The sequence below is a fragment of the Rattus rattus genome, chromosome 7 (genome assembly GCF_011064425.1).
Source record: "Rattus rattus isolate New Zealand chromosome 7, Rrattus_CSIRO_v1, whole genome shotgun sequence".
NCBI lineage: Eukaryota > Metazoa > Chordata > Mammalia > Rodentia > Muridae > Rattus > Rattus rattus.
In genome coordinates, this window is record NC_046160.1 from 65911394 (window position 1) to 66055572 (window position 144179).

The 144179-nt window shown below is 38.8% G+C and overlaps 1 protein-coding gene and 2 non-coding genes across 3 annotated transcripts; 2 read left to right on the plus strand and 1 right to left on the minus strand.

Moving 5' to 3' along the window:
- The first annotated feature begins 20147 nt into the window (after positions 1-20147).
- On the plus strand, positions 20148-79824 carry Arhgap5 (Rho GTPase activating protein 5). The gene is made up of 7 exons (XM_032907723.1): positions 20148-20254; positions 31650-35536; positions 59222-59369; positions 70067-70144; positions 72364-72495; positions 74590-74695; positions 78910-79824. The coding sequence occupies exons 2-7, from the start codon at positions 32702-32704 to the stop codon at positions 79235-79237; spliced, it is 3627 nt and encodes a 1208-aa protein (XP_032763614.1). The 5' UTR covers positions 20148-20254; positions 31650-32701; the 3' UTR covers positions 79238-79824.
- Positions 79825-112674: 32850 nt separating this feature from the next.
- Positions 112675-112781, plus strand: LOC116906307. Its single transcript, XR_004388595.1, has one exon. It is a non-coding gene; the product is annotated as a U6 spliceosomal RNA (small nuclear RNA).
- Positions 112782-113392: 611 nt separating this feature from the next.
- Positions 113393-113499, minus strand: LOC116906308. Its single transcript, XR_004388596.1, has one exon. It is a non-coding gene; the product is annotated as a U6 spliceosomal RNA (small nuclear RNA).
- Between the last annotated feature and the right edge of the window lie 30680 nt (positions 113500-144179).

Below are 144179 nucleotides of genomic sequence, written 5' to 3' on the forward strand. Positions count from 1 at the left end.
ACATTTGACAAAAGCAAGATAAGGCTGTGAATTTGATGGCCTGTGTCATTTATGTCTATAAAACGTGAGGCACATCACAACATTTGGGACCCTTAAGTACTTAGAAAAGTTTGCAGTCTGCAGTCTGCTTGTTCTGTGACCTCCTTGGGGTGACCTATCGCAGGTGAAATGCACGCGTTTAATGCCTTTTAGTGACATGGCCTTGCCTTTCACACAGGATGAAACGATACGATCTGCGGGGCATACAGTGCAATGCATGCCAATCAGAGAAGCTGTGCTCCTGGGCCACATAACCCGGAGTTTGAAAACCTTGCTTCTGCTGTTAAGAAAAGAACAAGGAAGCCGCTGCTGTGATCATCTCAGCCTTCCTGAGGAGACCTTGGATAACTGTTCTCCGGTGTCTGCTGCCCGTCCTTTAGTTAGGTGTCTGCTTGAAGTTATTGTTCTTTCTCTAATCAACAATCAACAATTGATACATACTGGCTATGTGTGTTTAATTATCTTTAAAAGCTAATATCAAAAGAAAAGAAGTATGAAATTCTTCTTCCCTATCCCTCCAACTCCGTCCACTTCCCTCTGTAGGGCACGTATCTTCCAGGCAGCCCACATGCTACCTGCACAGGTACAGGAAGGTACGAGGACAGATGCTTGCTCATATGAATGGTTCCACATGTGTGTAGTAATCAGCAAGCTTTTTTTACACTCATTCTTTAACTTAGAAGTCTCTCCAGTTTGCAGAAGCGAAACTCTTTTTCTTAGTTGCGTAGTATGCCTTTACTTCTTATGTGACCCAACAGTTCCCCTTCCGACAAGAATAGGTTTCTTTCGCTCCTCTCACCGATGCAGACGGCGAAGTGTGGCGTTTAGCCTGTGTTTTCATCTCTCCACAAGGTGATGCTCTTGTGGGACACTGCAGTGCAGAGGCATTCTGAATGCCACCTGGAAGGGTCTGCCTCAACACTTAATGTCGGTCCTTTGTCATTCTTCCCTCCTTTCCGTAAGGTTGTGACTTGCTCTGCCTTAACTGATCTTGGAGACATAGTGAGGTGCCAGTATAAAGAAACTTGAGTGCCTTAAACAGAAGGAGAACACAGGAAACATTGTGTCATTTCTGTCATTTCTGTCACCAAGTTTGAATACGTCCTCGTTTGGGTGTTTTCCTCATAAAGAGATCTGCTTTAAAGGCATGTTTAAGTTCTAGGGCATTCATCTCAAGCTCCAGGCAAGGAGAGTTCAGCTGGCTACATTGTTTACTTCAGAATTATTCCACAGCGTGTATTTGAGGGGCAAGTCAAAATCAAACGAAGTGGAGGAGACAGAAGCCATCCCTTTCTAGGGACGCCTCCGATGACTGGGGCAAATTGAAGATGAAGTTTCTAATTGATCTCTTTTTAATTTTTTCCTTTTTTAATTGGGGGGAGATGGTCAGAGAATAAACATTATTTCCTCTGTATTTGAGAAAGGGAGACATCTAAAAAGTCTACATTTTTAAGTGTTGAAAATGAAAAGTGTAATAAAAGGTCACAGAGAATTTGGAGAGTGGGGAAACATCCCAGCCTCTCAAAGAGGAAGTCGCACGTAATATTCACAGGTTCGAGAAACCAAGGTAGCAGTTTGGGGGAACTGTTGGATGGTGGGCCATGTGGAGTGGCCTCTTGGTTTCTTCCAGTAGTCTCTCTGTCCCCGTGTTCTCCCTTTGCTCGGATCACAAATTGGAGCTGACTTTCTAGTATCCGTTGTTAAGCCTGTGCTGAAGCCTCAAAGCTCAGAAAGTTTAAAGTCCTTGGAGATCATTGACTCTCCTCTGGCCTGGGGCAATAAACCCGCCCACAAGTTACTGTCACGTGTAAACAGAGGCCGTCTGTCTTTCCAAGTGATTCCCAGTGAGGGTTGTTTTTTCCTTTTACCTTTAGAGAAACTAGAAGTTGTAGAGATGACGTAGCAGTTAAAGAACACTTAGTGTTTTTCCAGAGAACCAGAGTTCTGTGGAGAGACTCTCCTGTGCACTGTGTAAAATCATTCTCCTGTCAATAAAAAAAGACTATGGCCAATGAGCTATGAAAGGAAATAGGAGGTGGGAGTTCCAGCGGGGAAGGTGTGTGTGTGTGTGGGGGGGGTTCTAGGAAAGGGTCAGGCTCCAGAGTTTCCCCCTGAAGTCTGGGGAGACAGATAACACGAAACAGCACCTATTTCCCTCGCTCTCCTTGCCTTTCTCCCTTCCTCCCACTTTTCCTCTCTCTCTCCCTCCTCCCTTCTCCTCCCTTCCCCTCCTGTCCCTCTCTCTTCTCTTTCATCCCACCTCCTATTTCCTGCCTCTGCTCATTGGCCAAAGGCTTTTTTATTGACAGGTAAATGCTTTCACACCGTGAACAAGAGAGTCTCTCTACAGAGTTTGATTTCTCGAATTCTTATTGGGTGGTTCATGACTGCCTACGACTCCAGCTCCAGGGTAGTCTGACGCTTCTGATCTCTGGGGGCACCCGCATTCACACGCAGGTACCCACACACAGACGCTTCAGACATATAAAAGCGTACGTCCATAAAATACTTGAAGGAAATTATGGATAGTAAAAACAATGAAATTTAATCGAACCAAAACACATAAAACTGCCGTGTGTATACACCCTCTGACACACCTGTTCTTTAGCCCCAGCGCCTCTTCCTTCTCCTTCCGCCTTTTCTCCTTCCACCACAGCACCGTTCCCACTGGGCTACGGTCTACCGTGGTGGTGCCGTGATGCGCCATGCTCGCTGCTTACAGTCAACAGTGGCTGGACGTGTCCATCTTCGTATCCGAAGCTTAGTGAATTGGTCGCCTTTGTTAAATACCGTAGGCATATTTTTGTCTGAAGAAGAAAACCTGTTTAGTAGTTGCTACCTGCTTTGAGCCTACGTTCAAGCGTGGTCGTTTACTTACGTGTCTTGAGATGCTTGCTGTCGTGTCTCGCGCAGGCCCATTGTCCAAGGCTGCCAGCTTGTGGCCCTACCAAGAGGTGCTAGCACCTTTCGGGGCCTTAAGGAAGGAAATCACATTTTGGGGGGCATGCCCTTGGAAAAAACACCAGAAGCCACTCCTTCCTGTCTTCCTCTTTCCACGCCCCTTCCCACCATGAGGCAGATGGACAGCTTCTGCCATGCGCCTCTGCCATGCGGCACGTGCGGTGTGCCACATGCTTGGCTATGGTGTGTTATTCTCCCGCCACCGGCCCCACACAGCCAGAGACTGTAACTTTAGTATCTCAGGTATTTGGTTACAGCAACCAAAAGCTGACAGAAGGGGAAAACTGTCCTTTTGGAAATGATTACTCTATGATTCTGTGGCTATCGGTCACACCATGGAATTATGATAGTAGCCGTCCCTTCTCTCCCAATAAGCTCCTAGACTCTCGCTTAGATTTAGAGCAGTTCCAGAGAGCTGTTACAGAGTTCTCTCATCACTTGGTCTGGGACAAACTGACACCTACAGTTGTAAGTTTTCCAGGGCATATACTAGCTCCCCCAAATGTGTTTGCGTGTGCATGTGCGGATGTGCCAGAGAGCAAGTGATGGAGAGACAGAAAAGACAGAGCGGGATGGAGGGTGGGAGAGATGGCGTTTAGGTTTGAGTGCCCTTTTGTTAGTTAGGGTGAGCACAACAATAATAATAACAATGCCTGTCTCAAGACTAGCTATGCTAAGAAAACTATAAAAGAGTGGCATTTGGAAAACAGTTAAGTGTGTGCAGTGATTAAACTCAAACAGGATTAGCACCAAGTTAGGGTTCAAGATTAGCATAGAAATTAATTTCTGAGTAAGCAGGTCATCTTGTTTCATTTAATTGTTTCCTACGTGATTATGTAAAGTTGGAACTAATTGCTGAGCCCTTCTCTTCCAGCTTTAAAATGTAGTAGCGCTCCTCAGCCCCTGGTGTGCGCGGCTAGGTCCCACTCGGCGCCCTCTTCATATGCAGCTCTCATCAAGGGCCTATTTATACCCTTCTGAGTTCCTGACGAGTTACTTCTGACCCTAATTATCTCGTGCAGCACTTTGCAGTTTCTATCTCAGCCATTTCCTACTTGGCATATTTTTAGGAAGATCCTCCTGCTGACTCTGCCCAGCAATCCCGGGAAAGCGTCTTGAAGAGGCTGCTCAGAAGCCTTGAATCTGCAAGGCTCCATCGGGACGGGGCTGATCAGCTGCTCTGCAGAGTCACTCTCTGTGAAGGCATCAATCTCTGCCTGGCAGACCGACTGGGAAGGGGCTGACCCCTCACAGGGACCGACAATATGGTTCAGTCCTCATCCTTCATCCAGGGATGACACGGAGGGAAAGAGGGAAAGGCAGGGGTGACAGAAGTCTCGGCAGCACACTGCTGTCTGTATGGAACCTCTCTAGGTTCCGGTCCCTCCGTTAAAACTGTCTTTTCTCTTTTGTGCAGCCTGTTAACCCCTGGACCTTCCTCCTGCTTATCTCCTCTGACTTCTTACCTCCTTGTCTAGGATGCATACGTGATAACATCTCACTAGATAGCCAAGGCTAGCCTCTTATCTGATCCCCCTATCTCAGTCTTCCCAATGCTTCAGGCATACACCACCATGTCTAGCTTCAGTGTGGCGTTTTGTCTTGTTTTGCTTTTTAAGTCTAGGTGAGCACAGAGCATACACTTCTGTTTTAAAGCTGAGAGTGGTCTGCTCTGGACAGCCTCTCTTGCTCCAAGTGGAAAGCTACTCCCCCTAGTACATGGGATGTTTGGTTGCTCTCAAAGCCTCGGCTAGCTGACTTACAGAAGCAATCTTTACTTTTCTAAATTCCTGTTCTAAAACAAAATGTGTTTTTATAATTAAGATCCACCACAATGCTATAATTAAATGATTCCTATGGCCACCTAAAATACCACTGAGCATTCAAAATGATCAAAAAGAGGAAGAGATATGTGTGTATAGGGGCCATTTTAATATTTATTTGAATATATATAGTCACCATTGTTTCATACTTTATAAATATAGCCAGAAAGGTAAAAATAAATGCTATCAATAATTCTAGAAGTCTATCCCTAAAGAAAACAAACATATCAAGTAAGTCAATAGATACTAAGATTAAAATGTAACTTATTTTTTAATTGAGGATTAATAAATTTTGAAAGCTTGCTAAAACAGAATTTACTAGAATTTTGCTAGGTCATTTGAACTCAAATTTTCTCTACAAATTCTACTTATATAAACAGCATTAATGTAAAATTCATATCTTAAATTAACATTATTATCTTAACCATTTATAATTAAGTACCACAAAACAGACGAAGTCTGAGGGTCAATTATCATTAGTTATTATGGAAGTGATTAATAAAGAGAAAAATCACCTGCGGTTGTTCTTTCAATAACCTACGCATTGCTATGATGAGACTGTAATCAGATTCTTGTCACATGTTCCATAGAACTCATTTCTACTGACAGCATGGTTCTGAACTCCATTCCCGACCTAACATGTGATTCTTTAAACAGACTCCAATGTTTATAAAGTACCTCGCTTTGTGAGTCTGCTATTCAGTCTAAGAACACAAAGACACTGATGAAGTTACAGCGTTGAGAGTACACATGCTGGGGGCCTGGAGAGAAGCCTCAGCTGGTAAAGTGCCTGTCCTGAAAGCAGGAGGACTGGGGTTTGGTCCCCCACACCCAAACAAAATCCAGATGATACAGTACACAGCAGCAATCTCAGGACTGTGAGAGCAGAGGCAGGAAGATCCCTGGGACTCTCCAGCCAGCCCTTCTAGCTAAGTCAGTGAGCTCTAAGTTCAGTGGGATACACTGTCTCAAAACGTAAAGTAGAGAATGGTTGGATCTTAACCTCAGAGGCCCTGCCCCCCACCACACATGCTCATTCCCCTATCCCTATACAAGAGTAAGCATGAAGGTAATTTCCTCTTGTCTTTTTGGTTGGTTTTGAGGCAAAGTCTCACTATGTAGGCCAAGCTGGCCTCCAGTAGACAAATTCTTGATAAGAGCACCTTTCCTAACAGGAAAGGCAGATTAATATTGCCACACATTTGACATTTAGGTTCAGCTGTGTATGGTTACTAAATAAAGGACTCAATGTCCTCAGAGATGCTCCAAAGCTCAGAGAAACTGTGGAAAGCAGCAAGTCCAGTGTCCTTAGTCTTTGAAGTGAATATGACAATGTAGGGAACTATGGCACTGTTTATGAAAACATTGAGCAATTCCAAAAACTGTGGGTATGGGAAAGGGATTTCACCTCTCAAGAATTCACTTATATTATAATCAATTATGGGAACAGAGATGGGTTGTGTGGATGCAAAAAATGGATTGTTTGAGACAAGTCATCCAAGCGAACTGTGTGCGTCACTCTGGTGCTGTATTTACACTGTACTGGTTCAAGAGCACTGGATACCATGCAGGTTTGCTGGGCAGGTGACAACCCTGGGTTAGAGGCACATGAAGACGCATAGACTCTTCCATTAATGGAGATTTTTGCCCTTGGTTGCTTAGGCTGTTTCTATTTTTTTGGCTACTGTGACTAATGTTGCAATAAACATAAATATAGGGGTGTCTCCTCAACAGGTTTATTTCATTGCCTTTGGGTTTATAATTAGTAGTCATGTTGTGCATTCTTGGGCTATTTTCTGAAGAACTTTCATACTGTTTTCATGTGGGTGCACTAATTCTCATTGCTACCAGCATGTGTCAGGCCCCCCCTCCTCTGCATCCTTGACAACACTTGGGGCTTTGGGGGAGGGGAGTCTTTCTAACAGGCATAAAGTGGTGTCTCGCTGACTTGCATGTCCTACAGTTTATGTGGAGGAACAAATCCCAAGCAACCAAAGTTATTCTAATCATAAAGAGCGAAGGGAAGGCATGGTCCTGCCTAACCCCACATACACTACAAAGCTGTAGTGATCCAAGTGGCATGGTATGGGCATCAAAACAGATACCACAGATCACAGGAGCAGAGTAGAGGGCCTGGAGAGAAACCCACAAACGCTGGCCTGCAATAAAGGTGCCACAACCATGCACCTAAGAAAGACCAGTCTCCTCATAAATGGTGCTGGCAAAACGGGGTGGCCATGTGCATCCTCAGAATGGGCTAGGAATGTATCCGTAAAATCTTAAACTCTTGTGGGTTGTATCAAAATAAAAGTGTTTGGGGTATCAGAGGAAACAGTTAGCAGAGTGAGGATGGGAGAATACACCGGTGGAGTCCAGAAGGAATAAGGAGCTCAACTCAATAACAAGGAAGATCTACTCGATAAGTTGGACAAATTTTTCAAGAGGATGTACCTCGTCAGCAAAGTGTGAAGAAGCTCAATGTCACCAGTCCCCCTGGTGTTTAAATGGCTCAACAGAGGCCCACAAGACCCAGTGGGATCTTAAGATTCAGCCCAGTCAGGATCCTCCTTCTCTTCTGCCTTATGGCGGTGGAAGCTCATCTCTGGTGGATTCCACGCTGTGTCCCTCATAGGTTTAAGTAAACTGCGAGCAGAAGCATCGCAGTCACCTCAGCTCAGATTGGTACGCTCTTAGCCATTTCTATTAAATTACACCCAGCGAGGAGACGACAGCACAGATCAGCCTGCTGTCCGTCTCACGGAGTTAAGGATGTGTGTGACAGAACACGTTAAGGAGGCTCCCTTCTCCTCAGAAGCCTGAAGAAGGATGTCAGAACACAACCCTCACTGCTTATCAACGAAGCAACTGAAAGTCTCGTTTTCCCTATAGGTTGGATGTTCATCCAGGATCTGTCCTTATTTCCAATCAAAAGAGCGACCTTGGGGCTGGGTGTGTCGGCACAAGCCTGTAATCCCAGCCTGTAGGAGGCTGAGGCAGGCAAAGCTAAACTAAAACTGGGTGAGTTTCCAGCCAACCAGGACTACGTGGGAAGAGGGGAGGATAAGGGAGAGGGAGGGAGAAGGGAGGGGAGGGAGGGGGGAAGGGAGGGGGAGGGACAGGGAGATGGACAGAGACACAGAGACACAGAGACAGAGACAGACAGACACACACAGAGACAGACAGATGGAGGGGGAGACAGACAGACCCCACATGTGGAGAATATTTCTGTTCCACTGGGCCTGGTGGCACAAACCTGTAATCCCAGCACTTGCCATGTCCAGGCAGAGGATCAGAGCTCAGGATAACCCTAAATCACAACAAGTTGGAGCACAGCCTGGGCTACAGGAGACTCTATTTCATGGAAGAAAAATAAAGGCTATAGTAACAACTAAAGCTTTGAGTTCCAACTAAATTTTTGCTTTAAAAGAAAAAAAATGAAGCTTTTTTTAAGCTAAAGAATTTGACCATGTACAAAACCTGGTTTTCATTTAAATAATGCGAGAAGGCGCATGTTGCCGAGGAAGCATGAGTCTTATGTGTATTCTATCATTTGATACATATAAATTCATTTTTTTTAATTCTGGGATTTTGTGAATTCCTCTAATAGAAGTGACATTTTAACTGTTTAAATATATTTTGTTACTGTCCTTGTTGCTATAATTCTGCAGCTAGCGCTATCAACACAGGCAGGAGGATGTACTGGGTAAGAATTCTGTGTAATGCCTACCTTAAAGCTCCTGCCTCCATCACCTTCCCTGGAAATGTCTGCTGAAAGTTTAGTTGCATTGAAGGAAATTGAAGCAGGGTATGAAAGAGCCACGGCTTTTATGAAATGGAATTCGTGGAATGCCCTTATTCTGGATGAGTTGCAGGCTTCCAAATTCCACAGAAACCCAAATAAAAACAGTTATATGCCAGTTAAAACAAGAGCTCACTCAGTCGCAGAGTGGCCTCTATTCCACTTGGTGGCACGGCCCTAACCTGAGGACTGCCAAAACTCAAAACCGCGAGACTACGCGTCTGACAATAGGAGAGGGAAACAACAGGGTTCATTCAGAGGGCCTTTGACATTCACACTGTGCGCTCCGAAGGCACCCTCGGCACACAAGTTATTTGAGTAAATCAGCGGTCAGTTCCCTGGAAGAGGAATTATCATCCTCCACATTTTTCAGTCTCCAAAAGATCTTACTGCGCCTATTGTATTTAAAACGAGAAACCATGAGTGATGAAGCCATTATAGTGTGACAGAAGTTGAAAGATCTATTTGTTCCTCACCAAAAGCCATAATCTATAGCCCTACATCGTACTAGTTCTAAAACCAGAAAAATGAACACGTCGCCGGCAGGATTCATGCCTTTCCTTTCCTATGATGGGGGAATCACAGACTGGCACTCAATGGTTTGAATTGATGGCTCTTTAGTGAGAGGATGACTCAGAGTAGTGCTTCAAAGAAAAGTTTATTCAAAACCTCCAAACCCGTGTTGCTTATACTGTTGCAGTAAATATATTTTAAAGAATGTTTAAGTAGACCGATGTGGTTAGCATGTGCAGGGTTACAAACTATCTCCTGTTATTTTCAAGACTAAGGAAGTTTAAGGATATGTAATGCCAATATATAAGGCATATAATGTGAGCACATCATTTTAGAACCAGACATGGCCACTGTTAATGCTTCTATTTCTTTTCTTCCAGGTTATTTAATTATTCATATTTTTATACAAATTAAAGTCATAATTGAATTTTCAGAATATACGAAATTCTAAGTGGAACATTAGTCTAGTAATTAAAGGTAAACTAGAAATCATTGCCCTGTATCCAGCTTATAAGTAATACATTTCACCCTTAAATAGTAAGAGCTCGCAGCATGCTGGATGTATGATGGAGCTTATAGTCCCAACACTCGGGAGCCTAAACAGGAGGTCCAAGTCACCCTCAGCTACAGAACAGTGCTCTGTCTCACAACAAACACACAACAAAAATGAAAATGTGAAAACCCAGAATTCTCAACAAAATTAAACAAAAACAAAAAAACCACCGTGCTGGAGAGATGGCACAGAGGTTAAAGCAGCTGCCTGTGTTACAGAGGACCATGTTCAATTCCCAGCACACGCATGATGGTACACAACCATCCTTAACTCCAGTTCCAGGGTCCCCGATACCCTTTTCTGATTTCCAAGTGTATCAGGTACACACATAGTGCACGTACATGCAGGCAAAATGCTCACACACACATCAAATAGACAACTCAAACGACACACACATACACACAAACACACCAAACACTGAGTAAGATGTGAGTCCGTTTGCTAGAATTAAGGTAGAGTTGGGGAGAGTTTCTGAATCTATAAATCAGTAGTTCTCAACCTGTGGGTTATGGCCCTTAGGGTTCACCTAGCAGATATCCAGATATTTACATCACAACCCATAGCAGTGGCAACATTCAGTTATGAGGTAGCAACACAAATAGCTTTATCGCAACATGAGAAACTGTATTAACGGGCTGTAGCATTAGGAAGGCTGAGAACCACTGGTCTAGAATGTCAACATTCATGAAGTATCTGATTGCTGTATATTCCTAACATTCTCAAAGAAGGACATTTCCCTTTCAACGTTGCAGTGTATTTCCAGGGCAGTCTGATATTCTGAGCTAAGGCTTCAGGACTTCCTTTGATTGGCAACCCCTTTTGCCTGAGAGAATTTCTCATAGCTTGAGTATATAGGTTTGTAAAACAGGTGTGTGAACCAAACATTTATTGATAGTCATTCGTTAAAAAATAGTGTATTCGTAGAAATTCTGTCTTATTCTTAAGCCAAAAATTAACTTAATGATCTTTTTATAGAACTCAAATGGCAATCTCAAAATTCAACATAACACAATATAATCCAAAGTCACACTCATCTGCTGAGTGAGGAATGATGGTTGGAAAGCATTCAAAGTCTTCATTTTCTCTAACAAAATTACATTTCTATAAAAGCAGAAAACCTCATTGAACACAATGAAAACACTGCAATTCATGACACGCTATAGAGTGGGTTTGAGTAGAGAGATTTCAGGCAACATTATATGGCATGAGAACGTGCAGTGTGTGAAGTGTTCAGGTCGTGACTTAGAACCAGGGCTGCAGGGAAATCATGCAGGGCGGCATTGGCAGACACAGCCACACACGGCTTCCGTAGGCTAGACGTTTGATTTTGAATTAATTATTTTGGTCGTTGTATATTCAGAAACGTTTACACTGCAGCTGCCAAGTTTTCACAACTCTAACATTAAATTTTGTAACTTCATTTGGGGTTGGGGCCCATAGTTTAGGAAGCTGGGTTCTAAGCTACAGGCATCTGGTGAGAAAACTTTGGCAAATCCCTTTTACTGTGATGATTTCCCTAAGAGTGTTTACCTAAAGGGGGCCTGTGGCAGCATCCAGTGTTGCACCTTGAGCTGACTGATGACAGGGTGGGGAGAGTTGAGGGTTTCATGCTTATGTAAAACTACAAGGATTGTCAGCAGCCCTTCCCAGTATGAGGCAGATACACAGAACACTGTCAAAACCAGAACTCTTTTATTACAATCAAAGTGACACTTGGGATGGGTACCAAAATAACAGGACCCCGCAGGCCATCCTGAAGATGCACACTCAGTAAATCAGAAGCGAAGGGCCAAACTGCAGTAACCTCTTTTCTTTTTCATCTCTAAATCACTGTGGCATGTGAATTCTTTGGAGCTAAGAAGTTGCCTTGCCCTGTAAATCATTATCATCATCAACAACAACAACAAACAAACAAACAACAATAATAACAACAACAAACAAACAACAATAATAACACATCACAAAATGGCACTAGCAACTGGAAAACTGACTTTGAACCACTCTAAAAGTGTCCTTGGCTTAAGAGTCAAGCATTTTCCACAGGCACAGGCACTAATAATGCACCAGACAGCAAGGACACTCCCTTGTACTTGGACTCGCTTGCTTTGGATCACTGTGCCTCAAAAGTCCTGCTCGAGGCTTATGTTGTTGAGATGAAGACTCTAAGAGTAAGCATAGCTCACAGATGTTAGTTCTTCACCTAGATTTCCTGGCAGGATGATTATACAATTTCTACCAACAGATACATAAAAAAGCCAGACTGACTAACACGCAGCTGTTCTGTAGCAGCCGGAAGAGTAACGAAAGAAAGACTAGCTAACCAAGCACTGTGGAAGAACCCTGGCTCTAAGGGTGCCCTGGAGCCAGAGGTTTCTTTCGGTGATGTTACCTCTTTCACAAACTTTGAATTTCGGGAAGAATTCAAGATGTGCAAGCATGCGCACGGGAGTGAACCATAGGAAGGAAGCACGGCGGGGAAAACAGGAATATTTACCACAGCACTGAGAAAAATACTTACAGATTCATTATGAAAATTCAGCATAAGAATTTAAGCTCCAAAGAACTTCGTCTCGATCATAAGACAATCTAGAAATCTGCCAAAGAGATACCAGTGAAAACTAAGCACATTGAAAGATACTCAGCATCACTTATCATTCAGAAACACGCACGTCCAAAGAATAATGAAATACTATGTCCAAACAATAATGAAATGCTACTTTCTACCAATTAAAATGTCTGTAATAAAAGCCAGAAAATAACAAGTGTTGACCAGGGCGTGGGACAAATATATCGTTCATATGTGTGTTGGTAGAAATATAAAACGTTTTGGATTTTCATGTAAGGTTAAACATTAATGCTTACCATAAAATCTAGCAATTCTGTCCATTCAAGAGAAAATAAAATATGTGGCCATACAATTGTTTGTATTATTACTCATAGTAGCATTGCTCATAAAGGGCAAATGGTGGGAACTAACTAAATGCTAGCTGGTGAATGGAGAGAAAAAGTGGAGTTTGCTCGTACAGCGGAATGCTACTCGGTAGTAAAAAGGAACTACTGAAGCATGCTAAAAGTAAGAATGGCTTTCAAAAGTATCGAGCTAAGTAGGTGACAGGTCCTTAAGATCACTTATGGTACCATTCCACTCAGATGAAATGTCCAGAAAAAGCAAGGGTGTGGGAGGAAAGCATGTTAGTGGTTACCTGGAGCTAAGGATGGGAACCAAACTGATCGTAAGTGGGCAAACATGGGAGTGAGGCCTGAATAGGATACTAACCATGGCGACTGAGACCCCGAACGGGCCTCTGGGCCATCCTGTTGGAAGGCAGGGTAATGAATGAATGTGGGGAGCTTAAAGGCTTGTGAAATACAAGGTTAGGGAAAGAAGAAACAAATCAGTAGATCTCGCAACTTGAATGGGGAAAGTTTGTTCAGAAAGGCCGAGAAAGCCAAACCTAAGGACATGGGGGAGTTCAGGAACGGGGTTGTCTTGGAGATAGGGTTTTACCCAAGTAGTCCAGGGTGACCTGGAACTCACTCTGTAGCCCAGACTGGCTTTGAATTTGTAGCAATCAGCCCTTCCCTGGGATTACAGACTCATATAAATTTACTCGGAATGAAGGTCAGGGTTTTTTTTTGGGGGGGGTGAGAGTATACTTTGTTTGGTTAGTTTTTAATCCTTGTGGAAAGGGAGGCAGTAAGAACAAAACTGAAGCAGAATTGAAAGCCAGGAACAGCCGCTTTGTCCTGGGTGTGGTGGCGGTTGTAGGTGAGGGCCACGTAAATATAAACCAGGAAACAGGGGTGCCGCTCCCCAGGTTCACTGTGCTTAACAGCCTCATCGGCTAACACCCAAGTGGAGAAAGGACCGTTTTCTAGATAAGCACAAAGACCTTTGAAAACCTTAGCAATCCTGGTCTTCTGCTTACAGTTCAGTGGTCTTTCACGGCAGACTGACCAGTTTATACTAATTGTTTCACACTGCAGTAAGATCACTGTGTTTCCTTCTCAAACCGGTATTATGCTCAGGAGACTGTCTAAATGAAATATATTCTATCATAAAACTTTCATTTAGAAAGTTAGACGGGATCCCATGGAAGGATCTACTTCCTTTATCAGAATTTGTGAAATCGATCAATTAGACTATTTAGTAGATGTTCCATGAGACCATCGTCGACATGGGTAATACTCTTTTTTGAAACGGGGTCTCATGTAGCCCAGACTGGCCTTAAACTCGAAGTGTAGCTGAGGATAACCTTGAACTCCTGATCCTCTTGTCTGTGATAATGTAAAAAAATTATGGGGAATCTCGTGTACTCCACCTTAAGTTAAATAAGTCAAATTATTACAAGATTAAATTTAAATGGAGTCCATTTTTATTAATAACATTATTATAATTTTTCTGCAGTGCTGAGGATGGAACCCAAGGACACCCAATGTTGGTGCTGGGATCTCAGACGTGGAAAGCCACACCTGGTTTATGAGGGGCTAGGGATGGAACCTTAGGCATGGGACATGAGCACTCTACCAACTGGGTCACATCTGCCACCTTGGGTAATACTGTTGATTAGTCGATTTAAGAATTTAAAAACAGAGTCATCAAATATAATAAATGCATGTTCTTTGGTTGGCATATTTTGGTCTGTAAGAACTTTAAAACTCCATCAAAGCAGTATGATCTAGAATCAACACTTTTGTTTTGTCAGAAGTGACCATAAGTGGAATCAGACAATGCCTAAAGTGGCCAGCCTGTGACAGACAGACAAAAAGACCGAAAAGCAAAAAGCTAAAAGACAGAAAAGTGGAAGGGACACCTAGAGGAGGAGTAAACAGATAAAAAGAAAAAAGACAAATGGAGAAAAGAAGGAAGTCAGTATTAGCTACAGTTCCACCGTCTAGGTTAAATATTAACATCCTGGTCAATGATGCTGCCATTTTGCTTGTGAACATTTTCTTTTTGCACAAACCATTGTGCATTAGTGCTTTTCAGTCAGACTTCACGCTGCATACAATACAGTGGTTACTTTTCTCAGTGAGTATAAACCTCCAAAATATAATTTGAGGTATTTCTTTACAAGGCTTAGTGTAGATCAATGATAGAGTGCTGACCCAGCATTGGTTGTCCCTGGGATCCATCCTTAGCACTGCAGAAAATAATAATAATAATAATAATAATAATAATAATAATAATAATAACTGATGATGGTAAAATGGGCTCATTTAAATTTAACCATAATAATCAAATTACTGAAGGTGGAGTAGATAAAATGCTTCATCAATTTTTTTTCATTATCACTTTTATTTTGCCGTGCTAATAAGATCTCAGAGTTAATAATGCAAATACTTTTATAAAGAAAAGTGATTATTCAACAGTCATTCCTATAAGAACAAGACTTAGAAACAAAGCCCTGTTCTGGGCTGTGCCTCGCACAGATGGAAAGCCAAATTACAAAGAGAATTTGATTTTTACTCCTTACTGTCTACCGGCATTCAGGAGGGCGAGTGTTCAGGGCTAACCTAGGATGTTACGTAATAAAACTCCAGAAAAAGTATCTAGAAGTACGTAATAGTTGAGCTAGAAGAACTATACTATTTTGGTTTCTTTTTTTCCCCCCTCAGGAAAATGCATAAGCATGGACTGGCAACTCAAATATTTATCATCGACTGTAGCTTATAAGAAGGAGAACTGACAGACTTAATTGCAGAGTGATCAGCTGCCTTGCTGATTGTAGGACACGCTTATGCGGCACCAGTTCTTGCGAATGTCCTCTGGTGTCTCAGATGCACGGCTATTTGCTGCTAGTGACTCATACTCACTTACCAGAGAGATGTTACATGGAGGCACATGGGCTGTACATGGGGAAGGACAGCTAAATCAACTCTTATAGGCCTTTTCCTCCCTCTTAAGGTGATTATCTCAGCTGGTACTTCAAAAACATAATCTAAATCCTTCGGCTAGGAACCAACCCCAGAAAGACATAAACTTAGAGTGTTCCATATCGGCAAACATTTGCTAAGCTCTTGACAAACAGTCATGTGTTCTGTCATTGCATAGAGCCAAACTCAACATTCATCATTTCCATCCAGAAGAACTCACAGTCTAAATCTGCTCTACACCAGGAATGAGAGAATTCGCAAAAATTAAAACGATGCACACGTGATCAGACAGTCCAGCAACTCAGGTGTCTGCCTCTGACGTCAAAGGCTTGGGGCTAGCACGGTAACAATCTAAGAGAGGGTCTGAATCCTTCATCTAGTCACCCTTTCAATTATAGTTCAGCTTTATGGGGTTAACCTTATTGGGGTTGATTAAATTCAAGTTGCGATCTTTCATAAAAGCTCAACGGAGGGTCCAGATGGCCTAACAATACCCCCTTTTGTGAGAGGAAATAACTTGAAGACCTTTTTATTTTGTCTAATTAAAGTATTTGTGCTAGTTGGGACCTGAGTGAATTGTCATTACTCTAAGAGAAGCCTGCATTACAAATAAACTCTGTCAAACAGGGATTGGTTTATAGCAGAGTGCTACTTTGACAATTTCAGTAACGTCCTAAGACTAGAGGGTCAGGAAAATGACATTTTGAAGATAGACTCTGATAGCATCTTTGGGATTTCATTCTGAACACACAGTTCCGGAAGAGTCGACAGAACATGGCTTGGTGGTATGAAATGCCAGGAAGGTCAACACATTCCCCTCCTTCTCTTCCATTCCTGTACTCATGATCACCTTAACTCTTGTCAAAATATTTTCCATGATAATAGCCAAGACGTAATTAGCACCCTCTCATGTCGAAAAACGAGGAAACCCTAAGCATCTTAACTCAGCCGATGGCTCCGGGCTGTCTGTATACCTTCGTTTGCCCACCTGCAGGAGTAAAGTCCCATCTCCCCATGCCTTCCCATGGCGGCAGTCTTAACCCATTTCCATCTCCTCACTGGGATTCTGTCTCAGGAGTTAAGAATGCCATAGGGAAACAGACAACCGTCTTGCATGTGCTTTTCAGTACAGTAGCACTATTTCTCCGTCTCCTTTGTGTCTGTAATTAAGACAATATTCTGAGATTGAAAACCCTTCTTGTGTCAGATGGGCAAAAATATTGATTTCACTTGTCAAGAGGAGTATCTTATGGTTGACTTTTTACGTGTTCTTGGTTGAGGCTCCCAAAGACAACACTGTTATGATCAGAGATTTCCAGCAGGGGGTGTAACTGCTTCTGTAGGGTAAATCTCTGTGAGTATATCATAGTTCAAGCATTTCCAACAGAGGGTAGAATTGTAACATTTTTTATGACTGTCTTATCTTTTGGTCTAAACTGACCATGCAAATTAATACTGTTAGGCTATGTTGGAGAACTAGAAATTTGTAGAGACAGATGTTTAAATTAAAGCCCTAAAATGGCTGACTGATGTGTTATTTGTTCTCCCCTTCTCCCTTTTTTTTTTTCAAAGTAAATGAAGAACAATGTGTTCTGGGTGATTTTAGTTATCCAGTAAAGCAGACGAACTATTTAATTTTTTTTATTCCAGGTAAGAATCGTAATAGATGTGAGAAGGCTGGTAAATATTTATTCCAGCTCCCATATAGCACCATGAATGAGCTTAAAGAACAATTTCCTCATTTTTTTTTCTCAAAATATTTTTTGGGGTTGGGAAGGTGAGTTTTGTCTCTGAAAGCACTGTTCCTATTCATGTTTAGAGATGGCCCCATGGGGTTGGGGATTTAGCTTCAGTGGTAGAGCGCTTGCCTAGGAAGCATAAGGCCTGGGTTCGTCCCCAGCTCCGAAAAAAAAAAAAACCAAAAAAAAAAAAAAAGAAAAGAAAAAAAAAAAAAAAAGAGATGGCCCCCCTACACTCATTCTTTAGTGCTTTTTATCTACAAATATATAGACATTATCAATCACAGAATGTTGGCTTCTAATCCCCATTTTAAGATTTCTATGGCTACAGAACACCAAGCTTTGTTTTTAAAAGAGAAATAAGTAACATAAAAACAGCAGTGGTGGCTTATCTGCCCTAGTAAGTAGATTACTATTAATAATAAGCAAATTTTTACATTTCCGAGTCTTATAATTCAAGATAGATGATGCAGGACTAAAAAGAATGCTGGCTATGAAAATTATTGCTTGAAAACCATGATAAAGTTGGGAGAGGGTCCTTTATAAAGAGCAAAGAAATTTCAAGTCGTTTTGCACCTGGTTTCATAACCTGTATCTGAAAACTATGCCTTATGCTAATATTTCTTTTATGAGCCCTGATATACTTGACTTCACATATGTAGCTAAGTACCCATTGTTAAAGATTTTCTGGTTGTTTAGAAAATAATTCCAAAATTATCTTAGTACTTAACATTTTATTCAATTCAGGTTATGGTTTTTAGTTGGCTCCAGGCATCGCTTAAGGGCTTTTAGTACAAAGATAAAAAATACACAAAACCACATTCTGTTCAAGCCTATGTAGGGGATTCATGCTTCCTCTTCCTAACTTTCTTCTCTTCCCTTCTGACTTCTCTGTGTCACTTTCATTGCAATGCTCCTCGGTTTTCTCCCTTGCCTTAGTTTGTAAGTGTCCTTAGAGCACAGCCTCTGATGCAGCAATGGGTGGAATGGAGGATTCTAGTCGTGCCTCTTTAAAATCAAGGACAGAATAACACAGCAATTAGAAATGTCTTTCCTGGTTTTAAACTATTTTAAGTTTACCTCTGAGGAATATGAACAGTGGAGGGACACAGGGAAGGAACAAACGAACAGATCTTCTGCTGGAATATTGTGACAGATTTACTGACAAATATGTTCTAACAAATTTGTACCAACAGGCAGTTTTTGTTTTCTTTCCTGACAGCGTGAATTTACTTCTGGATGGCAGCAGCTACGCCATTATAACACTAAAAAGCAACCTTGGCTAACTTCGGTACCTTATGTAGCATAAGAGTAATTTGAATTTTAAAGCACTTTTGTGTATTTACTGATGACAAACTATTTTCAGTACAGGAAATAAATCTTGCCCCAAAGAGAAATACTCCCCTCAAGTTGCTTTACATAAACCAATGAATTGGAGCAGATTTATTTTTTCTCCTTCTAACATCTCCGTTCAAAATTAGGGTGACCTTGGGAAAGTCACAAATAGTTTCTTCGGAGCTTAAAGGCCATGATTTCCTTCGTTCAAATTCTCTCTGCCTTTTCGTGTCAATGCACAGATGAATAATACATGGAAAGCTCGACGTACTCCCAAACTTGCGTAATTTCTAACAGTCTCAAAAAAGACCGAATGCAGTATCATGAAAGTCGGGAAGCAGAGAGTTGAATTGATGGTGAGCCCTTGGGGCCACCCTAAACCATCTAAGTCTTGGCGTCTGGCTCAACTTCCCTAAGAATGGCTAGGATCAAGGGCCTGCGTCTGTGTGGTGCCCACGGGGAAAGGACTCCTCTTGCCCTCGACTAGCTCAGGCTTCTGGCTGAGAGTGGCTCCAGGTCCCGGGCCGGTGATGTCTGTGGTCGGTAAGCGATTACCAGGCAGGGCTGGCGGTGCACACACAACACACAGAGGCAAGTCTCTGCGACGGAGCTCAGGCACATTCTTCTCTTTGCATTCTTCAGTGCCCAGAGACCTTAGGCTCCAAGGCTTAGAGGGATTTATGGAGGAGCGTTCGGCGCCCATGCCAAGCCTTGCAACGGCTAACACAGCACCGAGTTCCTTTGCAGGACTCCGGATTACCGCCAAATACCGAAGGAAGGCAAGGGAGAAGGCAGGGGAGGCTCGGCGACCAAGCCCGGCGTGAGGCGCCTAAAGCGTGGAGGATGGGACGGAGGAGGAGCGGAACACGGAGAAAGGGGAGAGCTGAGGAAAAACACTCACGCCAATGGGTAACAGGGAAAAGGTGAGAAGGAAGGGAGTAGGAGCGGGAGCCAATGGGTGGGAGAGGCGGAGATAGGGGGAGGGGCAGAAGCCAATGGAGAGCGGGCCCCGAGCGGGGACGCGGCCCCGCGCGCTCGCGCGCCCCCTCCCTCCGGCGCGGCAGCTCGCGCCTCCTCGGCTCCCGGGAGACGAGGGCAGGGGCGGGGCCGAACCGGGGCGCGGCTCGGGAGGCGTCTGGAGGAGCGCGCGCGGGCGGGGAATTATGGGGCGGGCGGGGGCACGCACGCGCGCCCCCTGCTGCCCGCGCCGCCCCCGGCCGGGTGTGTGGCTTGCGCGCGCGCGCGTGCGTGCGTTCCGGCGGTGCGCGCCGGGAGAGATGCTGAGGTAAAGTTCGGGAGAGAGGGAGAGATCCGTCAGCGCGAGGAGCCCGAGTGGCCGCCATTACTGAGCCCAGCGCGACGGCGGGCGCGGGGGAAGGGGGGAGGGTCGGGGCTACCGCTGCCGGCAGGCGGGCGGGTTACCGGGCAGCGCGAGCCGCGGGGCTCGGGCTTTCAGGGGCGTGTGGCGAGGGCGCGGGAGCGCGCCGGCAGCAGAGGCGAGCCGAGAGGAGTGGAGGAGGCGGCGGCGGCGAGCGCTCCCCAGGAATGTCGCTGCCGCCGCCACCACCGCGGCCGCTGCCGTTGAGGAGGCGACGGAGGAGACCGGCGTTGTTAGGTAGGACCTCCGAGAGCCGGCTGCGCGGGGCCTGCCGCTCCCCTCCCGCCAGGGACCCTCGGTCGCCGCCGCCGGTTGTAACCAGTTGAAGGGGCTGGGGCTGGGGCCGGGCGGCTGGGTCCTCGCAGGCCGGGCCGCGAGGATACGGTCGGCTGAAGGGCAGAGAGGCCGGAGAGGGGCCGCTTTCTCCACAGGTGACCGGGCCGGGGGCGGCAGAGGCCTGCTGGTAGCCGAGCTCGTGCCGGCCCCGCCAGGCGTCTTCTCTCCGCGCCACCTTCACTTGTCCGGGGCTTGGAGGGTGCGCGGGGAAGGAAGGTGGCGGGGTCGGCTGGCTGGGCTGCCGCTGTTAACGAGTTCCACCTGGAAGGGGGAGCGCGGTGGGCGCAGATCCGCAGAAACAGGACCTCGGCTGCAAACTTAACCGCCTTTCCGGAGGATCGGCCCTTTCACTTTTTTCTTATCTCCTCGACTCCTCCCTAGGTTCACCACCACATTCCCATCTGCTAAAGCTTGGGGTAAGGGAGTGAGAAGTTGCACTGCGCAACCCAAACACAGACTCCTTCCTGTCCTTTGACTGCTTACTGGGCCGGGGCTTTGATCCCGAGTTTTGGCTGGAATAACCTCTAAAATTTCCCTCGGTTCCCAGTAAAGAAAAGTATCGGGGTGGGGGTGGGGAGCAGCTCGGGAGCGCGCGTGCACTTATCCACACATAAATACACTCCCTCACACCCTCCCTCTCCAGCGTTATTGGAAATGCAAGTGAGGTGCAAGCTGAGGCTGAAGGGTGCTAGAAAGTAAGGACAAACTATTAGAACGACTAATAAAATTCCGAGAAAGTAGCAGGGAAGGAGTTCATACTTTTACAAAATATGATGGGAATCCAGTTTGGGCCAGTGCTTAGTAAATAATAAGTAAAATGTACTAAATCAAAACCAAGATAGTGAGATGAGTGAGTTTCCTCATCCATCTAACCTTAATGAGTGAGTTTCCTCATCCATCTAACCTTATATGTCATCAGTTTACAGTGTTTCTTTTGTGAAGGTAGAAACCAAGGACATTTTTATAAATGTTCAAGTATGAAACCATAAAATGCCTCTCTGTTTACTAGTGTTTGTGCGTGTTGCCTTCGGCAGGTGTGTGAGGTGGGGATTACCCTTTCTACTTAAATTCAAAACCAATATCCACTTTGAACAGGATGTTAGGAGTTGTTTACCAGCATGAGGAGACCACTCACTTCATGGAAGAGTTCTCTCAATCTCTAAGACAGTTCTTCCGGCATCCATTACATCCAGATGTGACTATTCCCGAAAAATACTTTGGTTTAAATACGGACTTCACCAAAATGTATTTGGAAATATTTTACTGTCGATTCCAGTTTTTTTTATGCTACTCCTTTTCAGAATTTTTACATACTAAGACTAATAGTATAAGGTAACTGCCGCTTCCAGAAAAATTTTGCCTTAATTTTAAATTTCTCATTTTGTACCTTTTATAAATCCTTTGTAATTAAACTATATTTTTCCTATCTATAGACTGTAGAGCAGAGGAAGAAAGTTGTAACTGTGGGTCACAAAAGCCTGATAAGGCATTGGAAGTGTATATAAATTGTGGATTTAAAGGTGAGGGATACGTGCTTACTAAGCTTAAAGAATTACAGCTATTAATCTGATTGACTTAAAGAAGAATCCAACAGTAAAGACAATTAGATAACTATTGATCTGGTTGTCTTCTTTAGCTACATTCTTTAACTCAGATCAGCATGCCTAATTTTACCACTTTTTGTACATTGATTATTAAGAGCACTGGGCTTGTTACTCGTGGATAGAAAAAATTCTGTCACAGAATTGAGCTTACTGTTTTTTTTTTAATCTTTGTCCATTTAAACTATATAGGTGATTAGATGTTTTCTTCTTATGTGCTAGACTTTGAACAGGATGTTGCATGGTGCTCTACCACCAAGCTACATCTCTAGTCTCTTTCAAAATTGATCCAGTATTTTAATTAATATCTTAATTCTCTTATATGGTATTTACATTGACTATTTTTGCCCTGTCTCTTTTATAGAAAGGCAGATTTAACACATTTTTTGGTGATAACATTTTTCACCTTGAAAGTTAAAGTTTTATATGGAATAAAATGCTATATTTACCTTTTGGGGAGTATTGGAAGTTATAGTTTAGCTTTGAATAATAGTTATGTACCTCCCCTCCTCCACACACACACACACACACACACACACACACACACACACACACACAGCTGTTGTAGAATTGAACCTGGCCCTTGAGCATACTAGGCAATCGCTCTTACATGTTGGTAGAACAAAAGTATGTTTCATGAATACAGTACTAAACTTTCCCACTGTATATTTGGATCCATAGTTATTTTCTTTGCAAATCAAGAAAGCACTGTGGTTGATTCATTCAAGAAGCATTCTGTAGTGTTATTTCATGTCTCTACTAATTATTAAGAACAAGAAAGAAATGTGTCTAAAAGAATACTGAAGAAATTTTAAGAAAGTCATATATCATCCATTTGGCAATTTCTGTAATGAGCCATTTAATGCAAAGTTTTGTTGATTTTATCAAACTAGGGGAAAATGTTAGTGTGTTGGGTTGGTGTACAATACTTATCTAGCATGTGTATACTACAGGACCCTTACATATTCCCAGTACTACAAACAAACTAGAATGAAACGTTAGAATTAAAACAAAAATCAGACGTAAGAATTTAAAATACATTCTTTAATTGAGTTTCAAGCCCTGCTCCTTAGATCCTAGGAGTCTTCTCCTAGATGCCATGAGACTTCCTCTGATAAGTCACCCTCTCCAAACCAAGGCAATTTCTGTTTTTAACCTATGAAAGTCTGCATTAAAAAGTATTAAAGTCTCTGATGTATTATTCATTAATTTGATTATTTTTATTTAGCACTTAATACCATACTATGGGGATAAAGAGATGGATTAGAGGTTAGACGGTAAGTTCAGACTTCAGTATGAGAGGTAGTAACTGTAACCGACTAAGTAGATAAAGGTAAAAAATCTTTCTCTCTCTCTCTCTCTCTCTCTCTCTCCCTCCCCACCCCTCGCCCCCCTCTTCCCCCTCTTCTTTTCTCCCTCCCCCCTCCCCCTCTTCCCTCCCCCTCCCCTCTCAGAAAACAGTTTGAGGTTTGTTGTTGTTTTATACCCCCTAGTGTTCTGTAAGCAATCTCCACTGGGCTGTGCTATAAAACAATAACTTTTCAACTTTTCCTTAGAATTAGAGATAGTACTTAGGAAAAGTTATGTGTAACTTATTTCATGGTTAAAATATGACTTAAGATTTGTCACTAAGATTTTTCTCAAGCTTTTTATCATGCAGAGTTAATCACAAACATTGGTTTTACTTTTCCCCTTAACTTCTGATTAATCTTATTATCCTTAGCAGATTTATTTTATTTAATATCTAAGCACTGTGAGCAGTACAAGAAAGTATGTATGAACTATAGCATTGACTCCTATCAGAGCTAATAGTTCTTTGTTTTAAAATTGAGACCCCACACCCAACATGCATGTCTGTATATTCTCATGTGCATGTAGGTACCCTTGGAGGCCAGAAGAGGGTATCCTGGAGCTAGAATGGTTGTGCACTTACTCCCAGCCTCTGCAAGAGGCTCTTAACTCTTGAGCCATGTCTCTATCCCTAGAACTTAGATATTGAGAGAGAATTTGAGACATGGAACAATGTATATATAGTTAAATGTGAGGCTAATACAGAACAGGTAAATTTGGCTATAGGATAGTACATTACTGATTTAACATTTGCTATAAAGGGCTGGAGATGGAGCTCTGCAGTAAGAGTGCTGACTACTACTCTTGAGGATCCAGGTTCTAGTCCAAGTACTCATGTGGAACTCTAACTCCAGTTCTAGGGGAACCTAATGACCTTTTATGGTCTCCATGGACATTGAATTCACACAGTACACAGACATAATATGCAGGCAAAGAACTTGTACACATGAAATAAGTAAAACAAAACAAAATACATACAATGTGATATAAAGAAATTTCTATAAAGGAGATACTTTTTGAAAGTAGTTAAGATAATGAGGGGGAGAAAAAAGATGTTGAAGTAGTAATGTCTATGGACCAAAAGTGTATGGGAAACTCTAAGCCAGATTGGCAAGTGAGAAGAAATGCAAGATAAAAGTCTAAAAACATCAGTTTTTACCTTATGAGTAAGTTGAAATATTAATACAAATGCAAGGGTAAATAAAGAGATAATGGAGAAATAAACTGTCTATTCTCACTGTATTGGACATTAAACAGCTCTGGAGAGATAGACTATAGTTCTTGGCTTCTGGTTTGGTGTGCTTTGTCCATTTTCTTGTTGAGTATGTCCTTTTACTGATGAAAAGCTCTGTGATTATTTTTATGTTTTCTATTTCAAAGCCAAGGTAACACTTTTTGAGTGCTAACCATTTAATGTAACTGGTGTGTGGGATTCTTCAGATAGTTCTAGGAATACTCAGTGGCCTTAAAATTTTCTGAACTTTATGTTCTTGTTACTCATCTTGATCTTACCTCATTTTATTACCAAGTTTTGTGTCTTTGGCGATAACACTAGAGACTCAGGTGATATCACCATCTGTTGCTAAAACTGATTAGCTTTTCATTGAGAAACACTGACTCATTTATTTCATATTAGACATACGTGCCAGTCACAAAGTTCTCTGTCTAGCATTGTTCTTTTAGTTCAGGTGCTTAGCATACAGTATTCACTTTTGTAGGCTTTGTGATGGGGTCACCACTTTCAGCCTTGTATTCTACTTTTAGCCTCTTCAGTTTTCTTTTACAAGCTCTACCTCCTGTTTGTTCTTTTATAGGATATATTTTAAATCTAAGCATATTCTTCTACTTTCCAATATGGTTGCTGTGCTCAATACACTCTCCATTAATCACACATCTGGAATGACTTATCTTTGGAAACCAAACCCTATCAAATATATTTTGTTCACAAAATTCTTCATCTCAGGACTGGAAAAGTGGCACAGTGGAGAAGAGAAGAACACTGGCTTCTCTTGTAGAGGACCTGGGTTTGATTCCCAGCACAGTACATGGCTGCTTACACCTGATTTTGGGGCTTCCACAGACACCAAGTACACGTGCAGTACACATATATACATGTAAGCAATACTTAAATACATAACATACAAAAAAATCATCTAATGTTTGTAAACTATGGCCTTTGACCATTTATTTCTCTATAATACCCTTTTATATTGTGAAATAGCTGTCAAAGTTGTCAGAATAATATTTTAAAATATATGAACAATATGAAATTCAAATATCTGTGTGTCTAATTTTATTGTAATATATCAAGATCATTTTGTTCTCAAGTCAAGTAATATAACAGACAATAGATAGTATATCCAACCCATTATAGAAAAAAGTTTTCCAAACCTTGGTCTAGTATAGCTCGTAACTTGTATTTCATTTATTTGAATTCATAACTGCATTTTTAAACTCCATGATAAATATCACATTGCTTTTATCTCTTTAGCTATGGTACTATAAAGATTAGTTGGGGTTGGTGGTGGTGTGGAGTTTTTGTTTTAAAGACAAATCTCATGTATACTAGGCTGGTTTCCAAGTTGCTGTTTAACCAAACAGCAAATTAACCTTGAATTTCTGATCTTCCTGCCTTTGCTTTCTGTGATTGTGTTATGATTACAGGCATAAATCATCATGTTTGTTTATTTTTCAGACTTACTAAGGCAGGCTCTTACTTTTAGTCCAGGCTGATCCAGAACTTACAATATAGACAATACTGGATGTGCCTTCTCCCTTATCTTCCCAGATGATGGACTCACAGGCATGGGTTACCTTGACCAGCAAAGTATTTATTTATTTATTTATTTATTTATTTATTTATTTATTTATTTATACAGGTGTGTGTATATATATGAATATATTTATAGTGTGGAAAATGCCTTTTTAGCCTCTTGATATCCTTTTTTAAATGTCCAATGTTTTAAAACTCCCTGTGATTATTTGACTTGCTCCTATTCCCATTTTTAAAAAGAAAGTTGTGGAACCTAGGACCTCTGAGATGGCTCAGTGTTTATAAGATGCTTGTTGTCAAGCCTGATGACCTGAGTTATCATGGTGTAAAAAGAACTGACGCCTGCAAGTTTTCTTCTGATCTATATATATACCTGTGGTGTATATGCCCACATACATACAAAATGAGTATAAGTTTAAAACATTGGAAAACCTTGCTTACAATAATTCATATAATGAAAATGATGGGTCCTTTTCTGTGTAGCTTTACAAATGTAGAAAGTAATTAAAAAGTATTCCCTCTCCCACTTCTTAGTTTTCAAAGAGGGTGAGCATATTCATAGTACTGTCTTCAGTGGCCTTCCTTACAGTGCCTTTAGATTTTCTAAGTCTCTGGCATAAGGTTCAGCAGGTAGTAGTGGCTAAACATAGGCATACAGGTAGGTCGTTCTCTTAAGTTGATAGAAATGACATGACCCTTGATACATTGATTTCCACTACTGAATAAGGAAATAGCCTAATATAAATTTGGGATAGCTTTCTCATATTCCCAAAGATGATGTGAAAGATGTAGATTAAGTAATAAGATCTGCAGTTACTCTGTTTGGAAATAGTTTAGCTGATTGAAAGATGACTTTCATCAATTATCCACCCCCAGCAATTTGAAATATCAAAAGATAGAAATGGATAAAAGAATTACTTTTATTGAATAGTGTTAGAAAATCCAGAGTTATTGCTTGGTCTACCTCTTAGAAATACTTTACTGCTTATCAGTCTATAGTGTATGTAAGTGATCAAACTATAGGGCTTAGGAAGATGCTGGGTGTTTCAGATTAGAAGATTTTAATTAGACTTTTTAGGTTTATAGCAGTATGTGGGTTTTTATTAGTTGTGCCAACAAATGTGGCATCAGGGTTATATAATGGTTTTAGAGTTGTGTGCACTGAACCCGGAGATTGATTCATTTATAACTTGCTAAAAATTAGTTTGTTCCCTGTGTGTAAGGTAATCTGGGAGCTAGGAGATTGGGTAAAAATAGAAAATTCTAGAATTTTCAGGTTAGTCACTACATAATTTTTAAAGATTTAAATAGTCTAATCTAAAGACCAATTCATAAAAGTGACTTTTTACAGCTACATTGCATCTAAAGATTGTGTGCTTTTGTGGCAGAAATCTTGGTTCAAAGGTTAAAATTTTAAAAATCAAAATGTTGTGATTGATTTTCATTATTACATTGTTGAATTACTTAGCTACCTTACATATGCTAAAATGTTACCTGTTTTTGCTTATAACATGGATAAATCTGTCATCAAGAATTAGCAAAATTAACAGGAATAATATTTCAGGTTTACACTAATTTTCTAATATGTAGTTTTTTTTTTCCTTAGGTTATTCTGGATACGTTTACTTTAGCTTATTGAATATAGGATGATCTTTGTGTTAGATCTGTCTTTGGGAATGTTTGATTACATAGGGGTATTTAAAATTGAGCAAGTAATTATAAAGTTATTTCTGTATATAATCGGGTCTTAGACTTTAATTTCCTATAATAAATACTGTGACTTGTAAAAAAGATACTTAAAGACAGTTATATTTAGAGCTATATTCCTTATTTTTCGATTTTTAAATTTATTTTTCATTTTATGTGTATAAGTGCTTTGCCTGCATGTTTGTATTTGTACCGTGTGCATGCATTGCTGTGGAGACCAGAAGAGGATGTTGGAACTCAGAATTAGGTGGCTGGTTGTAGGCTGCCATGTGGATACTGGGAGTGGAACTCAAATCTCCAAAAGAGCAGCAAGTATAGTGCTGAACCATCTTTCTAGTCCCTATGTCTCTCTCTTAAAAATTAGTTTTAACATTTATAAATAAAAATATATGCTTATTCTGGCTAAATACATTATTATGCATCATAATTTATTTTGATTCAAATACCTTCATTTTTGGAAAGTTTTCAGCTTAATACTTAGACTTGTAAGTTTGTTTTGTGAAGTACTTAGGCTTCTGGGTTATACTAGTGTGATGGACATAGATTTGTACCTTTTTGGCTCTTAAATCTGCAGTGAAATGGGAGAGGAGTAGAGTTAATGACATACAATACTTACGCTAATTATGCAGTAGCTTTGGAAATACGGGGGAAAATACAAAGACAGGAATGTGTTAAGCATGTTGTGTGCCTCAGTATCACTGAAACAGAATGAGACTTTGGGAAAGTAGCTCAGAGATGTATGAGAACATTGTAGTAAGTAGGCAGGTATTGTAGTGGCTTTTCCTTTTAGAAGTACTGGAAAGTTTAATAAGAACCTGGCTGATATCAAAAGGCCAGACAAAGGGAGCAAGAATTATGCAAGAAATTGCATAGAATGAAATTAGAATCATTTATCAAACATAATGGTGACTAGAATCCATGTTATAGTAGTAAAGATGTCAAGAACTGGTAAGTTTTGTGTCTGTGTGTGCTGTGTGTGTGGGTGCGTGTGCATGTGTCACATATACATACATATTTAAGGGTAGGGCTATTAGATTAATGTTTATAGATTTGTGTTTCTTAATGACAGTAGTTCTGTGTATATCGAATATGATGTGGCATTTTAGCACATATGATGAGTGGTTGGATCAGGGAAATTGGCATATCTCTATAGCCTTAGTCACTTTTTCATAATGGGAATGGTCAGAATCTTTTCTATTAGTTTGCTTTTTGATACTGTATACCAAAAATGATGATGTGGACCAAAACCAACTTGAAGAGAAGGATTTATTTGTCTATACATTCTAGCCCCTGGTCCATTATTCAGGAATTCAGAGCAGGAATTCAAGAGGAGCAGAGGCAAGAACCATGAAGGAAAACTTACAGGCTTATTTCCTCTGGCTTACTCAGCTACCTTTCTTATGTAGCTCATGCTCATTGGCCTAATAGAGGTAGTTCCTCAGTTGGGGTTCTTTCTTAGTTATGTCAAGCAAACAACCAAGATTAGCCATCACTAATTTACCTCTTGTTAACTTGACACACAAACACATTACTGTGAAAAATCTGTAACCCTTCCCTTTTTTGCTCCCTGGGTATTGTGCTAATATAATATTGCAATATAAAACATACTATGAATTTTAAAAGGTTATAAAGTCCAGGTTCTCTTTAAAAATTCAAAGTCAAATTCAATAGTCAAGAGTGACTATTGGTTCCTATAAAATCTAAAATAAATGATAGGGTTTTTTTTGTTTTTTGTTTTTTTTTTTAAGAAGAACTTGGGCACAGTTATAACAGTCAAATAAAAGCAAAACCAAAATTAACAAAAATCTCAGAGTCTTAACATCTGGGACTCATTCATGATCTTCTGGGCTACAAAGGGCGTGGAAAGCTCCAGAACTTGATTTCCACCATTCATAGCCCATGCAGCTTGTCTCTTAGTCTTAGGCTAAGTCCACTTATGCACCTGACTGGCTTTGGTAGTCACTCTGTGATCCTTGCATTTCCAATATGCTGGACTGTCTACTGTAACAAGCTGTACCTTCACCAATGACCTTCCCTGGCTTGCTTTTATACAGCCCATGCCCACCTGCCCGGGGATGGCACTGCCCACAGTAGTTAAGGCACTCCTTTCCAGGTGTGTCAAGTAGACAACCAAAATTAGCCTTTGTACCTCTGTACTAGTAATTTAAAATATTTGTTTTCAATTTGATTATTCTGCAGTGATGTAGAACATTAGAAGTTATTTCTACTGTCCAACTGTACTTCAGTGACTGTTATCCATCCTCTCTTCATTATTCCCTCTCCTCACACTTTTCTCAGGCTCCAGTCAATAGCATTCTAGTCTCTAAAAACATTGTAGGTTAAATTGAATTTCTAAGAATTTATTTTTCATTTTTCTAAATTTCTTGTGTAGCTTTTTAATTTGTAGAGAGCCACTTCATGTTATATTTAAAAGACAATGCAGAGTATGGCTGGCCTAGTAAATTTTTGAAAATTTAGTTCTTGGAAATGGGTTTATTTTTAAAAAGGTCTAGGAAAGTCTCACAAATATCTATATTATCATTAATTTCTATAAAGTTAATTGACACTCGACATAACTTTCTTAATATAAACCCTAAGCTTCTAAGATGAGCTTAAAGAATTGAGAGCCCTCATTTGGAGCTATTAAAAGCTAAATATCTAAAATTGATCCAAACCATGTAGCTTCATGGAGGCCATTACTACTAACACCACCATTATTACTATTTCTTGCTTTCATCATAAGTGAAAAAAAGTTGACTAAATGTTATGGGAATTTACTGTGTATAAAAGTAAAGTTTCATAAGAAAGGAACTATATGATTGTCCTAGTAACATATTACTACTGATCCTTTTTGAAAGAGAATTTCAAATGAATTTAAATAACATGTACATAGTAGAAAAGCAGGGTTTTGATCATACAATTTTTAGAGATTTTTGTTCTTCGCCCTTAAAAAATACCAAAATTGCTTTGGTTAATTATTAGACAAGTTGTTTACCACTAAGCTGCATGCATGCCTTAGCTCAAGTCTAAACTCTTAGTAAGTCATAATGACCAGAGTTACATTTATGAGTTACATTGTATCTGGATAAGAATATATAATAGATATTACTAAAGATGTGAGCATTTTGATAGAGATTAGGGTTTAGTGAAAAGTATTCAATAGTATTAACTCCTTTCTACCCTTTACCTTTCCTCCTTTTTTTTTCTTTCTCAATTTTGGGAGGATCGTATCTAATTTCACATAAGTATTGAAACCAAAAACAAACAACCAACAAACACTCCTAAAATCCTGGGGAAATATGTTTTGAGGAATTCTGTTATCTAAAGCCAGTTATTTTATGCTTTTTACATCATGAGGCTGGAGATACAGCTGTTTTAGAGTGCTTGCTTATAGAATGCTAGCACTAGGGAGCCCTTGATTCTACCCCTGACACAGTTAGTATAAAACAAAATTGAGTAAAAGCTAAAAGTTAGTTGATAAAGCAGTGCATTTTAGTTATTCTTAACAGTCTTACAGAAGGCAAGAAAATTAATGGAGTAGGAAAGATTAGTTATTTTCTCAAATCTGTAAAAAGGAATAATTAGAAGCAGAGCTCACATTTGTTTACTAGAGGCTTTAGGGAATTCATTTTAATGCTTGTGAGCCGTAAGGTTTATATATTTAACATTTATTGTTAGATTTACCTTAAAATTTGAGGTCATGTGCATTTATAAAGGTCAATTATAAATTGTTTATATGGTTTCTTTGCATATATGTAACATTATTAGAATTATTAGTTTACATAATACTTTGTTATTGACATTTTTACTTTGTATATTTCCACATGCATAACTCATGTTAGTTTTTATTTTTTTCCCTTTCTAGGAAGATGATCCCTATGATCTTGAAGAAGACCTTTCTTTGGCGATGAGGGAACTACAAAGAACCAAATATAATTCTGAAATTCAGGATCTGTATTTTGAGAAGGTTTTATTTTCAGAATGAAAAGTATATATGGTTACCTTTATGAATGTAAAGACATGAGAAAAGAGTTATGATGGCAAAGAACAAAGAGCCTCGACCCCCATCCTATACTGTCAGTGTGGTTGGACTCTCTGGGACTGAAAAAGACAAAGGAAACTGTGGAGTTGGAAAATCTTGTCTGTGCAATAGATTTGTTCGTTCAAAAGCAGATGAATATTATCCAGAGCATACTTCTGTGCTTAGCACCATTGACTTTGGAGGACGAGTAGTAAACAATGATCACTTTTTATACTGGGGTGACATAACACAAAATGGTGAAGATGGAGTAGAATGCAAAATTCATGTCATTGAACAAACAGAGTTCATTGATGATCAGACTTTCTTGCCTCATCGAAGTACAAATTTGCAACCATACATAAAACGTGCAGCTGCCTCTAAATTGCAGTCAGCAGAAAAACTGATGTACATTTGCACCGATCAGCTAGGCTTGGAGCAAGACTTTGAACAGAAGCAGATGCCTGAAGGGAAACTCAATGTAGATGGATTTTTATTGTGTATTGATGTGAGTCAAGGATGTAATAGGAAATTTGATGATCAACTTAAATTTGTGAATAACCTTTTTGTCCAGCTATCAAAATCCAAAAAGCCTGTGATAATAGCAGCAACTAAATGTGATGAATGTGTGGATCATTACCTTAGAGAAGTTCAAGCCTTTGCTTCAAACAAAAAGAACCTTCTAGTAGTGGAAACATCAGCACGATTTAATGTCAACATTGAGACATGTTTCACTGCTTTGGTACAAATGTTGGATAAAACTCGTGGCAAACCTAAAATTATTCCCTATCTGGATGCTTATAAAACACAGAGACAACTTATTTGTCACAGCAACGAACAAGTTTGAAAACTTGTACAGACTGTGAAGATTATCATGCAACTTGGAAAACTGTGTAGTAATGGGTAAAAACCATCCTGATTATGAAGAATATATCAACTTAGAGGGAACAAGAAAGGCCAGAAATACATTTTCAAAGCATATAGAGCAACTCAAACAGGAACATATAAGAAAAAGAAGAGAAGAATATATAAGTACCTTACCAAGGGCTTTTAATACTCTCTTGCCAGATCTAGAAGAGATTGAACATTTGAATTGGTTGGAAGCTTTGAAGTTAATGGAAAAGAGAGCAGATTTCCAGTTATGTTTTGTGGTGCTAGAAAAAACACCTTGGGATGAAACTGACCATATAGACAAAATTAATGATAGACGGATCCCATTCGACCTTCTGAGCACTTTAGAAGCAGAAAAGGTCTATCAAAACCATGTACAACATCTGATATCAGAGAAAAGAAGAATAGAAATGAAGGAGAAATTCAAGAAGACTTTAGAAAAAATTCAGTTCATTTCACCTGGGCAGCCGTGGGAGGAAGTTATGTGTTTTGTCATGGAAGATGAAGCATTCAAATACATCACTGAGGCTGATAGCAAAGAAGTATATGGTAGACATCAGCGAGAGATAGTAGAAAAAGCCAAAGAAGAGTTTCAGGAAATGCTTTTTGAGCATTCTGAACTTTTTTATGATTTAGATCTTAATGCAACACCAAGTTCTGATAAAATGAGTGAAATTCATACAGTTCTAAGTGAAGAACCTAGATATAAAGCTTTACAGAAACTTGCACCTGATAGAGAATCTCTTCTCCTTAAGCACATAGGATTTGTTTATCATCCCACTAAAGAAACATGCCTCAGTGGCCAATACTGTACAGACATTAAAGTGGAAAACTTACTTGCCAATAGTCTATTACATTCGGATCATAACCGCTCACGCTTGTATCATGATAGTACCAATATAGACAAAGTTAATCTTTTCATTTTAGGGAAAGATGGCCTTGCCCAGGAACTAGCAAATGAGATAAGGACTCAATCCACTGATGATGAGTATGCCTTAGATGGAAAAATTTATGAACTTGATCTTCGGCCTGTTGATGCCAAATCGCCTTACATTTTGAGTCAGCTATGGACTGCAGCCTTTAAACCTCATGGGTGCTTCTGTGTATTTAATTCCATCGAGTCACTGAGTTTTATTGGGGAATTTATTGGAAAAATAAGAACTGAAGCATCTCAGATCAGAAAAGATAAATATATGGCTAATCTTCCATTTACATTAATTCTTGCTAATCAGAGGGACTCCATTAGTAAAAATCTACCAATTCTCAGGCATCAAGGTCAACAGTTGGCCAATAAATTGCAGTGTCCTTTCGTCGACGTACCTGCTGGTACGTATCCTCGTAAATTCAATGAATCACAAATAAAGCAAGCTCTACGAGGAGTATTGGAATCAGTTAAACACAATTTAGATGTGGTGAGCCCAGTTCCTATCAATAAGGATGTGTCAGAAGCCGACTTGAGAATTGTCATGTGTGCCATGTGTGGCGATCCTTTTAGTGTGGATATTATTCTTTCACCTTTCCTTGACTCTCATTCTTGCAGTGCTGCTCAAGCTGGACAGAATAATTCATTAATGCTTGACAAAATTATTGGTGAAAAAAGGAGGCGAATACAGATCACAATATTGTCATACCACTCCTCAATTGGAGTAAGAAAAGATGAACTAGTTCATGGGTATATATTAGTTTATTCTGCAAAAAGGAAAGCATCAATGGGAATGCTTCGTGCATTTCTATCAGAAGTTCAAGATACCATTCCTGTACAACTGGTGGCAGTTACTGACAGTCAAGCTGATTTTTTTGAAAATGAAGCTATCAAGGAGTTAATGACTGAAGGAGAACACATTGCAACTGAGATAACTGCTAAATTTACAGCATTATATTCTTTATCTCAGTATCATAGGCAAACTGAGGTTTTTACTTTGTTTTTCAGTGACGTTCTAGAGAAAAAAAATATGATAGAAAATTCCTATTTGTCTGATAATACAAGGGAATCCACTCATCAAAGTGAAGATGTTTTTCTTCCGTCTCCAAGAGACTGCTTTCCCTACAACAACTACCCAGATTCAGATGATGACACAGAAGCACCACCTCCATATAGTCCAATTGGGGATGATGTACAGTTGCTTCCAACACCTAGTGACCGTTCCAGATACAGGTTAGATTTGGAAGGAAATGAGTATCCTGTTCATAGCACTCCAAATTGTCACGATCATGAGCGTAACCATAAAGTGCCTCCACCTATTAAACCTAAACCAGTCGTTCCTAAAACAAATGTGAAAAAACTGGATCCAAACTTATTAAAAACGATTGAAGCTGGTATTGGTAAAAATCCAAGAAAACAGACTTCCCGGGTGCCTTTGGCACATCCTGAAGATATGGATTCCTCAGATAACTATGCGGAACCCCTTGACACAATTTTTAAGCAGAAGGGCTATCCTGATGAGATTTATGTTGTCCCAGATGATAGTCAGAATCGAATTATTAAAATTCGAAACTCATTTGTAAATAACACTCAAGGAGATGAAGAAAATGGGTTTTCTGATAGAACCTCAAAAGGGCATGGGGAACGTAGGCCTTCAAAATACAAGTATAAGTCTAAAACTCTGTTTAGTAAAGCCAAGTCATACTATAGAAGAACACACTCAGATGCAAGTGATGATGAGGCTTTCCCTACTTCTAAAACAAAAAGAAAAGGAAGGCATCGTGGAAGTGAAGAAGATCCATTACTTTCTCCTGTTGAAACTTGGAAAGGTGGTATTGATAATCCTGCAATCACATCTGACCAGGAGGTAGATGATAAGAAGATAAAGAAGAAACCCCACAAAGTAAAAGAAGATAAAAAGGTAAGTTTATATTTATTAAAGTGCTCACTTTTACCTTAAAAGGAAAAATATATATTTAAGATAATAAGTTTTGGCATTAATAAGAACTTATAAGATCATTAAATAAATTTGGTATCTTTAGTTTTTTAAAATTCTAAAAAAAATGATAGGGACAGATTTGTTTTTCTTGTTTTAGTGCATTTTATTTCTTGATGCTTTATTTGGAATAGAGGGCTGAGTTTATATTCTTCAGCATGAAAATTATGAGTGGATGTTTATTTTGTCCTTTCTATTTTCAATAACTTAATTTAATCTAATGGTATCAGATTTGTATTTAATGCTTTCTACATCTTTTTTTCAGAGTAGTACTTTAGGAACTTCTATTACTATTTGACTTGATTTCACATAAGCCTTCATCAAGGATTTTATGGTTATTAAGATAATATTCAGTATATTTTTATTCCAGTGTATTGAATGTTACATCAGTTAAATTTTAGGTTTTAATAAATTATTAATGTGAAGTTCCTACAGTTGATTGGTATTTATCAGACCCAATTAAAGGTAGTTAGATTTTCAGTGCATAGTAAACTGCCCATTATAACATGGATAGACGTTTTAAAAGTTTAAGCTATGATATTTATTTTCCTAATTCTGTAGACAAAACATTTAAACTTTTTTTCATCTAGCCTAGACATGTAACATATATTCTTAGGACCTCATGACATATGAGGTAAACAGTATATCAGTTTATAACAGTAAATATCTCTGGCATCTTACAAATACAACCTTTTTATCATCAGTCTTGTCTACAGTTCTAAGATGGATTTTTTGTTTGTTTAGGTTTTGTTTTTGAAATAAAATCTTATGTCCCTCAGGTTAGTCTTGAACTGTGTACTCAAGGCTGGCTTCGAACTTGTGCTGCTGTCTCAGCTTTCTGAAATTACAGGAGTATACCCCTTCAAACTTACATAAATGTCAAGCATCTGTAACAGTGGTTCTCAACCTTCCTAATGCTAAAACATATAGTTCCTCATGTTGTGCTGATCCCCCCACCCCCAACCGTAAAATTATTTTGTTGCTACTTCATAACTGTAATTTTGCTATTGTTATGAATTGTAATGTAAATGTTTGATATGCAAGATACCTGCTATGCAACCCCTGTGAAAGGCTCACTGGACCCCTAAAGGGGTTGCAACCCTCAGATTGAGAACTACTAATCTATATATATAGTCTTTCCACTTCAGTATTGCCTTTATTATATGAGTTTATTTTTCTGTTTTGGTTCACAGATCTTAATTGTTTTGCTATCTTAGAGGGGGAGGGGGAAGATGACCCGCTCTCTTTTTTGACATAGGGTCTCTTAACTGAACTTGGAACTCACCAATTGACTAGGCTGGTTAGCCAGTGAGCTTCAGGGATAATACATACTCACTATATTGGCCAGCTTTTATGCTAATCAGAATTCAAGTCTGTGGGCTTATGCAATAGGCATTTTACCAACTGGTCCAACTCTCCATTCTCTAGTATAACTTCCACTGAAATAGTAGTTGCAGGAATAGTAAAAGTTGCTGTACTCCAAGGTTCGTCAGATTTTCTGGTTGTTTACATCCCATCTTGCTTGGGCATGAAATATGGCTATGTTTGTTTGCTTGTTTAAGTATTTGGAGGTTAAACTGAAGGTACTGGAATCTTTTCTCTTAAGTGCTTCATTATGTATTCCCTATACAAAATTATCTCTAATAACAGTGGTGTTTGAGTGTTTTTGTTTTCCATCTGGCAAATTGATTAAAACTGGCTGGTTAGTTTTCCAAGGTTTTCATTTTGACAGCACAGTGAATGAGTCATTTTTTTAAATGAAAGTTGGTTCTAGGCATATTCTTAAGGATATGTTTGTAATCATCAGATTCAAAAAAGCCTGTATTTTTTTTAAAGTAACATTCTTACTTCTGAGCACAGGGTAAGAATATACCAAATATATATGTTCTGGAATTTTAACATGTTTTTCATACCAACTGAATAATCATACAACTACTTGGATTGAATGTTACTTCATGAGTTTCATTCGCCTATGTGGTGATTTAACTCTCCAGTTAGTTCTTTGATTGTAAGCCCTCTTTTTCCTTTCAAATCTCAAATCTGAATGTATTCAAGAGTTGAAAGCATGTAATAATTGAAATGGTGTAGGATTTTCATTCTTTTGTTTTAATTAAGTGTGTATAAGGTAATAGTTCTGTTTATAATCACTAGCATCTTAGATGCATAGAACAAGAGTACTTTGCCTTTAATTTTGTTATTTGCTAAGTACCTCTATTTGATGTCAGCATTTTTTTTACTCACACTAGTGTTGAATTAGCTTTAAGTTATATTTTACTCCTAATTGGTTAAAGTCACATTCTCAGCCATCTTCACAATTCTTTTCAGAAATGTATTAGACTTTCATGTATCGTTGCTTTATTAGGTCCATGGTTTGTGTGCTTGGACTCTTAAAAACATTTAAGAAATTCTTTTATTGAAATTTTCATGTTTATAAAATTTGGAGTTATATAAATGGTTCTAGATTGTGATTTTTCAAAAGAGAAATATAGGTTATGCAACTTCAGACAAGAGCAGGTACTATCAGTGTGATGTCTTATAGACCTAGCCTTCTCTGGTTTGAATCCAGGCTCAAATGCTCTATCATACCTAGCAGTACTGTGAAAAAAAAAAAAAAAAGGACATTTATTTGAAGAAGTATCTAGAATATATTTGTTTGTTGAAGAGAGATACTGTAGTCCAAATAAACATTTTTTAAGTGAGCATAGTGGGAAAGGATCACTGTAGAGTACTAGTCACAAAACTTAAAGAAAAGGAAATCAGTGGTTTTATTTTAGGTGTGTTTTAAGGAAAAAACTTAAATGGAGGAAAGTTTTCAATTATTCAAAAGCATCAAACTGGCTGCATAATGTGAAAGATGATAGAAATTGTCTTAATTATTAGGTACTGAAATATTAATATTAGATTTATAAGGGCTTTTACTGAACTATAGAGCTAGTTTGGAGCTAGGCAGAGCCAGTGTACCACAGGATTACAAAATTGCCTTTGGACTGTTTATAAGATGTATGCAAAACATAAATGAATTTGATATTTAGCTTTGAGTCTCTCCTTCAAGATAACTTTTACTTATGCAGATACTACAAAATGAGAAAGAGAATTGAGATTAAACATATTTAGTTCCAAATATTTTAAATAAGGTATACTCAAGGTATTTGGAATGTGTTATAATTCATGTTGTAGTTAGGGACGAGATTTGGATCATATAGATTAGCTAAGATAAATAAATAAACATATAGTTATAAAGTGATCCAGGTTCAGAGGCCATATGGGAAATCAAGAACTAAAAGTTGATTCTTTGGAAAGACTAGAAAATAAATAAAATTGGCAAGATTGGGAAAATGCAGAAGCCATAAATAAAACTTAAGAATAAAAACGATGGGATGGGTGAATATGATCAAAACAGGTATAAAATGTTCAATTAATTAATAAAAATATATTAAAAATTAAAAACAGAAATGGATATATAATTACAGGTACATGAAAATAAAAGATACTGGTGAGTACTGCCAGTTTTGTGTATGCTACTTTGAAAATTTAAACACAATAGACATAAAATATATGATTTGATAATTTGCCTAAATTAAAAGAGCATTTAGTTAATTGCAAGGTAGCAGTTTAATTTTCCCACCAAAAAAATGCCTATTTCATATAATTTTATGAGACAGGTCATTCTGTTGTTATACAAATTATTTCAGAATAAAAATCACAGGAATACACTCTGCAATTCATTCTCATATTAGTCCTTAATTTCATAATTTTATAACCAGATAAGGTATAAGAAATAATACATGCCTGTTTTATTCATGAGAATTTATTTAAAATTCTTAAATATAAATATCAGGTCCACAGACCCTTTACTGTAAATTTGACTTTTGTTTTGTGACAGGGTTTTGTTAGCAAAGGCTAGTCCTGAACTCTTTTTTTTTTTTTTTTTTTTCTTATTACATTTTGAGTGTTCTTCCCTTTCCGGTTTCAGGCAAACATCCCCTAATCCCTCCTCCTTCTTTGGGGTGTTCCCTCCCATCCTCCCCCATTGCGCACGCCCTCCTCCCAACAATCAATCACATTCATTGGGGTTCAGTCTTAGCATAGTCCTGAACTCTTAATCCTCTAAGCCCCACCTCCCAAATATTGAGGTTAAAGGCATGTCTCACTCTGCCTGGCTAGCTTTGACATTAGAGATTTGGGATCTGCTTGTGAGCAAAAAACATTCAAAATGAAAATCTTAACCTATTTGGATTTATACTGCATATATAGAAAAAAATTTGATATCTGTAATTAACTCCATAAATTAAGTTAAAGAAGAAAAAGTATTATTATGGTATTGGTACATAGAGGGAGAAAATGCTCAATAAAATTTCATTCATGGAGAGACTACTAATTTAGGAATAGATGAGAACTTGGAAAAGTACATGCTTTAGAATATAGTGAAGTCTTAGGTATGGAAATAAATGTCTTTAGAACCTCAAAAATCTTTATTAAAATGTCTTCTTTAAGTATTGAACTTGTACAGGTTCAAGCCAGATGGGGTCCCAGCACTGAGAGGGTGAAGTAGACAGACTTTCAGCTCTAGCCAAGAAACTATTTGCAGTTGATACATGTGTCACTTGGTATGTTACCCACACTCAAGGGCAGGCCATGCCCAGGATAGTTAGCTAACATAAAACAAACTCCATGATTCTTGTTTGTTTGCCTGTCTGTCTGTCTTACTGATTTTTTTGTTTTAAGTCTCGATAAGAGAGAAGGCACAGGAAATTGAGTGGGTAAGGAGGTGGAGAGATGTGGGAAGAGATGAGAGAGGGAAACATCACTATATACTGTCTGAAAATTTTTTAATAAGAAAGTGCCATTGTTACTGGTATGAATCTCAGTCTCAAGGGCAAACGCTAGTTTTCAGATTCTTGTGCCTCTTCATAATGAACTTTACAGAGGTACTTGGATGTGGATGGACCTTTCCTTCCCCGGAGCTGGGGACCGAACCCAGGGCCTTGCGCTTGCTAGGCAAGCGCTCTACCACTGAGCCAAATCCCCAACCCCTGGACCTTTCCTTTTAAAGGAAAGCGTATAGTTCTCGGGGAAGATACAAAGGAGCAGAGAAGTATGACATATTCCACTTGACCTGGCACCCAGAGTACAAAAAAGGCCGAGGTGACTTGTTATGAGTCATGAACATAGATAGTACTTGCCCCTCCCATGTTCCTGTAATATGGGCTTTTCAGAGCATGCTCCCATGATTGGTTGAATATCAGGTAGACTAAGAGCTGCCAGTCTTTCTACTGTTCTGCCATCTGCTTTTCTTGCTAACTTCTGGAATCTCATTTTAGCAGCCTCTGTTTTCACTTAATTTGTAAATTTTCTTTTTTAGGTACCATTTAGTGTACATCAGTTAATCTCTTAGCAGTTAAAGAAATTAGGGTCTCGGAGGATGTATCTCTTGTGTTTTGTTTTGATTTTTGATGGGGCTGGGGATTGAATTTACTGCAGGACTTCATTTAACAGAACATTTAAATTGTTTGAAAGTTTCTTTTTAAAAAAAATAGCCTATTTTGGGGGACTACTTACTGCTTAAAATTAGCAGTTAAAAAAGGTACCAATTACTTAGTGATTATTTGGTCTACTCTTTAAGAGATTCTGAGAGTCACTTTTGTGTGGAAAATGTGTTTAGGAAAATGAGAAAGGAGTTTTTGTTCTTTTTTCATCAATCTTTCAACTAACATCATTTCTAGTCTCTTTGTTTTGAATTGAGTTCTGTTTCTCTTAGCCAATTATCAGTCTAGTCAGAGGAATAAAGATATACTACTGAACTTGTATCTGAGCTTTTATCCTCAGAGCACTGAATAATTTCTAAAGGATGAAAACTACAGGGTCTACTATGAGGAAGACTAATGCCATATTTATGATTCATAATTTTGGCTTAACAGTATATTGTAGTTGAATTCAGTGTAGATGAATGGCCTTGTCTTTGTCATAGTGAAAAAATTATATATAAACAGAAGCATCTGTTTAATAATTATAGTTTATTTTGGAAGAGGATACTTATTTTATTCAATTAGGTTTTTACTGAATACTCAATATGACTGACAACTGTTAGAAGCTAATACAGGTATAACTAATCCTTGACTGTTTTTTAAGGAATCAAGTCTAGTAAAATTGATTTTAGTTAATATTTTAAGCAAAGTATAACAGAACTTTTGAATTTTCCATATCTTTGTCTTACCCAGAAAACACTGGCTTTGGTTATTATTTCTATCACTTTCTTACTGATAGGCTAAAATGATCTTTTGAATCATTAGTTAGGTGTGTGGAGTTTATAATTCTGCATAAAATTAAGTTTGGTTTATTGTCATACATGTTGGCATGCATGTGCCCATAGCCCTAGCTACATGGGAGACTGAGGCAGGGTATCCTGGACCTAGTAGTTTGAGAACATCTTAGGCAACATGAGTGACATTGAGTCTTATGATTGGTTTCAGTGTTGGTCACATCAGTTTATGGTACTATATACATTCAGATTATAATATAGTTATTTCCCCTCATATTTTGCAATTTGTCATTCCTTGTTCTGTTCTATCTTATACATTTGACTGATTTATTTCTTTTTAGACATAGATTGAAATGCATAATTTTAAAAGTATATTCTAATTCACATTTTACTAAGACCCAAAAATAAGTTGCTTATTTTTGCATCAGATTAATTATAATTTTTGAGAATATAATATGTATCAAGAAAGTTCTTCTATAATGTAGAATACTTTTTTCTAATATATAGATGGACACTTCCTATTGGAAGACCGGTAAATTTTTAGCATTTCTGGTTTACGTACTGTTAACTTTAGTGTGTTGTAAATGATCTGCTTGATCATGGAAAAACAGATGCATTTTTATGATTTCTAGCTCTATAGTGTTTTCTTGATGGCTCAGCTGATAATGATGCGGGTATTTTCAAGTAAACAGAAATAAATGTATGCCTTTGAAAAGTAGAGCTGAGTATGGTGCCGTATGCCTCTGAGCTCTCCACACTCCAGAGGCTGGTTCAGGAGGAACTTGAGTCAGTTTTGTCTGCATAGCATGGCCTTATTTCAAAACAGAACAAAACAGACTGTAGGAGAGAGAAAGGATTTTTAACTAAAAGTAATTTTTCATGTCTCCAGTCCTTAACACAAAAATGGGTATAAAAAAGTGATCTTGCGATTCTATTTAGTGTTATCCAACTATAAATAAGGAACACTTTTTATGCTTCGTATGAAATAATTGTTTTGAACTTTTTAGAAATATTTTAGCCTTTAAGTGTCTGCAGAAAGAGTTGAATGTTTCTCCTGAAAAAAAAAAAGAAAAAAAAGAAAATGCATACAGAAAATCTAACTAGAGTTTTGATAGTTTCACTTACTCTGTAAAGACCTGTGGACCCCAGCTTAACAACTCTTTATAAAATGTGAGAGAGGAAGAGGGCACTCAAATTTTTCTTTCTTTTTTTCAATTTTTTTTATCTTCACTAATACATTGGTTGGCAAACATTGGAGTTAATTTAAATTTTAAAAAAGTATTTGACTACCCCAAATTTGTAGCATACTTTGATTATTTGACTTTCTGTATTCCAAAACCAAAAGGCACTATAAGATTTTAATCAAAAAAATGAAGTAACCAAGTTTTCTATTAAGTATTTTGGGGGACACATATGGTGAGAACTAAGTAAGATGGTGTTATCACTTACAAGGTGATGACAGTCGGAGATGTTACAGTAGAACTGATGGAGAGAAGAGGAGGCATGGAGACAAGGCAGGTCTGTTCACTTTGCATGCATCTACTGAGGAAAAGTGCAATATGTCAGTAATAGTGCATGCATGGTGTAAGGTCATCACTAGGCATAGTACACAGTTAACACTATGGAGAGTGGTTGTTATTTATATTTCATTATCACCCCCGAATTTTTCTAGAACATTACTTCTCACCTAGTAAATGATGCTTCATTTAGTTGTACCTTTTATGGTAATAAATGATCTTTCCTGTCCATTACTAAAAAAAAAAAAAGTATTTGATGGGTAATGAGAAAAAGAATGTCAGTGGTTTTGAGAATGAAATTCTGTGTATAATATAAAACTTAATTTCTTTTTAAATGTAGTTATTTGGAAAACCCTGATTAAAAAAATTTACTGATAGACTTAGAACAAGATTTTGTGGCAGTGTCCTGTCCAGGTTACTCTTAGTTTATTATTTAAGTTGTTAATGGCATTAATAAAATATATCAGATGGATTATAGATGTTGATGTTCATTTTTCGAAAAATACTATTTTATAGAAGGAAGTTTTCTGAATTAAGGCCAGAAACTGTCTAATTTGAATCTTCAAGAACCCTATATCTACAGTTATTTTCTCATTCACTTAGAGTTAGCTTGAAAAGTGACCAGTTCTTTTAAAAGGGACACATCCCTGTTTTCCAAAGCCTAGTTGAACTCTCATCCAGTACCCAAAAGTTTTATATACACTCTAAATGGAGTTAAATAAATTTTCATAGAGTCCAAACTCCATAAAAGACTTATACTAATCTCTTATAAGGTATTTCCTTCCCAGGTAGTTTTTTCCTTCCCAGGTAGTTTTTTCCTTCCCATTTTTTTTAATATTATGGCTAAATATTTTTCTCTCCACTGTAAGCATTTTAAAGGTGGTTATCATTTATCTTTGTATGCACTACCGTAGTGTTTCTCATCTTTACTCAGGCAGGACCTCTGTTTGTTTGCTTTTTTTTTTTTTTTTTAAATGGGACTCCTTATGTTGCCCAAACCGACAAATGATCTTCAAATGATCTTCTTGCCTTGCCTTGCCTTGCCTTGTCTTGCCTTGCCTTGTCTTGTGGATGCTGGGATTACCATGGTACCTGGCTTCAGGACCTTTTTCTTTAAGTTAAAATTCTCAGACTTCTCAAGAATATTTTCTGTACCCAGTTACTAGACTTAATGCCTTACTTTTTATTTCACCAACCTATTTCAATGGTTCTCAGTGTACTACTGCTCTTTAGGGACCATGAAACAATGGTTGGCTGTTACTACTGGGTTGGAGTGTTGTTGCCCTAGCATATAATAAATATAAGTCAAGGATGCTATTGATATATCAAAATTCATTCCTCACAACTGTGGATTATGCAGCCCAAATGACTCCAATGCTAAAGTTTGAGGATCATTGGTACAGCTGATTGTAGTCTTTAAGGAAGTTCCAGTAAAGTTGTAAGATGGCAGGTGTCTGTGGCATGTTTGTACCTGTTCAGTAAGAAAGGCAGGTTTTTCCTCATAGGTCATAGCATTTGCTTTTCTGTCCTCATGATTGAGCAAGATTGGGTTTTTAGGAAAGTGCTGATACAAGTGCTGCTCTGGACCAGAGCTACAAACTACTGCTACTCCTCATCCTCAGCTGCTCTTCAGTCTGCTCTCAAACACATTACTGCTACTCTATTGTTGTGATCTTAGTTAAGGATTTCATTACTTCTTATTTGTATTATTGCCATGTTTTTATTAAATATTTTATATTGTGATAATTGTAGATTTTCATGTCATTGTAAGACATGATAAAGAAATCTGAGGTTTGCTACAAGAGTATAACCTTGTCAGTCAATATCACAACCACTACATTGGTATTAGTTAAATGTCTGCTTTTTAATTCTCTAATTTCTGGGTTGTTTATGTGTGTATTGTGAAAATTTTCACATGCACAGGTTTGTACAGTAAAGATGCAAAAACAACTTTATAACCAGACAGCCTTTCTATTGTTCTTTTATAACCATATCCTTCTCTACCTCCTCTTCCTCCTCTTCCTCCTCCTCCTCCCCATCTTTTCCTCATTCCTAACTTGCCTACACCTTCTAACCTGTTTTCTGTTTGTGTATTTCTGTCACTTTAAAAATTTATGAATGAGATTGAACAGTAGGTAACTTTCTAGAACGGACTTTTTTCATCCAGCATAATTTCCTTTGGATTTATTTAAATCGTTGCATTTTTAAATTCTTATTGCTGAGTAGGATTCTACAGTATGAGTATATCCAGTTTTAATATTGTTGAGGGTCACTGGGTTGGTTATGTTTTAGATATGAATACTTTTCTGTGAACAGTTGGTTTGAGTTTTTCTTAAATAAATAATGAGTTTTTGTGTTTCTAGAATAGAAACCTACAACTGCTAGGTCATATGGTAATTTCTTATTTAGTCTTGTAAGGAAACTACCTTACTGTCTTCTTGAGTGGGTGTAACATATTAAATTCCCACCGTCAACGATGGTCTATCCAGTTTTTCCACATAACCACCAGTATTTACAATGTAATTATTCTGAGTTTCTCTATTCCATTCAGCATTAGTTCAGACTGCTCTATTACTCTGAGGGATTATGCTAAAATGGAAACACCTGTTCCCTTTTCCCACAGCATACTTGTGGTTGGTTTGTGTACGGAGTTCAAACTCCTCAGTTAGGTACCTAAAGCTATTTGCAGGAACTCTGCTTTTCTGCCCTTGTCATTCACTGGTATACAGTTTTAAATTCTAAGAATATCAAAGTAGGTGCAACATATAATGACTACGTCAGTGCTGTTGTGAAGATTAAGATTGTGCACATCAGTTTTACAAATGTCTATTATACAATAAACAGTAAATGGCAGTTTCTAAGTTCTTGTCCTTATCTTTACAAGTAAGCAGTCAGGTTTTTAGTGGCAAGAAGACTTACAGACTAACTAGATCCTTAGATTTCTGAATTATTTCTGACTTCCTATCTTGTATATAAAGTTCTGTGTTTTGTCATTTTCAAATTTAATGAACTGCTTTGTATGTACCGTTAAATAATTGGTATTGAAGTATGGGTTTTCCTTTTTTTTTCTTCGTGATAAATTGGATATATTTTTTAAATTTTATTTAATCTTTTTTTTATACTCCAGATTTTATTCCCCTCTCAGTCCACCCTCTGACTGTTCCATATCCCATACCTCCCCGTGCCCCTGCCCCAAGTCTCTAAGAGGATGTCCCCACACCTCCACCCCCCACCCCACCATACCTCCCCACTCCCTGGGGCCTCCAGTCTCTTGAGGGTTAGGTGCATCTTCTCTGACTGAACCCAGACCCTGCAGTCCTCTGTGTTGGAGGCCTCATATCAGCTGGTGTATGCTGCCTAGTTGGTGGTCCAATGTCTGAGAGATCTCGTTGGTCCTGGGGTGGGGGTGGAGGTCCAGGTTAATTGAGACTGCTGGTCCTCCTACAGGGTTGCCCTCCTCCTCCTCAGCTTTTCCCTAATTCAACCACAGGGGTCACCAGCTGTGACCATTGGCTGAGTGTAAATATCTGCATTTGACACACTCTTTCTGCTGATTGTTGCAGTCATGATAAGTTCCTTTTTGTGAGTACTCCATAGCCTCAGTAATAGTGTCAGGCCTTGAGGCCTCTCCTTGAGCTGGATCCCACTTTGGGCTGTTGCTGGACCTCCTATTTCTCAGGCTGTTTTCTGGTTTTGTCCTTGCAGTTCTTTCAGACAGGAACAATTATGGGTCAGAATTTTTGACTATGGGATGTCAACCCTCACTTGATGCCCTGCCTTTGTGTTGGAGATGGGCTCTACAAGTTCCCTTTCCCCACTGTAGGGCATTTCATCTAAGGTCCTCCTTTGAATCCTGAGAGTCTCTCACCTCCCTGGTCTCTAGTACATTCTGGAGGGTCCCCCCTCCCCACCTCCTACCTGTTTGCATTCTTTCTGCTGGTCCTCAGGGCTTTAGTCCTTTTCCCCCCACCCACTACCTGATCATGTTCCCCTCTTCCCCTCTCTGTCCCCTTTCCCACCTAGATCCCTCCCTCTTCCCTCTTGTGATGCTTTCTTCTCCCCCCCAAGTGGGATTGAGGCATCCTCACTTGGGCCTTTTTTGAGTCCTGTGGACTCTATGTATCCTGATATTTCTTGAGGACATTAAATTCCTCAAATTTTCTGTCCTTCACAGTAATTTGAAACTCTACACACAGGGAAATTAGTCATTTTTTAAATATGCTGTTGTGTCCAAATACATTCATAACAGGATTGGCCTTTAACCTTACAAGTAACAACTTTGTGATATGATTCAGATGGGATTCTTAAAATTAGGAATAAGCATTTATAACACTCAGAAGAATGTGTAATTAGGTAAGTAAAATTGTTGGTGGGGGATGGTATGGGAAAGATGGCTTAGCATGAAAAGCACTTGGCACTATTGGAGAAGATCTGGGTGTGGTTCTCCACATGGCACGTAACAACAGACTCTAGGTAGTTGCAGGGGATCTATACCCTCTTTTTGTCTCCCCATACAATGAGCATAATGCATGGACATACATTCAGGGAAAACACTTATACACATAAAATAAAAATAAATCTTAAAAAGAAAATATCTGATGAATAAGCCGAAAATACTTTATACAGGAACTTTGTATAGTAAAGATCTTATGGATTACTGCTTGTAGTTTTTTCTGTTAGTTTCCTAATATTCATTATGTGTTAGATTATTGTTCAATACACATACTAAAAAGAGAGAGAAAGGTTACCAGATTCTAAATAGTGCTTTGAAAAATGTTACTAACATGCTTCTAATTCTTCACTAGGAAGAATTAAAAGGGAAAGGGAAAACTCAAGATTGACTCAAGGAGTTAGACTCCAGTGAATCAAATAATCCTTTCAAAAATGGGGTACAGAGCTAAACAAAGAATTCTCAACTGAGGAATATAAACATCCTTAGCCACCAGGGAAATGCAAATCAAAAAAATCCTGAGATTCCACCTCACGCCAGTCAGAATGTGTAAGATTAAAAAAAATTAAAAACTCAGATGACAACAGATGCTGGTGAGGATGTGGAGAAAGGAACACTTCTCCATTGTTGGTGGGATTGCAAGCTGGTAAAACTACTCTGGAAATCAGTCTGAAATTTCCTCAGAAAATTGGATATAGTACTACCTGAGGACACTGCTATACCACTTCCTTGGCAGCTGGATGGTTTTATTCAGTAGATACTTATTCTTACTTTTTATGTTGTGTTTGAAGTATCTGTTAGCATTCAAATGGACATAATCAGTCTCAAGATTTGGTTTATGAACTCTGGTACTAAGAGAGAAGGCTTTAAACAGGGATTAGATTATTCACTTAAGGGTATGAAGCAGCTAGAGGAGAAAAGCTCGGTAGAGTTATGTGGAGTAATAGTTGTAAGCAGTGGAACAGAAAAGGAGCAGTGACCTTTATGGAAGCTGAATAGCAAGTTTTTAGGGTGGAAGTTTAAGAAAGAATGTTGATGAGAACTTGAAAAGAATGCGGTGTTTTTTGTGTAATACCATTTTAGTAGAACGGAAAGAGAAGCCATGTATAAGTGAATTGAGAAAATAGAATGTATTTTAGAAGATTGGTAACAAATTTGGGGCGTTGCATATGAACATAATTAAAAAGGTATGTGTTAAATGAATAAAATAGATGTAGATAGTAGTTTATTATTTAATACATATAACATCTATGAAAACATTATTTAAATATAACATCTGTGAAAAACTAAGATTTATTAACACAATGCACACAAGCAGATTGTGGCACCATTGACAGTCAAGAAAGATAGAGGCAAATATAAAGAATATTCCATCCTTGCTGCATAAATTATAGTTTATAGAGTAGTCTAATAATGGCTTAGCCACTTCCTGTTGCCTTTGGGAAGATACTTTCTCCATTTGAGTAAGCACTTCTTTCTTTAGTCCATTTTACATGAAAATAAAAAGTAGTGCACAGTTCTCATTTTTTTTTACCATATATGATATATGCAACAAATGATGCATCATCAACAAGAAGCTGTTAAGTTGTAGAGGAGTTGACATTTGTAGAACTAATCAGGAGCAGAGAACTAACTCCACAATGTCCTGAGAGCTCTTTGCTTCCCAGGTTAAAAAAGTAAGGCTTGTCTAATGGCAGCCACTTACCATCTCCTCCCATTGCTCCCAAGCCCAACACCAGAGTCATCATTAGACAGATGGGAGGGATAGGAAATAACACATTGGCAAAAGCCACAACAGCAAAGACTAGAAGGTTATGAGCAGGAAGGTTTGAGAAACAATAAAGTGGTTCAGTATAAGAAATTGATGTAGTTTTATACCAGAATGATACCAATAGCTGTGACATCTGACTTGCCAGAGAACACATCTTCAGTGAAAGAAACAAAGAAACTGAATTGGGTGTTAAAAGAGGAAGACATGGTATAGAGCCTGGAGGAATACTGCTCTAAGACTTGAAGTACATATTAAAACTGTAACCATTATAAATGCTATCCATGTCCTGCATCTAATTGCCTGCAGAATTATTTGAAGAATGGAGAGTGGAGGTACAAAGGCTCTAGAAGTCCAGACCCGACAAACAGCAATCTTAATGCAGGGAAAGGTTCTTAATGCTACATGCAGAGATACTGTGAGTAAGACCAAAATATCTCAGTTCTGTTCAGGGAAGAATGATGGAGGCTTCTGACAGTGTAGAACAGAAAGGAAAGGTAGCCACAGAACAGAAAAATGTATTGCAGTCATAGCCACAGTTCTTTGGCCCTTGTCAATGACTGCCTGAAGAAGGTAATAAAAAAAAAAATCAAGATTAAAAACTCAAGGTTAGCAAATATCTCAGTGTTCTCAACAACCCGGTAACTGACACCATTTTCCAGAAAACTATTAACCACAAATGGCTAAGAAATTAAAACAACTAATCTATGTGCCTTCAACCTGGAAATTATCTGTGCCAAAGCCTTAGTCAGTTGTCACTTTACCATCTCTTAACAGTTGTCATCCAGTGAAATTCCTGTGATAAGAAATAAAAGATTGAACACACTGTTGTTACTTATTTGTTGACTGAAAATTAAATTCTTGTGCATTGTCTTTGCATGATAAGGCTTTCATTATTTTTACTTAAAGATATCTCTTTTGAGTAGAACAACATTTTAAGTCTATTTCTTCCCAGTATGCCTTTAATGATTTTCAAATTGCTTCATATATGGTCATATCTAACATTTTTCTTATTTAATTTGTAAAACATGCCCCACCCCCCAAAAAAACCCCAAAAACTAACCAATCAAAACAAACAAAAATACCAAGCCAGCAGCCAGCAAGATGGCTCAGCAGGTAATGGTGCTTGCTGCCAATCCTAGATGACTTAAGTTTGCTATTTGGAACCTATATGGTGAAGAAAACTACGGCAAATTGTCTTTAGACACCCACACATGTGCTTTAGGATGAATGCATCCATCCAATATACACATATGTGGGTGCTCATCCAGTTGCTTTTAAAGAGCAAATCTGCATGTGCCTGTTAAAAAGCTTCCAACTTTTTTTCCAAGTTAGACCCTTTAAAAATGTATCGTGTGGATATGGCATATGTGTGGAGGTCAGAAGAACTGGATACCAGGGATAAGGATTAGTACTCCCTCATGCTGTGTCTGTGTGTGTGTGTGTGTGTGTGTGTGTGTGTGTGTGTGTGTGTGTGTGTGTGTGTGTGTGTGTCGCTACCCACTGAGCTACCTCCCTAGCTGTATGGCATGGAATTTTACTGGTTTTGATGTGCATTTCCCTGATATTCAATGATATTAATACTAACATTTTTTTCTTACATTTTTGGCCTTTGTATGGTTTCTTTTGAGAGATACCTGTATAGATCATTTGCCTATTTTAGTTAGATTGTCTTTTTTTTTTTTTAAGTAAGTTTGAGTTCCTTATTCATACTGGATATTAATCCTCTATGAGATGAGTAGTTGGCAGATAGATTTTGCCATTGTAAAGGATATCTTGTCTTACCTCTCCTGAGCTTTGTTCTTCCCTGCTCTTTCCCCCCACCCCCACCCCGGTCCACGTGCCCATGGCTGCCTTTCAGCTCTTCTACTCTTCTCTCATTAATCTCTCCACGTGGGGGAAAAAAAAGAAGGGATATCTCTTCTCTGTATTCATTGCTTACTTTTCTATGTAAAGGCTTAAAAAATTAATGTAATCCTGTTTGTCATCTTTCACTTTTTTGTTCTGTGTTCTGTGGTCCTTCCTAGGAAAACCATTGCCTATATACTATTGTCTTAAAGTGTTTCCCAAATACTCTTATATACTGCTTGTGGTTTTGAGAGTTACTACATTTATGTCTTTAATCTCTCTTGAATTTTTGTACAGGGTCAAGTTTCGGTTTTCTGAAAATATCAGAAGAGTTTGTTCCTTCTCCGTTGTGTATTTGTTATACTTTGATTGAAAGTAGAAGGCCATAGGGATGTGTGCTTATTTCCGGGATCTCTGTTCTGCACCATTGGCCTGTCGGTTTTATGCCGTGGCCGTGCATATTTCTGTGGTGTGTGTGTGGCCCTGTACTGTCTCTTCAGACGTTATTATTATGCTTACAGCTTTGTTCTTTTGGATCAGGATAGCTTGGACTGTTGAGATGTTTTGTGCTTCTCTATGCTTTTTAGATATTTTTCTAGTTCTGTGAAGGTCACTGATTATTTTGATGGAGGCTGAACTAAATATAGATCCCTTTTTATATTGTAAGCATTTTAATAATTTTTCCAACCCAGAAACCTGTAAAATCTTTCTTTTTGTACCTTCAATTTCTTTTTCTTCTGAGTTTAGTAGTTTTTATTTTAGTTGGTTTTCATTTTCTTGTTCAAATTTAATCTTAAGTATTTTGTTTTATTATAGTTTTTTGATGTAATTGTTTTTATCATTTATCTTCAGAAATTTTGTTAGTGTTTGAGGAGCCATTGATATTCTTTTTTTTGGTTCTTTTTTTTTTTTTCCGGAGCTGGGGACCTAACCCAGGGCCTTGCGCTTCCTAGGCAAGCGCTCTACCACTGAGCTAAATCCTCAACCCGCGATATTCTTTTTTTTTAATACTGCAATTTTATGTAGTTCACCAGTTAGATGGCATCTTAGTTTTTCTGTATATCATATCTTCAAACAAGGATAAATTTACTTCCTTTCTTACTTGTGTGTCTTTTTTTTTTTCCCCTTGCCTGCTTGGTTCTGCCTTGTTTCTGTTTGTGTGTTGAATAAGGACTAAGAATGGAAACCTTTTTTTTTTTTTTTTTTCTGATTTTAGAGGAAATCTCTGTTCAATGTGATATTGACTGAGGGTTTATCCAGTCTAGCCAATGAGACCCTTTTATTTCTTAAGTTCTCCATCGATTTAAGTCTAGATTTTCTTATTTAAATGTTAGTTGAGTTTATCTATGTGACTTAAAATAGCTGTTCTTAACCCTATTTTTATGTTTTAGTTTGCCTTTTTTCTTGTTTTCTATTTTGTATGAGTCCTTGGGGCGGGGGGGGGCGGGGAAGATAGATAAAAGAGTTAGCCACATGCTTCTTATTTTTAACTTTAAGTTATTGTTCCCCAATCAGATTATTTTTAACTTAGCCACCAGTATATCTTAATACTCTATATGTGTGTATATGGATTATGTCCTATTTTAAAACGTTTTTATAACATTTTAATTTTTGTATGTATGCATGTGGGCGTATATATGGCATGCATATGTATAGAACTCAGAACACAACCCGCAGGAGGTAGTTCTCTCCTTCCACCATATGGGCCCCGAGAGTGACCTGGGATCAAATTGGGTGGCAAGAACCATACCCCACTGATCCATCTCTTACTTCTTATCATATTCGTCCTTTTACAGGAGGTTGAGTTGTTTTTGCTTAGTCCTTTTTAAACAATATTTTAATAGTTTTACCTGAAAAGTAGAAATTAATATTTTGTCTTTAATATTTTTATATGTGAGTATGAATGCCATAGCATATATGGGTGAATATCATATCAAAGGACAACTTTGCAGACTTGGTCCCTACTTTCTATCTTGTTGAGACAGGGTCTCTTGTTCTACTTCTCTGGTACTCAGGCTATCTGGCCTGTAAGCTTCTCGCTGAGTCCTTCTGTCTCTCCCACCCATCTCACAGTGTAAGTGCTCAGATTTACAGATGCATGCTACTGCATACAGCTTTTTACCTGGCTTCCAAGGAACCCACGCAGGTACCCATTAAATCCTCTCCCCAGCCCTGTTTTTTATTTAATAACATAACCTTGGTTGCTTTAAAAATATGTTTAGCTGTACAGTGTTTGTTCTTAGTTTTTTATCTAAAAATAACCTATGATAAAATTCTTGTATTGATATTTTAAATATGTTTATAATTTTTAAGGAGATTGATTTATTGAGTCAAGTTCTTTAGTCCAAGCTGCCTTTGAACTTGGATCTTTTCTCTTACCCTAGCTGCCACATGCTGGGATTTGTGAGCATGAGTCACCGTGCTAAGCTGGCTGTAGAATTATTTTATATTCATTTTTCCCATGTACACTCTTGTCAGTGAATTGTCTGACTTAGAGTGGGGATACAAAGGGAACAGCCAATGTAAGAGCATTATTGACATGTTAAAATAGCAAAGAAGTCATGTAGCTGGAAGGAATAAATCATGAAAATAGTGGAGAGTGAGGTCAAAAGGAAATGTATGTATATATAGGGATGGAATATATGATTTTGCAAGGCCATTAGTTGAGGATCTAACATTATTCTGGTTGCTTAGCCATATAGGGAATTGCAGTAGAAGCACTCATAGAAATCCAAATACATGATATGATGATAGCTTTGTAAACTCAAGTAGGTAACTATAAAGGAGGTTAGAAAAAAAATCACATGCATTTCTGTACATTTGCTTAGCAACTAGAAGGTGTGGGAGAAAAAGAGACATCAAGGATTATGTTGAAATGTTTTTCCTGGGGAGACATGAACAAATCCCAGATATGGCACAGAGAGTACCCCAAAGAAATGCTTCCACCCAATAGTAGCTTTGTGAGCTAATGAGCTTAATTGGGTTTACTTACAGGAACACAGATGGGGTAGGGAGTTACTTGTGGAAGCATAGGCAGCTACACCACCAGAATCCCCCTAAATCCCAGAAATGTTAGCTACTTACATATCCTGAAGGTGAGATGAGCTGTTTTGGGTTGATAAGTCCTTTGTAGGGCTGCCTTGTGGCCACTTCATAAGCCTACCCCTTCCACAAGAGAATGCTAATAGGGTCAATGTTACCGAAGTCTTTTGTGGGTAATCAAAGATAGATACCATGCCCAGAGGACAGAATTTCTCAACAGATGACTTCAATATGTTTAGCTTGAGCAACTTGAAATGATGGAATTACCAACCAATGACATATATAGATACAGTTTATTTTATGGAAAACATCAGGAATTTTGGACATGTTAAAAAGTCTTAGACTTTGGAATAAATTTATTTTATATTACCGTAAAGTTCAGAGAAAGGTGAATTGGAGTATTTAGATGGTATTACCAAGAGGGTGAGTTTAGATGGAGAAGATAATCAGTCATTCATACCATTATTACAGAGTACACTGAAAAGAAAGCCATGACACAAGATTGGAGTGGTCGAGAAGTCCCCTAAAAGGACTGTTGAGAGAAGTCGAGGAAAATGAGAACTGAAAACTAGCCAATTAGTATTAGATATTTAGATACATGGGGACAAATTTGACATGTGAGTGGCAGGAAAGTTGGCTTGTATGGATGATGTCTGCATAAAAAAAGTCTGCCCAGTATCTTAGAGCAGCAACTGATAAGGGTCTTTTTTAAAAGGACAAAAACCTGAGAGTAAACCCTGCTTCTATATAAAGAGCTACAGGCAGTGACTGAGAGCGAAAATCAGTCTTCCCCAGGGAAGAACCTCCTAATTGGTTATCTAATACTAAATGGTCAGCCCTAAAAATACACACATATGAACCAAACTAAAAAGACTCAGAAGGTTGTTAGTTATATATTCATTTGTGTATATATATATATATATGCATGTATATAACAGTAATAAAGAAAGAAGGGCCATGAATTTGAGAGTAGGGGACATGTTTCTAGAGAAGAAACTGGAGGGAGAACATGAAGAGAGGGAATGTAAATAGAGTACACATACATGATTTTTTTTTTTTTAAATTGCTACCAAACCCCATGTATTTGGGTATATGTAATAGGAGTATTTGGTAAAAAGGTAGAGCTCTGATGGTCCTTAATATTTTATTCTAGTGTTTTTGTCATAGTGAGTTCTTTAATTTTTGCTGCTGCCAAAAATTTGTCTAAGTTTCTTCATTACCTTATTCCTTATTTGATCATTATCTAAAAAGACAGTGTCTAAGAGATACAGATTTTCTTACTTTACAGTCTTTGAAAGCCTAGTTAACTGTCTTTGCTGGGCTTAAGTTTTTTTCAGTTTGTTGTTTATACGGTTTTAATATTATTTATTATATGTTGCTGGTATCATTGCAGTAAGTGGGAGAAGAAAACTTTCTCTTCTTGGTCCTATTCACACTGAGACTTTAAACTATCTGCTGTACACTTAATTGATGGCCTAGTTCACATTATTTGCAAATAGAATATTTGTTTTATTGTGAGTATGTTTTTGCAAACACAGATTTGCTTTTAAAATGGAAGCAGGATGGTAATGGCACACACCTTTAATCCCAGTATTCTGGAGACAGAGGCAGGCAGACCTCTGAGTTTGAGGCCAGCCTGGTCTACAGAGTCCCAGGAAAGCTAAGGCTACACAGAGAAACCCTGTCTCAGAAAACCAGATATAGATAAATAGGTAGGTAAATAGGAAGGCAAGCAGGCAGGATTGGACTATTGCAAATCAGATCTTGTTTTTCATTGGCACAGTTGTTTCTAATTGGAGAATCCATTTCTCACTAAATGTTTTTAAAAACTATAAAATATATTCTTGCTTTTAAAAAATTATGTTGAATTAGTATGAATTAATGGCTATATACAGATCAGTAGCTCTGGCAGAGAGATTTAATAGTATGTGGAGAGCTTAAAAATCCTCCATTTGTCAGGCATGTAAATCCTGGGAGGTAGAGGAAACATATTTTGAGAACAGCCCTGGGCAACAAAATGAAATCCTACAAACTCTTAAATTTTTGAAGAACTCCCTGGATTGATTCTGTTGGCTAAGAACTATAAATTATAGAACAATAACAACAAAGAATTGTATGCATTTTAACTCATTTGAAAGATATATCTGATCTAAAACTTTTCATCTTTCCTTTTTCTTTTTTAAAAACAGTTTCTCTACAAACTCTAGGTTGAATTCATTTTGTGACACCAGACTGACTTTGAACTAGCAGCAGTCCTGCCTTAGCCTCACAAGTGCTAAGGTCACAGCTGTATACCCATATGCCCTGCCCCAAGTTTGCAGCATGTAAACTTCTTTTGTGGCATCACTAGAAAAGTTACTGGTTACATAGGTTAACCTCCTCCCCATATAATGATATTAGAGCAAACCTGTATTAAATTGTGCCTTTTAGAGTTGGTTTAAAATGTCCTTCCTATAAGACTGCCTGTTTATTGTATTAGATTACTAACATCAAATCTGCTTAAATTTCAAAATTAACTTTTGGCCCTGCAGTATACCTTTGGGCTTGTGCTAGGTAATCTACCTTATTTTACTTCCATTTATTTGCTTGTAAGTTTATTAATTTGCTTGTATATTAAGTTTTTTCAAGACAGGGTCTCTGGATAACAGAGCCCTGAATATACTGGATTCACTTTGTAGAACCAGGCTGGCCTATGCCTCCTGAGTGCTGGTATTAAAGGTGTGCACCATCATACCTGGCCTGTTTCCTTTTATTAACCACCAAATTTAGTGAAATATTTAGGCATTCTAAGACAAAGTGAAGTCTTTTTTTTTTTTTCTCTCCTGTCCTCAATTGGGATTGCAAGTATTTCAGTCATCTCAGAGTTTAAATTGGTTTTGAAAGGCCAATAATAAAAGTAGTATTTCTTAAGAGTGAATTACAACAATTAAGGCTTAACTAGACAGTTGACTTTAAAAAAAAATTAATTATATGTATGTGTGTTTGTGTCCCATGTCTATTCATGCATATAGGTATATGCATATGAGTACAGGTATCTATGAAGGCCAGGTCCTTTGCAGGAGCAGTGTATTCTCTTAACCACTGAGTCATCTGTCCGGTTCCAGATATCTTTCTTACTCTTAAAAAAAATAATAACTTTTTGGTGTTGCAGACTAAGAACTCTTCACTTCTTCTTTTCTATTCATGCTATTAGACTCTAGGCATTAATGTTGATTAAGTTGCATGGTTTTTTGGCAATTCTCATTATTCCTATAAACAGACAAAAGTCAGTTTTGCTTCAGATTTTCTTTTCCATTCAAATTCTAATAGTTATTAGTTTGTAGCTTGAAAAACACCACACTTCTTCCAAGAAAAAAGAACTTAGCCACTTTACCTCTGTCTACCTTTTAAGTTACAGTCTCTTCTACTTCCTTGCACATAGCTGCTTTGGTGATGGTCATTTGGAGAATAAAATTATAGGCAAGTTAGATTTTGCTCCAGAACACTCTAGTGACTTGAAAATAGTCTGTACTTATAAGAGGTGCATAGCCTTTCTTACCAGAAAGTGGTAGTGACTGAGGATTTGAAAGTTAGATTTTTATGAGCTCTGGTAGTTTGCTGTGTGAAAGAACCTGAAATTGAAAGAACTAAAATATTCAAGATATCCAGCCTAGAGAATAAACCAAGGTTCCTGTAGAAAGAATGGGGAAAACGAGAGCTATTCGGGGCATAAGGTATGATGATGGTGTCTGTGCTTCCTCTCTTGCTGCTCCTTTCACTTTCCTCCTATTTGTATGTCAGCAACAGTACTAATGGACTAAATGAGTACGACTGTGTGCAGAGGGGAGGGGGGTATTACTAGTTTTTTGTTTTTTTGTTTTTTCTGGTTGTTCGGTTTGCTTTATCAGGGAGAATAAAAAATTGTAGATGAAGTTAGACTGAAAGAATCTGGGGTGTCAAGTACTCTAACTTTTTAAGTTTGAAAACTTCATCTTTCTGTCCTTCAGAGATCCCCAGCTGCAGAATCATTTGCAGAGATAACATCTAATCCAGAAAGGTTGATTTAGAATCCCCGGAATAGTTGCATTTCAGACAGTGTTTAGTATATTTTTGAGATGTTTACTTTCTAGTGAATACATTTTCTTTCTGATACTAGATTTTGAAAACTCTTGTTTAATTTTTCTTTTCTGAAGATGTTTTATATGTTTCTTTAGACAATTAAATGTCTAGATGTTAAAAATGTAAAGGAATAAATTGTAAAAACAAAATGTGAAAGAAGGCAGCTGGTGGTGACAATTAAAAGTTTATAGAGTCAGATAACTTCATTTATAATCAATCAAGAATAATTTGTTCTTACAAATAAAAGTTTATATAAAGCTACAATTTACCTCAAAGTTGATAGATCACATATAAAATGAGGAAGGACATTTGGTATTTTTGTTAGTCCTTTATGTTAACATTGAGAAATTTTTTCCCAATCTCTTATTAATTTTTCTAACTTCTAGACTTTCTTTCCAAAGAGATCATTTTCCTATAGTCAGCTTCCTGTCCCCCTCCCTGTCCATTTCTGTCTCCATTGTTCAGTTTTTATCTAGCAGAGTTTACCAGGGACAATATTAGGAGGCATTTGGATTGGATGTAGCTTTTAAATACTTCTTTTTGATCCAAAGTATTTATTTACATTGTTTGGTAATAATCTGGAGAAGATAAACATTAATAGTTTTAATTTGAATATGTTTTCTTGTAGCAGAAAAAGAAAACTAAGACCTTCAACCCACCAACACGTAGAAATTGGGAAAGTAATTACTTTGGGATGCCCCTCCAGGATCTGGTTACAGCTGAGAAGCCTATACCACTATTTGTTGAGAAATGTGTGGAATTTATTGAAGACACAGGTAGGCTAGAAGAATCAATACATGAGACTTGATATGTATTTTCATTTTTGCTATAATAATAGTTTGTTAAATGTGATATGTTAAACTGTATTTGTGCTTAGCATTCCCATTAGTGTCATCTTAGTCTCTCTGAGGTAGCTGTCTCATACTCAAACTTTTCATTGTTAATCCGTAGTGATTTTGAAGATCTTTTCTTGAACATAACTATGTTGAAAGCTAAGGTGTTAAACTTACTTAATTCTGGAATTTATAATAACTTTATCATATTAAGAGATTGCTACTATGATTTGAGTCAATAATTAAATACTTTTTACTATTTTAAACCTGATACTATTTATGTTATTTACTCTACACATGAATAATTTTCTTTAGAAGTTAAAGCCATAATTATACATTTGTAAATGGGAGTTCATTCTGTGTGGTGTTATGATTTATATTCAGCAGTTATAGCTTGATGTCATTTTATGTTGTTTGAATTATGTTTATAAGGAATGTGTATATACCTCACAGTTTGTAGTTATGGAACTTTCTCCTCTCAGGGATTCTCCTGTCTCTATCTACTTCCTGAGTTCTGGGATTAAAGGCATTTGCCAACATGCCTGGCTATTAAGCATATTTTAAAAGAACTCAAGTTAACCATGAGCCTGAGTGACTGGGTGAACTACAATTATAAAAAAAAAAAAATAAAAGCATAAGCTATATCAGTTAGTTTTAGCCTTATTTACTTGCAACACTTTTGGTTATATATAAGGATTGGGTTTTTTGTTGTTGTTTTGTTTTGTTTTTTAAAAACTACTATAGCCATTCATGTCTTACCTAAATAATCATGCTCAGTTTTGCTCATGGATGCCTTACCCTTTAGATGAGTTATCAGCTTACTTCTTTACATACTGGTATGTACTTGATGGGGAATGGTGACTTGTGGATTTACTAAGGGGTACAATATAGCAAAATACTGTTATTTACCAGCATAATATAAATTTATATAAATATATATATATATATAAAACCAGATATATATTCTTATAGTTAACACAGAGTCAACGTTTGATCTGCGCATTTAATCTTTCCTTCACCAAGCACTTAAGTGAGTTTTAGACTAATTTCTTGTTTGACTTTAAGACAGGGAAAACAAGATTTTTCTAATGTTAGCTCTCTGCTTTGGAGTTAATGATTTCTCATTTTCTATAGTAATATATTTAGGTCTTGTGAATCTGACTTATTTGTTGTTTGTTTCGGGAAGGAATTCCTTGTATCCTAGGCTGACCTTGAACTGTTAATACACATACTTCTAGTTACTTTGGTTCAGTTCACTAGCAAGTAAGACAAACTATAACTAGACTCTTCATATCCTACATCCACACATGACTCCAAGTTTTCTGTTTCTTTAAGATAAATGAACAGACTTGCATCAGGGCCTTGTACATGAGGATGTTCTGTATGAAGGAGATCACATCCTCGTAGATCTTCTGTCATCTCTGCAGAGTTCAGTTTTGATGAAAACCCTTCAGGCTGGATGGATGTTAATTTTATGACAAAGTTTGTCTGCATCTTGAGAGATAATCATAACATTTTTTAAACTCAGTTTCAAGTAATAAATTATATTGGTTGGTTTTCAAGTGAGCTAGCCTTGACTTCCTGAGGTAGATACCACTGGTTCTTAATGTTGATATGTTTTATATATTGCTGGATTAAATTTGCTAAAATGTTAAGGATGCAGATTATTGTTTGGTCTGATACATAGAATTATTTATTGTAGCAAGGAGATCTTACTCAACTCACTACGTATTAAAAGATATTTTCTGAATAACTTTCAGTTTCTTGCTATAGGAACTTGTCATAGATATGGACTATTCTACTGGTTTGTAGAGAATTTTCTGTACATGTATGAGGCTCTTGACTGTGCATCTCTACTTCTGGTGCTATGGCCCACAGATTAGGCATCAGTCTTTCTGACTTCTTATCTGTATCTGCTAGATTGTCACAGCTCTCAGGTTTCCACCTCCTTTCACTGAAGGAGGCACTAAATTGGAGCATTCAGATAGTTTATCTTTTCCATAGGGAAAAGCAGTTTTGAGCTGGGTATTTAGTACTTCTTATAAAATGTTGAGTTTTTTCCCCCTCTTTTTAACTGTTTGCTGTGGGAGGTCAATTTTCATGCAGTTAATCCTTCATGGTAGAAGTAATGTCTATATTAATGCAAATAGAATCACAGTAAAACATATTAAACAGTTTCAAAATGATTTGTACATGCTGCATCTATTGGATATGTGTCTGCAGAGCTTAGGAAAGTATTTTGGTAATTGTCAATATTTAAATATTAATGTAACTTTATCTTAGTAGGATTCAGGATCAACATTTAGAGTAAGAAGAAAAGTTCAAAATGTAGACAGATTATACAAAAGAAAGGCTCTAAAACTAGCAGAAGAAAATAAGGAATCATAATTATCAACATCAAATAACTTTTTATACAATATATTAAGGTAAAATTTATGAACTTAAAACTAACCATATTAAAATGTACAACCCAGGAATGTGTATTGCACTTAGTGTTGTAGGCCACTCCTCAACTTGTTCCAGAACACTTTTATAGCGCTAAAGAACACCTCATGCTTAAGAGTTTCCCACTTTCTTCAACTTACCAGTATGCTTTCTGTCCCACTAGATTTATTTATTTATTCTGGATATATTATTTAAGTTTAGGCATGTAATTATGGAGATTTTGTCTAGTTTCTTTGACTTGACTTATTTTTGCGATTCACCTGTGTTGTAGCATGTATCAATGAGATTCCCAGATTTTGTCTCCTTTATTTGGTAGACACATTCTGGTTGCTTCTACCTCTTGGCTATTGTGAATAGTCCTACTGTAATCATTCATATAGAAAGATTAGTTCAACTGTTTTCTATTATTTCAGTATGTTCCTAGAAGAATGGAATTGCTGTGTCATCTAGTAACTAATTTTGTTATGGTACTGTCAAACTATTTCCCATAGTGGATACTGTTCTCCATCTTACCAACAATGTATTAAAGGTCAATGCTGTTTACATCATTGCTAACTAATACTATTGTTCTGTTTGCTTTTGTGCCTTAATTATTACTATTATTTTTCTTTTAATATGGGTTACATTTTACCTAGATTATTTTGATAGTATTGCCATAGACTGTGTTATTTTTTAATTCACAAATGCTTGGTTTGATTTTTTTTTGTGTTTTGGATTTTTCTTTTCATTTATTTAACTACTGGATTTTTTGGTGAAATATTGCCATATACAGTGTTTTAAATTTTGATCCTGTAATTTGGCTGAATTTCATTAACTCTGTTTTTGGTATGTATTCTAGTAGGTATAGTTTTACTTCTTTATATTTTATATGGCTTTGTTTCTTTTTATTGAATTTCTAATGCATTGGTGAATCAGAGCACGAAAACAGTACCTTTGTTGTATTTCTTATCTGAGGGATAGACAGTTTTTTTATCATTGGGATATCAAGGTGGTTTTCTCATAAATAGTACTTACCCTGTTAAGGAAACTTTTCTGTGTTTCCTGAGGCTGCCATAAGACTTTTAGAAACTGCCTAGAATAAAGCTAGTTATTTTGTCAACTCTGAAGGCTAGAATTCTGAAATTACAACATCAGCAAGATTAATGCTCTGTCTGAAAATCTAGGTAGAATTCTTCTTTGCTCTTGACTTGTTATAATCCCTCATCTTACAGATGTGTCACTTCAGTCTTTGTCTTTGGCATTTTCACTGGGTGTGTGTTTTCTCTTTTTACTTATTTTAAAAATAATTCCTTTTATTTATTTCCTGTGTGTGTGTGTGTGTGTGTGTGTGTGTGTGTGTGTGTGTGTGTGTGCATATGCTCATGTGAAGGTCAGAGATGAGTTGAGGGAGTCAGTCCTCTCCATCCACTATGTGCCCGAGATGGAACTCAGGCTTGGCCTGAAGCATCTTAGCCACTGAACCATCTCACTGGTCTATTTTCTCTTTTGATGTTGGTATAAGTTACGTTGAGTTATTAAAAAGTCACCCAACTTCAGCTAATAGGACCTTATCTTGATTCATTATATGCAGTAATCAGAGTCATCTTTTGAGGTTTATGGGTTAGCCTTACATACTTTTCTATTGTTGTAATCCCCCCCCCAAAAAAAAATTAACTTAAGGAACACAGGTTTAGATTCCTCATGACAGAGATGGCATGACATGGTGGCAAAGTAGCATTTATGTCTTTTCTTACCTTTTGGAACTCTGAAAAACATAACAAGACTAACCAGGACTCATTCGTGGATCCTCCATTATTGGTTTTGGTATGCTTTTTGCTTCTTTAAAATAGCTTCTTATCTATGTCTATGATTTCATGCTTTTGTTTGTTTTATTTTGCATTTGTTTTTGTTTTGTTTATAGAATGTTTCTAAATTTATTTGTCTAATTTGTGATGAAATTCTAACTATTATTTACTGGAACTTTTTTTGTAGGGCTAACAGTCATTAAAGAACTATTTCATTTAGAATTCTATTCTTTAAATAGCCTCAACTCACTATCAGATAATTGTCAGACAAAAGTTGTAGTTACTGTCACTTGAATTTAACAGTGCAGGTGTAATGTTTTTCAGAGTTCCAAAAGGTAAGAAAAGACATAAATGCTACTTTGCCACCATGTCATGCCATCTCTGCCATGAGGAATCTAAACCTGTGTTCCATTACCTTTCTCCAAACTCCCATTAGTGACCCCTGCCCTGTCTTCCAACTTTTTATGTTTATTTTTATTGTTATTAAATAACTACCTAAGTCCAATTAGTGCTTCCCATATTGATGTGGGTTGGAACCAAATGCTGAGACACGAGACCAGAGCAAATCCCCAAATCAGAGTGACTTTCCTCTCACTTGCCATTAGCTATGTACGCAGCTGGGTGTAGGACTTTGGAGTCCCTCCCGCGTGCACACACCCATACCCTCCCCCCTTCCCGCGTGCTGGAATTCTGATTGGCTTGCTCATATGCAGTAAATACAGCTACGGCGAGTTGATGTATTCCGCATCCATGTCTAGGAGTCAGCTTTTCATAGCTCCTCTCCCCTCAACCCCCTTTCCCCCAATCTACCGACTCTTAAATTCTTCCTTCCTTCCTCTTGTACTGAGCCGTGGGTAGAGAAGGTTGGTGTGGATGAGCACTGGGTTACTTACACTCAGCATTTGACCAGCTATGAGTGTCTGTATTAACAAGTATGGGCTGCACACAGAAGCTTCTCTGACCAAAGTTGAGAGAAACACAGATCTCTTCCTTGGGTTCAAGACTTCCACCACCACAAGTTGTGGAACTCAGGGTCCCAGGTTGTTTTGTTTTGTTTTTAAGATAAAATGAAAATAATGTATATAATATATGCTTTGTGAATTTTTAAATTATTATATGTAATGGAAATAACAAGTGTTGGAAAACCATTGTTACTTTTAATGGAGATCAGTTAAAATGGCTTTTAATTTCTTTTTTCAAAAAGTAGGTATTCATTTTAGTTCAGGAAAGTTAAAAAAAAAAAAATTGCATGCACTCCTGGTCCTGTGGCATTAACAGAAGAAACTTGTATTTGATAAACTGGGAAAGCACCACCTTTGTATGTTACTCATGTAACATTTTTTTTTCTAGAACTGTCACATACTACTGCTAAGAATTCTTCCATTAATATTAACTTTGTCACTATTAGCTTTTAGTATATGAGAAATCTCACAGTGAAATTTCATTACTAATACCATTAAAAATAGGGCAAACATTTATTTCATTGTTCTGACATATAGAATAGATAGCCTCTTGAACTAGTAGCACATGAATTTTTAGCATAACACATTAGTAAGTATTTGATTAAGAAACATTAAATCCTGTTTTAAGTGAAAACATTTCTACACATTTGTTTCTTTTGCCTTTACTAAAGTACATTCTCCTTGCTTGAGTAATTTATAGTCATTACATTTATGATGCCTATTATGTATACCTGATTGATACCTGTGTATGGGCCAGGGCCATCCCATTTATAGAATTCCCTTCCAGATCTTTCTTTTTGTACTTTAATATGTTAATATATTCTGAGCTGCCTATTGAACATTTCTGGTTAAAATGAGATGGCTTGTACTTGTCAAAATTAAGATGTATTTCATCCATCTTCCTCAGAATACCTTCTGTTTCTACTTATTTGTAACAATAGCAGTTGCATTTTCCCAGTTGTCCAAGTTAAGGTGTCTTTTTAATCTGACTTAAAAAGAAAATACTGGATTACATAAGGCCATTTTCATACATGGACAACACATACTTGAGCAATTTTAACTCATTTCCCACCCCCTTTCCTTTCTTGTCCCTCTCTTGATCTGACTTCTCTATTGTGCCCATACTGTTAACAGGTAGTCCTGTTTTTGCTACTTTTATATCAGTTTTCTATATATCATATTAAAGTCTATTACATCACATTTGTATTATTCATTATCTAGTTTTTTTATTTTGATTCTTAAAATATTGTGTGTGGGGCCCATGTGTGATTTCACTTTAATTCCACCATTTGGGAGGGCACAGCTGGTGAATTTGAGACCAGCTTGGTTTACATAATGAGTTCAGGCCAACCAAGGCTCCATAGTAAAACCGTGTCTCAAAACAAAAACAAAACAAAAAACAAAAACAACAACAAAAAAAAAAACGTTTGCACATAGTACTGACGTTCTATACCCTAGTACTTGATGCTTTCCTTTTACTATGTATATATGTTTATGTGTGTATGTAATTTTCAGTCTGTATGTTGAACAGAAAAGAGAAAATGTTTTCTGAGTCAGAGTATTTTGTCACTCCAATTCCCTGCAAATGACTTCATTTTTCTTTGTGACTGAATACCGTTGTATACGTGTATGTACCACAGTTTCTGTATTTGTTCATCTAATGATAGATGTCTATTTCCTAGCTGTTGTCAGTAGTGCACCAATAAACAGGGGTGTGTGATGTTTCTGTGCAGTGTTAGTAGACTTTTGAGTATATAAGCAAGAGTAGTATAGATATGTCATATTTAGTTTTCTGAAAAACCTTCATATTGGTTTCCATAGTGGCTACTACACAAGTTTCATTCTCACCAGCAGTTTCATTCTTTCTCCCCACATGTCATCTATCCAACATAGGTGCTGAACTCAGGTTTTCTGCAAGAGCTTTAACAGCTAAGCCATCTCTCCAGACTCTCCACCTCTTAGAGGAAAGGGAGAGAGAGACTGGGCCAAGGCTGGCCTCACACTCACTCTATAGCTGAAGATAACACTCAACTTCCCATCCTCCTGCATCTACCTCTGAGTACTAGGTCTATGCATGTGTTACCCTACCTACCCCATTAAAGGAATCAACTCCAGGGTCTTGTGCATGCATGATAGGCAGAGTCATTTTGTGTTATTCCTTTTGTACTTGTGTGTGTGTGTGTGTGTGTGTGTGTGTGTGTGTGTGTGTGTGTGTGCGCGCGCGCGCGCTCAAGCAAAAAATGCCTTTACCCTCTGAGCCATCTTACTGGACCTTTATTTTTGCTTTGCTTTTAGGCATGGGACACATTCTAAGTTTGCTCCTTTTCCCCGTTAAGTGAAGCAAGGGATAAAACTCAGAGCATTGTATGTGCTGAGCAGGTTCTAACCACTGAGCTGTAACCTCAGTACAGCACACATCCTTTATTAAATATAACCCACTAAAGTGGAGGGTGGAATTACTTTTCTATATGGTTGGATTATTGATTAGTCATTGATTTCTCCTGATGAGTATTAAAGGTTTTCTTGTTCAGTGTTGAATATGATGAATTCTTCTTGGGAAATTTATTTTTCTTATGTGCTTATGATCAAGACTTCTCAATCTATAGTATTTAAGTATCCAGGCGGTACTGGCTTGGTGTTCTTGATATGCCTTAGTTTCAAATGTCCTTATTTATCAACTTTAAGAGATAGCTTTGCTAGATATAGGCATCTTTGTTGGCTATTACTTTTAGGACTAGAAATAAATTATGTCAGGATTTCTTGACTTTTAGGGCTGCTGATTTCTGATGTGTTTGACTCTGTGAATTGATGTTTTTGCTTTATTATTTCTCTGCTTACTATTTGCGATTGATTAGAGTTAGAGCAAGGTTCTCTGATTGTTTAGGATTCCAAGTGCCTTTTCTTTTTAAATACTAAATTCTTTTTCCAGATTTCACTAAGTAGACTATAGTGTTTAAGCTTTATACTTCAGAAGTCTTGGGCTTGGTCTGTTGATTATATTCTAAAGTTCTTAGATGTTAGTCGTATTTTTCTTTTATTAATACTTTATCATAGAAGGTGCTAAATTTGATCAGATTCTTTTTCTGTATGAATTAAGACACTAAGTTAGATTTTTCTCCTGCAGTCTATTACTACATTAATTAATTGATTTTTTTTGGGGGGGGTGGGTTGAATTTGTTATCCTTGAGTAAATCCTGATTGGTCTTGATGTATAATCATGATCTCCTGAGTTCACCTATTCTTCCTTCCTCAGCCTTTTAAGTAGCTGAATACCACAGTCACTTGATGAACCTTCCATCTCTTTACATTCAAATATTTGTGCCATTGATCCTGTGATAGTATCTTAGAGGCTGCATTTTTTTTCTTTTTAATCAATTAAGAGGAAAAAAGGAGAGTCTAAGTTAGCTTTTTAATTGTTACTAGGGGGTTATAACTATCATCTTAACTTTCTTGGTGTTTTTAGAGACAAGGTTTCATATTGTAGCTCTGGCTGTCCTAGAACTCACTATGTAGGCCACCTGCCTCTGCCTCCCAAGTGTTGGGATTAAAAGTATACACCACTACCCCTACACTGAGCAGCATATATTAAACTTTTTAATGGTCATGTTTTAATTCAGTTTAACTGTTTCAAACTATTTTTTGCCACAAATTATATCTTTGCAAATTGTGTGTCTGTTGATATAAATTGATGTATTTGTGGTATAGTAACCACAACAAAAAGAGAAATTATAAATCAAAGCTGAAATACTTATGGCTTATGACCTTAACTATATTTTTTTTGTTGTTTTATGTTTTGTTACTGTTATAACTTCAGTAGGTCCCCTTGATAGTTAATATTGTCAACTTGATTTAATCTGTATTCACCTAGGAGATGACGAAATTTCTGGATTACCCTAAATTGGATGGAAGCCATTCGTAGGCTAGAGAGGAGTAAAAAGAAAATGAGCTTTGCATTAGCTTCCAGCCCCTCCCCCACCTCCAACTTCCTAACATTAGATATAATGTATGTAGTCAGCTAGCTGCCTTCTGTTCCTGCTCACGTGACTTACTTATCTTGATGGACCTTAACCTCAAACTGTGAACCACAAGTAAAAATCATTTTCCTTAAGTTGTTTCTATTGGGTATTTTGTCATAGCAATAATAAAAGAACTAATATACTCCTTTCTCCAGTTCTCACATCTAAAAATATTTCTAGGCATTGCCAAGTAGTCCATAAAATGCAGTTCTCCCCTGAAAAAACCACTCCGTGCTGTGAAGCACCTTGAGGATGACAAGCACTAACACTACATCCACATGTGGCATTTCAATAGGGAAACTAGTTCTTTTATGTTCAACTAGTCTCTACCCAAATGATTGATGCTAATCACATCTGGTTGTGGATAAGTTTGTGTGTGTGTTCATATGTTCTACAGCTCACCTGTGTGTTGTGTGAATGTAGGGTCCCAAAGTTAATATCTAGTGTTGTCCTCAGTCACTCTCTTCTTATTGAAGTAGGGTCTTTCACTAAATCCAGACCTTGCCAATTCTATCTAATCTCTCTAGCCAGCATGCCCTAGAAATCCCAGTTCTGCTTCAAGAATGGTAGGTTATAGGTGGCTGCCAACTCCGATCCTCAGGATTGCAGTGCAAGCACTTTATCCATCGAGCCATCTCCCCAACCCCTGATTGTAGATTGCTAAGTATTTGCTTTTGGTTCTTTTAGAAAAGGGTACACTGATTTTACACGTACATTTGTATATGCATCTTGACAAATACCTGTCAAGATAAAATATCTTCATCACCTTTTTTGTCCTTTCCGGATTTTCTAGCCACCAGAAACAGTTGCTTTTGACAAATGTTTACCTGTATTTTAGGTAAGAATTCCTTGCTTTAGGATGTCATATAAGTTAAATATATTTTGTTTCTGGCTTCTTTCCTTCCTTCTTTTATTTTTACTTCTTTATTTTTTGAGACAGGCTTTTGCTATTGAACCCAGATTGGCCTTAACCTCATGATCATTCTGCCTCAGTTCCCCAAAGGCTATGATTATAGACATATACAACCACATAACCTGGTTTCTTTCACATAACCTGAGTATTTATGAGAGACTAATTCATGTTGGTTGTGTCAGTGATAACTCATAGTTTTATAGCTATGACTCTGTGCTCATAATTTTTCTGAGAGTAAATTTTTGTTCATTTTATCTTCACAGATTTCTGAGAGTTGAAAATTTTCCCCAGTATAATACTTTGTAAAGCATGAAATACTTTTAACCAGGCAAATGGAAAAATATAGTGCGTTGTCCTGTGCAAAGGTCCTGACATATTACTTCAGGAATGATACTAGACATCAATTTTCTAATATTTCTATAAACTGTAGTCACAGTTTGACTAGTCGCTAAAGTTGTAGAAGTATGCATCTTCTTCAGTACAGATATATGTGTTTATAAAATATGTTTTAATTTCTTAGGATTATGTACCGAAGGACTATACCGTGTTAGTGGAAATAAAACGGATCAAGACAACATTCAAAAGCAGTTTGATCAAGGTAATATAATTGCAAAATAAAATTATTGTCTTTCTGTTTTCTGTGTTAGAATTCTGCAGTAGCAAAGTTGCTGTTTTTATTTAAAACTTACAGAAATGGATATGGAGAGGAAAGCATTTAAAAGTGTGATTAGAAATATTAAATATATAGTAATTGCCACAGTAAAAAGTATAGAACTGGTAAGGGTCTGTCTAAGCACAAACAAGAAATACTAAGCCTAGCATGGTTGGTGCATAACGTTATTCCCAGCACTGAGGAGGCAGAGGCAGGAGGATCTCTATGAGTTTCATGACAGCTAAGGCTGCATAATTGTATTTTAAGAGGGGAAGGAGATGGGGAGGGGGCAGCAAATGTTGATTCTTTTAGTCTTCTTAGGAAGGTTGATACTAGGCAAATATAAGAGAAAGTGGGAAATAATCAAACTTAAAATGCGTTTTAGAATAAAATATTTGAGACAGTTGAAACAGTTGTGTAAAGAAAGTTCAGTATTCTATCTATATTTTGATGTGTGAAGGCTTGAAGACAAGAAAGGGATCCAGGTAAAGCAAATATTTTGAGGTAAGCTTTGATATAATATGGTCTATATACTGTTTTTTATCCTATTTTATATTTTTAATCCAATAACCTATCTTAAAACAATAACAGAATCTATAAAACCAGTGGCAGAATTACAAAGGCAGTAAGTTTACATATGATGGATTAGTAATTATTATATAAAAAACAGTACTATGTAAAAGTGCTTTTTTAATGTCATAGAATAATCTTTAGGAGCAAATTCAAAAGTGAGTGAACTCAATGTGTGAACAAAGATAAAACTAAAAAATGAAAATTAATAGAGGGAAGTAAGTGAATATTTTTATAGCCTTTGACTGGAAAAGACCTAAATTTGCTAAGGAACCTAGGAAGCATAAATGAGTATCAATCAAGGCTACCTAAAAAATGTAAAAATGTTCCATGAGAGCATAAAAACAAAATCTTCAAGAAAGTATGGACTTACCATACAGATTAAACTATTAGTATATATTTGAAAATATACTCAGTTCCTTACAATGACAGACTTCTATTTTAAGATTGTATTTATTATCAGTGAGAAAGATTGTTGGTAATGTAGGCAAACACAATTTGTATACCTGCTGTGGGTACATTTTGAGAGGGAGTTTGTGAGTGTTAAAATTCAAATTTCTTTGTTTTGGAAATTCTACTTCAAGGAATTTGCATTCCAAAAGCCTTTGCATGAGCTTGTTAAAGGTACTTGTTGCACTATTTATAATTTTAAAGGGAGGAGGGGAACACTCATGTGTCTATGAATGTTGACTATTGTGATGAGGTATGTTTGTTAAAATGGCAAAACGTCACTTACTGAGTGGTGTATACATGTGTTAAAAAAAAGTATGCCATGTTGCCAAAAATACTCTGTATTTTTAAGAAATATCAGAAAAAACTGTGTTTTATAATATGCAGTTCTTACAATTCCACTTTCAGTGAGGAAGACAGAGTAATAGTTGGGGCTCTTAAATTCAATTTAGTGGTTTTATTTTTTTAATCTTGCCACTTAACTGTCTGCTTCAGGCAAGTTAATCTTTCTAGATCTCATTTTTTTATCACACAGTAGAGATGAAAGAATAAATATGAGGCTAATGCGATAATGCTTAACCAGTAAGAAGTGTAAATTGGTCATGTTTTCTTTAAGTGATCATAAAAAAGCTCAAATGAAGCATGCTATAAATTACAAGTAATGATTGTCTATACGTCTTAGGGATTTGACTTGTTAATATCAAATAAACCTTATGATATACCTTTAGTATGTTCTTTCTTGTTCTTTAAATTAGCCCTTTACTGATAAGATAATTATTTAACCTATTCATTTAAAACATTACAAAGTAGAATTTTAAGGTCCAAGTTAGAGTCGAGATTCATAATCTCTATTGTTTGTTTGTTTTGTTATGGTCTTTTAAATAATCTGTGTATAAACAGGAAACTAGAAAAGCAGTATTAAAATTCTTTAATGCACTATATGCTGGTGTGTACGATACGGAGTTTGTTGATAAAATACTTTCTGCATGGGGTTGCCTCTTCCTGATCTTTGTAGTTTGCTGGCCTGTGAGGAAGGTAATTAATGAAAAATGTCTTTTGGTAGAAAGTACCCGTTCAGTTTACCATTAACCAGTAATAAGTTAAAATTTCATTCTCTCAATTAAGTTTTGATTTTTGTCTTATAGATCATAATATCAATCTAGCATCAATGGAAGTGACAGTAAATGCTGTAGCTGGAGCTCTCAAAGCTTTCTTTGCTGATCTGCCAGATCCTTTGATTCCATACTCACTCCACCCAGAGCTATTGGAAGCAGCAAGTAAGCATAAACTTTTTTTTTTTTTTGCCAGAGCGAGGGGTGAGGAAGAGTGATGATGGTGTTTTAAATATTGCTTGCCGGTTGGGGATTTAGCTCAGTGGTAGAGCACTTGCCTAGCAAGCACAAGGCCCTAGGTTCAGTCCCCAGCTCCGGGGGGGAAAAAAAAAAAAGGGTCTCATTTCACTTTAAATATTGCTTGCCAGAATCATCTATCTATGCACTAGAATTTATAGTTAGAAATTCATTTTATTAGAAATTATGTCTTTAAGGTATCCACCAAATTTAAAATAGAATCAGGGTCCCCATGAATGACCTTAGGGATTTTGTTTTTAGCTACTCTCACAGATAATGAGGGGCAGAGGGGGTGTGCACTGAGACCAGAAGAGGGTGCTGGGTGTCCTCTTTTATTACTGTCCACCTTGTTCCAAGACAGGTCTGCTCTCCCTCTCCTTGTCTCTCTCTCTCTCTCCTTCACACTCCTACCATGGTACTGGTTGGCAGCCAGTAAGCACTAGGATCCTCCTGTCTCTTGCTCTTTTCCTCAGTCCTAGGGTTACAAGGAGCTATCCTTGCTCTAGCATTTTACATGGGTGGTGGAGTCTGAACTTAGGTCTTCATGCTTGCTTGCTAGATAATTTAAATTTGCCTAGATGAGAATTTTTTAAATTATTAAGTAATTTAGGGTGTGGGGAAGTATGGCAGAAAGATACAGTACTTCAAAGTGTATTCCTAGTTTGACATCAGTCACTCAATACTTCTAGCATACACATATTATCTATCTAGAAAATGGAATCTAAAGTATTTTGGCATCAAGAAACCTAGTTCTTAATTTGCATTGGTGGATAAAATTAATGTAATTTCTAGGTTTTTCCTTTTAATATGTCTTCAAGTTCTTTTAAATGAGATTACTTTTATTTTAAAAGTTCTCAGGTTTTGTTTTGTTTTGTTTTTAATTAAAATACAGTTTTAAGCCAGCAAGATGTCCCCATAGGTAAAGGTACGTGCCACCATGCCTGACAGTCTTTGAGTTCAAGCCCCAAACGCACATGGTAAAAGGAGAGACAGCTCCAACCAGTCATCCTGTGACCTCTATTACACACACTGTGGCACATGCCTTTCACCTCTCCCACCTCTACACACAAAAACTAGTGAAGTGTATAAAGGAAAAATAAACTTTAAAAGGGGGCTAGAGAAATGGCTCAGCAGTTAAGAGCACTCACTCCCTGCTCCTGTGGAGACCTGAGTTTGGTTTCCGGCTCCTCTGCCAGTCAGCTCACAGCTGCTGTAACTCCGGTTCCAGGTGGTCCACCACCCTCTGTGCTTCTAGGGGACCCACACTTGTGTAACACACCCCTCCCTACAAAGACATACACACAAATTACAGAAAATAAAGATAAAATCTCTTTTTTAAAAGTTAACAATTTTTTAAAACTTGTCACAATATACATATTCTCATCTGTTATTTCTTGGTCACAAACCTGTGAATCTTTACTACTTGATAGCTCGACCATGATGTGAAGGCAAGAGAACAGAAAATCAGTCTCTTTATTTCTCATTCGTTGCAATACTGTATTCTAGTTGTCCTGTTTTATAAATTGCATAAACTTGTAAAATAACTATATTAAATGTGTATGCTACCTGTAAAGGAAATACTTTGGTAGAGGATATTACAGGTAAATAAACTGGACAACTGGCTTCGGGGATATATTGTGACTTCACTGGTTTTGGAAGTCTTTTAACTTTTATGAGAAGAAAAACTTGACACATTAAAATAAAAAAATTTATGTTTCAGAATATCTTGGAAGATACCCATTATTCATTTATTACATGTTGTCTGTAACTGACTGCTTTTGTTGTTCAGCTGTAGGACTGAGTAGTTGTGCCCTTAAAGCCTGAAATTCTTACCATCTGTAGCAGGAATCTTAAAGAGATTAACATCCTTATAAATAATTAAGTAATTTTAAATAAATTTCTAGTTATATATAAATATAATATACTTCAGACAGTCTTAATTTTTATAGTACATATTAACTGGATATTTGTATCAGATATTTGAAAGTTTATTAATTTTACCCCAAAATATTTCTCTTACAGAAATCCCAGATAAAACAGAACGCCTTCATGCCTTGAAAGAAATTGTTAAGAAATTTCATCCTGTAAACTATGATGTATTCAGATATGTGATAACACATCTAAACAGGTACTTGCAAGTAAAATGCTCTTGGTGTTTCAAACCTGTGACCTCTGTAAGCTGGGTAATTGTAACTTCTGTTAAAGGGAATGCAGACTGAGCACACAGTTGTATTTGGGTTCTTTGTAATAACTGTCTACATGATCTAATATATATATATATGTACAGACATATATATATATATTACTATTTTCAACATATGATCAGTGTTTGTTTCTGTGTTTGTTTAGTTGTTGTGCTAGGAATTAAACCCAGGGCTTTCCATATGCTAGGCAAGCACTCGACCACCGTCCTATATACTCAGCCCAACAATGTAATTTTTTTCACAATTTTTCTTTAGTAGTTCTCTTGTGTACAGTCTTAGAATTTTAGCTGGAAAATGACAATAGCCAAATAAACTAAATCAACCTATTTGGAGTTGGAGAAATTGAGGTTTAATGAGGGAAATCATAAGTAGAATGTAACTCTGGCGTGGTTCACTTCACCCTGTCTACTATAATGTGTTGTGTATTTTGTGTATTTTATAGGGGGAAGTTTTATCACAAACTGTCTTGTTACCAAAAACAGGAAACTAATTCCTGTATTCATAACTCTATAGATATGTTACAGTTGGAATTTACATCGAGAGGCACTGTAGTATTGACTATTAAGACTAGCTCAGACAATGTAGTCAAATAAGTGTCAGTTTGCAATATGACTATAGTCATAACTGTAGGCAAATTACCCATTGTTCAGTTATAAAAATGAGAAAAATAGTACTTCATGAAGTTGTTCTGAAGACTGAATGGGTGCTTTGGGTTTTGTTTTGGGTAGGGTTTTATTTATTTGTGGGTTGTTTTTTTTGTTGTTGTTTGTTTGTTTGTTTGTACAAATAAGTAAAAATAAACTTTTACCAAAATTTTATTCAGAAAATCTTTAGTGACAATTTAGGGTTCTACCGAGTTATGTGGCTCAATGGTGGAGTACTTGCCTAAATTTTGAGATGCCCTGAGTATGATCCCTAGCACAAGAAAATAGACTGCAATAATCATAAAACCCATCTGTTCTTTTAAAGTTTTATTGTTGCTATCAGTGATATATAAAATTATACTATCTTCATAATCCTTCCAAGTCCCATTTTTTAAAAATGTCAAACTAATAATAATATAGTAATGGTTGGTATTTTGTTAACAAGGTATATGGAAACTATAGACCTTAATATAGAGACCAGTGAGTGATACTTTGTGAACATACCAGGCTGAATTAAAAATTGGATTTTATTTAAAGGATTATGAAAAGATGACAGGGCAGAGTATATTCACAGAGTCACAATACTGGCTTACCTTCCTGTATTCTAGAACTGTTTTTGGCTATGTACAAAAATAAACAGCATAGCCAAAAGCATGTTTGATGCATGAAGAACACAAAGAGAAGGCAGCTTATTTGGACTGACAAAAATAAGAACAGGAAAAGTAAAAAGATGGAGGAGCAATGCCAGGTTATACCAGGCAGTGCTTTTCACATTAGGACTCATTGATTAGCTTTAGTCTGTATAATCATAAAAAAGTTTGTTTCAGAATATATAAAATTTTTCACTCTATATTCTATGTTTTTATGCTAGAAGACCACACTCTTTAATGAAAAAAAAAAACATTATATGATTTGCATTCTTTATTGGAAAATAGAGCATAAGCTATTCAGACTTCAGTTAAAAGAAACACCGTTATGCCGACCTAGTTTTCTTTTGAATTACTGTGATAAATCCCATGGCCACGAGCAACTTAGAGAAAGAAAGGGTTTTTTGACTTATGTATCCCACATTATTGAAGGTAAATGCAAGACAGGAGCTAAGGCAGAATCTGTAGGGGAATGATGTTACTGGCTTGCTCTCTAACTCCTGCTCAACTAACTTTTATATACAGCCCAGCACTCTTTGCCTAGCACATGCACAGTGAGTGAGCTAGTCCCTACCACATGAATCTTTTGGCAAGAAAATAGCCTATACACATACCCACAGACAGATCTGTTTGAGGATATCCTGAAGTCACTTTGACAGCTGAAGCTAGCTAGGTAGGGGCTAGACTGTAACTTGGTGAACATTTTTTTTTTTTAATGCTGCATGTTCTCACAAGTAGTGAGGACATATAACAGTGAATAAAATTGTCAAAGCCTTCATGGAGCTAGATTTCTAGGAGAAAGACAAACACGTGTTTTTGATAGGTTGATAAGATTGTAGTTATAATGTAGTATGATTCTTTGATTTTATTCTTCTACTCTTCATGTCCACTAAATATCAAGTCTGTTTTTTTCTTAATTATTTTTCCACTTTCTGTCCCTTACCACAACTTTACTCACTATTTCTCATTCAGGAACTACTAGTGTTAACAGTTGTTCTTTGCCAACTTCTATTTTTACCCTCACTTAGTTCTGATGCCAAGATGATTGTAAAACGTTTTTGCATAAAGTTGTTTTTATTTTGTATGCTTTGCTTATATATACATCTGTGTACCACCTGTGTTCCTGATACCTGTGGTGGTCCTAAGTGGGCATCAGTTGCCCTGGATCTAGAGTTCCAGATAGTTAATAGATCACAGTGTGGGTGATGGGATGTGAACTCCGGTTCTCTACAAGAGCAACAAGTATTCTTAACTGCTGAGCCATCTCTCTAGCCCCAAAGATTTTTCAGTGTTTAAAATAGTCCTTTATCTCTGTACTATAGACACTAAAATAATTAACACTAGTTGTACTAAGTGGTTACACCATCTTCCCTTTTCTCATAAACAACAGTTAACTAACAACTATTAATAACAGCAGTTACCCAGGAGTATCATTTTGTGGCACATCTTAACATGCTACTAGTAGTTTGAGAGTATGGTACCCAAAACAGGCCATCTGAGAATTTATGAGGAATCTATGTTATTCAGCCTTACCAAAGGTTCAATAAATCACAAACATTAAATAGCCACCAGCAATTTATATTCAAAAAGCCCTCCAGAAGGTTCTGATAAATGTTATAATTCACTGTTATAATTCACTTTCCCTTCCTTAAACTTTACCTTGTCCATGAAGCTTTCCCTGGTCAACCAAATTTCTGATAACAGTATCTTCAGTTAGACTTCATACTGTATCCTTAACTTTGTAGGTCATCCCAGAGCCTAGCACTTGACTGCTACATAGAAATACCACACCGTACATATTAACTGCCTACTACTTATTAAGAAATGATTGGCTTTATTCTGACTTGTTTCAGTTGAGTCTCTTATAATTAGAACACAATGTTTGGCTACATATTTTACTTTAGATTCCTGTGTCTGGGGATTTCCTATGCCTTGTATGTGGGCCCCCATCCTAAACCACCCCTCCCCCCAAGTTTTAAAGATTTTCCTGCTATGTGCTATCTGGACAGTTTTTTCTGCCTTTCCTTCTGTAGCTCAGGCTGGCCTGGAGTCCACTATCCTACTGCTTCAGCCTCCTGATAACTTGGATTATAGATGTATACTACTATACCCAGTGTGAACTGTTTCTTTATATGTACAAAATAAGAGAATTGAATAAATTCTATCTCGTGATGTAATAATTCATAGTTTATGTCTTAAGGTTAGCATCTCACATGTCTTGCTTACTTAGTGATAGTGCTTGCTCACATACTTAAAGGACTGGGGAAAAGTCATTTTATACTCTGTGACCATTTGTTAATTTCTGTTGAATCATGAGAAATCTTAAAGTAGAATTTATTGAGTGTTGTCTTAAATATAAAATTTTAATTTTAATAGTGTACAAAATGCTTACTGTTTTAAAAGATTGTTCATAGTCTACTAGGAGCTAACTTTCTTGAAAGTTAAAAATATTCTTGGCTGGATAAGTTATGCTAGGTTTTCCAGAGTTGGTTTAAAAGAGATGACACACCCTGATTTATTTCCCAGAGTAGTCTAAAAGCTTAGATACACATGTTTGTCACTTGGCCTTCTCAACCTAGAGGAAAAGGATTTTTTTTTTTTTAATTGAAAAGACCTCTATTTGTAAAGCTTTAAGACTTGGGATACAAGCAACATCTTATAGACTATCTGGCATTCTCACAAGAACTATGTATTGATTGCTCTCTTGTATTAGAATGTAGTTGAATATAGCATGCTAAGAAAAAAATTAATTGGAAGGTAAAATTAGCATGAATGGAAAACTAGCTTTGAGAATCTGTAATTGCGATGATTTCTGATTTCTTTTTTTCTCCCATTTTATAATTTCAGGGTTAGTCAGCAAAATAAAATCAACCTAATGACAGCAGACAACTTATCCATCTGTTTTTGGCCAACTTTGATGAGACCTGACTTTGAAAATCGGGAGTTTCTGTCTACCACTAAAATCCATCAATCTGTCGTTGAAACATTTATTCAACAGTGCCAGTTTTTCTTTTACAATGGAGAAATTGTAGAAACTGCAAATACTGTGGCTGCTCCACCAACTTCAAATCCAGGACAATTGGTGGAGTCAATGGTACCACTTCAATTGCCACCGCCCTTGCAACCTCAGCTAATTCAACCACAGTTGCAGACAGATCCTCTTGGTATTATTTAAATAGAATGTGATTGCAGATGGCCTGAAATTGGACAAAAACAAATCTAGACATGCATGTTTCAGGGGTTAGTAGTGTATTTCATGTTTCATACAGATAATCCACATGAAAATGATGAGACATTTTCTCTTTGAACTATATGGTATTCCCTATTCAGTTACATTACGAATCTAAAAAACATGTGATAAGCATGACCGGAGAGGTTTAATTTTTATAAACAAAAAATAGTTATAAAAATGCAAAGCTGCTGCTGCATGCAACCTTATTGCAATCAGTATATCATTCCTGTGGCAATTTCTGTCACATTATATTGTGAATACAATTTTTCTATAGAAATTAAATGATTTAAAAACTCATATATGAAATGTTTAATGCTTTCAGCCTGCTTTATGGCTGGTTTTGTTATTTGATTGCTAATTTGGGGACCTAATTCCAGCAGTCTGTATAGATAACTAAAGCCCAGTTAAGTATTTTTTAATTTCAGGTTACTATGCCATGCTTGGGATGTTTGAAAGAAAGAAAAAAAGTACATGTAATATGTTTCCCATTTCTGCACCTTCATCTTCTAAGTAAATCTGTGGGTGACTTGCTGAGGAGTGAGTGGACCTGTCTCTTTTACTCACATGTGGGTGACTTGCTGAGGAGTGAGTGGACCTGTCTCTTTTACTCACACACCAAGGACACACCTGTGGTTAAAGTGAGTTGATAATGTGATGTAAAGAATAGTTGTCACCAACTCATTTCTTTATGATCTATAATGAAAGATACATTTTGTATACATGGTTAATTCTGTAAACAGATGCATGTTTAAAAGATCTATGATGGTCTTGTAATCTTAATCTAATATATTTTAGATATTTTAATTTTTCCCTCTTGGGGAATACATTTAGTATAGTGTAGAAAACTACTTCATGACATTTTCATATAAGGTTATATAACTTTTCATACATAAACATGAAGTTTGTTGTAGAAAGTTCTTTAAACCAAACATTTAATCTAGGATTTCAATTTAATCTGTTCCTTGAATCTATTTTTATGTGGCCCTTGAGAATATATCCCAAAAAATTCCATTGCTAATACAGCAATAAAAATACTTTGGGTACTGACAGACTCCTTGGAGTGTGTGTATATATATATAAAATCACAAACTTGTATTCAGACCCTTTCTGTGATGTGTTGTTCTAGAATCCAGAATGGCTTTTGCACCATTTTTTAAACCAGTCCTCCCACCCCCACCCCACCCACCCACCCCACCCCTGTCCCTTTTGCTGTTGGTACCAGAGTTGCTATAAATGACTGCTGCTTTAAGGGTTAAATATTTTTTTAGTGAAGATACAACCAGAACACTAAATTATGATAAACCTTTCTGACTGGGTGATAGGTAAATTTAGTTGGGTTATATTCAAAATTATTTTATTACCAAACCCATACCATTTGTTTTACTGGAGAAGTGGTTTGCTTTTTACTGCTGGGTCATATTTTGTGTAGTAAAGAAATTCTTTGGTCAATGTTGTAATCTTTATATTTCAATTTTAAGGTTTCCTTATTTGTATTATAGTAAATTGATGATTTTGAGATTCAAGGCTCCTAAGAGTTTGATTTGTTCCATTTTGTCTTAAAATATTCTTTCTCAATTGTTAGATCTTAGGTATTGTACTTCCAATTTCAACTAAGATGTCAACATGAACCAGGCTACTATTGAAGTACATGTATATTATAAATTACCTTATTTGTGTTATTATCTTTTCTAAGAGAACAAAGTCCCTATTATTCCTATTGCAAAGCACACAGGAATTTAAGAAAGTACAGTAATTTTTAAAAAGAAAATATCCGGTAAATGTAGTATTCTTAACTTGTTCTATATTACTTATACCTATTGTCTATATAGCTTTAATTTATAGCTGTCAGTTTAACATTGGCATGTCTGGCAAAGAAAATTAAACTTTAAGAGTTTTATAAACTGTTTCTAGGTTGCTAAAGAATTTATTTTTCTACTATAAATGGTATAGACAAAGCATCGACTATGTACAGGATAAAAGCCTGACTATTTCTATTGGAAGTAGGCTTACGAGAGAATTTTCAGAACTGTTCATATCTTTGGTTCCTTCTGTCCTAACTTTACTATTGTAATATGTGAGTCCCAGTTTATTTAAGCTATTATCTTTTATAATGTGTTAATTTAACATTCATTTACATTTAAAACTATTTTTGTTATTAAAATTAGCATTTATAAGTTTCCACATTAACCACTTTACACCTCTTCCAAAACTGATCTCTTACTTTTCTATGCATTCTATCATTGATTTGACACACTACATAGTGAGTCACTTAAATATTCTACATCTGGTTCATTTTACTACTAGGTTACAGATATTGGAAATTAAAGTATGGTTTAAAGCTCAGTCTGTTACACTGACTTGTGTTTGTTTTTGGACAAGGGTATAGGTATATTTTTAAATATTAGAACAGTAATTCTAAGAAGTGATTAACATAATTAAATCATTTGTTGCTTGTAAGTTACTGGAACATTGCACTGTTTAGGGACACATACATACACACATGTGTATATGAGACTAAATGGATTTAAAGAATAGTAGATAATCTTATAATAATGGTAGATAATCTTACAATAATGGGTCAACATTGACATTCACAATATTAAAAAAAATTCCGTCTATACACGTTGCCATTGTTTCATTTTAAAGATCAGTGCTTATTATTCCAATATCAGGCTCAACCGTGTTTAGATAATGTAAAGAAGTATAAAGGGGTCTCTGTTTCAGGTATTTTTTAGTAGATTTTTTTAAAGTCAAATTCTGTTTGTTATGCACTTATCAAGGTATACAGATATCTTAACAAAATTCCAGGCACAATCTCAGTGTTTAAAGTGATATTTTAATAGTACTTCCCCCCACTTCTTAAAATTTACAGTGTAAATACCGTAGATAACAGCAATCTAACTTACCCAAAAGAGCAGACTTTTTTTTCTATACTATATGTAAATATTAAAAACTTTTTGGTCGGTTGGTTAATGGTTTAGTTAACCATTAACCATAATGGTGGGTTTTGTTTGTTTTTTGAGGTACTGAAATCTACTTTCTAATATCTCTTAGATATAAACAAAGGGTCTATTATGGAGTAATAATTATGATGCTATTTGTCAATGGAGGGGTGGGTGCGTGTGTGTGTGTGTGTTTGTGTGTGTGTGTGTGTGTTTGTGTGTATGTGTGTGTGTACACGACTTTAAAATGTCAAAAGTAGTAAGTTTCTCTTTATAGTTAATATAATTTTATGCTTTATCCAGATGATGCTGCCATAATTTAAGTATCAGTAAAGCTTTCTGATGTACTGAATGCTTTGCATATTAAGAAACAGGGCAATTTTAAATTAAAGTTTGCCTGTATTTACTATTTTGTTGATAAAAATTAGCCAATTTTAAGTAAAATAAGAACATTTAAAGTTTTATATTAATATAATTAAGATTTAACTGGATGGTTTTATTATTGAACTTTACTTATACAATGAAAGGAGATGAAAAACCCATTCTGAGTATATGTGAATATAAGCTTTTAAAAGTGACTAGGGATGTATAGTTCAGTTGGTAGAGTGTTTGCCTAGCTTTCATGAAACCCTGGATTCAGCCCTCACCCAGCACTACATAAACCAAGCCTGGTGGCACCTATAGATGATCCTAGCACATAGGAGACAGGCAGAAAAATCAAAGGTCAGAGTCGTCCTTGACTACATGTGAGTTTGAGTACAACCTGCAGCACATTAGAACCTGCCTTTTAAAAAGGTTTAAAAAATAGTCAAGTAAACAAAATAAAATGTACAAATTAAACAAGTGTATGTGAATCTGGATTTTGAGAGATATTCTTTCAAACCACTGGAAATATTTTTAAACCCAGTTACAGCAGAGATTAATATTGAAAAATGTTTTTGCTTTTTCTTCATGGCTTGGAAAATAAGATGAACCCAACTTTATGACTATGCTATTATGTGTGGGTCTGGTGAGTTAAATATTTATGCATATCTCGGATTTGAATTCTTAGGCTTTTCCAGTTACCAAATACTTGAAAGTAAAAAATAATATTTCATTAAGGAAGATACCATTCTTTAAAACCATTTTCTTGGGGCTGGTGAAATGGCTCTGTGGTTAGAACACTTAACTGCTTTTCCAGAGGACACGGATTCTGTTCCCAGCACTCAGATAATGCTCTTCACAAGCTGCTGTGACTCAGCTCAGAGGACCTAACATCTTCAGGTCTCCAGGCCACTGCATTCCCATGCACATATCCACTCACACAGATTGAAAAACGAAAAGTATACCAAAACCATTTATTATAGCACTGATTACATCTAGTGATTTGCTGTGATACAAGTACCCTGGTTTTTATAAAACAGTTACAATATAATTTTAATGAACTCGAGGAAATCTTGACTATTTATTTGACTCTCATTATCATCCTATATACATGATTATATATTATAGACAAAATTATTACCTTTCCTGGAGGATGGAGAAAAGGAACCACAGAATTTCATATTTCCATCTTAGTTGAATGGTGTAAAATCAGTTTTTATGAAGAGTTTAGAAGTAGCCATATTGGTTTTAGAAAGCCAGTGAATGACAGTAAAATTTAACATTTTTTATGTTTAGTATTAGTGTTGACAGTTCTTGCTTACCAATTGTTAGAAATGTTAAGATTTGCATACGTGTGTATGTGTATATGTGTATATACACACACACATATATATTTCATATATACAACTGTAAGTAGCTGTCAAAGAATTTATGGTTGTAAAACTAAACTTGTTAATTACCATAGTGAAGATTTTATGTTCAGTTTTCTTGAAATAGTAAAGTAGTGAGTTATTTTGTAATGGCCTCTCCTAACATTTTCAAATTTATATTGTTTTATTTCAACATAAGCAATACAGATTTACCAACTGATTCACCAAATCTTTTTAATTTAAGATCTGTATTTCCTCACTAGATCGTTTTCTTATGTACTTGAATTGTGAATGCTTTGATCAATATTGTCTAAGTCTAGAATACTTTGTCAGTTTTATGTTTGAAGCTCTTTTTCTCCTGATTCTTGTTGTTTCATTTTGTCCAGATAAACTTAGGTATTGAAGAAATGATAGCTAGGGTCAGAAACAGTATGTGTGACTGTCATTATTTGTACAGGAGTCCAAGTTAAGTTTGTAGATGGAATTATTAAGAACAAGACAATATAAAAAAAAAAAGAAAAGAAAAACAGTTAGCTGTATCTTCCCTGGTTCTTAAATTTTTCTCTTCTAGATTGTGGCAGTCATACATGCCTGTGGAATATTTTTTAGTTAGAATATTGTGAGACTTTCTAGTAGTGTACTTATAAAATACAAATTGTTTTATATAGTACTTCAGTTATAAAGTAACTGTTGGGTTACCTTTAAATTACTATTTTCGTGGTATAGATCAGGAATTAACAATTTTTCTTTTTTAGAAGTCAGATAATATATTAAAGTTTCCAGGCCAATTGATCACTATTGTACTACTTATTTTTAATCCTCTAGTCTGTAAGTAGCCATTAATAAAATAGACATGAATATGAGTGTTCTAATTAAATTATTAGGCTAGTAGAATTTAGTTGGCTAATCACTAGCATAGATTGTTAGTAAAATTAAAGCCTCCCATCTATTCCTGTATCTGTATGTAATTTATTAATTTATAATACAGATTGAAGTAAAATTTTACAAGTGACAGTGATACTTATCCTCATCATTTTCTTGCAAAGGAAATTGTCTTTCTTAGTTGTAGGAAATAAATAAGGAGAGTTGTATGTGAAGGATCTTATTTATATTCTGAAGGGTGAGTTTTGAGGACATTAGTTATATAGTTTTGCTAATCATGAAAACAGTAAATATTACATTTTAGCAGATTTTTTGAGAATCATCAGATTGCAAAGATAAGTGGCAGTTAATGAGTTGTCTCCAGCATATGTGCCACACTCACTAGAGAATACTTACATTCTTGTGGGAAATCACATGGAGGAGACAGTTCAGCAGCACATTCAGACGATGTTTTTTTATGGGACATTGGAGAGTTCAGAATGGAGAAAACTAAGTGTACTCATAGAAAATAAGTTGTGCTTTGGCATTTCTAATCAATAGAAAAATTATATTGACTGTAGAAGGAAAAGTCACCAGAAGATCTTATATCTTCTTCACAACTATATCCTCTGGTCTTAACAAAATAAACTTGATGACAGATCAGAGAATTCACTCTTGCGCCATGAATGAATTGACTATTAAAAAGCCTTTACCCAGAATTCCATGTTGAAGAAAAACTTAGATACTGAATGAAAATATTAACTACAAATCAAACCTCTTATAACCAGTCTCCAAAGTAATCGTCAGAGATCATGGTCCTTGGAATTCAGCTGTGTATGTCTCTACTTTCTTGTTCTAAGAATATTACTCTATGTGAATGCAAGCATCTTCTGTGATCAACAGTTGACTGGAAGTGAAGTTAGAACTGGATAAACATGCTTCCTTGCTCAGTCCAAAGGCCAAAATAAAAGAGCAAAATTATTTAGGATTTAATGTCCAACACAAAGCGGTGCTTCAAATACAATCGTTTTTGGTCAGTGAGTAGGCTCTGCTAATAAAATAGCTTGTTGCCAAGTCTAATAAGTTAGAACCTAGAGCTCATTTTATACAAGGAGAAAACTACCACAAGTATCATCTGGCCTCCCACATGCCATCATGCACACACCTACATACATAAAGTTCATATTCCTTGTGGATTAAATAGGCTTTCTCCATCAATGTATTTTTAAGAGGTTCAGAGTGTTTCTTTACATGATCTGAAGTACATAAAAGGACTTTTAGAAGTTACTCTGAGGGAAAATGAGCCACATTAAATTGTACTTGTAATTCCAAGTTTACATGCAACCATATGGCTTTACAAGTGAGTTTTACTAAATCTTTAGAGAATAAACTCTTTACTAGATAATCAGACCCATATAAACTTATTGACAAAACTCAACAAGAATATACTTGTAGGCAATCATGTTCACAAATAAATGCAAATACCTTAACCATTTGTAATGAAATTTATAGTTAAAAGTTAATTTTGAAAAAACTACAGTGCAGAATAAAAAGTATGTGGTTATGTCAGTAGATGTAAAAAGTGTTAAATTTTTATGTAAGTGTACAAATACGATCAGCTGGTGTTGCCACACTGTTTTCAGGCAAAAGAAAAAAAATCACATCAATGGATATGCAGGACATTCAATCCTACAAGGTTCACTTTAGCAGGATAATGCAGTTGTAAATTACCAAGAACAAGGAATAATTAGGAAGAACAAGTCTTTTGAAATGTGCTTCATCTTTTGTCTCCTACTACAGACAATCACAGTACAGCATCTGTTGGACTTTTTATAGCCTTTGAAGATAAAATATTGTACATGAGGGCCTCTCAGCTTTGGCATTGTTGGCATTTGGACCAGATAGTTATATGTGTAGAGAGCTACCTTGTATATTATAAGATCTCTAACAACATCCCTGGCCTTTACCAGAGTTAATGCCATTAGCACTCTTATCTACTCCAAGAGCCGAGATCCAACATGGCTTCAGACTTCTAGTGTTCTTTATGTATATGAGTACACTGTGGCTGTCTTCAGACACACCAGAAGAGGGGGCATCAGATCCCATTATAGATGGTTCTGAGCTACCATGTGGTTGCTGGGAATTAAACTCAGGACCTCTGGAATAGCAATCAGTGCTCTTAAACACTGAGCAAACATAATCATGGTTTGAAGCTAGTATATATCTACTTTGAATTCTGATATAACATTCTCACAAAGAGGAGGCTGCCAAACCCAAAACAGTCAAGGAAAAACTGTTCAGAAAACACAAGTTTGTGTGCAAACACCTCTTTCTTGACCTGTACCATATAGGTGACCATATTGGAGAGGTAAGTAGCAAGGAAGATGTAATGAATTTATGAAATGCCCCTTAGAAGCATGTAATAAGCTTCTGAAACAAGGCCAAATTATCTGAAAAACAGCTGCATGTTTCTTGACACAGAAATGCCTGACAACAATGCAGGTCAAACTGCCAATAAGATGGCAGTTTTATGGACTTGAGTGCATACAGATAGCCAGGCTGATCAGCAATCCACTGTAAAATAAGGATAGTCCATCTGGGTTTGCACCTGAGCACAATTCAGCAGCACGCACAAACCACTTGTGTTGTTTACCTCCCCTGGTTATCCATTTTCCATCCCTCAACGTATACTTATGGTAGTGTGAAAGGCCCCGTATAATCAAATGGAAAATTTAAAAAGTGATTTATAAACTAGAAACATGTCTTTGATATCCAAACTAATCCAGAGGCATAATGCCTCTGTTTGAATATATCAGTCTAGTAGACAATATATGCCATCATCACTCGAGGGCCCAGTTACCTGAAAAGTAGCTTAGAGGCCTCCAAAGTTGCATGAAGTAGCTAACTAAACTGTGCTTTGTCATGTGTTTCCCTATACACCAATATAAGCATTGGCCTAATGCTTTCCCCTTGCTCCTGTTATTTTGCCTCCTGGCCATCCTGATGTTTTTCCCTGTGCAGCATGTGTCTCTATCCATAGGATCTGTCAGTATTGTGAACTTTGTCTCATCTGTCATTCCTCTTGTAGTTACACCTGAGTGATCATATAAAAAAAAAAAAAAAAAAAAACCAAAGGATGGTCTTAAATAGTAATAAGCTTCTTCTCAACTGGCCAGATTCTACTCTGGTCCCACACTCGGTCTGGCCCTTGCCCAGACTGACTGGCTAGTTCTAGATTCCAAGACAGTATCTGCTCTACCTACCACCACACATGTCCCTTCTGTACTGAGTCCAACCTCTCACACAGCCAGATCTACCTCCTCCAGAGTCTAGGAAGAAGAATCCTAAGTCAGTGACACAGACCAGACTTTTAACAAGGTAATAGAAAACTTCCTCCAAATTAAGGAAGGATACACAACACAAATACAAGAAGCACATGAGACACCAGCTAGACAATTCCAAGAAAAAAAAAATCTCCACTGGATAGTTAAAACGTTAAATACAGATAAGAAAGATAACAAGGTAATAGAAAACTTCCTCCAACTTAAGGAATGATACCCAAAAGAAATACAAGAAGCACATGAAACACCAGCTAGACAATTCTGGGGGGAAAAAAATCTCCACAGGATAGTTAAAACATTAGATACAGATAAGAAAGAAATCACAAAGGAAAACTCATCAGAATGACATTTCTTAATGGAAACTTTGAAAACCTGGAGCAATGCATTTCTAAGTCTTAAAATACTGTGATGGCTAGCTTAGAGTAATATACCCAGTAAAAACATACCTCCCATACTTGAAGGAGAAAGAAAAACTATGATAGAAAGAACCTAAACATCAAACTAAAGGAAAAAACTAATATTTCAAGTTGAAATGCCAAGCAACCAGAGCTTCCAGGGACTGAGCCACTACCCAAAGACTAAACATGGACTGACCCTGGGCTCTAACCTCATAGGTAGCAATAAATAGCCTAGTAAGAGCACCAGTTGAAGGGGAAGTCCTTGATCCTGTCATTGAACGTGATTGTTGGGGGAGGGCGGTAATGGGGGGAGGATGGGGAGGGGAACACCCATGGAGGGGGAGGGGGAGGTTTTTGGGGGATGTTGGCCCGGAAACCGGGAAAGGGAATAACAATTGAAATGTAAATAAATACTCAAGTTAATAAAGAGAAAAAAACCATAAAAAAAATTTCAAATTGAAGAGAGGAATGATCATAGCAGAAACAATGGAAAGAAATAAAACATAATTATTAAAGTACCACTGAACACAACACCAGAAATCAATAGTACTGTTCACCTATCAACAGATTTCAACAATAATATCAATGACTTTATCACTAACCAACACTAAGGTTACCTGAATCGATCAAGAAATATCTGTTGTCTACCAGAAAAACAGGTTTAAAGACAGGTACAATCTTAAAGTAAAGGGATAGAGAAAATTATTCCAATAAATGGAACAAGAAAGCAAGTAGGCATTATTATCTCAACATCCGAAACTAAAACTAAAGGAGGGACATCTTATCTAATCAAAGGAACAGTTACCCAAACAAATTTTATTATCCTCATCTAATATGCACACAACTGGTGTGCTCAATTTCACTTTTAAAAATCTACTGGATTTATAGACATTAATAGTGCTTTCAGTAACCTGCTTTTCCCAATACACAGGTCATCTGAACAGAAACATCAGAATTAATTGACATACTATGTCTAATGGAATAAACAGATCTCCTGAATATTTTATCCAAACACTAAAGAATACAAATTCTACTAAGCAATACACAAAGACTATTCTAAAATACACCGCATGCTGTGACACTTTCTTTTTTTTACAGATTCAGAAAGGTAGGAATCCATTCCATGCATCCTATCTAACCACGAAGCAATAAAACTTGGAAGCAAGCAAATGTCTAGTAAACACACAAACTCATGGAGATTAAACAACTCATTACTGAATAGTATATGTTTCAAAGAAGAAATCAAGAAATAAAATGTCTTGGAACTAGATGAAAATACAATAAGAACACTGGAGCACACTGAAAGCAGTCATAGTAGAAAAATTATAGATCTGTGTGCCTACATTTAAAAACCAAAAAGGGCACAAATAAACAACTTAATGATGCAACTCAAAACTTTCAATCTCAAACTTCATCAAAGGCAAGATAGAGTCAGCAGAAATAATAGAAGCAATACTAACAACACATCTAAGAGCTGATTCTTTAAGAAGATAAGCAAGTTCAAGAGATCCTTGACTCAACTAACCAAAAGAAAGGATACCAAATGCACAGAGTCATAATGAGTAGGGAAACACACCAAAGAAATTTAGAATATCATAAGGGGATATTTCTAAAATCTGTACTCCATTAAACTGCAAAACAATAAGAAATAGATAAATTTCTAAATTCCACTTACCAAAGTTAAAGAGAGAAGTAAAAAACCCGTGACAAATGGGATTGCAATAATGATTATTATTATTATTATTATTATTATTATTATTATTATTACTTTCATGCTAAGAAAAGTCCAAGGCTAGATGGACTCACAATGGAATTCTACCAGGCTTCCAAGGAAGATACACAGCCAATCCTCAAGAAGAAAGAGAAAAGAGAAAGAAAAGGATAACCTCCCAAACTTCTCTTACAAAGCCAGAATCTCTCTAATAATAAAACTAGATAAAGATACAACAACAAAAACCGTACCAGCCAATATCCCTGATGAACAGACTCAAAAGTGCTCAATAAAATATTTTCATCATATGCATGCGCATACACACACACACACACACACACACACACACACACACACGATTGTCCACCATGACCAAGTTGACTTTTTCCTTGGATTTCAGGTATGGTTCAACATATACAGGTTAATATATATAAAATAAACAACATAAATGGACTTAAAGGCAAAAATCATTTCAATAGATGCCCAAAACTCATTTAACAACATCCAGCACATCTTCATGATAAAAGTTCTAGAAAAATGTAGGGAAAGAAGGAACATATCTCAATATAATGAAAGGTATGTAGGAAAAAGCCACAATTAACAAAATCTGAAATAGTGAAAGGCTTGAAGCATTCTTGTTGAAGTCAGAAACAGGATCGGAATGTCCTCTCTAGCCACTCCTTTTTAATATTGTGCTTGAAGTACTAGCTAGAGCAATAAGACAAGAGAAGGAAATGAAAGGATACAAATATGAAAAGAACTATCCCTATAGATGACATGGTACTACTATAAATTAGAGCTCTCCACAATTCTACCAGAAAACTAGACACAATAAGCAAATTCAGTAATGTGGCAGGATACAGAATGAACTTGCAGAAATCATTAGCTTATCTATAAAGCAACAGCAAACATACAAAGAAGGAAATTGTGGGCACATTCCCATTCATAATAGTCTGAAAGAAAATAAATTATCTCCAGGAATGTAACCAAAGGTGTAACAGACCTCTACAATGAAAACTTTAAACCTCTGAAGAAAGTGATATAGGAAGACAGTAGAAACTGGGAAGATATGTCATGCTTGTGGATTGATAGAATTAATATTGTGAAAATTACCATTTAACAAAAAGCTATTTACAGATTAAATGCAATCCCAATCAAAATTACCATCTTATTCTTCACAGAAATAGGGGGAAAAACTATACTAAAATTCATAAGTAATCACAAAAGATTTCAAAATGCCCAACAGCCCTGAGCAAAAAGTACAATGCAAGAGGAATTTCTAAGATATTTCTAAGAGGGAGTTCTTAAATATCTTACAAAGGCATAGTAATAAAAACAATACAATAATGGCACAAAAACAGACATGTAGACCAATGGAACAAATCAAAGACCAAACATAAGTATATGTAACTTTAGCCAAAAGTTGCCAAAAACACAAAGTGGAATTGGACCCATGTCTATCACCTTGCACAAAAACTAACTCCAAATGGATTTCAAATTTAAATGTGAAACCTGAAACTGACAGAAAAAAAAAAAAAGATAGGCAGCATTCTATATAATAGAAGTGTAGAAAAGAACTTCCAGAAAAAGGTTCAATTTACTCAGGAATTAAGGACAGTAGACCAGCAGGGCTTCATAAAACTAAAAAGCGGGCTGGAGAGATGGCTCAGTGGATAAGAGCAACTGGCTGCTCTTCCAGAGGTCCTGAGTTCAATTCCCAGCAACCACATGGTGGCTCACAACCACCTGTAATGGGATCCAATGCCCTCTTCTGGTGTGTCTGAGGACAGCTACAGTGTACTCACATACATAAAACAAACAAACAAACAAATAAATAAATAAATAAATAAATAAATAAATAAAACTAAAAAGCTTCTTCTGCACAGCTAAAGAAACAACTGAGTGAAGAGGAAGCCCATAGAATGGGAAAGAATCTTTACCAACTGTACATTTGACAGAGGATTAATTTCCAAAATATATAAAGAACTCAAAAAGCAATGTTTTATAAAATGTGACCCTTTTGAAAAATGGGCCTAGGACCTAAACAGAGAGTTCTCAAGAGAAGAAAAGAAAAACAGCTAAGTGATATTTCAAAAGAATGTTCATTGTTCATATCAATTAAGGAAATACAAATAGAAACAACTTTGAAGTTTTATCTTACCCAAGTCAGAATGGCAAAGATCAACAGAACAACTGAAAACAAATACTGTATGGGATGTGGGAGAAAGGGAATCCTTCACTGTTGGTAGGATGGCAAACTGGTACAGCCAATATGGTAATATGTGTGTGTAATTTTTTTTAAAGCTAAAAATAAAGATACCATATGACCTGATTACACCATTCCTTGGCACATCCTACTCAGCATCCTACTCTACAGATACTTGTTCAGCCTTGTTCATTGCTACTCTATTCTCAATAGCTAGGAAATGGAAAAGGCCTAAATGTTCTTGAACTGACGAATGGATAGTGAAAATATTGTACATTATACACTCTGGAATAGTACTCATCAGAATTTAGCAGGTAAGTATATGAAACTAGAGTGAAGTTAATCAGACCCAGAATGACAAAGGTCCCATGGTTTCTCTCATTAGCAGATCCTAGCTCCAAAATCTTCAGGTGTGAGCTTTCTTGAAGTAAGAGCAGAAACCAGGAAGTAAAAAGGGACTATTGTTAGAATAGGGGTTAGGAAAACAATAGGGAGGGGAATAGTGGGATACAAATTATCTGACTGGGGATTGATTAGGAAAGAAGGGGGTCTAATTAAGGAGGGATGGAGATAAGGAGGAGGGAAGAGGGTAAAGTAACAGCACAGATGTCTGAAAAGAGGCGTAAGTAATTATACTGTTAACTATTTACATCTTCCCTAGAGATGGAAGGTACTGAAGACACTATACACTTCAGGCATTGGCCCCAAAGGCCCTTGAGCTCTAACCGACCTCCTGCCTGAGGATTAGCTACTCCTGCAGATGGATGTAGTCCTCAAGGAAACTGCTTTTTGTAACACATGGAGATCACAACCAATTAAAATGCAGAGTTGTGGAGCCCAGTCCCAATGGATACATTTACAAAACCGGTCCCACACCGAAAACTCCCAAAATATTGCCAAAGAGGGAGTAGAAAGGTTGTAAGTGCCAAAGGATCACAGAATTTGCTGTGAGATTTTGTCTCCTAGTAAAGTCTCACCAACATGACAGCCTACACATGAGCTGAACAATGCCAACACCAATAGATATGCCAAAGTGGATGGGAGAAAAACCATGAAACCTCAATCCTATCAAAAAACAAAACAAAACAAAACCTACAGGCAGCTGAGGAATGCTGAGAGCAGGAGAAATAGTCTTCTCCGGGGAAGGGCATACCAATTGGTTATCCAATACTAAATAGCCAGCCTTGAAAACACACAAGTGGATTATATGGATTGAACAGGTTATATTTACAAATATCACACACACACACACACACACACACACACACACACACACACACACATAAGTATGTGACAATGATCAAAGCAAAGCAGACTATAAAATTAAAAGAGCAAGAAGAGGTATATGGGAGAGTTTGGGGAAGAGAGGGAAAGGAGATTTGATTATAATTGTATCATAATCTCAAAAAAATTACAGTAATAAATAGTTCAATAATGGTATAAATGTTATTGGAGTAACCAACCACATTCTGAGTGGATCAAAGCCTTCTCCATGAGATGAAACCCTTATGTAGCAATGTTAACAGGACCTGTAACTAGATAGGTCATAGGACCTAGGGAAGTCTTACTACTATTATTCTGCTAAATATCTATTTAAAACTATCTGTATTCAGTTATTGCTCTACCCAGAGAGCAATGCATCTTTTAACCTTCATTATAGAATCTTCTCTTGCAGTAGATGGTAGTTAGCAGAGACCATCAACTGGTCAATATGCACAGAATAAGAAACTCTGGAGTGCTTAGCCGTAAATGGAACATACCTATTATATCCTTCCCCAACTCAGAGATTTTTAAGGGTGCGTGAGGAGGGGGTTGTAAGAGCCAGAGGCAGTGGGTAATTTCAAGAAAACATTGTTTTCTAGACACATGAATTCAGTGACTGTGACAACATTCACAAGACCTGAATAAGTTCAAGACAGAAGAATACTAACATGGAGATAGGAGGTGGCCATGGAATCCCGCCACTTGCCGAGGAACTACTGACATTTGATATCCGCTAGAGAGGAGGAATCTGTTTTCTTTAATGATGTGTCCCCTGGTAGGTTGTCCACACTCCTAGGTATACCCACGAGACTAGCTGTGTAATGAAGACAGTACTTCATGGAGAATGGGGAAGAAGAAAACTCTAAGCTCGGTGCATAGGGAGGTGAGGGTGGAAAGGGTGGTTTGGAGAGGGGGAGGTAAATATGATTTTAAAAAAACATTGTATGAAATTCTTCAAGAATTAATAAAAAATTTTTAAGTGGAAAGGGAGAATGCTCATAGAAACGGAACACTTGAGTAGCTTGAGTTGACAATATTCACCAACTTAAGTGCAGTAGTAACTAGCCTGACTAGCTAGTCAGGGACCTCAAGAAAACAGACTGGAACATCAGGAGGGCTAGTTGGAAGCATAGACATGAACATATGGGAACGCATATAAGATGTTTTTTATTGTTATTTAGTAATATCCATAGAAAGAATCAACATAAGGCAAATAGGGTATATGATTTAGTTATCACTGTCCAACCTGTCAATCATCCAAGTGGCATGATGAATTTGTGAGCACAGAGGTTACTGAGGTAGAGATGGAAGTGACCTCATTCAGGTTAATAGTATGACTTTCACTTAAAAAGGCTAATATCGGGGTTGGGGATTTAGCTCAGTGGTAGAGCGCTTGCCTAGGAAGCGCAAGGCCCTGGGTTCGGTCCCCAGCCCCGGAAAAAAAGAACCAAAAAAAAAAAAAAGGCTAATATCTATGGAGTCAGACTTATTCACTTACTCTGAATTTCCAATGTTCCATTAAGACCAAATATTTTATATGTGAGCCTAAGGGTTTTTTTTCCCAGAAAATATGATTTCCTATGTACATATTTAGGTAATAAATTAGATCATTAATATTTTCTTTTGCCTTTTACATCAGAATGAGGCACAAGAAGAAGTTCTGAAATGATAGTGCATGGAAACCTAAAGGAAAATACAGCAACCTTTTCTTGATTTATTCTGGGCTTTTGATTTTAGCATTGAATGTTTTGCAACCTAAGAAGCTCTTCAGTCCGTGGAAAATCAGAACAGTGGGTCATTCTAGTGATTCTAGTGGGTAAACATCCAACCAAGAGGAGGGAAGGGTAGTCCTTAGCTATGGAACCTGAGATGAGTTGGGCAAACACTAATGCCCACAGTAAACATAGAGAAATCCTATGTGATACATACTTGGAGAGTGCTGTGACTTGTGTGTTGACCGAGGAGGATATAAATCTCCACGAAGGATTGCTGTGGGGCCGAGATTCAGGAGCGTGGTTCAAGTACCCTCGGAGTATTATTGAAGCTAGGGTAGGCCCCAAAAATAAGATAATAGGGCAAGAAATGAAGAAAATGAAACACCACAGTTTTGTTCCTGGAACTATTCCAATAGCTACACATGGCTCTATTAGAAACTGTAGAAATTTTTGGTCAGAACAACTTTTTAAACTGTCTCAATTCAGAATTACTGCATTCATTGTGTGATTCCACAATTCGTCCATCCTTCAGCAGCAGGCAAAACAACACGCAGGAGAAGCCTAATGACCTGGCCTTAGGTTTACTTCACATTAGCAAGTGCTAAGGCAGCCCCTTCTGAGTATACCCAGAGCTGAGTGTGCCTGTTCAGTGGTGGAAGCTGAACCCCTATCTCGGGCAATAAATTCTGGATACGAACACACTCACAAGAACAGTTCAAAAGCCCATTCTATCAATCACAATGATCTGTTGCAAATCAGAATGAATTCTCGATTTTGTAAGAAACCATAAGGCATGTTCTCTTTAAACCATATGCTTTCTTTCTAATAAGAGCCACACTAAAGGCTTGGCGGGTTTTCATCTTTGTTTTTATCATTTTCTAGCATAATCCATAATCCCTTGCAAAAAGATATTTCAAATCTTTCCACCTAACACTTTTATTTTCATTTTGCCAGTCTAGAATAATTCTAGTCAAACAAGTATATTTATGAGTATCATTATGCAATGGTTTTTTATGGTATGTATAAATCAACACTCTCCTGTATTGGGCAGTAGTCACTCAGAACTTATATTATCCTTGTCATGGGAAAACCATGGATTTCTCTGGAATAACAAGGAGTGATGAGCACTAACTAGTGAAGCAGATCTGGGGAATATCTAGTTAGGGTTTCCATTGCTTTGAACAGACACCATGACATGACCAAGGCAATCTTTTCAGTGGGGGTAGCTTACAGTTTCAGAGATTCAACTCAGGAAGCGCGGCAGAGTCTAGGCAGACATGGAGTTGAGAGTTCCTCCAGTTTTTTAAATTTATTTAATACATATAAGTACACTGTAGGTCTCTTCAGACACACTAGGAGAAGGCAACAGATCCCATTACAGATGGTTGTGAGCCACCATGTGGTTGCTGGGACTTGAACTCAGGACCTCTGGAAGAGCAGTCAAGCGCTTTTTTTTTTTTTTTTTTTTTTTTTTTTTTAAATTAACTTGAATATTTCTTATATACATTTCGAGTGTTATTCCCTTTCCCGGTTTCCGGGCAAACATCCCCTTCCCTCCCCCCCTTCCTTATGGGTGTTCCCCTCCCCACCCCCCCCCCATTGCCGCCTCCCCGACAGTCTAGTTCACTGGGGGTTCAGTCTTAGCAGGACCCAGGGCTTCCCCTTCCACTGGTGCTCTTACTAGGATATTCATTGCTACCTATGAGGTCAGAGTCCAGGGTCAGTCCATGTATAGTCTTTAGGTAGTGGCTTAGTCCCTGGAAGCTCTGGTTGCTTGGCATTGTTGTACATATGGGGTCCAAGCCCTTCAAGCTCTTCCAGTTCTTTCTCTGATTCCTTCAACGGGGTCCTATTCTCAGTTCAGTGGTTTGCTGCTGGCATTCGCCTCTGTATTTGCTGTATTCTGGCTGTGTCTCTCAGGAGCGATCTACATCCGGCTCCTGTCGGTCTGCACTTCTTTGCTTCATCCATCTTGTCTAATTGGGTGGCTGTATATGTATGGGCCACATGTGGGGCAGGCTCTGAATGGGTGTTCCTTCAGTCTCTGTTTTAATCTTTGCCTCTCTCTTCCCTGCCAAGGGTATTCTTGTTCCCCTTTTAAAGAAGGAGTGAAGCATTCACATTTTGATCATCCGTCTTGAGTTTCATTTGTTCTAGGCATCTAGGTAATTCAAGCATTTGGGCTAATAGCCACTTATCAATGAGTGCATACCATGTATGTCTTTCTGTGATTGGGTTAGCGCTCCCAGGATGATATTTTCCAGTTCCCGACCATTTGCCTCACAATTTCATAAAGTCGTTGTTTTTGATAGCTGAGTAATATTCCATTGTGTAGATGTACCACATTTTCTGTATCCATTCCCCTGTTGAAGGGCATCTGGGTTCTTTCTAGCTTCTGGCTATTATAAATAAGGCTGCGATGAACATAGTGGAGCACGTATCTTTTTTATATGTTGGGGCATCTTTTGGGTATATGCCCAAGAGAGGTATAGCTGGATCCTCAGGCAGTTCAATGTCCAATTTTCTGAGGAACCTCCAGACTGATTTCCAGAATGGTTGTACCAGTCTGCAACCGCACCAACAATGGAGGAGTGTTCCTCTTTCTCCGCATCCTCGCCAGCATTTGCTGTCACCTGAGTTTTTGATCTTAGCCATTCTCACTGGTGTGAGGTGAAATCTCAGGGTTGTTTTGATTTGCATTTCCCTGATCAGTCAGTGCTCTTAACCATCAGTTAGTCAATGCTGAGCCATCTCTCCAGCCCAAGTTCCTCCATCTTGATCCGAACGCCAAAGACTGTCTTGCAAGCAGCTCAGAGGAGATCTCAAAGCCCATCCCCACAGTGACACACTTCCTCTAACAAGGCCACACCTCCCAACAGTGCCACTCCCTCGGGGACAAGCATATTCAAACCACCACATTGTTCTGCCCACCACCAATCCCTGTTGTCCCATTGTGAGGACCAAGGCTGCACACAACAGAGAAGTATGGAGGTCGTATTATGGAGAGAGAAGAAATCATGGAGATCCTCTTTGTTTTACCAATGAGGCATCTAATTCCAGAGGTTTGACCATTTAACCAACATGCTCATCAGATTAGCGAGTGTCTCACCTTGAAAATGATTGCATTGCCACCATGAAGCATCATAAATCAGGGTTTGTAGAATGTTGGGAAGTGCATCAGAGGATAAGGACGCTGCCATGTGTCACTTTGGTAAGTATTTTTTTCTTACATAGCATATTCTGAGTCCTTCAAAAGCAGCTTGCAAACTAGACCACTGATAAGCCTTTACTATCTGGGGTGATGTATGAGGTGTACAGTGTAGGCATCCAAGTTATAGAACAACTGAAGGAACTCTCTCACACAAGTTGCATAAAGCAGCAGCCTTCGTCTTTATACGATCAAGACCCAGACTAAGAAGTACTCTTATTGTGACCCAGTCTCGCACATGCCATGCGCACAGTAACACAGCATAGGTAGTTGCTTAAACTACATTTCCCACTAAGTAGGTATAAAACCGATCAGTTCATAAGAGTGTGTATTTGTGTGTCTACAGGAATAGGACATGTGTCTACAGGAATAGGACAGCCACTTGGGATCTGGCCAGTCTGTCTCTCTGCTGATGCCTGCCCTGTCTTCTGTTTTCATGTTCTATACCCAATTAAAAAGCAGGATGTTCTCTTTTATGAGTTGAATTCACTTGACCACATGTCTTCGCCATCAAGGAAAAGGGACAGAGACGGGAACTTAGTTTTTATTATATGACAATGACTTTTTGAGCTAAGCTTACCACATCCATGAGCAATCCTATCTTAGACACCCACATGATGGGATCTTTGTTTCTCTGACTTCAAGTCCCATCTTCTAACACCATCTCTTCCACTTCTGTTATTTGACATGTTGATTGAGGAGAGGTGGCTAGAACCTTGAGTCCTGTGAAAATGCCCATAATATTATGAATTCCTACTGCACTGGGCAAGCAGCAGGTGAACCTACAAGCTGATATTCCCCCCGAGTTCTGATCAAGCTGTATAACTCCAGAGTCAAGTCTGGAATTCTGAGTTTCTGAAGTTGCACAAATAAAATAAACAGTGGAGGTGCTCTCCTAAGACTCCAATATAATTCCGCGATGTGGACAGCTTTCCACCAGGCAGGGGCCAATAGTCCTTTCCCTCACACCTATCCTCAGCTGGTATTTTATGTTCCACCATATCCGTACATGCTCAGTGGGAAACCTGGGACTGATCAGAAAGTAATTCAAACAAATTTCTGAGGTAAGGAAATTTTTGGTGCGGCTGAAAATTTTGAATGATTTTCCACTTTACCTCACACTAGTGACACATTAATCTGCTACAATTGCTAATATTTTCCCCTAAATTGTTCCTTTCATTTTTAAAGTTTCTATGTTTATTGACAAAATTTTTCAGTGCTTTTATTATCCTTTTAATTGTGGCTCTGTGGTACCTTTCTTTACATTCTAAATATTGATATATTTTTTCTTTTTATTTTGTGGAGTGTTGACCACTTTTGTTGATTTTTTTCCTTCTCCCCCTTTGAGACAAAGTTTCCCTCTGTAGCTATACCCTGCACCCTTCTGTGTGGTGGTGCTGAGATTTCAGGATATCATTGTCATGCCCACCTGTTTCTCCTTTGCAGTTGTGAGTTTTCTGCTGTGTCAGGAGGCAGATTTAGTTCCAAGCTTCTCTGAAGACTGAGGCAGGAGCATTGTTTTTGAACCCTGTTCAAGGCTAGCCAGGAAAACAATGAGAAATTGTCTTAAAACAAAAAAGCAAGAGGAAAAAATAAACACCAAGCAATGCCTCTCTTTGACGTGTTACGGTATTCCATAAAATATGACTGTTTTAAATCATTTTGAAATGATTAGTTTTTATGTCTTGTAAGAAATGTTCTACTATATTTTGGGCACAGAAAAGCCCTTATTTTTGTATGTTTACTAATTTAGTTAGTTTTAGAGATCATAGTCTCTGGCATCACTCCTCTGAAATGTGCTGAAATATTGTTCATAGAGAATTCGTGTATTGCTCGGTGTATTGCCCCTGGAAACTGGAAGGAAAGTAAGGTTTCTGATTCCTGGGCTCTGTGTCCAGTAACTCATTCCACTACTATTAGTATGTAATCTGTGACACTTTTATTGATTTAAGATTTAAGTTGACATGACACCATTTCATTGTCTTTTACTTACGTGTGCCAAGTTGGCTATCAGTCTAATCGTGGTTCTTTTGTAGATAATCTGTCCCTTCATCTGACCTTAATCTTACTTTCATCTTTGATATACTGTTATTGCAGTGCCACAAATCTAAGCTTGTATTTCTTTTCATTTATATTGCCTTGAATTTTAAAGTTAACTAGAGATTGTTCTTGGTTATTATGTCCTTAAATATGGTCCATCCTGTTAGCCTTGCCTGTTGTTATGAACAGAATTGTGTCCCACCAACATTCAGGTGTTAAAGCCCTAATCCCAGTGCAACTGTATTTGGCGATGCAGACCTTTGGTAGTTAATTAAGGGCAAATGAGGACATATGGAAGGGCATCGTTCAGTACGTCTAGTGTCCTCACAGGAGACCAGAGTACTGTCTCTTCACCTACCACCCTCCACATGACAGAGGAAAGGCTGTTTGGAGACACAGACAGAAGACAGTTGTCTACAAGCTGGAAGAAGACGAACTAGTCTCGGGCAGAACCCTAATCTTGGCCATCTAATTTGCAGAACAAAGAAAAAATAAATTTGTCAAAAGACACAAGTCTTTGGTGTTTTGTTGTGATAGTCTTAGCAGAGTAACATATTTACATTTGGGAAAAGTGCATTGTGGACGTTTTCACTTGTTCTGCCTTGCCTCCATCCAGATTTTAAATAACATCATGCTATAATATGTGTTTTCCATTATTTTATTTTCCATTTTAGAAATTCTTTTTTTATGAGTAATCTGACATTCAGTTTGGTCTTTGACTTTTTAATCCTAGTTACACTTTTTGTTTCTATATTAGCTCTGATTCTATTTTTCTGATCATTGTTTTTTAGTGTCCCCTTCACTCCTTGAGCATGTCCTTGTTGCTGTTTTTGGTTTTTCCTTGACTTTTAAGCATCATGTTGAGTTCTTGCTCAGCTCCAAGAACTGGACCTAGCTGGGGCGGCACGGGAATGAAGAAAAGACAGAAGAGTTGAGGTCAGGTGGACCAGGCTCTCTGATGAAGAAACTTCAGCAGCACCCTGGAAGGTCTGTGTACTTGCTACACACAGTTGAACAGGAAGTTGGGGTTGTTACATACAGGGGAACAGACCGTTTATGGTATAGAAGCTGGATCATGGAGGCAGGCTCAGCTAACCTTGATAGAAGTAGTCTCTGTAGGAGAGAAGTCTCCAGGCTGCAAATATCCAGAGGAGAGAATGCTATGGTGGGCATTTTCTGTACACACCATCTTGTGAGAAAAATTTCCCAACTTTATTCTAAGTAAGACTGAGATCAGCATGCTACTGTATGGCAGGAGTTTCCCCTAAGTGCATCCTCCAATTAGAAGAGTGCCTTTAGAACCCCAGCTTACGGTCACATATTATATCACTTGGCTCTCCCAATTCAGGTTTTCCCTCCTAACTCATATGCTCTCAGTTAAAACCAACAGGTCTAGACTTCCAAAGACGGTCTCATGCTACTATCATGCCTAGTGTGCATTAGCTCTGTGGAGGTGATTTTCTTGTCATTTATCAGCTGTTTCTTTACAGAGATTTTAGAATAATGCTGTCTGTCTCTCTGTCTGTCTGTCTGTCTCCGTCTCTCTGTCTCTCTGTCTCTGTCTCTCTGTCTCTCTGTCTCTCTGTCTCTCTCTGTCTCTCTCTGTCTCTGTCTCTCTCTCTCTCTCTCTCTCTCTCTTTCTCTGATAGAATTTCTTGGGGCATCTTATTCTCATATTACTAAAAACAAAATTGAGACTTCTGCTTCCGAGATGCCCAATTTATTCACCACAAATTTAGGTCTGTGTATTCATAGTTCATCTCCAGGCACAGAGCCTTGTTTAACTAGGAATATGATGGGCTGAGTCTATAATTAATTCCTTTTTTCAAATACATAATTTTATTTCAGTGTTAACTTCATTCTAGGTAATATGCTAGAATTTGTTTTGTTTTGTTTTTTAAAAAGAAGACCAGGTCCTCAAGGTCCTCAAGTTTTAAGAGGCAGCACATTGCAGAGATGGTTTCAGCTCAGTCTTACGGAGCTGTGAAAGGGTTTGTTCGGGGTTATATGAAAGGTCAGAGAAGAGCCTCTGATCCAAAGTCCTGTGGAGAAGCAGCGTTCTGAAGGCTGGCGCACAAAAAGCTGTCATCAGTAAAATGTTTAACAAAACTCTATTTGGTCAGTTGGTTGGCATTGTTAGTTTTAAGAGCGAACCCATGTGTTCCTGTCTGCAGAAGCTTCTAATCTTATCCATGGCCTATGGTCACCAAAGCTATTCTTCCTTATCTGACTGTCTGAAAATCCAAGCTAGCAGATGATAGCCACAGGTCTCTGCAAGAGAAAGACAGGTGGGCCCAACACACTTCTACACTTAACTCAACAAAGAGCCTAAAGCAGATGTCCCCAGGAGTTGAGTGGACAGAAACGCGTATGTGACTGAAGGAGAGAGGACACTTAATCCAAGGAGCAGACTCTGTTCCTTGGTAGGGCAGCTGGATGCCAGTTTGTATGTTGATAATTAAAATATTTCCTTGCTGCTGCCTTTGGCTTCTTTACACAGATAACCCATACCCATATTAATTATTTTCTAGAGCATCAGTATGGTAATTCTCACAGTTTTTTTTAACTTATTTCAATGAATATTCACATTTATCATAAATACATGACAAAGAGAGTAAGGTTGGTAGGAAAAGGTAAGTCAGAAGTAATTGTTTTGATGTGTCTGCTTAAATTTGCTTATAAAGCTTTTTTAATACACTCTATTTTTTTTCATTTCAACATAGTATTTATTGAGTGCCTACTGTATGTGAAGTATTTATTGAGTGCCTACTGTATGTGAAGTATTGTGAGGATTTTCAGGGAACCAAGGGACAAACAGTGTTCAGCTTCTAACCTCAGACTTCCAGCCAGGAAAACGAGTAGCGAGGTTACTGAAAATGGGAATGAAGTATAGAGTAAAATATGAAATGTTTATGTAGATGAAAAAGGCTCCAAGACGAGATGTTTATTACAAAATATATTGCTGTTATTTTTTTTAAAACGAATCATTTACTCAAGTACAGCGTGTGTGAAAGTACACATGTGAGATGTGGTGTCTTTATTGAGAAACGAATGTGCCTGTGTGAACAGCACCCAGGCGTCAGCACTGAGTGTGTCCACAGTCTCTCTGTCTTGAAAATTTTCATCTTTCTTCTTTGAAGATGATGACCATCCTGAGTAAAACCTTTCCCTTTTTTTAAGAATTCACAAAAGTAAAACAGACTACTCAACAAAATAAATATATCCGTTTGGCCTCTTTCGATTGGTATTTTGTTTTCGTGATTCTGATGTGTTGCAGCATTTCATTGTGAAGACACAGATATCTAGACCAGACAGTGTGTGTTTGTTACACTCTAACAGATCCTGACAGGTTTTGTGATTGTACAAACTCAATTGGAATTAGATGAAAGACACATTCGTGTACACCTGTCCAACAAAACAAGGATTTCTTTTAGAAGCAAGACAGTCGTGACTTTGTGGCCACACATTGTAGTGTGTGCTTACGGGTACACCTGGACGGGGCAGAGTACTAAACACCTGGGCTACAGTGTGCAGCCGACTGTACCTGTACTACAAATCTACCCTGCACGCTCTGTTTCTGAACGCCATAGGTAAGCCGTATACATGATGCTAAGTACCTGTGCGTGTGTATATCTTACCTGTGGAGGGTGCTTTCCATTAACGGACTTTGTAGGATTCTGAGTTTTTCTAGCCAGGTCACTGAGCAGGTGAGGATGGATGTGAAGGTTGAAGACATTATCACTGTGTACTAATGTCAACTTTATCATCTAGGCTACACCACATTTAATCATATTTTTCCCTCAACAGTAAAGCAAGTTTTGCTTTTTTAATTAAAAAATATTTTAAAAATATTTAAATTACTTGTGTGTATGGGTGGGTCTGTGTACACAAGTGCAGGCACCTGGGGTTGCCAGGAGAGGCTGTTGGATCCCCAACTCAGGTCCTCTGCAAGGACAGGACACTCTCAACTGCTCAGCCATTGCTCTAAGCTCCTTTTTATAACTTTTGTTTTTACTTTTAGATTTATTGTACTTTTAAAAACTTTGGACTCTTTTGGAAGATGCTTGGCTTAGAATATGTGCGTCGGTGGAACTGTCCTCTGTGGGTGCTGGGGCACACAGGTTTGTACTGTGTGTACATAAACACACAGAGCTGCATATTAATACACATAAATAAATAGTGCGTCCCAAAGCATACGCATCCGGTATTGGGTACAGAATATTTTTTGTTGACTATGTCATGACTCTTTAGACATTTTTTCTGTTCTAATTTTAAAAATCCTATTTTAAAAAAAAAGACACAAACACACAAATTTGCCTAGGCTTATATAAGATTGGAATAATCTGTATCACTGGCTTCCACCTTCACATCTTGTCTGATTAGAAGGTTCAGGCAGAAAAAAAAAAAAAAAGTTATGTCTAGAAGGTTCAGGCAGTAACACAGATGGAGCTGTCATTTCCTGGAGAACAAGATCTTCTTTCTGCAACAGTCCCTGAAGGAAGCTCCTGGGGCATTCTGTGAGTAGGTGCCACTCGGATATGTGTCTTTTGTGGGGTTTCCAGGTTTTCCAATTTCTTTTTATTTTAGGTTTGTTTCTAAGTAGGCAGTGTACGTGAGTGTTCTATTAATGACAATGTTTTAGGATTGGCTCCATATTTTCTACATTTTTACAAATTTATATTTTCATTTGTATGTGTGTTTGTGTGTGTGTGTGTGTGTGTGTGTGTGTGTGTGTGTGTGGTGTGTTGTTCATGTATAAGCATGCGGAGGTCTGATGGCAACTCGTGGGAGTTAGTCCTTTCCTTCCCCCAGTGTGGGGTTTAAACTCAGGTGGGCAGGCTTGGCAGCACTTAGGACTGGTAGCAAGCTTCTGTCCCCACTGGGCCATCCTTGCCAGCCCCAGTTTCACTTTTGAAAGGGTTCATTGAAGTTTGCTAAAGCTTCTTCTAACCCTGTCAACTGTGAATCATCTTAGGGTTACTTTTAATTTTCCCCTTTCCCCCTTTTCTTGGCTTCTCTTCAACTATCTGTTCCTGGTCCAGGCAGATTATAATCTTATAGGACCCTTGCTGTGCGTGGGGACTCTCTTGGAAGTGTTATGTGGCATGTGACTGGATAGCACAGGGAGACAGCCATGCTAGGGACCTGCCACTGCAGATCATGGGTGTGCTGGTGATGAGAGGAAGAAAGGCTTGCTGCTTGAGATAGGATGAACATGCAGAACATAAGCTAAACAGGACAGAAATAAGCCTCTGACGAATGGTGAAAACAGCCCAGTCAACCCTCAGAAGATTGCCTGTCTGAAGTAGAAAGGCTACTGATTTAGTCAAATGGTCTAGAAAGACAACTTTAAAATTAAAAAAAGTGTCCACCCCATCAAGAAGGAGATCACTGGGTAATTGGGGATGGCTTTGTTTATTAAAATACTGAGTGCTTGGTGGGAAACAGACGTGAGTAAGCTACCACCTTCATCATGACAGAGGTCAAGGTCTAGTGGGTGGAAAAGATAAGACACACCCAGGTAACTAGTTATACAAAGCGCTTTGTGGTAAGAACCATACAGGAAGAAGAGAAAATGAAACAGCAGGATTTTTGAGGATCTTTTGTGAGCCAGCCACACCGGAGTGTGCCATTTTACCTTTTAATCTTATGATAACAGAAGGAGGTTTATTCTTAAGGCACAGAGAACAAGTACAAAGGACTCTAGATAGCACCATTTAACGACAGAGCGAAGACTCAAATTCTGATATGTCCAGCTTGTGTTTCTAGCAACCCTACAGATTAAGAATCATGTAATCTACAGAAAAGATGGTTTTGTTTGTCTTGGTAGTACTGAGGACTGAAAACAAGGCCTCCCGCATCCTAGGCAGGCTTTTGGACCCTGATCTCCAGCCCAGGAGATACTTAACTAATCTTGTCTTTTAGAATATGGAACAGAGAGTCCTCTTCCTCCTCCTCTTCTGCCTGTATAACTTACCCTGTCCACTTTTTTAAAATTAACTATTAGTGTTTATATAACAATCTTTTGACCTCCAGCTTCTGCTCTGTCCAAGTATCAAGAATGCAGAGGCTGCTGCCTTCCGTTCTTTCCTCGCCTTCATTTACATTCACCTTTCTCGGTTTCTCAAGAGTTACCACCACCGCTCTCACCGTTCCCTTGAGGCAAATGAACGCAAGTACAGCTTTTCATCTGCACAGGTTTCTCTCCCCCGTGGATTGCTTGGTGGAGAGGAGATGTTAAATGATGAACCCAGAAAGGTTAACTCGAGTTTCCTGGTTTAAATTCCATTCTTACAATGAGTAAGCCATTTGGCAGATCGTGTTTGTCCTCTGCAGGTCTCGGCTTCCTAATAGGCAATGACTAATGGTAATTAGTGCACTAGCTGTCCTTCCCGAGTTTTCTGAGGGAAAGCAGTATTTTTCAGGATAGTACAAAGCTCACAGTAGAAGCTGTAAGTACAGGGGTAATCTCACCTGTTTACGTGTGCATAGTGGCTAGCTTTGAATGAAAACGAAACTGAGTTTGAACAAGAGTTGTGATCCTAACTGAGATCACTACCACTCTCAGGCTTTTCGCTGGTGTCAAACAAAGCTAGAACTTGAAGGAGCTGAATCCTCTGTCTCTTTATGGATACGAACCAAAATAGGCAAAGAGATTAAAAGCAGCAATCCTGTCATAACAGTATATGATAAATGCTCAACAATTGTGATTGTGGGATCAACTGGATGACAGAAACCATTCTGGTGTCCTAAGAGCTCACCAGAGTTTTAGAGCACGAACATTTCTAACCTGTACTATGCCTGATGTGACAAATGGGATTGGTATGTTGTCTTAATTTTACAGGGACCTTTGAGCTTGGAGATATAGAAATTCCTGAGTTCTTGACTAGGTAACTCCTTAGATGTTTAAGCTGCGAGGAGAACTGGGAGCTCCAGTCAAGGGGAAGTGGCTCTTCGCCATGCCAGGTGCTTCTCTTTAAACACACACCCCTGCACTTATAATTGTTGTTTAATGAGCTGACGAACTGTCCGTCTGTCCTCTCCAAGAAACTGTGTGAGGGAATAGTGTGCACAAGTGAAACGTGGCTTCGTGTTTTCATGTTTCAAAAGGGATTTTCACTGTACAATGGGGCTAAAAGAGGTTGATTTTGTCATCACGAGGGAGCTGAGCAGAGGATAATTTGACATGCAAACACATTTGACTTACACATGTGGTCTCAGCAATGAGTAAAACATGGTCTCATATTTCATTCTCTAAATGTTTTACCCTCACTGTATTAACGGTTAACTGAAGTTACCCACTGTTCATCTGCATACTTTCTCATTATTTTTATCTCTTGTACACAGGAGAACTCCATGAAGCAAGAGGTTGAGGGACTGGATCATTGCTCTACACTGGGGCCAGAACATTGAGAACTTTGTAACTAAAATAGTATCACTTGGAAAGTATTCAGTTAACAGCATCACAATGTTACATAGTTTTCAACTCAACTTGACTGAAACTGCCCCAGTCATGATGTCTACCAGATGTGAGGAATCAATACATATGTAGCAAAAGGATACAGATAAAGTTCCAGAAACCAGGGTTTTACTGTTTAGCGCAATGAACCCCTTGGTCATAGACATCGGCAATCCCAATAGTTTTCTTTATTTAAGCTTAGTATTGCTGCAGTGTAAGTGGCAATTTTTCTTTTTAGATTTAGATTTCAAGTATGTGGCTGAAATGCTCTGAAAGATGAATACACTACGTGCTGACTGACATGAAGGACTTTACATCATTTCAGAAAGTTCTCTTCCCTAGAATACCTTGTAGTCTAGATACCATTTCTCCCTTTAACCATTGGTATTTCAACTTCTATTCCAATTATGTTAGTTTTGCTTCTGCATAGACTTTAGCACAACTAGCTTAAACATTTATTATTATTATTAATTATTTTATGTATTTACATCTCAAATGTTGCCCCCATCACCCCCACCGCAGAGTTCTTTACTCCCCTACCCCCTCCCTCCCTTTGCCTATAAAGAGTGCCCCCTCACCCCACCCCCGTATCTCTCCTTCCTAGGGCATCAAGTTGTATAGGATTAGGCTCATCCTCTCCCACTGAGGCCAGACAAGGCAGTCCTTGGCTACATATGTGCTAGGGGCCTCAGACCAGCCAGTGTATGCTCTTTGGTTGGTGGCTTAGTGTTGGGAGTGATGCCCTTGAACCCTCCATTATTGATGTTAATATTATGGTTAGAGTTACATATGACTGGGTTCATGGAAAATCCCCAGCCAGCTGCAGAAGACTAATATAAATCTGGTGGTCAGGATGAATAATGATATGATAAAGCTGTGACCTCACTGAGAAATACATCTGATGTCAAGATGCCCAATGTGATGACCTGTAACCTTTCTGAAAAACCAACATCCTGCTCACTAATAGATATGACAAACCTGTGACCTTTCTGACAGCTCCGAATACTGTGTCCTTGGCCTATGGACATGTTTCACACTTTCCCCTCTCCCTCTGTTACCCCTTTTATGGTATAAATTCAGCCTTGGGGAAAAATAAAATTGTTGCCTTGATCAGACTCTTGTCTTGGCGTCCTTCTTCGCGTCTCTTGTCCCCCATTCTCTTCCAGGTACCCTCTGCACCCTTGCTGACAGCTTAGTCTTTGAGAGCTCCCAGGGTTCCACATTAGTTGACACTTGTTTTTCCTATAGGGTTGCCATCCCCTTCAGTTCCTTCAATCCTTCCACTAACTCTTCCACCATAGGGGTCCCCGACCTCAGTCTACTGTTTGACTGTGAGTATCTGCATCTGTCTCAGTCAGCTGCTGGTAGAGCCTCTCAGAGGACAGCCATGCTATACTCCTCTCTGCAAGCACAACATAGCATCAGTAATAGTGTCAGTGTTAGGATCCATCATGGGATGGATCCTAAGTTGGGCTGGTCACTGGTCGGCCTTTCCTTCAGTCTCTGCTCCATTATGTCCCTGCATTTCTTTTAGACAATTTTAGAACAATTCTGGGTTGAAAAATCTTGAAGGTGGGTTGTTGAACCCATAATTCCACGGGGGCCCTGACTAATTATTGGAGGTTGTCTTCAGGGTACATCTCCCCACTGTTGGGCATTTGGCTAAGGTCATCCCCGCTGAGTCCTGGGAGCCTTAAACCTTTCTTAATTGCATGTATGTATGTATGTATGTATGTATGTATGTATGTATGTATGTATGTATGTATGTGGGATTTGGGGAATGCATGTACCTTGTGAGAAAGTCAGAAATTGGTCCTCCCACCTTGTAGGTCCCAGAGAGAGTTCAGGTTGTCAGGTCAGTGGCAAGTAAGCACCTTTACTCGCTGAGTCATCTCACTGGCACTGTGCAAAGACTTTCGTAAACAGACTCATGACGCAAACCTCTCCCAATTGCCTCCCTGTGTGCAGCACACCCGTGAAGTACATTCATTCTGTGCACATCAGCAGTGTGCTTCTTCCGATGGAAGGATAGCATTCCATTGGATCAGGATGTCACAATCCCACTTTCCCCAGGCGTACAAGTCTGTGCACTTAAGTCTTAATCTCTCCTGTATGTATAAACTGGTGAGCCCCAAAGTGCTTCCCTCTGTAAGACTTCCCAGTTTTGTTTTTTGGTGTGTGTGTGTGTGTGTGTGTGTGTGTGTGTGTGTGTGTTTTATTGCTGTGATAAAATACTCTGGCAAACGTAATTTCAAGAGTCATTTACGTTTACAGTTCAAGGTACAGTTGATCATAGAAGGAAGTCTGGGCGGCAGGACCTTGAAGTAGCTGGTCACATGACATCCACCATGAGGGGAGAGGGTGAGGTCTGGCTCGCTAGTGCTCCATTCACTTTTCTCTATTTGCCCAGAGAATGCTTGCACCCACAATTAAAATGGGTCTCACATCAATATATATCACAACTAATATCAAGATAATTCCCCACAGGACTATCAGACGCCCACCTTCCAGTGACTCCTGACTATGCCAAGGTGATAATTAGCACGACTCTTTTCACAGGAAAAGCTAAACGGTTTTTAAAAAATGTACCACTCCCCCTTTCTCCCCCACTGACAGTGTCGCCTAGGAGCTCCCGCTACGCTGCAGGGTTGCCTGAGTTTGTTTAGCCTTAGTTTTGCCATTTTAGTACTGTGAAATGGTATTCAGTGGACAGTAGCAAGTTTCTGATGATTAACGGTGTTGAATTTGTTTCCATTTGCGTGTGAGGCATTTATAATACCTTTTTTCATCTTCACCTTTTCTTTTATTCTGATTTTCATTTGTTATATTTTTGTGAGGTGTTAGTCTAAACCCTTTCCCCATTCTCTGACATATTTTTAATGTTGAAATTTAAAAGCATCTCTCTACTTGTTATTTAACATATTTTAGATTTATTTTATTTTACACATATGAGTGTTTTGCCTGCATGTCTGTGTTCTGCAATGTGCCAGGTGCCTTCAGAAATCAGTAGAGGAGGTCAATTCCCTGGAACTGGGGTTTCAGATAACCATCTGTGAGCTGTCTTGTGATTGCTGTGAATGAGCCTGGGTCCTCTGGAAAAGCAACCAGTGCTCTTAACTGCTGAGCCTTTTTTCCCCAGCCCCATCTTGATTTATTCTTGATACATTTCTGGTGATGAATTCTGATTATTTCCTTCAGTTTTTGGCTTGTAGTACAGTTTGACTCTGTGTTGAACATGGATTTATGGTATGATAAAGACCAGTTTGACAAGTTTTTCAGAGTATCTACTTTCTGTATTCTATCTTAGAACTCTTTGTTCACCCCAAGATTGCAAAAAAAGTTTCCTATGTTTTCTTCTATAATATCTATCTCAAGTTAATTTTTCACTTCGCTCTGAGAAATACTGAAACCACACCAAACTAGCAGAGTTTCTGACCTTCGTCCCTCATTTTACAGCCCACAGAGCTATGACTTGAACAGTAAAGGCTTTGCTGTCATTTAAAATCACAACAAATATTTCCTCCAAGTAGGCAGGTTTTACACATTTGTACTGTAACAGGGCTAACTCGCCATTTGATATGCAGGAAAAGAAAAGGAAGTACAAGAGTGACTCTGCTGTCTACTCCAAAGTGAGCGGTGTAAATCCTCAAATTCCCCTCTCTGGCCAAGGAGGAGGGCTTCCGCCCTTCCATCTGTGTTCCGGATGTTTGGTTACCAGGCAACGCGCTAGCGCCTGCCAGACACCTGTGAAGGGGTGCGGCCCCTGGTCCCAGAGCCTGGTCCTGCACCTAACGGCGCCTGCGCAAAATGTGCACGGGATGGCGCTACCTGCGACTGGCCACCGAAGGGCGTGGCCGCCCGGTCTAACTCCTCGGGTCCCGGCCCCGCCAGCGCCTGCTGGGAATAGACTGCACCCCACGCTCTGGAGGTGCTCACCGAGCTTTGGCTACGCACCTAGAGTACGGGGCCGATAGTTCTGGGACCGAGCGGGTCTGTGCTGGGGAGGGATCACCCGGCGGGTTGGGCACACTTCTACAGGCACTGCGCTCCTACGGCGCAGTGGAATAGGTAACAAGTTCCATATTTTAGTGTGTGTGGGAGGGAGTAGTAGGTGATGGATTCGGGGCCCTGGTGACTTAGCTACCACACATTTCCCAAGCTCCCACACAGATGTCGGAGAAAGGAGAGCCTCTCAGCGCGCCGGGATAGCGGACTGCTTAGAGAGAACTCTGCTTCCCAGGCCTCTAGAGAAGGGCTTTTACCCGACGTGCACCGGGCGCTTATTTGCATATATCAGAGGCAAGCCACAGGGACCCACACTGCCAGAGCGATCCCCGCTCAGCAGCGGGGTTCACAAACCTAGATATACAATTACTATGAGAAAACGTATTTCTTGTTCTCGGGTGCACGGGAAGCTCGGGAACATCTGCATGGAAACCACCCTAAGTTAAAAAGTTAAGCAGTTTTTGGCCCTTATATAATCCGCAGCTAGAAGTCGCAATCGTGCTCGCTTCGGCAGCACATATACTAAAATTGGAACGATACAGAGAAGATTAGCATGGCCCCTGCGCAAGGATGACACGCAAATTCGTGAAGCGTTCCATATTTTGGTGCAGCTTTGCTCATTTTACAAACAGGTTTCTTGACAAAATTCCGACCAGCATCAACATTTGACTTCTCCCGCGCAGCCAGCAGCATCTCTAAGTTGACACAGCACGTCACTGTTAGATGCCTACCCTAATTTATTATTGTATTTGGCCCCTAGTGCTTGTTTCCATCAACTAAAATCTGCTGTTATCAGATTTGTGTAATGCAGCATGGGCCAGTGTGTTTTCGAGGCGACATGCAAAGAGGCGCCTTGTGAGACAGATCCTAACGGCAGGCTGTGTTTTAGCTGTTACACACACTTGGGTCTACAAGCCGAGAGAGAATGAACTAGCGACACTCCCGTTGCTTCCCTATGAGGGCTCATCAATTCATCAATGTAAATTCAATAAATAAATAAATAAATAAATAAAAGAACCATCAATCAATTCATAAACCAGGAGACTGCTAGGTGAAAAATATCATAATTCCCGGGGTGCTTCGGGTTTAGTATTGTGCAACTCCAACTCCATCTTATAAAGATGTATACAATATCGCCAGCATTAAAAACCAGAGTCTCAACATTGGGAGTAAACCAACGTACTTTATTTAATACTACAAATAGAAGTCGAAATTGCAAAATATGGAACGCTTCACGAATTTGCGTGTCATCCTTGCGCAGGGGCCATGCTAATCTTCTCTGTATCGTTCCAATTTTAGTATATGTGCTGCCGAAGCGAGCACAGTAGTAAGTCCTAGGCGCTAACTATATAAGGGCCAAATTTTGGAGAATATTTAACTTAGGGTGATTTCATGTTCGCGTTCTAATTTTTCATACATTCAGGAACTACAGAAAGGGTTTTACACGGGAATCGGCTCATAAATCCCGCTACTGAGTGGGGATCGCGCAGCACCGTGGGTCCCTGTGGTTTACCTCTGGGGATATGCAAATGAGCCCGGTGTATGTCGGGTAAGATTCCTCCTCCAGAGGCCTAGGGATGGGAGTGAGTTCTGGGCTCTCTTCCCGCACGGCATGCCGGGACTGCGGGCTGTGGAGCCTCCCTACATCTGTGAGCCGGTAGCCTTCACACTGCTCTAGAGTAGGTGGTTTCGCCACTAAAAGTTCCAGGATAAGCACGTTGGAAACAGAAACTAGGGAACAAACAAACGAAAGTCCCCAATTACCCCACCATTAGTAAATATTACTTTTTATATCGCCTAATACTCAGCTCGCTCTCAAATTTACCTGATTTCAAAGATGCCATCTTAGAAATTGTCATAAAGGGCTAACTTAATCTCATATCACATTTGATGGCGATATGCTTTGGTTTCTATTCTCCAACGATCATTATTCGTTTCTCTTCAGGCTGTTGATTTCCTGAAGAAATAAGATACCTTGTTCAGGTATGTCTTAGATATTGTGTTGTTACAGATTTGGTCCTTTGTGTTGATTCATTTCCTTATTTGCCCTGTTTCTTGGAAATGTGCAGTTACACAGAGGCTGAGATTTTTGACCTAAAAAATTTGTATGCAATAATGACGGCAGGGCATGTACTTGATATTGTACCTCATCAGGAGAATGCAGTATTGACATATGAAGTCTAATGGGGTCAGCACCCTGACGCCTCCATTATAAAGCTTTTACAAATCTTCCACCCAATGGTTTTAGACAACACTAATGAACATCGTTCTGGTATTTAACCCTTGGTTCATGAGTTAGTAAGGGTAGTCTCTGGTGGCCAACTTCTGTGCTTCTTGCTAGAGAATTAAGAGAAAGAAGGCAAAGACACAAAGAAAGGAGCATTGATTCCGACTCTCTGGATCATCCATCGGATTCCTTAACCAGGTGCTTCCCGAAGTTTGAGCTAACAAATCACCTTCTTTCAGCAAGATTGAAGGTGTCTGTTCTCTCACCGTGGAATGGTTCTGGAGCCCTGCAGTGCTAATTCTGAGCCCTGGTTTCTAGGGTTGTTGTCCGACTGCAGTGTAGAATTTTGAAGAATCCAGTGGATACACAGAGGCAGCTTCCCTTCCTCTCCCTCTTTTGGCATGAATCTTGTCTGGATATTTTCTGTTTCCGGTCAGTGTCTTAGGGTTTTATTGCTGTGAAGAGACACCGTGACCACTGCAACTGTTATAAAGGAAAACATTTTAATTGGGGCTGGCTTACAGTTTCAGAGGTTTAGTCCATTTTTGTCATGATGGGAATCATGGCAGCATGCAGGCAGACTTGGGGAAGAGCTGAGAGTTCTACATCTTGATCCACAAGCATCAGGAAGAGACGGTGAACCACTAAGCCTGGCTTGAGCTTCTGAGACCTCTAAGCCTACCCCTGTGACATATATTCTCCAACAAGGCCACATCTCATAATAAAGCCACTCTCTATGGACCTATGGGGGGGCATTTTTATTCACACCACCACAGTCAATCTATACAGTTATTGAAAGGTCCATCCGTTAAGTGAATCTACCAGGGTTATTCAAACTTAACATCTTCTTTACTTGTTATTTCTGTTACACGGCTAACTGCCTTTGTTTTTCCTTATAGTGTTTTCCTATTTCTTGTTTCCCATCCCGCTTTCCTCCCGTTCACACTGCATACATCACTGAACATGTTGAACATGTTTACTCAGTCTTATGCTTTTGTCATAAGTTATGTTCATGTCTTAACACTACACATTTGCAATATTAAAACACTTTCCTCTTCTGCTGAACTCGAAATATATTTAAGGTCCCACACTAATAGTTTAATTTTAAAAAGCCTGTTCTTTTACCCCAAAGTATATGTAATCATCCAGTTATTTTGATGGAAAAATAGTTTTTTTATTATATTTTCTAAGAGTCATTTAGGAAAGTTTACAGTAAGTAGGTATCATTTAAAGTTTTCGAGCCTTGAATTAAGATTTGCTTTTGTGAGAATGGTAAATTTAATAGGCATGGTTAACAACTTAGCTTTAGGAGATATTTATTTGAAGGATTTCCTCAGATTAGATTTTTTTTAATAAGGAAAAATTTATTTTTGAATTCTGGAACATTTGGACTTTATTGTTAGTAAATATTATTGTCATAATAACCCTTGTTTGCATTAACAGCAATTCTGTTGTTTTATTCAAAAATAGTTACTTAAAACTACTTATTGGGTAGTTTGGTCAAACTGTGGTACATCTTAAAATCAACGACTTTTTAGATATAATGAGATTTTTTTTTCAGAGAAAGGGAACTGAGACTAAGCTCCTCTGAACTGTACTGGCGCCGACCCTATCAGTGTTCGAGGCCAACTCCATTTCTCTTTCCTTCCCACCACTGAGTATCATTAAGCCAATACTGCTTTCAGTAAGTTACGAAGGAAAAAGACTTTAAAGCTATCATTTCCCAACCATCCTTCTGAGTTGTCCCTCCAACATAGAAGGATAGTATACACTGATTGGTAGAAAATCAACTCTGCTGTTGTTCTTTTTAGTCACAGAAAAGGAACATCCTGTGATCTGACACCTTTAAAAGCAATGACAATAAAAATCTAACATCCATCACAAGTTATTTCCTGTTCAGGAATTTTGCTCTCACTTAGAAGAGACTCAACCCAAATCTTTACATCCTCCTTAGCAGGAAGAGCTGAGTCATTTGAAACCACCTCATCTGTGACGTGTTTCATCTCCTCTCACAGGGATGAGCTCAAGCTAGGAGACTGAGGTGCTCAACCTGGATTCCAGGTTGCCACCATTACAACAACCTACAAAGCACCCGTGTAGGAACCTTCCTGTGAAGGTCCTGATTTAGTCGTCCTGAGCGGCGCTTGGGTTTCTGGGAGATCTTTTTGAATACTTGGAGTTCTCCCCTTGAACTGTCAACCTTGCGTTTGTCCTCATCTCCCCCCCACCCCACCCCACCACCCCACCACCATCTTGAATACTCTACCACTCCTCTGCCTTTCCCTCTCCCCTCCCACTTTACGGCTACATTCAGGACGAATCCAGCGGTCCTGCGGGACTTTTGGAAAGAACTATAAGCTTTTAAGAGATGTACTATTTCAGTCTATTTCATTTCTGGCATCTAACTCCATAAACAAAAGCATGCTAGATTAACACTTTCTAAACTTGCCTAGCAATAGATCCCGGACTCAATTTCTGACAGCGTCTAGAGGTTTGATCTACTCTAGTCATTCAAAGAATGATACAGAATATCTCCCTGCAGTGATCTGTGTTTTTTAAAAGATACTTTTAGGGTCCAGAGGGATGGCTGAGCAGTTCGGAGCACTTGAGGTCCGTGCAGAGGACCTGAGTTCAACTCCCAGTAACTATGTGGTGGCAACACATATTGTGAACGTACACAAAAATAAAAAATAAATAAGTAAAAAAAGGTTTTTAAATGCCTTGACTTGTGGCTTTAAAAAAAAAAATCTGTTAGTGCTAAAACTCGATAAAACTATGAGCATTTTGGAACATGAGAATTGAGGTGACCTGAATCTGGGCTTCTAGGTCATGCCATTCATATTTGTCTCTACAATGTCTCTTACTACCCTTGAGGTGAGAGCTGTGTTCTTGCTTTGACACTTTGTGACATCCTTATTGTGCACAGCGTTTTCTCACAGTAAGCACTTAATTCGTAGTGAATGTTTCATTGAACGTGCCAGAGGGATGGGGGAAGCTGTCAGATGAACGTCCTACATTTCTTGTAGTTGCTACGAGTTAACCTGTGGATAAACTCATTTCCCCCTTCTGTCTTGTTTTAAAGGATAGGTGTATGGAAAATGTGTGGGTGGAAAGGGTCATTGTCTGGAGTCTAATATCTAAGTCTAAGTCTACAGAAGCCGTCTTACAACTATGTAAGTTGTCGGTAAATGAGAGCAGTGCAAAGTAGTCTTTGTTCCAGAGTCCAGATGCTGGCCTGGCCCCTTGGTAGGAAGCCGGTTTGGCTTCCATTTGCACTGCCATCCCAACATTCCTCTATTCTACACAATTTAAAAAGTTCTCCTTTGAATTGGCTGTATCATATATCTGTATTGATTAATACATTACCTAAAAATCTCTGATACATGTTCCTCTTTTTTAATCCACAGAAGAGGTGTGGTTTTAATTTAAAAAATGGTTTTATATAAGTTTGGGGTTCTTCCACTGAGTTTCCCAGCAGACTCTCCTAACAAAGCTGAGTATATTTATAATCTGGGAAAGTACAGTTTATGGTCTAATTAAAGCTCAGATACATTTTTCTTCATTTATAAATGACAATAGAAATTTGATGGCATTTTCTTATTTAAACACTCTCTGTTAATTTTATAGTTTCTTTGTCTTGCCACGGATGATTCAATGCTAACCTTTGATAGCAATGGTTGGGAATTTGGTGTTAAGGTTTATTGAGCATACTCTATAACTACTTTTAGAGATACAGTCTCTGTTGGGTGAAAACCTCCAGAAAAACTAATCTTTTTATGACTTTATCTTCTTTAGGCTCAATCAGACAGGAATGCTGTGCTCACTAACGAGGGGCTTTCATACCAGACATGAGGTACAAAGTTGGTAAGTTTGGGGACCTGTCTGTTTATCCTTCATCTTTACAATTTGGGGACTTTGTATCTGCATTTTATTTGCCTCTTAGTGAATGTGTAATACTTTCCTAAATCCAGGCAATGCTACTAATTTAGACTGAAATATTCTAAAATTAAAGGAATCCCATATACATTGATTTAAGATGGTTCTAATCATTTAGGTTCTAACTCTCCTAATTTAAGGTTTCTTTCTTCTCAGTTCGTAAGGTATGTAAGTAAAACACTCCTACAATCCTTTGTCTTAGGGTTACTATCTCTGATGAAACATCATGATGAAAAGCAACGCGGAGAGGAAAGGTTTACTTCATTCACAGTTCCATTTAAAAATCATCAAAAGCAGCGAGGGCAGGAACTCAAGTAGGGCAGGAACGAGGCGGCAGGAGCTGAGGCAGAGGCCACGGAAGGGTGCTGCTTACGGGCTTGCCCCATGACTTGTTCAACCTGTTTTGTTATAGAACGCAGGACCACTAGCCCAGGGGTGGCACTACCCACAATAGACAGAGCCCTCCCCCATCAGTCTCTAATTAAGAAAAAGCCCCACAGGTTTGCCTAGGTCCCTGTCTTAGAGAGACATTTTTTTTCAATGAAGCTCCCTTCTCTCAGATAACTCTAGCTTATGTCAAATTGACATAAAACTGCCCAGCACATGCTTAAAAATAAGGATGTAGGAAATTTCAAAAGTTGTTCTAGTTTTGAAAGTATTCTTTATCTTTTTTTTTTGCCTCATATAATAATCCTGATTATGGTATCCCCTCCTCCTACTCCTCCAACCTCCTCCCACCTCCTCCCCCATCTAGATCAAGTTCATTCCTAAATCTTATTTGTGATAGTTTATATATGCTTGGCCCAGGGAATGGCATTATTTGGTGTGGCCTTGTTGGAGTAGGTGTGTCACTGTATTAACCTTTAATACCCTTGTCTTAGCTGCCTGGAAGTCAGATTTCTCCTAGCAGCCTCCAGATGAAAATATAGAGCTCTCAACTCTGCCTGTGCCATGCCTGACTGGATGCTGCCACGGTCCCACCATGATGATAATGGACTGAACCTCTGAACCTGTAAGACAGCCCCAATTAAATGTTGTCCTTATAAGAGTTGCCTTGGTCTTGGTATCTGTTCGCAGCAGTAAAACCCTAACTAAGACAGAAGTTGGTACCAGAGACTGGGGTATTGCTGTGATAGGCCTGACCAGGCTTTTGTCTTGAAGAATGTGGATTTGGGGAATTTGTATTTGAAAAGCAGTGAACTGCTGTAAGTGGGGCTCGATGGACTATCCTAGTAAGAATATGAAAGGCTTGGTTGCTGAGATTGATTTGAACTGTGCAGAACCAGGAGGGTTCAGTGGAAAAGAATCTCAGTGTGGGGCCTAGAGACTAGGATATTTTTGTGATATTTTTGTGATATTTTTGCTGAAGAATGTAGCTGCTTTCTTCCCTTCTCTGAAGAGTCTACCTGAGGCTAAGGTAAAGATATTTATATTAACTGCATTGACAAAGGAAATCTCAGAAAAAGCCCAGCAGAAACTTTGCTCTCTGGTTAAGTCTCATGGAAAGTGTTTTGAACAAGCATAGCAAGCTTAGAAAGGAAAAATATAAAATATATGAGGAACACCGGGAAGTGAAATGGAGCCGAATCCTGTGTTCAAGGATATTAAGTTGGATTAACGGAGTGGTGACCTTGAGACAAAGATTTCACCCAGGTGGACCAGGTGTGGCAGTACATGTCTTTAATTCCAGGAGACTGAGGCAAGCAGATCTCTGAGTTCAAGGTCAGCCTGGGACAAGGCCTGGCAGTACACACCTTTAATCCCAGCACTTAGGAGACCGGCATAGGTTCAAAGTCAGTGTGCAGAGCAAGTTCCAGGACAGCTAAGCTTAGGCAGTGAAGGAGCTTAGTTAGAAAACAGAAAGCTAGTGATAATGTAATAGAACAAGGGGCCATGTTGTCCCCCAGGAAGCAGCAGAACTCAGCAGCTTTGGCCATGTGGCTCTGGCTTTAGAGTCAAGAAGAGAAGGAGACCACTAGGATAATTGATGCTGGTCAGCTGGAGCTAAGAAATTAGTGGGGATTAAGAAGAGACCAGCATCACTGAGGTGAAATCTTCTGAGAAGTGTTTTCTGAGAGCACAAAGAAGCTGTGTTCCAGAGATAGCCAAGGTTGTACCTCATGCTGCAGCTGTACTTGGTAATGTGTAAGAGTCACCCAGGTGGTACTGGTAAGGCATGAAGGGGTCATGAAGAGCAGTGGAGGCTGGGCGCTGTGAGAGGTCATGGAAGGCCATTGGTGAAGGTACAGCCTCTGTTGCAATGGAACACCCAGGACTGAAGGGGTCATGCAAACGATTTGAGGAGAGAAGAGAGCCTATGAGAGGCTATTGGTGAAGCCTAGCTGCAGCCGAAGACCCCAGTGCATTGCAGATGCCAGTGGCATGGGATGATCACCAAGAACAGCAGCAGCAGTGGCGTGGATCAACCTGAGCTACAGAGGGCAGAGCTGGAGGAGTGACACCAGCCCTTTGGAGGAGTCCAGAAGATCATGTGTAGATCCCAGACATTGAAACATGAAGCTGTAACATTGAAGTTGCCTTGGAGACCTCAAGATGTTCAAGATGCCAGAGCTGTGGCTATCTGCTGATAACGGTGAGCGGAACCATCCCAGGAGAAAGAATTTTGTTGCCATCAACAAATATGAAAAAGGAGTTGGGAGATCTGAAGACTGCTTTGACACCAGAATTGGAGATGTAGAGTTTGGAGTTTGCCCAGCTGGTTTCCTGTCTTGCTTTGGGGATTACAGTTAAGTGATTGGATGAATCTTAGAAGAGACCTTGAACTTTAGACTTTTAACAATGTTGAGACTGCTATAGACTATGGGGACTTTTGAAGTTGGACTACATGTTTTTTGCATTATGCTATGTTTAGGTATGGCCCCCATAGAATCATATATTTGAACAAGCCTATGGGGGCCAGAGTGGAATGTGATGGTTGTATATCCTTGGCCCAGGGAATAGCACTATTTAGAGGTGTGGCCTTGTTGGAGTAGGTGTGCCACTGTGGGTGTGGATTTTAATACCCTTGTCCTAGCTGCCTGGAAGTCAGATTTCTCCTAGAAGCCTCAAGATGAAGATGTAGAGCTCTCAGCTCCTCCTGCACCATTCCTGCCCAATGTTGCCATGGTCCCACCATGATGATAATGGACTGAACATCTGAACTTGTAAGCCAGCCCCAGTTAAATGTCCTTTATAAGAGTTGCCTTGGTCTTGGTATCTTTCACAGCAGTAAAACCCTAAGACATTATTAGAAAACACACAGTCTTCTAAGACAGAATAATGTAATAGTATAGTATAGTATAATATATAACATATGATATGATTAAAAAATGAATACATCAGAATTGGATAAAGCAAATAGAAGGAAAAGAGCCCAAGAGAAGGCACAAATGAGAAACAATCTCACTTGTTCATGTAGTTGGAAATTCCATTAAAACAAAACAAGAAACCATTATATATATACATATATATATATATACATATATATATATATGCAAAATATCTGTAAGATAAAAAGAGAAGATAAAAAATAAAAGTTAAAAATAATAAGATAAAATTAAAATAAAAGAAATAGTCCTGACAACATAATGAGACGAGAAACCTCCAAAGATGTGATAAGTTCATTTTCTCTTGGCTTTCTACTGCCACACGTGCGGCCTACCCTTAAGAGTACTTTGTTTCTCCAGTGAGACTCCCTTGGAATAAACTCAACTTTTATTTGCAAGTGGTTCTCAGTTAGGTAGTTTCTGGCTTAGGGATGGGGGCTTAAGTCTATTTTCAGCTCAAGGACCCAAACTGGTTCAGACCATGCAGGCCCTGTGCATGGTGCCTTAGTTTCCGAGTTGATAGTCATGTCAATTTAGAGGGCCTTGTTTGAGTATGTTTATGAGTTCCTTCTCATTCAATCCTATAAAGTCCTGAAGTCTTTCATTTTTCTTAATTTCTATCTTGCCCCCATTTTCATTCAGTAGTGAGTTGTCCAGTATCCATAAGCTCATAAGCTTTTGTTGTCTCTGTTGTTGATCCTGCTTTATCTGTGGTCACATCGGATGCGGGGTGTTATTTCAGTTTTCTATTCATCAAAAATTTTCAGTTTATCTTTTGAGACTTGCTTTGTGTCTGAGTACATGATCAGTTTTGGAGACCGTTCCACGAGGTGCTGAGAGAGGTACGTTCTTTTGTGTTTATACACTTTTTGCTCACGTTCTCTCTGATGAGGCCTGGTCTCATTGTCCTGGGTGCAGGATGAGTCTGGGACACAGCCCGCAGCCACATCCAGCAGCACTTCCTCACTGACTGGAACAAATCTTTGGAAGACATGGAGCTTCCTCCACCACAGCAGTCCCACTGTCTCCTGTCATCTTCCTCCCTGCCTCCTTGCTCTACCTGTCCCTTTTCTCCACTCCCGTCTTCTGCGGGCCTGATCCTCTCCCATTTCTTTGTTTTCTCTCTGTTGGCTTGGAACATACATTCACGTTGTCTCATTTTAGTAGCTGCCCTTACAGTTCTAACATATTTACTTGAGTATTGAAAGTTCTGTAAGCCTATGTTTATTTAGTACACCTCTTCTTTCACAGGTAAGAAAAGAATCACTTCCTCTTTTCCCAGAAGAAATACACCATGTATCTTTATTATAGTAGCATGTGGCTTTCTTCTAACTAAAGAAACTCATAAAATTGTTATGAATGTGAAATAAACACATTATGTATTTTCTGTGCTTTTTTCCCCCCTGAAGCCTTTGTTGCTAAAGCCAAGTACCTAGACTTCGGCCTCACTAACACCATTGTGAAGGATGCTCTCCATATTTTTTCCCCAAATGAGAATCTGTGGAAGGTTCACCCCTCAGTTACGATGCTTAAGTAGGGAGGACAGTATGGGATTCTCGTGGCTACATTTTCCTCTCAGTACGGGGGCAATATTGCGACACTTTCTCTTAAAATCAATTGTTACTAATGCTAAATCTATTGTTAGCCTAAGTCTTTTCCTTGGCTGAATCTGTCTTTTCTATCTAGTAGCTTTTACAATGCTCTGTAGTTTAACCACACTGTGTTTATGGATTTATTTTTATTGATTCTTCACCTTGCTTCTCAGGATGTGTCTTCAAATTTTGAACTCATGTTTCTCCAGTTCTTAAAATTATTACCTAAGCCCCCTTCAAGTATTGTTTCTTTTCCATTAACTCTATTCTTATAGGATTGATTGGATGTATTTTGAAACTTCTCAATATATTTTTCATGTCACCGAACTGGCTTTTATGTTTGCTTGTTCTTAGCGGTTTTCAACACTTTTTTGAGTGTGTGTAAAGGTAAACTCTTTTTTTTTCCCCAAAAATTAAATCTTTAAGGATTTCAATCACCCCGTTCTCTACCCACCTTAAAAAATCCTTAAAGATAAAATTGTGCTGTCTGTATTAGAGACTGCACTCAGAGAGAACCATCTTTCTATCCCAGCATCTGTAGGTTGTCAATAACTCCCTGGCTTGGGGTGGGAGTGTGCCCACCTCTTCTGTCCTTGTTGGACTTTGCTCTGGCTTGGGCTTGCACAGGTCTTGTACACACTCTTGCATCTGCTTTGAGTTCATCTGTGCGGCTGCCCTGATGTATCCAGATCATAATGAGTTTCCTCGTAGCTACCCACTATTTCTGGCTCTTACAGTTTTTCTGCCCCCTCTTCAACAATCATCCCTGAGCCTCAGGACGGGGTTGAGGTGTATGCGCTCCCTTTAGGGCCTACAATTCTTACATATCTTATGCTCAGCACCTTGGCTAATTGGGGGTCGCAATTACATCTTCTTGGATCAGGGATGAGAGATGAATTGGCCTCTGCGTGCGTTCTCTCTTATCTATGAAGTTTTCTAGTTCTTAAATTGCATCTGTTTTTGTTTTACTTTTCAAAGGATACGTTTACTTCTTCATTTATCTTTGTAAGAGTCCCACAAATACAAACGTTATTTTTGAACTGTTATTTCCATTAATTTTGATTTTTTTTTTGAGATTTTATTTATTTTTACTTTAAGTGTATGAATGTTCTGCCTGTGTGTATATCTGCACTATGTTATGTGCAGTGCCTGCAGATGCCAGCAGAAAGTGTTGGATCCTCTGGAACCAGAGTTACATATGGTTGTGAGCCATCACTTGAGTGCTAGGGACTGAACTGGGGTCCTTTGGAATAGCAGCCAGTGCTCTAAGTGCTGACCTACTCTCCAGCTCTTTTCTTTCTGCTTTGAGAGATACTCCCCTTCTCCACACTCTTCCCTTACTCTTCTTGCAGTGGTGGTCTGTATCCCAATTCCCAGAAGGCTCAGCTCTCTCAGTGCCTGATACAAAGGTGGTAGGATCCATGCCCTTTGTGATAGGTTATATATTTAGATCCTGCATTTGTGAATACCTTGCTTAGGGTCAGGATATAGTGATCTTGATGTCAGGACTGTGGAGTTTCCTCTTGTCTCTCTGGGTTTTCAGGATATGGCCCCATTCTTCTTTTAGGAACCATCTATCTTGATTTGAGAGTTTTTCCTTATTCATTTTGATATCTTTATTGATGACTTTATTGTTCTGCCCATGTCACTGTTGGATTGCCCAAGTTGTTCTTGATTTTTCCTTTAAGAGATAGATGGTGGTGATTGAAACTGGTGATAGGAGTTTGTTGGATCTCAGGAGCTGTCCTGTCTGTAAAGAAGACAGGATGTTGTGGGCATAGTAATGTGAGTCTTGCCAAGGACACTGGGTTCTCTCCATCTTTGTTCTTCCTAATACCCTCTCTTCTTGCCTTGTCTGGTATTGATTAATGTCCCAACACAGAAGGCCAAGTGAGGACTGCTTTGGGGTCAGAGAGTCTAGAGTCTAGGTTATTTATAGCCTCTGACAGAAGGGTGGGGCAATCTGTGGCTGTGTATTATGTATGGGATCTGAAATCCAGCCTGTACCAAAACTGGGGTAGTCCTACTAGAACACATCTACAGTCTCTTTCCAGGTTTACCCACATCTCCAGTAAGACAGTCATGTTGTTAGCATCCTCTTTGACATCTTTACAGAGAGGATGCTGTTGAGTCCTGTACTGGGGATCTCAGTAGGTTGGCTGAAGAGAAGGTGAGGGCCTGGTACCAAGACATGCCATTCTGTTGGTTGCTAGAAGAAACATCAGAGGCGGGGCTTCTTTCATAATACAATATGGAGCTGACAGGTAAAGTGTAAGCCTCCTTGTTTAGCTAAGTCATAAATGAACCATTTTCTCTAGTGATACCTTCAAACTTTCCTTGAATAGATTTGGCTGTCCGCCAATCCTCTTTTTCTACAGAAGCCCCCTTTTGGTAACACTGTTCCCAAATTGATCATGCAGGTAATAAGATTCAGACACCATGAGGAATTTGTCTTATGCCTGAAGGATGAGGCTGATGAGTTCACCTATTAGGCTTTTAGGTTTAGAAGCAGGGAGGCTTTTGATTAACTTCTCTGTTGGACATCATGGAATTTACCAAATTGCCTGAGTCTGAGGCACCATTTCTACCCAGATTGCAGACATTAAACACAGGTATATGAATGACATTGGTACCATGGGGAATGCGGGAGTTACACAGAAGAGCAAGGGAACAGGGGTGTGTTTGTATGTCTGCTGCATTTGAGAGTAGTGTAGGGAAGTTTATAGGTGGACTCTGGTGTTGTAGATAGAAAAGGACTTGAGATCCACCAGAAAATAAGGTTTTCATGATGAAAATCCAGAACCTGGAGAATTACATTGTTTCATTTTCATCCCACTCACAGTGTTTCTACTTCTTTCTCTTTTTAATCATTTCTTCCTCTTTAAAAATCTTTTTATCATTTTATCAACTGCTCACAACAATCCTTAACTATCATTCAGAAAGTTTCTGCAGTTGACTTCTTCCTGAGGCATCCTTTCTCCCACAGGGAGAAACAGCACTCTGATAGCACGCTGTGTTTTTTATGCACTTTTTTTTTTTTTTTTTAATGGTGTAGGCAATCCCATGAGTTGGCCAATGGGGATGGGACTTTTATAAAAACTTTCAAAAAAAATCTCAAGGTGGTATTTAACATACCACCGATCATGTAAGAAGATTTTCATCTTACAAGAGCAGAGTATTAACAATAAACAAATCGTGACCACCATTTGTAGATCAGGTTTAAGGGTCTCTGAAGAAGATCTTCCCTTACTAATGAAAGACAGACCTATGAGTTTCTTAAGTCTCTTTTAAATGAACAGCCATGTCTTGGAGTCAGATTTGAGTCAGTGAATTTTGGTGGCAAGTCAGGGAATATTGGTATCTTTCTAGGCAAGTGGAATGATGTGTTGTTTCTGGCCAAGGAGGAGCAGGGATTGAAATGATTGAATCCCCTGAGGCTGAAAATATAGGTTGCTACCTCAGAAGAACCATGAAGTGTGGATAATTAGCTTCTCAGTGGTAGACACGGAGTGTTCAATTATGATAAGTTTGGTATTCATGCCCTGTTTTATAGTTTAAAATGGATTCTTTTGTCTGAGGTATCTGTGATGAGAGCTCATAGCCAAGGGATATCTATGAGCTATAAGCAAAAATCATTATAGAAGCCACCATTAAGAATATATGTCATGCAGCATATCGGATTCAAGGCAAAATGGAAGGAGCAAGAGTGTGCATCTAGATCTCAGCTGCTTCCAGCATAGAGTTTATTAGTCTATTATGCTGTTAGGACAAAACACCCAGTAAAAGCAGCTAAGTCAGGAAGGGTTTATTTTGGTCCCCAGTCTGAGGGTTCAATCCATCGTGGTGTGGAAGCCATGGCAACCCAACCTCAATGCAGTGAGTCACTGAGCAGGTACTTAGCTTCCTTCTCTTTTTGCATTCATTTGGTGGGGTGGGTGGAGTTGCTGGGTAGGGGAGTTAATCCCTCACTCACATGTCAAGAGGTTTGTTTCTAGGGTGAGTCTGAATTCCATCAAGTTGACAACCAAGATTAACCATCTCAGAGGCGTTAGACCATGGCTAGTATGGGGTATAGGAGATGGGAATGAACCATCTTTCCTGGTGGAAGAAGATGGAAGGAAGAACAATTTCTTGACCAAATGACCCTACATGAAGGGAACCAGTGATAGAGGCACTATAGCAAAGGAACACCTGTCTCCACAGACAGGAGCCTGAAGCTCTAAGAGGTTTGTTGAAGGCTACAAAGGAATAGTCAGAGGAGGGTTTCAGTCCGTGTCATCAGAGTTCTACCATATGCAGTTGAATTATCTTCTTACGATTCCCAGTTGGTTCTGCATCTGATGTGACTAGAGTCTCTTGCTTTTATGAAGGAAGAAATCACAGGGCTACAATTAATTTCCTTATTAGCAATGCAGCCAGAGGGTTAAGTTACAAACCAGACAAAGTAGTACTACTGTTCTGGGAGAAAAGTTAAACATTTTACGTAAAAAATATAATGTAAAACATCCTAGCGTGGTAATGGATTTGGTTCCTACTACCATTCACTTCTTGCTCCCTGTTTTCTTTTATTTTGGGTTCCTGGAGTGAATGATGATTTGCCATGAGCAACAGAGAATTTGTCCTTGAATCCTGCTCCTGTAAACTCTGAGGTAAATAAATGGAAACAGATAAAAGTCTGGAGACTAGATCCGACTGCTTCCGTAAGCACGTTAGCCTCTTCTTTCTGGCAGGTAGGAAAGGCTCTTCGAGCTGATACTCCATCTCCTTGCCTGCATGCAGAAGCTTCACTCAAGTTACCTGTTACTAATTCATTTGTAGCAGGATGGGGGAGCTCTTTTCTCTCTGCTATCGTTCTTAGGAGAGGCCTTCGGTAACTTGGAAAGGAGAGTGGGCCCCTCTGTCAGTTTAATAGTGTGCTAGATGAAGTCACACGCTGTAAGATGTCAAACAGTGCTGGTGCCAGGAATGGCGGTCCAGGCATGGCGGTCCAGGAATGGCGGTCCAGGATGGCAGTCCAGGAATGGAGGTCCAGGCATGGCGGTCCAGGCATGGCGGTCTTGGAAGTCTTTCCCTCTGAGACTCTGAATGACTTGAAAGTTGATTTGCATTCTTTTTCCTCAGAGACAAAGAAAGGCCCTTATGGGGGAAATATGGGTAGAGGAAATTAGGGAGACATGGGAAACAGGGATGGAAAAGAGAACAGAAAGAGAAGGTGACCTGAGAGTAAGGAGTAATGGAAAGGTACAGGTGTTCAATTGTATTTGTCCTAATCAGGTAGTAGGTGACAGTTACACCTATGGAAAGGGATAATACGCCATTCTAAATTGTTATGCTTTAGTAAGGGGAGGAGCGCCCTTACTAATGCTGATTCCAAGTCGTGAGTCTATCAGGCAGATCTGGTTATAGATTAAACCTATATCAGACCTAAAGCCAGACAACACGCAAGAACACTTGGGACACTCAGTCTTAAAGGAGACATTTCCATCAAATCCCTCTGCCAGGGCTCAGAAACCCTGAAGAAGAGGAGGTGAAAGCAAGAGTCAGAGGGAAGGGGACACCATGAAATCAAGGCCTTTACATCAGCGTGAAGAGTGCTCAAAGGAGCTCACAGACACTGAAGCAGCAAGCACAGGCCTGCACAGGCCTGCACCAGATGGGGCCCGAGCTGACAGGAGAAGTGAACCCGTGCCTCTATCCCTAACACAGAAGCTCTGTCCAATCGATACTGACCTGCAGTGAAGATTCGCTTTCCTGCAAGGGAGCCTCTCTGGGGAAACAAACGACTCTAAGGGGAGGAGGCAGCCTGCACAGCAGGTGATGTAACCGAAAACAAACTCAGTGGAATCTGTTAGCACTCTTAACGCTTTTTATTTACATTTTACATTTTCCCCCTTTTCAGCCCTGTAGGTTCTTTGTGTATATAGTATGGCTTCCAGCTTAGTGCTTTGGTAGGGTTCCTGAGTGTGCAAACGAATGGGTCTCTGTGCCTTATCTGTTTCTTGTGCCTTTTCTTGGGCTCTTTCCCTACTATTTGTTTTGTCCTATTCGGATGTTTTAGTTTTTGTTTTATTACTTTATTTTATTATATTGTATTATTATCCCTTTGAAGCCCGTTTGCTTTCTAATGAGAGAAAGGGAGAGGAAGCAGATGGATCTGGGTAGGAGGGGAGTTGGGGAAGAACTGGGGAGAGTAGAGGGAGGGGAACCCTAATCTGGATATATTATATGAGAAAAAAAACTATCTTCAGTAAAAGAAAAAACGGAATTGCAGTGTCATTTTGATTTGTATTTCCCTGGTGGTTACGGATGTTGGACTTCCTTTTTGTATTTATTGGCCGTTTATACCTCATTCGAAAAAGCATTCATTCATTTTCCATTCTGTTTGTTGAGTATATTATTTACTCTTTTGTTCATTGTTTAGTTCTTTATATATTTTAGATATGACTCCACTGTCAAATGAATATTGGCAGGGATCATCTTCCATTTTATCGGCTGTCTCTTTACTCTCTGATTGTTTCTTTGGCAGGCCAGGATCCTTTTTAAACTTTGCAATATCACATTTGTACAGTCGTTGAGCTGTTCTTTCTTTGGCCCTGACTTTGTGTCTGGTGCAGTCACAGCCCTCACAGCTGAGTGCTTTCCCCAGCATGTGCACGTAGGCTCCATCAGCTTTGTCCACATGATAGTGCTGTGCACCCTGTAGCATGAGGAGTCAGCAGCGTGGTCTCCTTCTGTTTCTGCCCCACACAGGCCAGCTTAAATGAATACCTAATCCAATAGTGAATCTTATTAAACCCTTTGCCCCATGCCACCCCATCTGTTACACGTCTTATTCTTTATCTCCAGAATGGCGGAAACTAAGTGTTTTTCTCAGTTTTGTCCCCCCCTCCCCCTCTGTATCTGGTATCTTTCAGATCTAGGACTGAAGTCAAGATTTGTAATCAGGCTGAGGTGCGTCTGAGGATTCCCAACATTCCCAGTAGCTTTTTCTAATGCCTCACCTCTCCCAGCAAGGCCTTCCGCTGTTTAGTGTAGTGATCTGTGAAGATCAACAGTTGTTCATATGTCTCTGTGGTAGGACCACAGATATGGCTCGTCTAGGATCTAAGGTACTGAGAGATATCAGAGACATGGCTTTGATAACATTCTTTTGGATAAGCAGGTCTTTGTTCTCCCCAAACTTGCTGCAGGATCCTGGTATCTGATGGTAAGAGGGATCATGGTTTCACCTCAGTGGGCTTCTCTTTAGCCTTCTGTCTGTGGGCTAATTTTTTTTTCTTGCTAACTAAGACATCATCGATATCAAAACCAAACTAAATTTGAAAATAGACCTTAGTATGTCTATGTAGGGAATAGCAAAAAGAATACAATCTTCCCCAAGTTAAATATTTCTGTTTTTAATCCTTGGCAAGTATGTTTTACTCTAGAAGAATAAAAAAATACTTTAGGAGTATTGCTAGCGTGTAAAGTTCCAAATTTGGTGCCATTTCAGCCATTGCAATGCCAGATACTTAGATTCTGAACACCCCACTCCCCACCCCCACATTATTTATTATCCTTACTGTCTGTCCATGTCCTCTCTAAAGTTTCCTGGGAGGTGGGAGCTTCCTGTGTCTGTCAGCTTTCACACCGCTTCCCACTCCAGCGTGAACCTATTGCTTTTCAAGGAGAAAATAATTGATACATATGTCTAAACTCCTGCAAATCAGTAGTTCCATTAATTGACCCATCCTCTGTGCAGAAAGGCACACTGAAAGTCTCTTATATAGAACACATGAAACCACGCACATATTGCTACTTAAATTTCTTTTGAGAAGTAAGGCCCTGGGTGAAGATGTAGACAACATTAAGATCACCCCATCTGCAGTCATATGGAAAGAGGTAAATATCCTATTTCTTAGTTACGTTTCTATTCCTGTGACAAAATCACAACTGCAGGCAGCTTGGTGTGGGGAGGTTTATTTGGCTTCCACTTCCAGGTAAACACTCCATCACTAAGGGAAGTCACGGCAGAAACTTAAGGCAGGAATCTGGACTTGAGAATTGATGCTGACGCCTTGAAAGACTAATGCTTACTGCCTTCTTCTCCTAGTGCTTTTAATTTGCTTCCTTACACAATCCAGGATCACTTCTCCAGGGGTGACACCACATCAACCAAATCAAGAAAATTCCCTACAAACTTGCCTACAGGCCCCCAATATGATGGGGACATTTTTTTCCCATTTGAAGTTCCTCTCCCCAGATAACTCTAATTTGTGTCAAGTAGATGTGATGGTTTGTATATGCTTGGGCCAGGGAGTGTCACTATTAGGAGGTGTAGCCTTGGTTGGAGTACGAGTGTCGCTGTGGGTGTAGACTTTAAGACCCTACTCCTAGCTGCCTGGAAGCCAGTTTTTGGCAAGTCACCTTCAGATGAAGATGTAGAACTCTATCTCCTCTTGCACAATGCCTGCCTGGATGCTGCCATGTTCCTGCCCTGATGATAATGGATTGAACTTCTGAACCTGTAAGCCAGCCCCAATTAAATGTTGTCCTTATAAGGGTTGCCTTTGTCATAGTGTCTGTTCACAGCAGTAAAACCCTAACTAAGACAGTTGACGAAGAAGATGAATGAGGAGGAGGAGGAGGAGGAGGAGGAGGAAGGATGACAACAATGGCAACAACAAAATATAGCCAACCAACCAAACAAGCAAAGCAGGACACCCTAAATGCAGAAATCTTCAGTTCTCTAGTGGATGCAGGCAAAATATGGCATTGGTGTCACATCAAATGTCTTCTTTTCTTGTTTGCTGCAGTTGCAATCTAAGATACACATACAAATGCTCTTTGCAGCGATGGATAAAACGCTACCTAAATGTAGCAGTGCCTGGTTAAACCGGGGTGGATGAGGAGGATCCGGGATCCTCAGTTGGCTCTCTAACTAGCTCCCTGAGGCTACTATGTGTCTCATCTTGAACTGAGCGTGAATGAGTCATGCTTAAAGGAACCCAGAGGGAATAAAACAAAGAAAAGATGGTCACTGATTTCCTGTGTCCTATTCCTGATAAGGTAATAGTCACCCCCGCTGTAGCATGTCTCTCTGACGCGTTCACATTGCTATTCTCTATTAGAAGTCACTGGGGTAGCGGGGACCGCTGTGCTTCATTACCGTGTCTGCACAAACTTTGCTTGCTGGAGTTCTATTCCCATTGATAATGATAAAAATTTCTGCTTCACTGTTGGGAAGGATGGATGGCAATGAGGTAATGTTAGATAAATTGGCTATTATGAAAAGATAAAGAAATATGAAAAAGATGTATTATGTCCACTTTCTCTTTACTAAAGGTAGGCTTCCTTTTATTTAGAACTGGGTAGTAAGAAATTTGACATAGTACCTGCATTTTAGGTGGTGAAAGTCATGATTTTGGTAGGTAGAGAGGTATCATACAGGACTATCTGTGTATTGATTGGTATGCAACTGTTACGAAACCTGCTTCCAGCCGGTATAGTCCTCGCTCTTAGTCAGAAAAGGGGAGACTTTGTAATTCGCACCAGAAAGATAGTTTGCAATTCTAATAATACCAAGAGTCTTGTCATCTACCTAACAAGAGGGAAAACACCCACTAAGACCCATGTCCAGGGCTGGCACTATAACTCAGAGCTTCAGTGCTCACTCAGATGCACAGATTCAATTCCCAGTACTGAAAATATCCACGACTCCAGTAACGAAGCCATATTTCTGAACGGCATAGATGTAGGATATAGTCTTTTGATTCGAGATTGATGGTCTTTGCTTATCTCTACTTTGCTCTGTCTATGAGCAGGAGCAATCTAGAAACACCGACTAACAAAAGTCTGCTGTATAGCTCTTCTAACTGTTCTCTTTATTGAGCTTCGAGATTTTTAAAAACATCCTTGGCTATCCAGATGGATCAGTGGGCAGAGCTCTATATGGCCCACATGGTGTAAGAAGAGAGTTGATTCCTGCAAGTTGTCCTGTGGCCTCCATACTCATGCCCTGACACGCATGTGTTCTCCCCCTCCCAACATAAAGTAAACAAATGTAATCAAAATAAAACTTAAAACTATTTGTTTAAAAAAGTATTATCCAACACTGATCAATACAATGCCACACATAGGTATTAAATGTAAGGTTTCTGGTTTCTGCCCCTGTGCCTTAGACCACAGCTGAGAAAGCCAACAGGAAAAAAAAAAACCCAAATAACAACAACAACGACAAAAGCAACACTGACACCCAAGCTTTCTAAACTGGGCATACGCAGTAATGGGGCTGTGGCAGGCTTACTTAAAGAACAGAGGTTGGGAGGAGGCATGAGGGATCTAGATTAGAAAGAGGAACTATCCTGGTAGACGTGTAGAGAGGAGCAAGTCAAGTGTGTCAGGGACAGATAGTTCTAGAAACTTGAACTTTTTCCTCCTTAGACCCGTTTTTCACTTAGCAGACCAGACAGGCCTTAAACTTGCAGTTTCCTTGTCTCAGCATCTCAAACACTGAGATCCCATGTGTATGAACACACACAGCTCAGGACTTTACCAACTGAACTCAGATGTAATAAAAACGCTGAGACACGATGGGCTTGAAGGAAGTATCTTCGTAGCTTCTAATGTAGGGTTTTGCCATCCACAAACACTAATCAGCTGCATGGAATTTTCGGATGGTAAGAATGAAGTTGGTAGAAAGCCCTGACGTTGATAGTCAGCCCCTTTCTCCTGTACAATTTTGTGATGCTGGTGGGGGCCAGGAAGCAGGTGATGAAACCACTGACCTAGGATTCTGAGAGACTGGGTGTTGATACAACATGGAGTGCGAAGGGAGAAATTCTGCCAACAGGTGGGTTTGGACAGAGACAAATGGAAGGTGCCCTTCAGCTACGGCATTTGGGATTCATCTTACTATGGGACTCTAGAAGGGACTTTCGTGAGCAGTATGACATACTTAAACATACCAGAGAAAGATCACCAGATGAAACCTAAGTCTTGGGTTCGAAGAATATAAATGGGGATGGAGAAACCAGCTGGCAAGATGGTGGGCAATTTTGGGGAATGATAATTTTGATTTGAACTAGGATGGTGGCAATGAGAGTCCAGGCACATGGACACATCTAAGAGGAAAGTCTTTGACATTGGTTGGATGAGGGACCTTGAGTGAAGAAGAGTGGTGTGACTTGACTTGCGGATTCATTTGATCAGTGATAGTAGGTGGTGCTAAAAATAAATATAGAAGAATGTGGGCGATGATAGAGGAGATGATGAGTTCTGTTTTCTACATACTGACCTTGAGAAGCTTGTAAGGCATTTTATAGGTGGGGAGGCAGAGAGGGAGGGAGTGTGTGCATGTCAGCAGAAACCTAGGCACAGGTGTAGAGACGTAAAGAAGTCTAATCATGTGTGGTCAGAGAGGCAATCCACACACAGGGAATGAGCTCAGGGGAAAGAAGCTAAAGAAAAGGAGACTGCTATGGTCCCTCCTCCTTTCTGTGCTCCCAAATATTTTAGATTGCTCATGAGCAAACAAGTCCTGTGTTGGGGGAGTGGATAAGAAAACCAGTGTGAACATCACTGTGTGACGGACATAGCCTGAAGGTCATTACATTTGTTTGGGTTCTGATCTCTGATGATTTTTACCTAATGCTAAAGAAAATGAGAGAGAGAGAGAAAAAGCCCTCTTTGTTTATTGTACAAATTCACAAATACTAGCCAGCATGGTTAAGTGACCTATAAATACTCTGAGAGCATTAAGGTAAGTACATTTTTTATAAAGGTTATGTCTTTTGGCTACCGCCTAATGTGACGATCGGTGAGAGCAGAACTGAAGACTGGCAGGGGATATTAATGGAAGGCGGTGTACAGCCCTTTGGCCTTACGAAGAGCAATGGACTAAATCTGTTCCCAGAGGGGGGCTTGATGAGCGATGACCTCGATACTCTTTTAAACATTCTGACAGTGAAGTAATGGATGCTTCTTTTACTGTTTGACTAGCAGGTTCTTGTCTGAGTGATTAGATCTATTATGTTGAATCTACTTAAAGGGTTACCTAAGGGCACAGTGGCTGAAGCATCAAAGCAGCTATATTTGTCTCTGTTATAGGCAGTGGGGACTGTAAAAGGCGTGCTGTAAGAGGATACGAGTGGGTGCTGTAACATCAAAGCCCTTTCCCCCCTCAGTAGTGGGAAGAGAGCAAGCACAAGGTCTGGAGAAGGTATACTTCCCCCAAACATCCCACTCTCCCGTGTGCTGATGAAGAACTAATGATTCACACTTAGATAGCCTTCCACTCCCACCCTTTTCCTAACAGCACAAAACCTGACTCAATCCTGAACCTTGCTAACAAAACAGATTTGCTCTTTTTTAGTCTTAGCAGCACTGGAGTCTAAAGACGGACTCTGTGGGAAGGCAGATCCTTAGTTACCTCCTCCCCAAGCTGTTGCAGGAATTTCAGATCTCTCCTTGCCAAAGCATTCTCATGGAGCTCAGAATTTTGGGGGGTTGGGGTGCTGAATGTACAGCCTTGGCCACCCCTTACTCAACTCTAGGATTTTCTCCCACTAACACAGAGTTTGACATTAGGGCGTCTTCTAGGGTCTCCAACCTGATTCCAATAGAGTCTGTCTGTGGCCTGGTCCTTCCTTGGTGAGCTTGACTGGCTCACCAGTACTGTTTTGTACTTGAACAAGGCAAGTCATAGTGTGTCAATCTGCTGAGAAGAATCTTGCTTGCTGTAGAAAGCCGTCAGGGAAGAGTCTTCTAGGTTGGAAATCTACTTATTCCTCTGGGAATGGGAGACAAGGAATGCTGCTGTAAGGACTCGAGAAAGAGAATGATTAAATTCTCCTGGCTCTGTCAGTGCTTGCCCTGTACCCTGGCCTGTTTACTTTGGGTTTACCCCTGTGAAAAGCTTCTAGGTTTAAAGGAAGGGTATCATGAAGAGGTAGATGTGAGGCAACCTAGCTTGGACACTGGTTGTTGTGTGAACACTTGGATCAGTTGTTGAACTTTTCATACCTCATTGTCTTTACCTGTTAAATAATGAGGCCTCATGGGAAGACTAAATGAACTAACACACACACAGCAGCCTTGAGTGTGTTTTGGGAGGTCACCTTCCACATCCTCAGTCCCCTTACAGGGACCTTTGCTTATCCCTATCTGATCTCACCTTTGGTGCTGAGGGAAGTCTTCTATTGTTTCCTCATGCATAGGTGCCCCTGGTGCTCCATATACATCACTTGGTCTTATATTCTGGTGATGGCTTTCTTATATTGTTCTAGGATTACCGGGTCACCAAGGGAACACTGAGTGTCATTCTATAATCACTGGCTAAGTCTTGGATGCATAGGAATGAATATAGAAAACACTAAATTGCAGAGAGAGAGAAAGGGTGCATTATGTGTGGTAGTTAAACCCTCCATGGATGTTTAAACCAGCCTGCCTGGGTTTGAATCTTAATGCTGCCAGTGCAGACCTTGCAAGTTAGGGAGTTGCTAGACCTCTCTGTTCCTTAGTTTGTTCTTCTGTGTAATGGCTATGGTAAACTTAAAGTTTCTTTCCCAGGGCTTTTGTGATGATTAATTAAATTATTGTTTAAAGATTGTTTTGGCTGATGCTGGAGAGAACCCACTATTGTTATTTTAAAGTCCACAGGCTTAAGATCAGACAGAACTGAGCTCGGAGCCTGTCATAATGCCTAGCTTAGTTGCCCTTGAACAGAAAGTATTTGATTTCCCTCTACTGCACTGAACTTCTCCTAGGAACAAAACAACACTCTTTATCTACTGCGAGGGTGAAATTAGGATGAGAATCCAAAACATTGCATGTGTCTGGTAACTGTTGGTTTCTAAAATTCAGCCAGAGTTAGTCAGTTGTCACATGGATAATTGTTTAGGAAGCTGAAGACCTATATCTTACCCTGAGTGGAGAGAAGAGTTGAGTCAGGGTGTCTGTGGGTAAACCGCAGGGAGGGATGCTGAAGCTCCTTTGTGTGGGTTGCTAAGCCGGGTCATAGGGAGAGATGCTGAAGTTACTTCGTGTTGGTTGCTAAGGTGCATCATCACCGTCTTGACCAAATTAGGTCATTAAAATGTTGCCTTTGGAAGGGACTAGAGTCTTTTGCTCATGGGAAATGCCAGCACAGGTCCATGCCCGTCGTTTGAGCATATCTGTCATTATGTAAGGCATTTCTAATGTTTGTCCTTATGTAGGCATCTCAGTTAGTGTCATGGTGATGCATCAGGTGTGGGTGAGGAAAGATCTGCCACCCCCTGCAGCCAAGTGGCTCTTTGAATCTTATTCTTAGAGAAGGTGAAGTCTAACAATGCAGACCTTAAGTATCTGAGGGGTACACTTAGCTTATTCCTTTAAACTGGAGGCGTTTTAAGAAAACGTACTGAAGTTCATAGAGACCTAGTTTCTGTGTTCAGACTGTTGGTTCTTACTCTGAAATCTGATTTGGCCCTGAATGGTGTTTTAGATCTGTGGAGTAATCCCCCTCTTCTCTGTCTGCAGTGAGGGGCCGACTACTTTCTACTCTAGTAGGTAGAGATATTTGAGGGGGTGGTCTCAGTCAGGACCTCCACTAAGTCTGTCAGTCTTACAAGTAACAGAGGAAGAGAAGACAGAGAAGGCAGCCTTGGCACCAATGGCTCCTTCCCAAGGTGACTTTGCTTTGTTCCCATGTAAAGCTGGATCCCTGAGCCTGTCTTCTGCCACACGCTGGGTCTTCGTTTAGACGGCATGGACCAAGTTTCTCATTACCCATTTTCTCTTTGTATCTTAATTACTTTCTTGTTTGTTTGAAGGTAACATTAAGTTGGGCAATTCAATCAGCTGTCATCACGTGTTTATGCCTCAGAATTACAGATTTATTGCATGTTTGCTTATACAACCTCAGGAGCTCATCAAAATCTTGTGGGCTCTCTATCTGCAGTGGTAACAGCTGGCTTCAAATGCGAATATATCAGTTACAACTTCCTTTCTTCATCACCTCCAATTTTTTATGGTTCTGGCCTTATTACACTCTATTCCTGTAGGAGAAAGATTAATGTCATTTTGCAGAAAAAAATCATGTTTACAAAGTTTAAAGAAAGTGTTTAGAAGCCGGAAATGGTGGTAATCTCCTGTAATCCCAGCGTTTGGGGGGTGCAGGAATCCTGGATTGGGTGTCATCAACTACATCCAGGGCTGAGGTCATAGCTCAGTGGTAGATAGAGTGCTTGCATAATGTGTATGAGGCCCTGGGTTCAGTCTTTAGTAACTCATGTAACACACACACACGCGCGCGCACGCACACACACATGCATGCACACACATACACACACACACACACACACGCATGCATGCACACACATACACGCAATGCTTGAGGCTTGTCGTGCAGCTCTCGGTAGAGTGCTCACCCAGCACAAGAAGCCTGGGGTTTAATCAGCAGCATAAAATAAACTAGGGGTGGTGGTGCACATTTGTAATCTTAGCACTCCAGGAGGAAAACAGATGCAATTTTAACTACTTACCGAGTTCAAGGCCAGTCTGAGATATATGCCAGCTTGCCTTAGAATACATAAATTCATTCATAATGCATGTATGAATGCATACATACATATATAAATAAAGATTGTTTGCTGACTGACCTAGATGTACCCATCCTGGTTTTATGCTGGAGGAACTTTTAAAAATGCCCAGATTTCACTCTCAAATCAGTTAAAAGTAACAATTCATTATTTGGTGGTAGTGCTATGGAATTTAATCTTTTCAGGAGAGTTTGAGGGGCAAAACACAGAATCCCCGATGAATTTACTGAAGAAATAAGCCTCTTTGCTGTTTTAATTAGGAAATTACAAGAATTAGTATCAGAGAATTTAAAAGATAAATCTATAACATTAAAGTGAAATTTGCTTCCTGCTGTTACTTTTCGGTCAGCATTTTGCACATGAAGGTTTCCAGGCGGTAATAACTATAACCAGGCATTGCCTCTGCATTCCTGCTCAAAGGAGTAGAGCTTTAGGGTTCTAGGGCTAAAATGCTCATTGGCCTTTTATCAGGACTTAGAGCAGGAATGCATGGTCTTACTGTCTGTGCTGTCTGCTGTGTGATTGTGTTAACTGTAGTGATTTTCCCAGATGTTGAGCAGAATACGCAGAGGGCTAGTCAGAATTGATTTTTTTTTTTTTTGTAGTACAGCTGTCTTAGGGTTACTATTTCTGTGATGAAACATCGTGACCAAAGAGACTCGGGGAGACAAGGGTTTATTTAGCTTGTGCTTTCATATCACAGCCCATCATCAAAGAAAGTCAAAACAGGAACTCAAGCAGGGTAGGAATCTGGAGGCAGGGGTTGATACAGAGGCCATGGAGGCACTGCTCACCGGCTTTCTCTTCATGGCTTGCTCAGCCTGCTTTCTTATAGAACCCAGGACTATAGACCCAGGGATGATATCACCTATGATGTTCTGGGACATTCCCCATTAATCAGTAATTAAGGAAAAGTCCTTTAGGCTTGCTTACAGCCTTATATTACAAAGGTCTTTTCTCAACTGAGGCTCTTTCCTTCTTAGATGACTCTAGCTTGTGTTAAGTTTTATAAAACTAGCCAGCACAACGGCTTTCCTAAGTACATGCCCCAGCACAGCTCCCTCCCTCTTTTGTCCTGGGTTTCAGTTACATAACCTCAGCCTTAGTAACCAATGAAGTACATCTCTGGAATATGTGAAAGAAGAAATTATACTGAGAACTACTTGCTTAAATTTCTCTGCATGCTTTTATAAACGTGGCATATCCATCCTTGTCTGTAGTAAAGCTCTGTGGAAATGCCAACTCAGTACTTGCAAAAATCCTTCTATTTTATCAGAAAGTAGGATGTAACCATGGCTGGAGTTCTCTCCTTGGGGCTGAGGTCAGGGCAAAAGGAAAACCATTCCATGGAAGACTGTCCCTGGAATGGCATCTGCATCAGAGTTCTTGAGTCACTTTGAGATTCTTCAAATTTGGGGCTTGGCCGGGGAGTTGCCATTAGCACTTGTGAGAAGCAATCATATCATATCACAAAGGGTGTGGTGACCGCTCTAGAGGGGCAGTAGTCATGGGATATATTGTTCATCTTGGATTAGTACCATAGTTATTTCTCTTGGGGCACATCTGAAGTGGAGACTTAAGGGTTCTTTGGAAATTTGTTCGGATGCTGTTTTGCTGGGGCAAATGTGTGAAGGAACGTTTAGCTGAAGTGGACACAGATGAAATACTAAGGCAAACTCGTGAAGGAGCATTTGGCTGAAGCAGACACAGGAGAAAGGATGTTCTGCTAAAGCAAGCACGTGAAAGGACACGTGATGAATTCTTTACTAACAACACTTGTGTATTGGTTCACTTTACATTGTGTAGTTGAGCTGTGTTTGTTGGGACTCCGTAGAGAGAAATCCACCAAAAACCTTCTGATGATACGCTGCAGTTTCTTGTCATTTCCACAGACTTGGGTTGATTGGCTGAGTGATGTCAACTGAGACAGACACATGTGTGGAGGCAAGACCTGTGGAGGATAGGTGATGTTTGGAGGGTATAAATAGGAGCTGATGGACACTGGTGTGGGCTGAGCTTGGCTTGCTTTGTGATATGATATGATATGCAAGGCTGATCTAGCCTTGCAATGCTTGTTGGTCTGGCATCATCGCTGATCTTCTCTTCTTCACTGAGAGAGGTGCAGCCGAGCTCTTTTCCAGGCATTCCTCTCTGGTCCCTTCTGCTGACTCAAGCCAAGGCTGATGCCTGGCTGTCTCTTCTGGGTTGTGTCACTGCTGTTGCTAACTCAACTCTACTGAATTGGACTGCTGGTGTATCCATGACGTGTTTGTAAGTGGATAGAGCTGCTGCTGCCTGCTAACCTGTGAACTGAACTGCTGATGTCCATACAACACAGATAAGAGTTGCACCAAAGAACCTTTCTAAGCAAGACCACTTTCCTCATAGCCTTTCTTTCCCACTCCCTCTGGTGGGGTGGTGAGCTAAAAGGGAGATTATAAAACATTTAAGAACCATCATTAAAAATAAGTTTTGAAGAAAATTAAAGTTATAAATATTCATTCTCTGCGTGGAAATGTTAATTGTTCATACTTGGAGGTAAGTTGGTGGATATTTTTTCATTAATGAATTTTAAAATTTTTTGTACAACTCCTCCACAAACAAAAACAACACACCACCTGAGCTCCATACCTAAAACCATGGGGGAAGAAACTGGTCTCTACAAATTGTTATCAGACCTCCTCCCAACTCTCTCTCTCTCTCTCTCTCTCTCTCTCTCTCTCTCTCTCTCTCTCTCTCTGTCTCATTTTTTTAAACCTTAAAAAATCCACAATTTATCAAAATGCTTCCTTTGTCATGACAACTTGCCTAGAAATTTGAAAAGACCTTTGATATAGGGTATACCATTTCCTCCCATATTTGCCCAGGATTGATGTACAGTTGACTGAAGCCAGGGACTGGCCATCTGTGAGCATTTTGCTGCAGCTAAACTGGGGGCTGACAGAGGTTGATGGTAGTTATTTGTATATAAAGAATTACTTCCCAAAGTCTTAGCTATCACATACCAAGAAAGATGATTGTGAAATGCAGGAGCAAACTCAAGTATTTCCCAGCTGTTGTGGTACAGTTGGTATGCGTAATTCTGCCTGACAGTGTTTACCTCTTGGTTGTCTAAGCAGAACTTTGTGGTGGCAAGTAAGGATTAGTGGGCACATCCAGCAGTTATCAAGGTAAGCGGTTGTGCCAGTGAGCCTTACACTCAAACACTCAGCTTGGTGATGTCCAGCTACCCTCTTACGTTGTACTGTTTGAGAGGTTTGTCCGGGAATTATGTGCTGCACAGATCTTGTGATGACAGAGGCCTAGCTAGAATGTGTTCCAGGACTCCGACGCCTCTGTCACTTCTCACCTAAGCTCCTTGAGCGTGGATATTGCAACAGCAACCCCTCGTGTGTTACAGGGTGAGAACAGGACTCTAGCTAATGAGGTGAGCTGGGGCAGGACGCGGCAAACAGGCATCTTGGTGTTCGTTGAGCAACACAGGCAGATCTAAATGAGCAACATGGTGGTGTTTTCTAGGTCCCTACAGCTGGGAAAGGAGAAGACAGCAGGATGTTAGGTTTTAGATTACTTTAGAAGAGAATGCATATGCTAAGCCGAGCCAGAGAGTAGGAGGGAATCAGCAGGCCGCTGGAGGAGAGAGCTGCTCTCATGAGCAATTTGCTATTCCCCCAAAGACTGAAAAACTGTGCACAGAGGGAGTGGTTAGGGCTTTGCTCAGGAAGGTCTTGCAGCTGATCATTCAGATTGGAGGCCTATGGTGAGGGCAAAAGTCTTTTCCCCCTACGGTGGTTCAATTGAAATTCTAGAGACGTCAAACAATAACCCAAAGGCAAAGTGTACATGGATGATAGATATTTACTAATTCTAGAGTTTTGATTAAAAGGACTAGACCCAAGCAAGACAGGGAACTAAGAGGGAGGTGGTGGTGAAGGTGGCAGTGGAGACACGAATCAGGGAGTATGGGTGTGAGTACAACAGACCCCACAGAGCTCACAGTTTGTTCCGTTGCCAAGGATCAGCTCGCCACAGCGTAGACCTTGGCGTTTGCATGTTTCAAGCATGAGTCACATACAGGCAGAGCGGGATTCCTCAAATGGAAAGTACCCACAGTTCAAGATGTCGTCTCCTGCTTGCCCTGTCTGTCTCTTCTGAAAAAGTGTAAAAAGTCCACCAAAGGGCTGTTTTCTAAAGAAGGCGTGATGAAGCCAGGTACTTTTGACTGGTGACAATGACAAGCCTCAAGGTGACAGGACGGTGATGATGGGGTAAATCCTGACCCCAGGGGTGCTGAGCTGTGACTTTAAGGACTCTCTTTCTCAGGTCAGGTTTCATTCCCCATAGAAGCAGCTGCATTGATTCCTGCCAGGTCCTTTCCAGCAATAAAAAACATTCGGTCTCTCGAGGTGGATACCATGCGAGAAGGGACAGAGCCAGGATATCTTGGGGACACTGTTATTTGGGGAGGAGGAGAAGACCAGACTGAAACTGAAAAGCAGAGAGGGGAACATGAAGAGGAAGTGTGAGTCTAACAATCAAATTCAGGCTGCTTAAAACTTAATGCTTAGGACCTTCATTCCCGGGTTCATTTTCTCACTCGAAGCTGCTTAGATCCCAGAGTGGCGCTGTGTATATGATTGTTTTATGTTTCAGAGAAACCCAGTTAGTTTTACTTTTCTAGTTCAAATTGTTTTTCACAACCACTCACAAAGCTCACAGTTGTAGCTGATTCCTAAGTTGCAGTGGCTTCTTTAAGAACTATGAGGTGTGGGATTGTTGTTGTTGTATGGGGTGATTTTCTATTAGCTTTCTTGTTCAGGGCAGGGTACTGCAGACTGAAATGCTTAGTCCTAGAAAGCAAGCCATCTGACTTGTGTTATACCTGAAATATCCAGCTAGAATATGTTTTAGGAAATGGCTTTTCACCTTGAAATATGAATTCCAGTACAGAGACACTGAATCACGGTTGTTCTTTCGTGTAACTGACAACCGCACAACTTTTCTCCTTAAAAAGAGGCAATGCCAAACCCATGGACTGATTTGTTCTTGGAAAAGACTAAAATTACACACCTTCACAAACACAGGCGACAGATGACCAGTCAAAGCTTTCACTGGGGCTAGTGCTGTTTTTAAATGCAGAAGCTACCTGCTGGGCTGTCTAAGAGGTAGAGGGTATTGACAGGGCCTTTGCAGTTTATCACCCAGGCTTTCCTTGTGTTGTGCTTATTTCTGTGGTTGTTGCTTCTCTGTGAAAGCCAAAGTGTCATGTAGACAGGATTGTGGGGTGGAATGTGTTTTAGAATTTGCAGCATCCTTCCCAACACGTGAACCATTTACAAAAAAATGTTTTTCACCTTGGGGG

Bases quoted from the DNA above. Each gene is read 5' to 3' on its own strand.
- Arhgap5 (XM_032907723.1), top strand. From the start codon at position 32,702: ATGGGTAAAAACCATCCTGATTATGAAGAATATATCAACTTAGAGGGA. The intron at 35,537-59,221 runs GTAAGTTTATAT...GTTTTCTTGTAG, and splicing joins AAGTAAAAGAAGATAAAAAG to CAGAAAAAGAAAACTAAGAC. The intron at 70,145-72,363 runs GTAATATAATTG...TTTGTCTTATAG, and splicing joins TCAAAAGCAGTTTGATCAAG to ATCATAATATCAATCTAGCA.